Source organism: Esox lucius, chromosome 20 (assembly GCF_011004845.1).
Source record: "Esox lucius isolate fEsoLuc1 chromosome 20, fEsoLuc1.pri, whole genome shotgun sequence".
NCBI lineage: Eukaryota > Metazoa > Chordata > Actinopteri > Esociformes > Esocidae > Esox > Esox lucius.
In genome coordinates, this window is record NC_047588.1 from 18,074,046 (window position 1) to 18,204,608 (window position 130,563).

A 130,563-nucleotide genomic window follows, 5' to 3' on the forward strand; every position below is an offset into this window, starting at 1 on the left:
TTGTGACTGTGTCATATGGCAGAGTAAGGTAGAGTAATACGTTGAGCCAACATTAGTTTTCAGTAAGCATAACAGGCGGTAAAAGGGACGCCTGACGCTGCATACCCCACATACTGGTCTTGACGAGAAGAACATTATGAGAAGGATGTTTTCTTCTGCACTGTTTTATTCTCCAATCAATCTTGTGTGTGTGGAGGAGGATTTAGATGATGATGTGGTTACACATACACAAATGTCATAATGTGAATCAAATATTTAGCAAGATGCCAACATTTCAATCAGTGCTTGTCTTGGGCCGGAACTGTCTAGAACAATGTTCTGGTACTTCTAATTTTAGGCAAACAGTGTTCCGGTTCCTTTTTTAGGTATGCCTTATTAACACATACATTTTCATGCACATCATCTAATGTGGGATTTAGTTCACGCACCAAAGTGAACATGAAATAAATATTATCAGTAGTGGTGTTTTTTGCCAGGAATGGATTACTAACCATTGCTGATCTGAATGGCAACGATTAATATATCAAGAAATATAGACTAATCTCTTGTACTACAGTATAGTTCTATCATCTGACTGGCACTAATTTTCTCACGGCTCTCAACTTTTCTGAGGTTGCCCAAAAAAACTGACGAATGTCACTGTCTCCCTTCCTCTTGCTCATAATGACAATCACCGTGAATAAAAGCTGACTGTAATCAATCTGCTTGCACTTTCTGGCTTATACAGAGAACTATATTAGTCTGGTCTCTTTTAGCACAATCAGATAGCATGCAAGCAAACACACATGAAAAGGCCTGTTTGGGAGTGTGTCCATACAAGTAAAAATCTTTGTAATGATGACAAGTGAAAGGCTATGGAGATGTAGCAATATAAAAACATTTTAACCAGTCTTAAGATGTCAGCGCATGAAATGGAAACTCCTCGATCTTGGCACATGAAAATTAGCTCTTAACACTTGTCCTTTGTCCTCATGTTAATTATAACAGTAACACTCAGCAGGCAACCTAAAGTTGAAAAGCAGTATTCTTAAAGTGTATTATTTTGAGACCACTGTACCTTGGGTACAAAATACTATTCAAATAGTTCAGTGAGTGAAAATTGACCCAATTATTTCAAAATGTATAGGCTACTTGTATAATCTTTTTAAATACAATAATTGCGTACATTTTAATACACTGAAATATATTTAGTATATTACATGGTTCCAAAATAATATTTTTTATAGCGATTTTTTTAGGCACATTTTAAAGACCCTTTAAAAGATTTACGTTTAAACAGGAATTATAGATCATAAGGTTAAAATTTAATTAGACCGTGTCAGTTTGAATAGGGTGATTGTTTGTTGATTTATTAGGACATGAAATACAATTGTAATAAGCACTTTTAACTAAATATATGCCTTTTTGGATCAGTTACGCAGCCTATTTTTAATTAGATACGATTCACCTTTATTAGAAGTACAGTATAAGTACAGTACAACGAAATGCAGTTAGCATCTAACCAGAAGTGGAAATAGAAGAGGGCAGAAATAGTAATCGACTTACGACCTATGCGATTTACGCCCGCACGGATTTATCACCGTCCGCAACCAAAGTTAAAAAAAATGAATCTCGTATGCCAGCCAGCGCGGTACCGTGCGGGAGGCTGGGCGTACAATAGTTACTGCCGTGAGTGAGCGTAGTAAGAGAAAACGCAAACATGGCAACTTGAATATACTCGGTTTTTATTCCTCGACCGACTTATGACCAAATCAACTTCCGACCAGTAGGTCGTATCCCGGTCGTAAATCGACGACCACCTGTATTACAATCGAATGTACAGATGTGCAATGAAAGCAAATGCAGTTCAAATTGCATTAATAAATAGAAGAGGGAAGAAATGTATAAGTATTAAGTATATAACTGACTATAACATTATGACCACTGACATGTGAAGTTAATAACACTGATAATCTCTGATAATCTCTAACACTGATAATCTCATGGCACCTGTCATTGGGTGGGATATATTCCATCCTCCAAGTTGATGTTTTAGAAGCAGGAAAAATGGGTAAGCAAGGATCTGAGTGACTTGGACAAGGGCCAAATGGTGATGGCTAAATGACTGGGTCAGAGTATCTCCAAAACTACAGCCCTTGTGGGGTGTTCCCTGTCTGCAGTGGTCAGTACCTATCAAAAGAGGTCCAAGGAAGGAAAAGCGGTGAACCAGCGACAGGGTCATGGGCGGCCAAGGCTCATTGATGCATGTGGGGAGTGAAGGCTGGCCTGTGTGGTGCGATCCAACAGACGAGCTACTGTAGCTTAAATTTCTGAAAAAGTGAATGCTGGTACTGATAGAAAGGTGTCAGAACACAGTGCATCACAGTTTGTTGCGTATGGGGCTGAGTAGCCACAGACCAGGCAGGGTGCCCATGCAGACCCCTGTCCACTGCTGAAAACACCTACAATGGGCACGTGAGCATCAGAGCAATGGAAGAAGGTGGCCTGGTCTGATGGAAATCATAAAATAAATGACGTTTTCTTTTACATCACGTGGATAGTGGGGGGCGGGTGCATCACTGACCATTGTTGCAGACCTTTCATGGCAATGGTGTTCTCTGATGGCACTGGCATCTTTCAGCAGGTTATGTGCCCTGCCACAAAGCACAAATGGTTCAGGAATGGTTCGAGGAACACAATGAGTTAACCTCCTAATTCACCAGATCTCAGTCCAATCGAGCATCTGTGGGATGTGCTGGACAAACAAGTCCGACCCATGGAGGCCCCACCTCGCAACTTATAGGACTTACAGGGCAACCTGCTGCTAATGTCTAGGTGCCAGATACCACAGCACACCTTCAGAGGTCTAGTGGAGTCCATGACTCGACGGGTCAGGGCTGTTTTGGCGGCAAAAGGGGGACCTACACAATATTAGGCAGGTGGACATAATGTTATGGCTGATTGGTGTATACATTTTTGATTTACATCCACTTTTGGGAACATACCTGTCCTTATCTGACAACTTTGAACCAGTTCTCTCTCGTTCAGTAGCACAAATCAATCTACAGTACACAAGAACATCAAACAATCAGAGTGATTAGCTAAAATCATAAATAGCAACGAGGGAACAGTAGATTAACCCACAGTGGTGGTCAAATTTCACTAGGAACCAATCTGATCACAACGCACACATAATACTTGGATACAATAAGTTATTCTACTTTCTAGATAGCTAGTAACCAAATGGTACTTGCTTATCTAGATTTCCTGGAGATCCTTCAGAATAATAGGATCTACTGCATGTCTAGTTCCAGTGACCAGAAAATATGATTTTGCAGTCCATATTTGAATACCAAGCAATGATTTGATGAGTATTCAAGTATTTCTTGAACTGCATCAATCGATTCTGCCAAGTATGCCTTACCCTGACATGGTCAGTTTGGTCAATATAGGCATTTTTTTAAACTTCATATTAAGTTGTTAAATAAATATTGCCATTGATGTATTTTACATATATTATTATTGCCTTTAAAAGTGGTGTGACACTGTGATACACACCAAGTACAATATCATGAATGTCAGGGTCTAATGTAAAAAAATCTAACTGAATATATGCCTATATTATTTGCTAGTGGGGCACTCTCATAAGCCTAAATTATGCTGAAATGGTCACAATGACCTATTAGCAACTTTCTGAAACTTCTGGGTTTAAACTGTACTTGTCACAGTGTTCACTGCAATTGTGTGTTGAATGTTGTACAGAATTGTCACAAATTTATAGTAAAACATTTTACTGGGAACATCGTGGGTGAGCATTTTGTGCGGATACACCTGTATAGAAGTTAGGTTAATTTTAACAACTGAAGGACTCAGCCTGTTGGCCAGTCTCTCTTAAAATCTTCAGTTATGTGTTGAGGAGTAAAAACAATAATATGAACCAACCTCTTCTGGACCCCATCCCTTTTTATGAATAACTGGTAATACTGTGTCATCCAGTATAGGTGGCAATACCCCCTTGTAATGAGATCACGCAAACATTTATACAAGTAGAGCAAATGAAGATAATCTAGTTTAATTCACAGGGGAAACAATTTAGATTGGGGGTCTTGAAACTAATTTAGGTTTGGATTGTTTTTTGTAATTTGATATCTCAGCATTCATAAAAAAAATCTGAATTTTGTAGGTTCAGGGAAGGGAGATCACACTCCTCTAAAAGGTCCTGCATTTTTAAAGGACAAGGGTCTGCTTTAGACATCTAGAAGGATTGTTAAAACTGATGGAATCTCTTATTAATATCCTTGAACGATAAGAGTAGTTCCTCACTCAAAGATTTTACACTGTGGATCTCTTAATTCTTTGCAGCTGTATGGCCATTCGTTTGTATTGTAGTACTCATATAGTACTGCAACTCACTGCTGATATGGCTCTGTGTTTTTACCACCAAACATTTGCAGCGTATCCAGAGCGTTGGAGCCCATTGTGAATACTTTCCACACCCTGCTGCAATGCACGCTTACCATCAAGCTCTATGTTAAAACCCTACTTAAATCAGAAAGATGCAGCCCTCTCCCATTTTAGATCGGCCGTCACCCGGTTAATTTCAAACTGTCCACGAATCCAACATGGCTCAAACATCTGTGATATGTGATATCCTCAATAATTTATGTGGACCAAAATAACTTGAAATGTGTGTGTGTGTTTCTGTGTTAATGTAAATCCATTTCACATTGTTGGACAAGTAATTTAAACCACTTGGAGTTGTGTGTGTGTCTGTGTGTGCATTTGGGTCTGAGTGTGTGTTTTACAAAATCAGAGGCTGCATAGTGATTAGGAATCCCGGTGAGAAACCTTGACCTCCAGATGGAGGATTCAAGCAATTCTCCTTAACCCTCCTTCCTCTTTTCCTTCTATAAAGACCAGTGGGTGATTCACAGAAACCTGTCCTCCTACTAGTCCCCCCATCTGTTTCCACCCCTTCTCACTTGTCCCTTCTTGCTGTCCAAACCTCTTTCTCTGTCTCAATCCATCACTTTCTTTATTTCCTCTCTCTGTTTGTGTTATGATTTCTTTAGCCAGGTATTTTTGTGTGTGCAGTATCTACCGTAAACTGTTACATCTTTCTTCTTAAGTGCCGTTCCCTAGAAATCATAGTTGTCACTATGGCATCAGCTAATGGAGATCCAAATAAATGAACAATGAACAATATAACAATAAAGTGGTCCCTCTAATTCAGTAGAAAGATAAAAATCTGTTCTCAATAAGACATAGAGCACTGGAAAAAATTAAGAGACCACTCCTAATTTTTCTTAAATCAGCATCTCTACATGTATGGCAGCCATTCCATTCCAGTGTCTGTTAATTTCCAACACAGGCACACCTCATTTTACTTAATGAGGTATTGATTAGGTGATTACCTGAACCAAATCTAATTTAACGAGGAAAAGTATAAAAACCACTGCTGTGGTCATTACTATCCTCTTGCAATAGAACCAGCTGGATGTCAAAAACAGTGCAAGTAGTTCCTCAAAGGTAATTTTAATCAAAAAATACCTATTCAGCATGACAAAAGAGTTGAAAAGAAATGCTTTGAGTGAGGAAAAGAAGGGTTAAATTCTGGCTTTGGACCGTAGAGGAATGGAGTTAGGTCAACTTCTCCGACGAGTCAGATTTTCAGCTTTGCCCAACACCTGGTTGTCTAATGGTTAGGCAGAGAGCTGGAGAGGCCCACACAACCCACAGTATTACACACCCACTGTGAAATCTGGTGGAGGATCAGTGATGATCTGGGGATGCTTCAGCAAGGCTGGAATCGGGCAGCTTTGTCTTTGTGAAGGACACATGGATCAAGCCAAGCACAAGGTAATCCTGGAAGAACACCTGCTTTCTTCTGCTCTGACAATGTTTGCCAACTCTGAGAATTGGTTTTTCCAGCAGGACAATGCTCCATTCCACACAGCCAGGTCAATCAAGGTGTGGATGGAGGACAACCAGATCAAGACCCTGTCATGGCCAGCCCAATAGCCAGACCTGAACCCCATTGAAAACCTCTGGTATTTGATCAAGAGGAAGATGGATGGTCACAAGCCATCAAACAAAGCCACGCTACTTACATTTTTGTGCCAGGAGTGGCATAAAGTCATAAACAACAATGTGACAGACTGGTGGAGAGCATGCCAAGACGCATGAAGGCTGTGATTAAAAATCAGGGTTACTTTTCCTAAGTTAAAACATTAGTATTTTGAGGTTGAAAAATGTATATTAATTTGTTTTCTTTGCATTATTTGATGTCTGAAAAAAATGCATATTTTTTGGTTATTTTGACCAGTTGTGGTTTTCTACAAATAAATAATCTAGATAACAATATTTTGGAGTAATGTTGTCAGCAGTTTAAAGAACAAAACAAATGTTCATTTTACTCATTAAAACCTTGCAGTGGTCTCTTAATTTTTTACAGAGCTGTATGGTGCAATCACTAAAACCATATTAAATATATGTGTGAGTTCATTTTTGTCTATGTTGTTAAAAGATTTTAGTGCTATGCAAGTTTGTCAAAAAGCTTTGTCTCATAAAAATCTGAAAGCAACTTTGACAAACTTTCTGAGAGGCAGTTAAATAGAATTTAGGCTACACATAATTAGCAATTTTGATAGGTGGGCTATTTAGATACCATAATACATGTTTCTGCAAATCAATTAGCTAGTTAGATTAACATAATATAGCCTAATCATTATACCTAGCCTTGCGTCTTTAGTTCACATGCTTTACTTTTTAATAGCTTTCAGCTAGTTATATTCAGGGATCAGACATTTTCCATACCATACCATCTTCTTCCGCTTATCCGGGGCCGGGTCGCGGGGGCAGCAGTCTAAGCAGGGATGCCCAGACTTCCCTCTCCCCAGACACTTCCTCTAGCTCTTCCAGGGGGACACCGAGGCGTTCCCAGGCCAGCCGGGAGACATAGTCCCTCCAGCGTGTCCTAGGTCTTCCCCGGGGTCTCCTCCCGGTGGGACGGGACCGGAACACCTTCCCAGGAACACCTTCAGACATTTTCCAGATTCTTAATTTCTCTAAACTATAATCAATGGTATATTTCAAATTTCTCTAATCTATAATCAATGGTAAAACGCATGAAATAACCTTTATTTCTAAACCATAAAATTTCTCAATAATTTCAAGTTTGTAGTCGTAGCTGGACTGAACCTAATTTGTAAGGTAAACATCTGAAGAAATGTATCACTTCATAAGAGTAGATGGAAGTAGTGATGCCCAAACAAGGCTTCATTTGCATTATTTTAGCTGCAGGATATTATGCTGTCAGCATTCAGATTTTCTTTTTCAAAATATGAGCCATCATTGAAACTTACAAGGCAATATAGTTAACAATGTAGTCTGTAAAAATGAAAAAACAAGATCAACATTGGAACGAACATTAAACATAAAATGTATCAATTAGATTGTTAACTATATTGCCTTATATATTTCAATGATGGCTTTTATTTTGAAAAAGAAAATATGAATTAGAGCTGCTAGCATCATATCCTGCGGCTAGATCAAAGATCCCTTCCAATGTGTTTTCCAATGGCACTGAGCATTTTTCCTTTTGTGGATATACTGATTGTATAAGTTGTTAAACTGTTGTGAGCATTGAAGCAAAATATTACATGTCTGTAGCATATGCTGAAACTGAAGTTGCAAGCAGAAGAACAGGAAATCTTGTTGCTGGGGAGAGAGAGAGCAGATTTAGCTTGTGTATCTTAGACGAAAAGGAAACAGGAAACAGATTAATAACGCACACACATTCTGGACAGGGCTGAATTAAGAATAGACACAAGACAGAAACCACAAAAGGCAGGATGACGCTTGTGCTGCATTTACACATATAAGGAATAGAACATAAATTGGACCAATGGCCCACATGCTTGGCATATTCAAACCCCCCACTTTTAGGTGTGTTGGAAGTATAAATAATGCTGATGTGACTGTTGAATTTCAGACATTGTGCGGCGACACTTGTCTCCAAAAGCTTTTGTAATAAACGGAATATGCGGTATGGTAATTGACCTGACTCCTGACTCTCCTTTCCAACAAACCAACTCGGGGAAGTGTTAGACTTCAACACTTTTTATATGAAACATTTTCAGTGCCATTATCCTTGCAAGGAGAAGGTGCCAATAATTTCAACACCTTATTCTGGGGCAAATACATGTCATTATTTGAGATTTCTTTTTTGGGGTTGTTTTGTTGACATTATAATGTAGTACATTTATTATCTATGTTTTTGCAAGGGTGCTAATGATTTTGGAGATGACTGAATGTCCAACTACTGTAATGTAATGTTCAGCTCTGGTTTAGAGAAAAAGTATAATTCAGCATGGTGTTGGAATTTCGGTTACTTTCAAGTTTTGTCAATATTGGACAGATTTAGGATTAGGGCTAGGTTAAGTTCAGGCATAAAATTTAGGTTATTGATGTTATGAGTGTGGACTTTGTAATTCACCCAGCTTCTCATCCATATCTAGAGAAGACTTTTCCAACTATTACCATTTTTATTGTTCCAAACCTCCAAACCATTCACATCTAAATATCAGTTGATCAGAACAAAACCAACATTTGTTGATGTCTCAATGCCAAACAACAGGGCAAACTGTAGCTAGCCATCTTCTTGCAATGTTCTCTCAAACAATGTTAAGTCAATTGTCAGGACCTAAGTGCAGAAAATGTTGTGTGGCTGTGCTCCGGCTGCTGCTGTATGCAGCTCCTGCTCTCCCCTCTGTTTCCCACTCTCCACACACATGTAATAGTTGTTTCTCTCTGCCATCACAGGCCACCACTTAGTAGTGACAACAGCCTATCCCACTTTTATTCAGAAGTGAAATGCAGTGGCAGTTTAGAACTAGCCCAAAAAACAGAAAGCAAAAATGTTTGAAAATGTTTTCAAAGTAGCCCAATTAAGCAGAAAACCCACTGACATGGGGATCAAACAGTCGTTCTCAACTGATGTAGTTTAAGTGTTTAAGGGTTTTGTCAAAAACACGATTTCACCACATGGCCATAGTGCTTTCCTACAAAGCAGCAAGTGGAGATTCTAATCCTTACCTAGAGTCAATGCTCATACCCTACATCCCAACCTGGGCTGGGTATTCTGCCGCTGCTGGGCTTTTGGCCGTCCCATCCCTATGGGAAGGCAGCTCCTGATCTGCCCAGTCAAAACTCTTCTCTGTCCTTGCACCCCAACGGTGGAGTTTGAGGAACAAGATGAATGGTTCATGGTATTGAGCTGGCCTCCAAATTCTCCAGATCTCAATTCGATTGAGCTGGACCAACAAGTCCGATCCATGGTTCCTTCACCATGCAACTTACAGGACTTGAAGGATCTGCTGCATCTGTGGTATCCGGCACCAAATGTTTGGGGTCACTTAGAAATGTCCTTGTTTTCCATGACAACATACATGAAATTAGTTTGAATAGGAAATATAGCAAAAAAATATATATAGTCATTGACAAGGTTAAAAATTATGTTTTTTAAATGAAATAATCATGTCCTTCAAATGTTGCTTTTGTCAAAGAATCCTCCATTTCCATCAATTACAGCCTTGCAATCTACTTACCACTTTTTTGAGGTAATCTGAAGAGACTTCACCCCATGCTTCCAGAAGCATCTCCCTCAAGTTGGATTGGCTTGATTGGCACTTATATACCATATGGTCAAGTTGCTCCCACAGCAGCTCAATAGTGTTGAGATCCAATGACTGTGCTGGCCACTCCATTAAAGACAGAATACCAGCTGACTCCTTCTTCCCTAAATTGTTCTTGCATAGTTTGGAGCTGTGGTTTTGGTCATTGTCCTGTTGTGGGAGGAAATTGTCTTCAATCAAACGCAATCCACAGTGCATGGCATTGCAAAACAGAGTGATATCCTTCCTTCTTTAAGATCTCTTTTACCAGGTCCCTGACTATCACATTGCCTCCACCACTCTTAACAGATGGAACCAAGCACTCCTCCAGCATCTTTTCATTTGGTCTGTGTCTCACGAATGTTCTTCCTCAAATTTAGATTTGTCTGTACATAACACTTCTTTCTGATCTTCCTCTGTCCAGTGACTGTGTTCTTTGGCCCATCGTAATCTTTTGTTTTTATTGGCCAGACTGAGATATGTCTTTTTCTTTGCAACTCTGCCTAGAAGGCCAGCATCCAGTAGTCGCCTCTTCACTATTGACATTGAGACTGGTGTCTTGCGGGTACTATTTCATGAAGCTGCCATTTGAGGACCTGTGAGGCGTCTATTTCTCAAACTCGAACAGTAATGTATTTGTCCTCTTGGTCGGGGCCTATCACTATTCTTTCTATTCTGTTTTTAGAAAGCGTTGATTGAGATCTTTAGATTCTTGGCAATTATCTAAGCTTTAATTTCTCAGAACAAGGATAGACAAACAAGTTACAGAAGTTCTTTGTTTCTGACGATTTTGAGTCTGTAATCTAACCCAAAATTGCTGATGCTCCAGATACTCATCTAGTCTAAAGGACTGTTTTATTGTTTCTTTAATCAGCACAACAGTTTTCAGCTATGCTAAAGGGTTTTCTAATGATCAGTTAGCCTTTTAAAATAAAAAACAATGTGCCATTGGAACACCGGATTGATGGTTGTTGATAATGGGCTTCTGTAAGCCTATGTAAGCATATTTAGATATCTTAATCACATAATCACTTCAAATGCTCTGATGACTTTCTATATACACTCAGTGTACATCTGCATATTTTAATGTGCCATTCATAGGCTCTATTACATATATATTTATAATATTTAATATTTCCATGTACCCAATATGTGCATATAGCCCTTTCCTACACTCCTTGAAATTGCTGCCAGTTTACATTGTTATGTATATAATTGTTTCTATTTCTATATTTGACATATTGCTTAGATGTCGTGTGTCATGTCACAATAATTTCACTGTTCAGAACAACACTATGTTATTTTATACATTTGACAATAAAAAATGTAAGAAGACCTCTTATTCAGAGTATTATTATTGTAGAAGTGTCTTTGGCAGTGATTACAGATTTTTCTTCCTTGCATATCCTCTCAAACTGTCATATTAGATAGGGAGCGTCAGTGAACTGCAATCTTTAGGTCTACCTACAGATGTTCAATGGGATTCAAGTCTGCGCCACTAGTCGTGACCAGTCTTTCAATCCCTGATGCTGAGAATCATCCCCATAGCATAATGCTCCCACCACCATACTGCACTTCACCACAGGGATGGATTTAGCCAGGTGATGAGCAGTACATTATTTTCACCAGACATAGTGCTTGACATTCAGTCCTAATAGTTCAATGTTGGTCCAATCAGACTACAGAACATGTTTCCACATGCTGTCAGTCCTTTATGTCATATGCCTTTTACTCAGGAACAGCCCCGTCTAGGAACTCTACCATAGAGGTCAGATTGATGGAGCGCAGCAGAAATAGTTGTACTTCTAGCAGTATATCCCTGCAATAGCTGCAAAGAAAATCTGAAGCTATTAGAAAGGCCATTGTGTTCTTGATGAGTTCCCTGACCAAGGCTCTTCTCACCCGGCTGCTATTTGGCCAGCTCTATGAGTCTTGATGGTTCTAGTTTCATCAATCAATCAATCAATCAAATTTATTTATAAAGCCCTTTTGACAACAGCAGTTGTAACTAAGTTCTTTTACAGAGACACCCGGCCTTAAACCCCAAGGAGCAAACAACAGTAGTGTTGAATTTCAGTGGCTAGGAAAAATTCTCTAAGGAGGCCAAATTTTAGGAAAAAACCTAGAGAGGACCCAGCCTCAGAGGGGTGACCAGTCCTCTTCTGGCTGTGCCGAGTGAGATATTAAGAGTCCAATTGAAATAATTAATAAATGCATGTGGGCTAAATCCAGAGTCTATTTAAATTTAGACTAGGTCAGAAGTATGACCAGATAGACAAGGACAGGGAAAGCAACGGGTTGTAAGCTTCAACCCAACTATCTCTGAGTTCTATGGAAAGTCCCTTGGAAACAATTAATATACCTTATAGACACTGGTGTGCCTTTCCAAATCATATCCAATTAAATTAAATAAATTTCCAATCAAGTTGTAGACATCTTAAGGATGGTCAACAGACACAGAATGTATTGGAGTGCCACAGCAAAGTTTTGAATCCTTATGTACAGATGATATTTCAGTTATTCCTTTTCAATAAACTGGCACAAATTTAAAATAATTTAAATAATTTTTTTAATTGTGTGTAGATTGAATAACAAATTTAAAAGAAAATGCAGGGTTCTGAATGCCTTTCGAAGGCACTAAATACAGGTTGTTTTTGAGAGCATCAAATCCATAATGAATGATGGATAAATTATGACCAACTGAGTATTTATTAAAAAAAAATTGAAAGATTGCCGTGTGAGACAATGTCGCAAGCCGACTCGTAGATCATTCAGTTGGCAGTAGCCTTAAGTGCTGGTTGCAAGATTGAACAGACCACACAAAATAAGTGAAGAAAACTGTTTATTCATTTGGAATATGGTAATAAATACATTAGAACTGTCACTTTGTGTTTATGTGAAGATAGAAGTAACTTCACATGCAAAACCAGCTGAGGGTTCTACTTTCAGGTCAAACCACTAAATAGGAGAATTGACTCCATATCTCTGCGCGATTGGTCCCTTTAAGCTGTTAACACTGGTGTGTGTTACCTTTTACTGTAATCACCTGTGACAACAGTTGGCGGCAGTTTCCCAGCCAAAGATTTCGGCTGCTTCTGAACTTTTTTTAAAGGAGATAAAAAAGCAGTAAACCTAATCTGGGTCTGAGATACCCTCCCCCAACATTAAGAGGTCAAACTAACTCCCCTGCAGTTAGGCTATGAGTACATACATGTGTATTTCTGGGTATTGCGGAAGGCTTTGGTTGTTTCTTGAACAGTCAGACAGCTGGGTGTTGGAGCACAGATCCAGTTACTCAGGTATAGATCCAACAGGGTCAGCAGTCTCCTTTTTATGTACTTGTCATTAAGTGAACGAATCCCAGAGTATAAAACAAAAACGTAATTTATACTGACACAATAATCAGTCATTCAGCTTTTTACAACAAACCAAGAACATCCTGTGATTTAATTTAATCATGGCAAACAACAGCATGAACAGTAAACAAAGGTGTGTGTATGTGTGTCAGTATGTCTGTTTGTGGAGGGTGTGTGTGTGTGTATGAAAATGTCTGTTTGAGGGGGGTGTGTGTATAAATGTCTGTTTTGGGGGAGTCCGTAAGTTTATATGTGTGGTGAGTCTTTTACTTTGGGGGGGGGGGTTCTGTATGTCTGTTTGGGGCGGGGCAGTCAGTATGTCTGTTTTGCAGGGTGGGGGGTGTCAGTATGTCGGTTTGGGGGGTGGAGGGGGGTCACAGTATGTCTGTTTGAGAGGGGGGTGTAGGTATGTCTGTTTGGGGCGGGGCAGTCAGTATGTCTGTTTGGGGCGGGGCAGTCAGTATGTCTGTTTGAGGGGGGTGGTAGTCAGTATGTCTGTTTGGGGGGGGTGGTAGTCAGTATGTCTGTTTGAGGGGGGTGGTAGTCAGTATGTCTGTTTGAGGGGGGTGGTAGTCAGTATGTCTGTTTGGGGGGGTGGTAGTCAGTATGTCTGTTTGGGGGGGTGGTAGTCAGTATGTCTGTTTGGGGGGGGTGGGGGTGGTAGTCAGTATGTCTGTTTTGGGGGGGGGGGGGTTGGTAGTCAGTATGTCTGTTTGGGGGGGGGTGGTGGTAGTCAGTATGTCTGTTTGGGGGGGGGTGGTGGTAGTCAGTATGTCTGTTTGGGGGGGGTGGTGGTAGTCAGTATGTCTGTTGGGGGGGGGGGGGTGGTAGTCAGTATGTCTGTTTGGGGGGGGGTGGTAGTCAGTATGTCTGTTTGGGGGGGGTGGTGGTAGTCAGTATGTCTGTTTGGGGGGGGGGGGTGGTAGTCAGTATGTCTGTTTGGGGGGGGGGGTGGTAGTCAGTATGTCTGTTGGGGGGTCAGTATATTTGTTTGGGGTGTGTCAGTGGTTGGGGCCTCCGGGCCTGTACAGATCAGCACTGAGCTAGTTGAGTGAAGGAGAGCGGTCAGTGGTCCACAGCAGCTCTATGTAGGGCCACTTGGTCTGGAGGCATCGCTTCACTGGTGTGTCGTCTGTCCTCACCATTGGGTCCTCGAAGCCCAGGATCAGAGCTGTACCCTGCACATACTCCACCTGACACACACACACACACAGACAGACACACACACAGTGAGTGTTCATACATACAGGTGCTGGTCATATAATTAGAATATCATCAAAAAGTTGATTTATGTCAGTAATTCCATTCAAAAAGTGAAACTTGTATATTATATTCATTCATTACACGAAGACTGATATATTTCAAATGTTTATTTCTTTTAATTTTGATGATTATAACTGACAACTAATGAAAATCCCAAATTCAGTATCTCCGAAAATTTTAATATTACTTTAGACCAATACAAAAACATATTTTTTTATATTGAGCTCTGTGAACCGCCAGCCTCTTTAGCAATGACCTTTTGTGTCTTTCCCTCCTTGTGCAAGGTGTCAATGGTCGTCTTTTGGACAGCTATCAAGTCAGCAGTCTTCCCCATGATTATGTAGCCTACAGAACTAGACTGAGAGACCATTTAAAGGCCTTTGCGGGTGTTTTGAGTTAATAAGCTGATTAGAGTGTGGCACCAGGTGTCTTTAATATTGAACCTTTTCACAATATTCTAATTTTCTGAGATACTGAATTTGGGGTTTTCATTAGTTGTCAGTTATAATCATCACAATTAAAAGAAATAAACACTTGAAATATATCAGTCTGTGTGGAATGAATGTATACATTATACAAGTTTCACTATTTGAATGGATTTACTGAAATAAATCAACTTTTTGATGATATTCTAATTTTATGACCAGCACCCTGTACACCTTATGATTACACCCTTGGTGTAACTGTGTCAGAATGTTAAAGGTATGTCTTACTCTCTCATTGTGGTTGGACTGTTTCAGGCCATTATAGTGGTAGACAGGGAAAGAGTCTGGAATCCCAGTATCCTGAAATACACATAATAGGCCAGTTTAGACAGACTAGTTGTGGGTGTGTGTGTGTAGTATTACTGACTCTACTCTGGAAGATGTGTGTTTATCTGAAGCCACAATTGGACAAAAGAACATTCTCTAACCCGCAGATAATTCAGCATACTTTAGCATGAAACTCTAGCCATAACACTAACCCCAAAGAGCAGCCTGAATTGAAACCAGTCAATAATGACAGAGCCAAACACTTTGGTTAGATGATCCAGAAGGCTGATAGAATGTGTGTGTGTGTTTGTGAAACCATAACCCAAGTCTTTGTGTGTGCGTGTCCAGTTGGCTAGTGGCAGTATAATTTCTTTGTGGCCAAGGGCCATTTCTCTGGTGAGTCCCTGAAGCCCTGATCACTTTAACACACTTCCCGCTCCTCTTTCTCTCTGCCCCCCCGCCGCCTCTCTCCAGACCTCTCGCTCTTAAGAACTCTGCTTTTCTCCAGACTTCTTGCTTCAGAACTCTGCCTATCACCAGACCTCACGTTGCTTCAGAACTCTGCCTATCACCAGACCTCTCTTTGCTTCAGAACTCTGCCTATCACCAGACCTCTCTTTGCTTCAGAACTCTGCCTATCACCAGACCTCACGTTGCTTCAGAACTCTGCCTATCACCAGACCTCACGTTGCTTCAGAACTCTGCCTATCACCAGACCTCTCTTTGCTTCAGAACTCTGCCTATCACCAGACCTCTCTTTGCTTCAGAACTCTGCCTATCACCAGACCTCACGTTGCTTCAGAACTCTGCCTATCACCAGACCTCACGTTGCTTCAGAACTCTGCCTATCACCAGACCTCACGTTGCTTCAGAACTCTGCCTATCACCAGACCTCACGTTGCTTCAGAACTCTGCCTATCACCAGACCTCACGTTGCTTCAGAACTCTGCCTATCACCAGACCTCACGTTGCTTCAGAACTCTGCCTATCACCAGACCTCACGTTGCTTCAGAACTCTGCCTATCACCAGACCTCACGTTGCTTCAGAACTCTGCCTATCACCAGACCTCACGTTGCTTCAGAACTCTTCCTATCACCAGACCTCACGTTGCTTCAGAACTCTGCCTATCACCAGACCTCACGTTGCTTCAGAACTCTGCCTATCACCAGACCTCACGTTGCTTCAGAACTCTGCCCATCACCAGACCTCACTTCGCTTCAGAACTCTCTCTTTTCCCATCTTTCCAGATAGTTCTGCTTTGTATCTTAGCAGTATGTTTTAATGATGCTCCACTTCAGTTACCTGATCAGGAAAAAACTCCAAGAGGAAGGGAGCCAGCAGAACGATCCCCAAGCCCTCTGGATCCAACTTACTCTTCATCAGACTCACACTGGAGAGGGGAAGAGATTGAAAAAGGTGACCATTTCAACACAACCTTTTAAGCACAGCATTAAACAAGTTCTCCAATCGGTCAGAAAACCAAAGGGTAGTAATAAAGTGTTGGTTGTAAAACTAAGTGGGTTGTGATAATGGGTTGGCCAGAAGACTAAAAGGATAGTGATAAAAGATTGGTCAGAAAACTAAGGGCTTTCATTAAGATACATTTTTAGAGTATTATCGAAGAAGACTTGAGATGCTAGATTATTTTGTTGCGTAAACATGCATATATCGATAGCTCAAGAACCCACCTTCCCATTTTCTATCAAGCCCTCCCGTGTGGACACAACTGTGTCGGAAGTGTATCAAGTTTCAGGACAGAGTGCACGCATATCGCTCGATTTTCTGTCGACTGACGCCCACAATTCTGTCTCGAACATACCGGTGTAAATTAAAACGCTATGGAAATGACTATGCAAACTAAGATAAGTCTATCATCTTGTGGGGAAAACCGGTAAGGAGATGAGAGGAGTGGTGAGAAGGAGAGGAGTGGTGAGAAGGAGAGGAGTGGTGAGGGTTGTGAGGAGGAGGAGGGGGTTGTCAGTAAGGTATCAGGGTCTGACTAAACCCTGTTGTATGAACATTTACCTTGGAGTAATTTATGATTCACAATGTCTGATGAGGAATGTGTGTGTGTGTGTGTGTGTGTGTGTGTGTGTGTGTGTGCAGGAATCAATCTTTGATACTAAATATACCACTAGACATTCCTATGTGTGAGAGCTGTAATATTATTTTTATTCCAGTGATAAAGCAAATTTCCCTTTTAAGGCAGTGAGGCGAACAGTGAGTTATAGTCTGACAGGCTGATAACCTGCTACACTGAGCCAGTCTAACCCTCTATCACAGCTGCTGTCAACCTGCTACACTGAGCCAGTCGAACCCTCTATCACATCTGATAACTACATGTTCTCACTCCCCTGTCCACAAAATCACAGTAATAATAAACACTTTCATCCACTTAGTAACCGACACTTTAAGATGTTGCAGCATTAAACCTGGAGGAAGACACCATAGCTCTCAAATTCATTTCCTTTGTTAAATAATGATTGCATTGGAGTTCTAGAATGTGTAGCCTTTCTTTCTTGAGAAACACAGTTGTATTCAGTGAAGAGCTGACCTTTTTGCATTTGAAACCCTTCCCTTTTCCCAACACGCAGACACAGACACACACAGACCTGCCCAGGTTAGCGAGGACAGGTAAACCTATACGCGATCTAGGCTGTTGACCATAGGCAAGGTTCAACATTGTTTGAAGCAGCACTTTTGAAGCAGCACTTTTGAAGCAGCACTTTTTTTTTCTCTACTTTGGTCAATTTTTTGGATAGTATTTGAATGGCCCCTTCTCCGCCCTCTTTTTCAATCATTTGACATGTCTGTCTTGTACAGTCCAGCAGCAGTAAAATGTGAAATGGAATTATCGCTGGACAACAGCATGTACACGCACACACACTTACTATTGGGGTTCTGAGACGAGGTCAAGTGCCTTCATCACCTCCTCCAACAGAGAGTCTGGAATGAAGCCATTATCTAAAGACAGAGGGAGAGAGGACGTTAGTCAGATAAGTAGACCAAACCAGGTGACAGAACTCAGACTCTACAGCCACTGGGTGTCCATGTTTTCCTCAAGGCCCAAGTGGAGAGGGGAGACGGTGTCCCCTAATCATCAGGCCCAAGTGGAGAGGGGAGACGGTGTCCCCTAATCATCAGGCCCAAGTGGAGAGGGGAGACGGTGTCCCGTAATCATCAGGCCCAAGTGGAGAGGGGAGACGGTGTCCCCTAATCATCAGGCCCAAGTGGAGAGGGGAGACGGTGACTCCTAATCATCAGGCCCAAGTGGAGAGGGGAGACGGTGACTCCTAATCATCAGGCCCAAGTGGAGAGGTGAGACGGTGTCCCCTAATCATCAGGCCCAAGTGGAGAGGTGAGACGGTGTCCCCTAATCATCAGGCCCAAGTGGAGAGGTGAGACGGTGTCCCCTAATCATCAGGCCCAAGTGGAGAGGTGAGACGGTGTCCCCTAATCATCAGGCCCAAGTGGAGAGGTGAGACGGTGTCCCCTAATCATCAGGCCCAAGTGGGGAGGTGAGACGGTGTCCCGTAATCATCAGGCCCAAGTGGAGAGGGGAGACGGTGTCCCCTAATCATCAGGCCCAAGTGGAGAGGGGAGACGGTGTCCCCTAATCATCAGGCCCAAGTGGAGAGGTGAGACGGTGTCCCCTAATCATCAGGCCCAAGTGGAGAGGTGAGACGGTGTCCCCTAATCATCAGGCCCAAGTGGAGAGGTGAGACGGTGTCCCCTAATCATCAGGCCCAAGTGGAGAGGTGAGACGGTGTCCCCTAATCATCAGGCCCAAGTGGAGAGGTGAGACGGTGTCCCCTAATCATCAGGCCCAAGTGGGGAGGTGAGACGGTGTCCCGTAATCATCAGGCCCAAGTGGAGAGGGGAGACGGTGTCCCCTAATCATCAGGCCCAAGTGGAGAGGGGAGACGGTGACTCCTAATCATCAGGCCCAAGTGGAGCAGAAACAGGACAGGCCTTCACCTCCCCTCACACTGAACAAACAGTGTTTTTACATTAGCCAAGCTTTGAGGTAACTCATCACAGACACAACCACGAGCATCGGCCTTGTCCTCTCCTCTGTCTGACCTACATTCCTCAGGCATGACTGCTCTACCTGGGAGGACCAGCTTTAAACACTACCATGTGTGTGTAGGCATAAGTGGGTGTGTGCGCACTACATGCCTGGTTTAAACATAAGACTGTACAGTATGTGTCTCATGAACATGGGGAAGGCCTAAAGCTGAGATATTCATAGCTTAATCCCAAGTTTCAAATTATTGTTGTAAAACATTAGTTAAGCTGTGCAAGTGGGATGTTTTACTGTGTGGATGCTTGTGCGTTACTGTGTGGATGCGTGTGTTAGTGTGTGGATGCGTGTGTGTTAGTGTGTGGATGCGTGCACTCTGGCGCCAGTCTTCCATAACACAGAACTACGCTGACTCATGAAGTGACAATGGCAGATTTATAGGCCTTCAACTGCTCTCAATTCTGCTGGTTTTAGTGTATAAAGAACATCCATTTTATAGTAAAGAATGTCAAAAAACAGCAGAAATGGATCTCAGTGCAGTCAGACACAGCCATTTTTCCCTCTCTCCTTCCATCTCTGGACGGAACGGGTCAGTGTGTTTACATATCTAGTGTTGAGGCCACCAGAACAGACTTCTCTTAGCTGGCAAGGCACCCTGTCAGAACATCCAACTACACACACTTGGCTCTCCAAAGTATTCATCCCCTTGGACTTGAAATGTATTTAATAAGGAGTTTGTGCCACTGATCAACATAGACAATGCCCATTATGTGAAAGTGAGAAATGACATCTGAAAATTGTTCTGTAGTAACTACAAACATGAAACAGAAAATAATGAATTGTATAAGTATTCAACCCCTTTGCCATGACACAGATTAAATGAGCTGTGGAGCAACCAATTGTCTTTAAAAGACATGTAATTAGCTGAATGGATTCCACCTGTGTGTAATTAAAGTGTTTCTCTGTGAAGTCCCACAGTTAGTACAATTCCTAACAAAAACGATGTCATGGAGACAAAGGAGCATTCAAAGCAAATCTGGAATAAGGTTCTACAGAAGCACCGATAAGGGGTAGGATAAAGGAACATTTCCATGGGAGACATGTGCATACTAAAACAACCACCTGGGGGCTTCACAACACTGGCCTTCATGGGAAAGTGATAAAAAGAAAACTCAAATCAAATGTCGGCTAGAGTCTGCCAAGAGGCATTTGGGAGATTCTGAGACCAAGTGGAAGAAACTTATATGGTCTCCTGAGACAAAAGTATAGCTTTTAGGCCTCAACACTAATTGTTATGTTAGGTGCATGCCTAACACTGCACATTATCCTGAAAACACAATCCCTACAGTGAAGCATGTTGGTGGCAGCATCATGCAATGGGGATGCTTCTCTGCATCAACACCTGGAAATGTAAAAGGACGTTTTATTTTGAAATATCATAATCGAAGTCCCCAATCCTCTGAGTCAAAACTGGGTGGAAGCGCCCTTGGCAGTAATTACAGCTTTAAGTCTATTGGGCTTTAAGTCTTCACCAAGCTTGCTAAACTAGATTTGGTAGTATTTGACAATACATCTTTACAAACATTTCTCATACACTCTAAAATTCCTTGGGGAGCATAACGGACAGAAATCATGTTAGAAGATTGAGATCAGGGCACCCCTGTAGCTTCAGCATTGTGCTTTGGGTGGTTGTACTGCTAAAAGGTGAAATTTCCTCCTAGTTGCGTATGCAAGTGAAACTGTCGCACTGTAGAGCCATGTCTAGCATTTCACAAAACAGCTGACCTCCTGGGATTTTCATACACTATAGTCTCAGTTTTACGAAGACTGTTGAGAAGAAGGTGGTGGTGTAATGGTCAGGGGAATGTTTTGCTTTCATGCCCATAGTCTACCAACTAATTAAATGGATATTTTCTAGCAATACAATGTCACAAAGCACACTTCATCTCAAGATGGTTACACAAACATGACAGTGACTTTCATAATGACTTGCATTGTCCCCAGATCTCAATTCAGAACCTGTTGAATCCAAGCCGAAAAGAATAAGCTCTGTGCACAAGCGTATGGACGAAGTTCCGCTTTAGCCAGATGTCGGCAAATCATTTTCTGGTTTATTTAAGGCGATCACCTGCGTCGCCCAAAATTTAAGTAGTTTACTGTGGGGTGCCGGCCGGCTATCGGCTAAGCTAGTTAGCGACGTGTTCCTTTTTAGTGTAGTATTAGGCAGGACAATAGAACGCATAAACATTCACCCTAGCCTAAAAACGGCAAAAGAACACTGGCTGAGCTGGAACGCTAGCGCGTCCCCATAGCAAGTGAATTGAAACAAACCTTCGTTTAGCCTCTTCTAACCTGAATTCCATAGCCTCAAAAAAGTACCAAAACAGGTCTCCTCTTTTATTTTACTACTGTAACCTCATTTCACAATGAAACTGAAAAATAACAACTGGCATAGGAAGTAAACATCTGGTCCTATATGATATTAATGGCGCTTAAACCTGCGTTACGTGGAAGTATATAAAAAAAATAATTCTAGTCTAGCGTTTGAAGTCATTGAATGGCGCAAGCCATATTTTATTAAAAAGAGGACATTCTCATAATTAAAATGATGCCCCACTTGTACCTTGGAAATTAAATGAGTCACGTACATTACATTTCTTTTTTTTGTACAACAGCATCACTCATCTTGTTGTGAGTTTAGGTGTTTACTAATGCGGATAAGTATTAGTAAGTAAACCGGAAACTGCAATGCAGACTTCTAGACAAAAGCGGAAGTTCGTTACTACACTGGTGCACAGAGCCTATTAATGCCATTCTGAAGGCAATAGAGGGTCCTCATATTTTGCCCTTAAACATTCATTTTGTACTTGAACACAACACACTAACAATGTAGTTGGCCAACAGCCTGGTATTCAGGGCTCTTTTGTCCCTCTAATCACTCATATAAAAGCATTTAAAGCATTCATTAACACAGCATTACATGTATGAGCCCAGGGCCAGGAAAAAGGCAGCATGAAAATAATGACTGATATTATACTATAGCCTAGGCTAAAGCATATTAGGCATGCCAGAAAAGCATTTTAGAAAGCCCATGTAAGATGCATTTACTGCGAAATGAAACCAATGTTAGTAATTGGCTTTGAGTGTGGCAGTATTTGTATGCATACTGTATGGACTGGTTATTTGACACTAACTTTCAACCTTTTGGCTGGATAATAATGTAGACGTAAATTACTTTTGCTAGTTCATAGATTTTCTGTGCTCTTCGCAGAGTAATATGGCCTTTTTAGATTTAAATAATTAATATGCGGAAATTACCTAAAGCTACAGGATGTTTCAGCACTATGTGCTTCGATCTGCTCTCTCTTGCTATCATTCCTGGAGCATGCAGATAGGGTTCGAGTCATGTAAAATGTATTGTAAAACATATTTTTGATGTTCTCCTGAACAGATATAATTTGGATTTCAACGATGTGGCTACAGTCAGTTCCCAAAAGAAGTGCTGGGTTTCTGGATGGGCAGAGTTTTAATGTCCCCGGTCAAACAGCCACAGGAAACAGCTGGTTGATGCATTGTGCGAATGTAATAACATTTCTACAGGCAAGTATGCTGAGAACACATCATTATTTAAAGCAAGACATTGCAAGCAATTGGGGTTAACGGTCTTGCTCAGACAAAACGACAGGGTTGTTCACCTGTCACCCTGGGGATTACAACCAGCCACGTTTCCTGTCCCAACACTCTTGACCACTAGGCCAGTCATTTCCATATACAACCCCAAGTGAAAACAGGGCTGTATATTGCCACTGCTGTTTCAAGGCCACTATTGTCAAATGCTAACACAAGTGTATTATTATTTGTCAAATGCTAACACAAGTGTATTATTATTTGTCAAATGCTAACACAAGTGTATTATTATTTGTCAAATGCTGACACAAGTGTATTATTATAGCAAGAAATAGCAAGAAAGCGGAGTTTAAAAACAGAAAATGCAGCCTACATATTTGACATTTTACAACATTCTAAGGTTTATATGAAAAATTACATTTTCAAAAACTAATAGTCATGCCAACTGTTTTAAATGATCACTTAACTGCTTAAACAGCTCCATGCGCGCACACAATGTGATTGTTTTGGCATATGACACAGTATGCTTTTCCGTTTTATGTTTTTTTTTCAGACCGGCCTAAGCGGATTATGTGATGGCATCTACATTGATTTATTCCACGTTCATAAATATAGCTGTTAAATGGTATTGTGCGCATCGGGACGTGTATTGACATTCCAAGTGTGTTTCTATTAACAGTAAACCACAGTGAGAACAATGGCAATAAGCACGACAAAACGGAATGACCCCCACTCATTCTCCCCTTCCTCACTTCCACAACAGTTCCCTCCCCCACCCTCCACATCACCCTCCATTCCACCCAGCCAAGCCAAGAGCCAGAGGGAGAAGAGGATGGGAGCGGGTTGACTCAGCTGTGGGAGGAGCGGGACAGACCCTGGAGACCACAGGAAGAGATGTGTACCCTAACCCCCAAAACAACAAAAGCAGAGATGAGAGGAGAATGGGACCCCGCCGCTCAGAGGATAAAAGGTTACCCAGACAACCTGCTCAACCCGGAAAGATATTGGAGAAAAGATAACAGGACAAGGATATTAGTGTTTATGTGAAAGAAAGATACTAAATCAATGAAGAGCATTACCTTCAGGGTCGAAGCTTTGGAAGACTCTTCTGGCCTGTTCAGACGGAGACTCAGGGGCCACCAGACACATCTCCTAAAGATAGACATGTCATGTAAGCCAACATTATCTTCCTAAAGATAGACATGTCATGTAAGCCAACATTATCTTCAAGTCTTAAAAACACAGACATGAAACAGGTTTCCAATTCTTCAAAAAATCTCCAGAGAAAATGAGAGTGAATTAAAAGACTGGGGCATACAGAGATCAAGAAATAAGTCAGAGAGCTGAAAGATTAATCGAACACCCCCCTGGGAGACCCTGAAGTCAGATCATGTAACACACGCGCAGCACTCGACTACACACAGGAGACTTGTAACACAGGCCATGCCACTTGTGCCATCACCAGAAATGCCCAAATTGGAGAGAAAACAGATGGGCAAGACTAACCTACACTGGCGCTAACAGGAGTGTATGTTTCAGTGCTATGTGGACCATCATAATCATCAGGCTCTGTTGGGTTATTAGTCGATCTGCAGATAAAACTAGACGTTTTGTTTTCACTCAAAACACACAATCAGGCACTTGCATGCGTTTTTTGGCCAAGTGAGAGTGAGGAAGAGAGAGATTTCACAGCGAAAGGGGTGTTTGTGTGTGCATGACAGAGTTAAGATGAGTGGGCACCGATCACTGGATTCATTAAAGGTCCGCCAGGTAAAATGACAGTTTCAAAAGGCTGGGAATAAACTGTACTTAGGAGTAGAGGGTGTTTATAACAGTGATGTCTTATACAAACACCCGCTTGTCCCGAACACAAACACACTCAGTAAAGAGCAAATAAACAGAGTTCATCTCCCTTAGCCAGCATTTATTAAAAGAGCAGCTCACATGAGACTGTAAGTCAGGGTTTCATTGAGACATAGTACTGTCCTCAGGGCTGAGGGAGAAGACTCACAGCTGGTAGGGGGGACACACAAGCACAGAAACACACTGAGGCCTGTAAGACCAGCTGGAAAATACACAATGGTCCGATTTGTTAGTTTAAGAATGCCTATATATCAGCCAGGAGATTTTTCCCCGAGATAGAAAGAGATGTAGATAGACATATGTTAAGGGTTAATCAAGGGTCAGGGGGTTAACACCAGCAGAAGAGAAGGAAGACGCTCAAGGGAGCATGTGACATATTGTATAACACAGCTAAAGACATCATCCAGGATAGGGTTCACTGTCAAGTCTTCTCTGGTGGAGATACTGAATCGCTAGGTAAAAACACAACTGAACCATGTGGAAATCCACTGGATAACAGGCAGGTGGGCCAGTCAACCAGGAGGCTGTAACCAGGGACAACAGATCGCCAGGATGTCAATTACTGTAACCAGGGACAACAGATCGCCAGGACGTCAATTACTGTAACCAGGGACAACAGATCGCCAGGATGTCAATTACTGTAACCAGGGACAACAGATCGCCAGGATGTCAATTACTGTAACCAGGGACAACAGAACACCAGGATGTCTATTACTGTAACCAGGGACAACAGAACGCCAGGATGTCAATTACTGTAACCAGGGACAACAGATCGCCAGGATGTCAATTACTGTAACCAGGGACAACAGAACACCAGGATGTCAATTACTGTAACCAGGGACAACAGAACACCAGGATGTCTATTACTGTAACCAGGGACAACAGAACACCAGGATGTCTATTACTGTAACCAGGGAAAAGAGATCACCAGGATGTCTATTACAGTAATCAGGGAAAAGAGATCACCAGGATGTCTATTACTGTAACCAGGGCCAAGAGATCACCAGGATGTCAATTACTGCACCAGGGCCAAGAGATCACCAGGATGTCAATTACTGTAACCAGGGACAACAGATCACCAGGATGTCTATTACTGCACCAGGGACAACAGATCACCAGGATGTCTATTACTGTAACCAGGGACAACAGATCACCAGGATGTCTATTACTGTAACCAGGGACAACAGATCACCAGGATGTCTATTACTGTAACCAGGGACAACAGATCACCAGGATGTCTATTACTGCACCAGGGACAACAGATCACCAGGATGTCTATTACTGTAACCAGGGACAACAGATCACCACAATGTTTATTACTGTAAACAGGGACAACAGGAGAGTACCAAGACAGGCATTTTGACATTTGGAAGTTCCATATCATGATATTATCTTTGACAATATTGCTATAATATTATACTAATACTCTGTTTGGAGACCAAAAATATTTTTCATGAAATGTGTTAATCTTTTAAAAACAGAATTTACAGAATTTACATTGTTTTCTGAACTTTTACTTCCATAACATTAATATTTGCATGGCTCACTTGTCGGTCTACAACAAACATGTAGAGGGATAAAACAGCAACCTATAAACACAAAATGACAAAGCACAATACATCTGGTAACTAGAAAATGTTAGGCTTAGTGTGGTCCAGGTGTGTAAGCATCTACTTTCAGAACACATGAAGCAGGCGTTTTAATCTAACCTTCAGCTCTTTAAGCAAAAACTCTTGTCTTTCACCACTTTCCTGTCCAATGAAGCATACAACACCAGAAAAAAAATGAAAAAAACAGCTACAAATATTGTATTGGCACTTTATTATTGAGAATATAGTATTCTGAGGTTCCTGGCCATTCATAACCCTATGTCACTGTGTGACAAACCGTGGCTGTTTGACCATATCTCATTTTCAGGTGACTTCATGTCAACACTGTCTGTTCCACTAGGGGACATTTACCTTTTTATTCATGTCAACACAGTGTCTGTTCCACTAGGGGACATTTACCTTTTTATTCATGTCAACACGGTGTCTGTTCCACTAGGGGACATTGTCCTTTTTATTCATGTCAACACGGTGTCTGTTCCACTATGGGACATTTACCTTTTTATTCATGTCAACACGGTGTCTGTTCCACTATGGGACATTTACCTTTTTATTCATGTCAACACGGTGTCTGTTCCACTAGGGGACATTTACCTTTTTATTCATGTCAACACGGTGTCTGTTCCACTATGGGACATTTACCTTTTTATTCATGTCAACAGTGTCTGTTCCACTATGGGACATTTACCTTTTTATTCTTTAGTCACACCACTGTAGCTTTATCTGAGTTCTTCAGAATGTTGCTGAAAAGTGAACTTCCGTCCTACTATTTTTCCTTCTGCCCTTATCCCTGGAGATGAGAAATATCCCCCGAAAATTCTGTGCTGGATTTTCGCCAAACGTAATGCTTTGAATTTAGATCAAAAACCTACAGTTTTTTGGGTCATAATTCAAAACGGGATTCAAGATGGGTCTGCCACCCTAACACCCAAGCAGGTTTTTAAAGCACTTCAGATATTGTTGTCCCATGCACTTTCACTAGTCTAACAACCATGAAAACCTGTAGCTCTGTCAAAACTGCCATTAACCTTTTAGTAGCCTCTAAGATCAGTCCTGGAGGGATGGTCGTATCTACCTGGAGAGGTAATTAACTTGGTGTGTTGTTTTGAATGTGATTGGTCATACCTCAAATATTGTAGGATTACTTTTACATGAGGTGGCGACATGTCCTATTATGTAATTTCTTTTTTGGGACTATGGTGTAAAAATTACTTTAATTGTTTTTAAATACAATACAATCTTGAGGCACTGATTAAACACAATGTGAAAAAGTTACAAGGGGACATAGACATTTTAATGGCATACCAACCTAAATAGGCACCAGTTGACCCCAATACATTTAAAAACGATATACTTCTTTGGGCCAGCATTAACGATCTTTTGCCCCAACTTACACAGTGAGAAAAAACTAAAATGAACATTGACCGCTGCCATCTGGTTTTCTCTAACCCTAACCAGGCGGTCGGTCTCTAGCGAGACATACTGCAACCAGGCTGTCGGTTTCCAGCGAGACATACTGCAACCAGGCTGTCGGTTTCCAGCGAGACATACTGTAACCAGGCTGTCGGTTTCCAGCGAGACATACTGCAACCAGGCTGTCGGTTTCCAGCAAGACATACTGTAACCAGGCTGTCGGTTTCCAGCAAGACATACTGTAACCAGGCTGTCGGTTTCCAGCGAGACATAACCAGGCTGTCGGTTTCCAGCGAGACATACTGCAACCAGGCTCTCAGTTTCCAGCGAGACATACTGCAACCAGGCTGTCGGTTTCCAGCGAGACATACTGTAACCAGGCTGTCGGTTTCTAACGAGACATCCTGCAACCAGTCTGTTGGTATCCAGCGAGACATACTGTAACCATATTTCAACACCAATTCATTACCAACACCAAAGTCTGCACATAGACACACAAAGTACAAACACCATGAACGTAGTTGCAATGACTCAACACACACATGCCGTGTGTCTGCACGTATATGCTCATGTGTTTTATTTTCCAGGCCTACTAGCATGCCTTTGATGTGTGTTTTATTAGAGGCCTGGGGCAGATGCTGCAGAGTTTAGATTACATGTCAAGTCACACACTCAACAGGGACAGTGTGTGTGTGTGTGTGTGTGTGTGTGTTTATTAGCGTTCTCCTGATCCCGCCGCCAATATGCTCACAAAAACATGCACACACAAGCCTGGTGCCCAGACTTTGTGTGCGCCAGTATCCATGTGTATTATGAAAGTCAACAGGAATGCCTTCCCAACCAGCTCAGAACCTCAGCCTGTTCCACAAACACTCAATCCTGCATTGTTCTACTGGAGCGTTTCTTATGAATCAGACTCAGCGGCTGAACAGCACCAGAAAACCTCCTTAAATAGTAACTACCTCTGCATCTCCCCATCTCTCCCCTCTCCTCAACCCAATTCCTTCCTCCTGAGATCTAAGGCTGTAGCTGGGTGGAGCCTTAACCCTCTCTTTTCTATCCCTTCCCTCCTCTGACACATGCTTTCCTCTCTCCCCCCACCCACCCACACTGACCATTCTCCCTCTCTCTCTCTCTCTCTCTCCAACCACCCACCCCTCTCTCCCTGAATCCCTATTCTACAGAGTTGGTTTAAGGTTTCTCTTCGTTAGGCCTCTTAATGCAGAATAATCCATTAAGTTCAGATCCTTGTCCTGGCTAAGAGGGAGTGAGGCAGTACCACAGATGTGTGTGTGTTAGGTAAGGTGGAGCTGTGTGCCAGAGGACAGTGATTAATGATCTGTCAGGGACAACAAGGTGTAGGTCTAGTTGTGAACAACAGGGCATCAGTAGACACAGCCCAGCCTGAGACAAAAGGCCTTATCACACATCCTCTGTCCCTGCTACAGTAGAACAGGCCAGATGACAGACATTATTAATGACTGTTACTGGACACCCTTACTCCATACAGCAGTGTGGCGAGGCAAGTAAACCGCTCTTCTCTCTTCGAGACATTTGGAAAATGAGAGCTCTCTCTGTCACAGGAGATGTTTATGAACAAGTAACATATGTCTGTATTATACATCAGACACAGGGTCTTTTGGGACAGAGTGTTAGACAGAAGCCTGTCTCCGTAGGGACGCAGGGTCTTTTGGGACAGAGTGTTAGACAGAAGCCTGTCTCCGTAGGGACGCAGGGTCTTTTGGGACATGCGTTAGACAGAAGCCTGTCTCCGTAGGGACGCAGGGTCTTTTGGGACATGCGTTAGACAGAAGCCTGTCTCCGTAGGGACGCAGGGTCTTTTGGGACAGTGCGTTAGACAGAAGCCTGTCTCCGTAGGGACGCAGGGTCTTTTGGGACAGCGCGTTAGACAGAAGCCTGTCTCCGTAGGGACGCAGGGTCTTTTGGGACAGCGCGTTAGACAGAAGCCTGTCTCCGTAGGGACGCAGGGTCTTTTGGGACAGCGCGTTAGACAGAAGCCTGTCTCCGTAGGGACGCAGGGTCTTTTGGGACAGTGCGTTGGACAGAAGCCTGTCTCCGTAGGGAAGTAGGGTCTTTTGGCACATGCGTTAGACAGAAGCCTGTCTCCGTAGGGACGCAGGGTCTTTTGGGACAGTGCGTTGGACAGAAGCCTGTCTCCGTAGGGACGCAGGGTCTTTTGGAACATGCGTTAGACACAAGCCTGTCTCCGTAGGGACGCAGGGTCTTTTGGGACATGTGTTAGACAGAAGCCTGTCTCCGTAGGGACGCAGGGTCTTTTGGGACATGTGTTAGACAGAAGCCTGTCTCCGTAGGGACGCAGGGTCTTTTGGGACATCGCGTTGGACAGAAGCCTGTCTCCATAGGGACGCAGGGTCTTTTGGGACATGCGTTAGACAGAAGGAACTGGTCTCCCTCCCTTTAACTCACTGAACCAGAAACCTCTGTAGACACACACACTGTAGCATAGCGGACACAAACAAACAGCAGAGCCGGTTAAACCATCACAGCACGTATGCACTCACATTCCCCAGAGGAGACTAGGGAGGAGAAAACGGAGGCCTGTGAATGTCATCACGGCCAGAAAGAGGAAGACAGGGAGGAGGGGAAGAGACAACAGGGATGGAGAGAAAGAGGACATGGTCCCCTAGGACAGCCGGCAGCCTTGGTTAAGCACATCCTTCCTTCCTCTATCCTTCCAGGAACACCTGAGGGCATAATGACTGACTGGGACAGGACAGGGTTAGTGAGTAGGTTAACTGTACCCTCGAAGACGCCGACCTCATGTCTCAGATCAGTCATTACTTCAACGAAGAAAGAAGCGTCTTGATGCCGACTCAAAGTTTTGAAAAAGAACATTTCTCCTTCTCTCTCCTCCTCCCTGTATCGCCTCCACCCCGCCTCCCTGCGTGGTGACAGGAGGCCACAGATCCCATTACAGGCATTTATAAAGAGCTCTTAACAGAGATGAACAGAGGTGGATGGGGGTGAGATAGGTACCAAAAAAAATACAAACGGGGAAGCTTTTGTCCCGTTAGATCCGATAAAAACACTAATGCCATTAGGCAGTCACACACTAATGGTCTGAAAGCCACACTGTAACACTGACGGACTCACTTACACAGTTGGTTGAGACACTGGGGAATACTGGAACGGAAGGGCACGCACGCGCACACGCAGACACGCACACACGCACGCACGCAGACACGCACACACGCACGCACGCAGACACGCACACACGCACGCACGCAGACACGCACGCAGGATGATATTCATGCTTTGAAGTGGGCTCCAGATGTCAACATAAACACACTGAAAAACCCTGCGTTCGTTAGCACCCAACAACAACCACGGCAGACAGAACATGTACTCTCCTTACTGCAGCGCATGACTGTGTACATGTCTGACAGGGCAGAAGACGCCTCGCCCTAATCAGCACAGCGTCAGCTGCATCAGCTCAGTGTGGTACCCCATCACCAGCGGGACAAACGGATCCAGATGGGAACTCTGGGATCACATTCCCAACCGGAAACCATCCACCTGAGGGGACATAGGCATGCACGCGCACAGACGCGCACGCGCACAGACGCGCACAGACGCGCACAGACGCGCACGCGCACAGACGCGCACAGACGCGCACACGCGCACAGACGCGCACGCGCACAGACGCGCACAGACGCGCACACGCGCACAGACGCGCACACGCGCACAGACGCGCACACACGCGCACACGCGCACACACGCACACACGCACACGACACACCTCCTCATACGCCCATTAACGCAAATCAGGATCAGGTTCCCCGATCCCAGGAATGTGTGTGTACTCTGAGGCCAGTGGCTTGGTAGACGGGATGGTTATTGGTGGTCATCACAGTGAAATCCCAAAGGTCATGACCGTGACTCCAGGTCATCTTAGTTTGTGATCCCCAGCATGAAGACACTAGCCAGCATACAGTAACATCCTCTACACAAACGAGGACAGGGAAAGGGAACTCCGCTCAATCAAACAAAATACAAGTCAACTGTGTGACCAGTAGGTATCGATCTTCAGCAATTCCGGTCTACTTTTGTTCTTACAAATGTGTAAGCAAAAACAGACTGTTTAAAAAAATTATAATAATCTCAAACTAATGTAAACTGTTAGAGCCTGCACAATAATGTGATCTGTAACACATACAAAGTATTGGATTCATTACAAACACCAGACTGAGGCATTATGACATTCCACCAACGGTATTGGTTTTGTTTTTTTGTGGGCCTGGAAACAGCTCAGAAACCTTTGCTTTTGGAATAAACAATACTGTACTCATTGTATCTTTTGGGTGTGGTATTGTGTAGTAAATGCTAAGTGTGACATTTTGTTTCCTTCTGATGCTATATCCTCTACCAGGGATAATTGATGAGCTCCACCTTCCGCAGATGTGTGGCTTTGATATGCAAGTACAGTAGTATAGAGTTACACACACACTGACTGGCAAGTACAAAAATACCATCCACAGTCAACACAATCCAGCGCTTGCATATATACTGTAACAGGTAACACTTCAGTTGTGGGAAATTATTTTTGTATATGAACGGGTCTACATTTAGATTAAGGACACTCCAATTTAAAGAACTCTCTTGTAGCGGCTTCAAAAGTAACTACAATTCATATACGGCAAACTATTTTGAAAAAAGTATTTCGGTGCACCTAAAAGTCATGTTTTTTAAGCAATATAGGAGCAAAATAGATTTATACACAATTAGGGTTGTTCAAAATGTCCTAAAAGCTTTTTCATCAATATGATATTGATGACTAAATACATTTGTATTTATTTGTATATCTATGTCATCATTATTACCTTAAAATCTACTTTTACAAAAAAGCTTTTCTATGGCGTTATTATAGTTGTGAGTTTTTGTTCCTGACTAACAGAAGGGCTGGCGAGTTCAGCTGCACGCCGAGTCATGCCGTCAGTGTACTCAATGGGAGGAAAAGGTTTCAGATGAGAAAGAATGTTGGTGGTGTTGCCAGACATCATCTGTACTACTTTTCGGGGCATATCTTTCGGACAGATTTTTTCTGTGCTTCATCAGATTTAAAAAGGCAGAACCAGTTTCATATTACAGAAGTGGTAGGTCCCCTCTCTGCGACAATTTGCCTGTAGAACTTCGTCAATATCTGCCATGGCAGACTCCTTCACTAGTAGCCCTCGTGCTAACCATGTTACATAGCTATGTCAGAAATCCAGTAGGTGTATGTACTTGTGTTCCTCGAGCTGTCTGCTCTTGCTCTCTGCAAAAGCTTTTCGTATGAGATATGCACAAAGCAAAATAAGCAATATCAAAGATTATTTTCATTATTTAATCATTTTAAGCCCTACACAATCCTATTAAAACGTAATCCAAATCTCATCCCTTACCTTAACCATAATAAATATTCTCACTGACAAGGTTTACGATAATAGTGAGGACTTGAGGAATTCTGCTGCTCATTAGGAATAAAATACATGGAGCATCTGGCAAGGCAAGGACATTGGGAATTTAGGGTTGGGGAAAACATATAAATGTGTCTGATAATCATCTGTTGGTCGTCACAAGTATAGTAATACAAATGTTGGAGTTGGTGTTTGTTGCTCTGTGCTTCTTGGCCCGTTTGAGCAAGATTGCAAGGCTTCAAGAGCATGCCAAAAAACAGCAGCAACTAGCCATATAAGACCATACTGCTACTATTCACTCGTCCCTACTGCCCCTCTCTCTTACCCAATCTCTCTCCCAGACTCTCTTTCTGATGTGAACTGTGCAGTATTAAATCTGTTAAAGCACACATTCCTAGTCCTGCTTTTTCTAACCTGCCGCTGGAAGAAAGACTGGCTTATATTACTCACAGACACAGAGGGCCCAGGTTGAGTGTTTGAGTAACTCTTACCTTGGTGAAGAAGACAGAGAGATGAGTTTCACTGCCAAGGATCCATATAGGGAACTTTGGAGACTTCAGGAACGCTCCCACCTGAAAAGAATACACACACCACACACCAAATAAGAACACCTTTGCTCTAGTTTTGCTGTTTTAGTCCTATTCCAGAGTAACCAGGTTTGTTTTACAGACTCTAGGCTTTCTAATGTCAGTTGAACTAATGGAGAGACAGTAGGAATGGAAAAGAGGAATACAATCTGAGGCCGTAATAAAAAAAATTATAAGAGTGCACCATAGATATGGTTGCTAAAAACACAATGGTTGATCAACAATATGATACCAAGGTCTTAGCGCTGTACTGCAGTCACTGAACTACAGAGATTTTCTCCAGCTGTAAACAAATGTTCATATCGGCTGAGTTTTTGTTATACCAGCAATGGTTACTTTGTTAAACGGAGCTAAAACAATCTTTATTTTTAAAGATTTGTAATAATATTTAAACCTGAAGGACATAAAGTCTGGTAAGGTTAGTCTGACTTATTGCCTGGTCCTGTACATTCTGGTGTATTGCATTTCATACACCAATAAAAAGGGAAAAAAAGGTTTACTACAGCAAGATGTTGCAGCTACCAGAGGTTTCTGAGAGAACCCCGGTTCTAAGCTCATTTTCAAAGTGTCAGGGGGTCATGACCTCTAGATTGGAAAAATGTTACCCTGACCTCTAGATTGGAAAAATGCTACCTTAGGCAATATTGCACTAGTTTCTAAACGCTCAAAATTGTTGCACAAACATTGTCTCTCACCGTTCTGTCAAGTTTGTGTGTAGGATTAGTGCTTAAGGTGGTTTGGTTGGATGAAGCCGGAGAAATGTGCTGAAGACTAGAAGAGGAACATGCATTTTGCAGTTAAAGGCTGCTGTAAAAGAATATTGGTGCCTCAATACTGATTATGTCAACACATGTGCATCTCTCTAAGAGCGGGACTGTGCAGAATTTTGCAGGTACATTACTGGTCAAAAATGTGGGGTCACTTAGAAATTTCTATTTTTTGTCCACTGAAATTACATCAAACTGATCAGAAATAGTTTAGATATTAAGAGGCCCATTATCAGCAACCATCACTCCTGTGTTGCAATGGCATCTTGTGTTTGCTAATCAATTTCAAAGGCTATGTGATCATTAGAAAATTACGATGGCACAGATGAAAACTGTGCTTATTAAAGAAGCAATAAAACTGGCCTTCTTAAGGCTAGTTGAGTATCTGGAGCATCAGCAATTGTGGGTTCGATTACAGGCTCAAAATGGCCAGAAAGAAAAACTTCCTTCTGAAATGTCGGTTTACAACATTAACAATGTCTACACTGTATTTCTGATCAATTTAATGTCATTGTAATATGTACACAAAAAAAGGTGCTATGCTTTTGAAAACAAGGACATTTCTAAGTGACCCCAAACATTTGCACGGTAATGTACAGGATCACTCAAAGATCACTTGAAGATCAGTATGAGTCCTCCAAAGCACATCTTTGTTTTTACCACACTGCTCGCATGACCAGGAAGCTCTCGCCAGCACATGTGTATTATGTTCATGTTTTCATCCATGTTAGTGCGGATTCAGAATCGCCTTTACTAAAGCTGTAGTTTAGATGTGTTACTTTCCAATAAAGGGCTGTATTCTTACCTGCTTAATTGTACTGTGGTTAGGGTATAAATATTTGAGGTGGATGTTACGTAAAAATATCTGCCAGATGGCGGGACATTTAATAGTGGGAGCCAGACCAATTGTCGACTCCTATTACTGTGTTGATACAATCATGAATGTTCAAGTTTTACTGTCTTTTATTTCAACGTTTTGGCCAAGGCAAAGTGGTGCTAATTAGACACTATGGGGATCCTATGTGATTTCTTCTGTGGGTAGAATAAACAGCCAGGTTGACTTCAGTTCATAGAGACTTTGTTAACATAGTCTCCGGGCAGGCCACACCTGTGTACGGTATACTAGACATAGTTGTTGATTGCTGGTATGTACTATTTGATTCATTGTATCCATACTGATGTACTGTAATTAATATAATTATAGAGAAATTGCATTCTTTGCAAGATAAACTATTCCTTGGAAATAATTGTTTGTGGTGAAAAATGCTCACAAAGCATATGCTTCGGTATCAAACTGAATCCCTGATCACGTATTTCACTTTATTAATTGAACAATGTGTCAAACACTGCCAGTATTAGCATAATTCTAACCTATAGACAAACGCCTTTATATCTGGAATTGTATGTGGGCTTAGCTACCCCACAAGACCTTGATAAATATAGTCACACTGACATAATACTTTGATGATATGGAGTCAGACTTAACACCATACCATACTAATATATTCAGTACAGCTGTATTCTTACATGACAAATGTTATCATCAGCCAAGTTCAGTGGGACAGAACATGTCGTAGAGGACTATCACCTCCAAACACATCAGTTCACACAGGAGCTTGAATGTTTTTTGTCTGTGAAATGTTGTTAGTGTTTTTTCTCCCCACTGTCCAACTGCTCAGAGTTAAGTGCAAAATATTGAACTCAACAGGGTGTGTATGAAAGTGTTGTGGTGCCAATTCCATCACAGCATGTTTCTCTCACAACATCTCATTGCATTAACACAGGACCAGTGAACACAAACAGTCAGTTCATACCTTACAGTAGCGTAGTGACTCCATTAGAGTGAGGAAGCCCACTGATGCCTGGCTGTGGATGCCATGGAGCTCTGAGGGCAAGACATAGGTTAACAGACACACTAAATGTTTCTGCTTTGTGAGTGACAGAAAGCAGCAAAATATAGCAGGACTTGGAAAGTCTTTCAATCTTCTACAATGGCTGACCACTGCCATCTGGTGTTAAGCTCTGGAACAGCAGTCCCCAGGTGACAAGACACCATTCCTGCAGTCTAAACACCATAAATGCAGAGATTAGATGTGTGTTTACCTGCGTGTGGAGTACTTACTCATGCCGGAGCACTCCCTGTCCCCGTCCCAGACATTAGAGACGGCATGGCCCGTCACTAACAAGTTAACAAGACTCTGACTGAGGAGAAAGAACGACAGAGGCTTAATTGTTCTGGAACATGACTCAAGTTATTAGGGAAATGTAGCAAAGAGAGGAATTAAAGCGAGGGTTTAGGGGAGGTACCTGCCGTGGCCATAAACTGGATCTATAAGAGGCTCAGTGGTATCCTCAATTTCATTCCTGATGTTCTCTATCCCCTATGGAGACAGAAAGACAGAGCAAGATGTTACACGCACATCACCCACCCATAAGCAGAATTTACGGTCATGGGACATGGAATTAGCTTGTGACATGACTAACACATAAGGTGACACTCTTTAACTCCTCCACATTTATTTACTGGACATGAAGTGTAAAAGAAAATCTCCCCCTTTTGTACTAGTCAAGACTATTGTGTCCATTGCTACGTTTAGAGTGCAGAGTAATACCATAATAAGAGACTACCTTGGTCAAGATGACAGAGTAGAGGAAAAGCAAGACTCCACAGCGCCCTGTCCAGGTTTCATAAAGAGATACCACCTCCTCTCTTAGCTCTGATAATGACTTCACAATACGCTTCCTGTAAGGGTTGCAGAGGTTATAGAGGTCAAAGGCCAGGAGCTAGAGTTCAAAGAGAGCACCTTTAACTATTCACACTTCTTTAGGGGTCCATCAACTGCCTAACAAACATTACTGTGTAAAAGTCACAGGCCACCTGAAAAAATTAAAGTCAGTAATCTTTAAAAAAACTAAAACAAAAAAAAACACTAAAATTTTTCCAGGCTTTTCAGAGGATTTGCCATAACTCTTGACTTTGGCTGTCTTGTTATTTTCCCTGTCCAAGTGACCACACTCCGATTCAATGATGTTGATTTGAGGCTCTGTGGTGGTCAATCTAACAGGCCTTTCACCTACAGACTCCAGCTGCATCATTTGATCTCCATTTTAAAACTTTCGGTAATATAGATCGTACGGTGCCAAATGATCTCATACCACTGCAAGAAGAACAGTTTGGCTATAATTTATGCTGAAAGCTGTCAATTTATAGGTTGAAGATCAACACACCTGCAAAAATTACGGATGTGTCATATGTCAATAAAGACACGTGCAGCGCGTTTTCTTGTCAACGACTTTATCCGACTGATCAAACTGATCTGCAGTAATTTCGAAGAGGTGAGACAGTTTCGTGAATCACACTTGAAGATGATCGTATGTCTCTTCCCACATTTGAATCGAAGATATTTCCTGAGGTTTCATGAATGAGGGCCAATGTGTGCCCTGAGAAGATACTTTACCAATGAGGCAAAAACCTAGAAAAAAAATAATTAAAAAAACAGTAAACACCCAAAACTTTACATTAGTCAGTGGACCTCTCGGGGAAGAAACACTTCATTAGTTAACATTTTGCTACCTACACAGACGCGTGGCCTTCACGACAATCTAAGCATGTCATGCTCACATCCATCCACTGCATGCATGCATATGTCAGGAGGCAAACCATCTGTTAGTGACAATGAGGGAGCAAAAGATATTGAACGCACTTAACGGTAATTGGTCATTCAAAAAATAAACGTTTTTTAGTCAACTTTTACCATGTCAAAAAAATAAAATAAGTTTCATGGCATTGGTAAGTTCAGAATTCTGGTATTGTGACATCCACATGTACAGTAGGTGCTGATTGTCTTTGGTGATCATTTTGGGGTCCTTATTTTACTAAAATATAAAGTTTTTGCCAATCTGTCCAAGGTGGCTGTCTTATTCGATTTCTCATGGTAGATCTGTGCACTTTGCTGACAACTGACTGTTAGAAGCTACGCAAGCACTTCAGTGGGTTTTATCGAACCTCAAGGAAGTGACCTTTAAGTACTCTTCATCAAACACAGAGAGCCTTTTGGGTCTTTCACTGTGTTTTCTGTCATCTTGCCTGTTTCCATAACATACTTTATGTATACGTAATTATATTTTGAATTTCTGTTTATTTTATTCGAATGTAATATAGTGATTTTACAAGCAAACAAATTGATTGGTAAATCAGTTTTCAGGTGCTCTAAGACTTTTACACAGTACTGCACATATGTGCATGCAAGAAAATAGATCTACAAGCAGATGTACAGAAGAAAAAGATAAAAAGAAAACAAAGTTGATTGCATGGTGCAAGTATGCATTCATCCAATTAAAAGATGAAATGACAAAAATAAGAGTTGAAACATTTGTCTTTTGACAGAGCCAAAGTGCCCATCACTGCTGTGCAGCAGTTAACGCTGACAACGTGGTATGATGTCATCATGCAGTGTGCTGGATGGTCATCTGATGATCCTCTGGCAGAGAATCAAACAGTGTGTTTCATTAAGGAATCAGTGATTGTGCTGAGTCAGGAGTCGGTGCTGAGTCAGCAGGTTGTAAATCCTTATCAAGAAACCCCAGTCTCTCTCTCACACAGGCACGCACGCACGCACGCACGCGGTTTTCCTGCAATGCAGTGCCGCTTTCATCTCCATGCATTCCTGTCTGTCTGGTCAGGAATTCATGGTCAGGGAGATGAGTCAATGTCATTTGAGAGTTACTTACTGGAGGATGCTGTGAAACCGCTCAAAGCCAAGATCCGCAGCAGCCAAAGCAGCTACACACACAAAGAATATACACAGGGCTCCGAGTTAGTATTTTTTTTTAATTGGAGTCACTGGTGCCCCCAACTACAAAAAGCTCAGAGCATCAAACTAAATTTAGGAGCATACACCAGAATTGAGACGCAGCATTCTGCACTAATTTTCTGACCATGCGACTTTGGTCAATAAGAGTGAGAGGGAAATCACAAGACAAAATAAAGCAATCCTTAATAGGGAGGCAAGTCATGGGACAGCGGTCAGGAAACGCCTGCAGACGTTGGATCTAGATTCATTACAAAAAAGTAACATTGAAGCAAGCCTAAATACTAGCATCATTAAATAAACTAAAATCTTACCAAAACAAGTATCTAATGTCATTGCTTGTAAGATTGACATTCTGTAAAAAGAGTCAAATTTGTGATAACGACATACAATAGAGCTGTCATTTAGTCATTGCTATAACCAATGACGTCCTGAAGAAGCTGTTCCCATTCTGTTCATTCTGTATCCCCTGTTCAGCTATGAAGCACAAGATTGTTTACGGTTGAACTGGTAATATGGGTTAAGCTGTTTTCTCTGTAGTAACGGTGCATGCTAAAGAATCATGCTATTTTGGAAACAACAGTACAGCGAAGCCTTATTGTTCCAACTAAGATTATCTGGGAGATTATGTTATAGGCATTCAGGGATCGAAAAATACAACCCCAGGTCACCCAAGCGAAAATATTTAGGTTGGGATTTAGAACCCTACAGAAACAGCGTCACACACAAATCAGTTCAGTTAAACAACTCGGACACAGTTCCCCAACGTCATCAGCCAGTGATTAATACCATCTCAACACACCAATGCAGCAACGGATACGGGAAGGGAGCTAACAGTTGGATGTGCAGGGGACTCACTGGGTTGCTGGTCCGGTAGTGTCTGGCTGGACTCAGGCCCCCCTGGCAGGGACGTGTGAGTGTGTGTGGTGGCGGTGTGGGGGCTCTGCCCCTTAGCCCAGGTCACCAGGCAGTAGGAGGTAGTGGACGATGTAGAGGAAGCCTGTTCCAAGATCTCAGCCAGAGTGGAGCACAATGCCGCTTTCTGCTCGTCCTCTACAGGGTCAGAGACAAAAAACAAACATGCATGCATTCATTCATTGGTTCATTTGAGCGATGTGGGGTGGCACAGAATGGTAAAGAAATTCCACACGGTCACAATATTTCACCAAGACAAAATATTCCTCAGTCTAGTCTTTTTCAAATATGATTCTTCATGTATTCAGTGATAATATCAATGACATAATACCCCAAAAAGTAATACTTATACCACCTCGTGAATTATTATTCTAGTTTTTACAGGTTTCAGATTAGTCAGTTTGTTGTGTTTTCCTTCCAAATCAATATATAAAAAATCTCGTTATCTACCAGAAAATGGATGCCATAAGCAACTTTGCTAAAAGCTTAAACTGGTAGACAAATGCACACCCACACAGTTGTGTTCCTGCATTGTCTGTTCAGAAAGTTGAAGGAAAAAACTATTACTGATGCATGTTTTATGATACACTTTGGCAAATTAAATTGTAAAATGCATAAGACACCACTCAAAAAAATGAAGGGAACACTTAAATCACACATCGGGTCTCGATGAACAAAATATATTAAAAATGAAAATCTTCACTGTATTATGTAATCTTTACAAAATTACATAATCATCAGTGGAAACCAAAATCGTGCCTGTATGCACTCCTGACCACGTCTGGGCATGATCCTGATGGGATGGTGGGTGGTTTCCTGGGGGATCTCCTCCCAGACCTGGATCAGGGCATCAGTGAACTCCTGCGGCATTGGAAGCACCGATACATAACATCCCAGAGGTCCTCGATTGGATTCAGGTCTGGGGAACGTGAGCGCCAGTCAATGGCATCAATGTCTTCGTAGTCCAGGAACTGCCTACACACTCTGACCACATTAAACTGGGCATTGTCCTGCACCAGGAGGAACCCAGGGCCCACTGCACCAGCGTAAGATCTGACGATGAGTCTGAGGATTTCATCCCGGTACCTAACAGCAGTGAGGGTATCATTGGCTAGCACGTGGAGGGCTGTGCGACCCTCCAAGGATATGCCTCCCCACTCCATTAGTGACCCACCGCCAAACAGGTAATGCTGGATGATGCTGCAGGCAGCACAACAGAATAGCAACCCCTGTCAGTTTGGTCAGGAACATGCACACCAGTAGTCCGCTGGAGGTCATTCTGTAGTGCTCTGGCAGTGTTCCTACTGTCCTTCTATGGCCCTGGCCAGCTCTCTTCCTGTAACGGCCCATCTACTGGTATCCCCTCCATGCTCTTGAGACTGCAATGGGCGACACAGCAAACCTTCTTGTGATGGCACATATGGATATGCCATCCTGGAGGAGCTGGACTGCCTGTGCAACCTGAACGGGATGCAGGCACCGCCTCACACTACCAGCATTGATAAGGACACCAGCAAAACGCTAAACTACAGAAGAATCAGTCAGGAAGGATAAAGAGAGAGCATTTGTCTGTGGCCTCCACCGGCAAAACCATTCCCTTTTTGGGGTTCTCTTGCTGTTGCCTCTCAAGTGCACCTATTGTCACTTTCATTTGCACCTAGACTCCATTTTGCAGTCTAGATTCCATCATTCAGACTTGGTTCTAAGTGGCCCAGGGGGGTGAGGGGGGAGGGCACAGACACTCCCCCCAAAGGATTTCAAACCACGTTAATCTGATTACAGTGTGAACCCTCTTGGTTTAGGCATTAGAAGTCTAGGTTACCTGTGACATGTCCCCAGTCAGAACTCTCTCTGTTAAATAGGATGTTCTTCAGGAGGAAGGCCTGCAGGAAACACAGAATCACACCAGAAGGTAACACTTGGACAACCAAATCAACACCCACCATACACCTCACAAACTGCTATCCTCATCAGCTGTAACCACTTAGGGTTGGCGAAGGTCCAACTGTCAATGAACAGATCTTCACGAAGACACCCCCTTGACAGTATCATGGGGTACTCTAATAACCATCTTAATAAATAATATTAGTCATCTCAGCTGAGTGCTTGTCAAGTGACTACCAGAATGTGCTAAGGCATCTCTGCCAGGGCCTGGCTTGATTTCATTAACATACAGGCTGCTCATTGATGGGCCCTCGTTATGCTCTGTATTGTCTGGTCCATACCTGTACGGGAGCAATGACTGCACATGGTCCTCCTTCAAACTGCTCCAGTGCTGTGGGTTCTGTCTTACTGAAGACCAACCCTGAGACACAGAAATCCCTCAGTCTGAATCCCACAGTTATCTTAATCAACACTGGTATGTGTCTAGGATGTATTTACAGTACCCCCCCAGGAAATTTAGTTCCAGTTAAGTGTGGATATGAAGTGGGGGGGGGGGCGCTTACCTTGGGTCCATCTCCTGAACAGTGAAGCAGAAATACCGCTGCTGCCTGGTCTTCCCCAAACTAGATCCACAACCTCCTTATTCAACTCCGCCATGGCTCCGTGCACTGGTCCTACAGCCCAGACTAGCGACTTGCTGGCTACCCACCACACTCAAATAATGAGCTGTCACTTTTTGCACAGCCAGGGACCTGTCCGAGTGGAACCAGGCTAGCTATGTATGTTTTACACTTCGACCTTCCAGGAACTGGTGCTCCGCTTCCAAACGGGGCCGGTGGCATCGGCCACAACGGAGCTCTGTGACACAGCAGTCTCCCGGTTTGACGAGCGGACAGGTGGGAGAGGAAAGGAGCATCAACCTAAGTTAGCCTAGCGAGGTGGGCAAGTCTGACCAGCTAGAAACGTGGGCCCACTTCTCTGGGAAAGAAACAGTGTGTGTAAACTAGCTACCAAATTATTCAGCGGCCCCGAGAGCTTATAATAAATATACGGCGATATGTCAGCAAACCAGAATGTTAGCTAATATGCTAAATATTCCCTTGTTGGTCCTCGTCGTGGGTCCTTGTTAGCCTGCTAACGCTTCAACAGTTTACTAGCTAGCTAACATTAGCTTATCGCATCAAGGTTTAGCGTTCCACCGAGAGTGATGAGTCGAATTAAATTCAGGCCTGAATACCAGGAACGTGAACTTTCGCTCAGTACACTTGAACAGGGAATTAACTTATCCGAAGAAGCACACGACTAGTTTGTGAGGGGTTGCTACTCTGTACCGCACAACGAACTACCTGTCTGTCATAAGTCTATTTACAACAGCTGTTTTGGAAAGTGTGTATTAATGTGACGTAAACGCACGTAACTGTGGATTGGTCCAAATCCAGAATGTTCCTGACCATTCGTTGAACCAAGGAAGATCCTCCTCCAACACTTTCTTTTGACACAGACTAAGGTTACGCGTTTCCGATGAGAACGTATGCCTCCTTCAGGATATAGCTTGGTATTACAGATGTGTAATCTATTTCATCAGCGCTTTGAGTGGGCTAATGTATGAAGCCAAACGATGAGATGAACCCAACAGCTTTCGGAAGCTTTTCCCGAACCAGCTTTACAATCAAATGGCATTATTAATACCACTCAACCGACATACATGAATTTAGGCTACCATTTTAGTTGTATAATGATATAAAGATGAGCACAATACCGTTGCACACGTACAGAGTAGGCTATGTGTTTCACAACTTAGAACGCGAGCTCATTCTTGGCTCTGCCCACCTTTCGTAGGTTGTGCCCACTCGGACTCTCGATAGAAACGACAGTTCGTGGGCTATCTAGCTTAGTTATACAAAATCTTGGTCGAAAGTATCCAACTGCAGACGGAAGTACTAGACGAGTAAAATCGATGAGTACATTTGCACTGACGATATGTTCAGACATCTGTTTCTTGCAAAAAACGGAAGACACATGTTCAATGCGGTGGATTAGATCATTTAAGTGAATGCATATTCTATAAATGATTAGGCTATATACAAGCGTAAGCCGTATTAATATAATCGTTTTGTATTTTTGTGATATGTTTCTTTCCTAAATTCTAACTAGTGAGTGTATAAAATGAGAACATTGTTTTTGTAGCATATGAGATATGATGCGTAGTTTGCCATTAGCCTATTTCGTGCAGTTGTGAATCTACCTGTGAAGACACATGTCGGGCAGTCAAACAGTTACATGGCCACAACTTCACGTATCGTCAAAGGTATAACTTTAAACATTAGTTCCTACTATCAGAAGAGAACTTCGTGAGTGAAGAACAGATGTGCTAGGGACACTGGAATATTAAACACATGCACATGTCTACAATTTCGTGGTTGTTTATTGAGGGCCGTGGTTGCAAGTCTGATGTTCAAATCTGTAATTACATTTAGTAAGCTCGTACCTTTAGGAGCCTGTACTGCTGCACCGTTATCGGCCGCAGTGTTCATAAATTGACGGGGTATTTTGATCAAGGTAAGCATTCTTGCCATTCTTAAGGTTTTGAGTATTGGTTATATTTCAATCACGTACAGGTGGTAATTCAATCAATATGGCACAAGGGAGGGTGGTATATGGCCAATATTGCTAATATTGCTAAGTTCTATTATTAAGATGCAGTCATGAGTGCCAGCAAACAACACTTAGTAGTGGTATATTGGAATTATATCACAAACACCCAATGTGTCTTTTTGCTGTTTTAAACCTGAAATATATTTGTCATACCTGTGGAATGCAGTCTCATTCCACAGGTTTTTGGACAGTCAGGGTATGAATCAGCCGTTTTACAATTATGGATCAAAACTCCGGTCACATTCCTATTTTGCATAATTGTAGACATCTTCCTGGTCAGAGAACCAGTACCTACGGTATCATGGTAAACTGGGTGTGTTACACATACAGTAGATTTATTTGATATTAAATATTTTGTTTTTTGTTTTGTTGAGGGGTGGAAGTTGGGGCAGAGGTCCACACCTGCACATGCACTCCAACAGACTCACAAATGCATGATTTTAATATTTTTGGGCTACTAGTTATTTTATATACCCTTATATATGTTCTTATGGCTGTATAGTGTATTTGTAGTGTTTTCAGAAAATGCATGTTAATTGTAATGTTTAATTTGCCTGTAACTGGGTTAATTTGAGTTGAACATAGTTAACTTTATGTGGAGTTTGACAATGGAAATTGGAAGGGGAGCATCTGCAACAAGCACCATTACATCAAGTACAACTCTGTGAATGAACTACACTAATAAAGGACATTTCCCCACCAGGTCAACACAGCAGTATGGGTTACATGTATTACATGTATGTATAATGGTAGGCATGTTGTACAGGATGGTTAAAATGTATTTCTGCTGAGGGACAGTTACTGGCTGATTCCTCATAGCAAACAAACTACTCTTCTTCATTTGACTTAATTCCATGCATGCTTGGAATAAAAGGGTTCCAAAAGTGTTCTTTGTCTGTGGGAGAAGCTTGTTTATTTCCAGGGGGAAAAAGATTGACATTTTTAGGAGCTTCTGGGGAATAGGGTTCTACCTGGAACCAAAAGGCTTCTAGATTGAACCAAAACGGGTCTATTTGGGTCCTCAAATAGTTTATTATGCAAAGCTGTCATCAAGGCAAATAGTGGCTATTTTAAAGAATCTCCAAAAATAAATTTATTTTTGATCTGTTTAGCACTATATTATAAAATATTGCTATATTATTACTTATAGTTCCAATATAGTTTCAATGTCTTTACTAATGTGGAAAAGTGTGGAAAATAGTAAAACTAAAGAAATACCCTTGAATGAGTAGGTGTGTCCAAACGTTTAGTGCTGCTATATATACATTATATAATACAATATGTAGTGCTGGGTATATGGATATTGCCTTAATTAAAGGTGTTCTTAGGCACAACACATTACTCCATGGTTAACGTTTATAGACGTAGGTACGCAGGGTAGGGTCTTGTTTAGAAGCATTACATTTGACCATAAACCTCTGAGATGCCTTATTATTAGAAACGAGTTAACACAATCAGAACAGCAAACTGTATGTGAAGTCATACTGTTGTGTAGGTCATGTGGCACAGTTTTCAGCCAATTAGCGTTCAGGATTTGAACCATTTGGTTTATAATCGCAAGCACATCATAAAAAGTTAGCTAACCTCTCCGCACTATCGGCCATCCTCTATTAAGGTCGGTTTCTAGCGTTTGGAGAACTAAATCCTCTCAAGTTAAAAATGTAAATGCACTGGAAAACAAGGGTACATTTTGCTATTAAATATACCCTTTCAGCTAGCCCATCATGATTGTTTATAGAGATATATGGTTAAATACTTTTGTTTAGATTAAAAAAATGTAATGTATGGAAATTGTTGCAAAACGTGAATTTCGGCTTGCTCCACAAACCAGACTTCTTGTTCTATTTATGTGATCAGATGTAAAGTAACATTTTCTTCACCAGAAGGCATGAAAGATAGCTAAAACATTATTATTAAACTATTGAGAGAATAATGTGATCTGTCATTTGTAACACAAAAAGGAAATAAAACGTTATTGAACAAAATGATAATAATAGCCACGTCGCTAGCTGAAATTATTACAGAAATGCTAATTAATATGCTGTTTGTCACTAATAATCACTAAACATTGAGAACTTGATCAGTACTCTGTATAATAATATATCTTTCAAAACTGCTATTGGCTGTGTCGATAATAGGGGGTTCTTCGCAATTATAATTCTTCTGATTGTAATTTAAGACTATCTGGACCAATTACAATGTTGGTTGTAGGGTGATTGTGGACGGTGAAGAGATGTGGGATCGATCTACTTGAATTTCATAAAAAATTAAAATTAAAAAAAAAAGCTAGAAAAAAATGGATAATACATCTGGATTCCAGGTGTAATATATGAGATTTGTTTAAATAAATACATAATACAATTTTAAATTTTTTCATCATCTCACGTAATAAGAGTAAAATTACATTACAAACATTATAAACGTGTTTCTAATAAATCTCACATTAAAATGCGCGATATACGATTTAGATAATTTAACATTTTCAATAAGGAGCATTTTCTAACAGCATCTTACTGTCATTCATTGGACTGATGCTTTTTGTCCACTATCATACTCCGTAGCTGCAATCTGGATGGGTTAACGCTGGACACGCGTGTTCATACCCGTTCACTCCACAGGCGTGTAGTTTTTATCCACATAGTTTAAGTGGTTCTTGTTTTAATTATAAGTATTGATTACAAATCGTTCTTGTTGTAATGGGAGGTCAAGCCAAGGCCAAGAAGAAAAGCAAAGTTAAGAGGAAAGATCTGCGTTCCAATGGAGGTATGTGACGTTGCTAGCTGGAAAAAGTTGTTTTGTTTCTCCATGTGATAATAGCTAGCTAGCGCTACTGTTGACAAAATTGCGTGTGTTTGCGTTACAACAGCCTCTGGGCTGGCAGGTCTGTCACCTCAAGAAAGAATGAAGCTGAAGATGCAAGAGAAAGCGAAGAAGAAAACTGCTGAGAAATATACTGTAGAACAACTGCTGGAAAAGGTAACACACAACCAGACAGTCAATCTTTGTCCGGTTCCAGATGGAGTCAGCAGTTTATGGACAGTTTGGCTTTTGGCATACACTGGACTAACCTCTACCCTGATCCTGTTGTGTTTCAGACAGAGGAGTGTATGGACAGTCTGGAGTTTGAGATGGCAGGGAGGTTCTGTCAGCGAGCATTAGATGTGGAACCTGACAACCTCTTTACCCTGGATCTGCTAGGACACATCCACTCTGAGCGGGGAGACATAACTAAGGCCACGGAAATATCCTTCAGAGAGTGTTTGAGATCGTTGTTTAAATATTCCTGTGGGAACAAGAAGTCTCCAAAAAGATAATAAAATCTGACAATGTAGTCCTGCAAGGTTTTTAAGCTTTTCTGGAAAACAAAAGGTCTATTTCTTATAAATAAGACTTGTATTTTTTGGGAAAAAGTGCAATTGGGGTTTAGGGTAAATTGTTAGGAAAAGTTTAGACACAAAGGTTAGGCTTGAGTTAGGGACAGGGAAAATATGGAGTTGTTTTTCTGAGCCTCACAAGGATAAAAAAGTGGGTTTTGTGTGTTCCTTAACCCCTGCTCTTAAGTGTTTCTGCGTGCAGTAGCGTTAAGTCCTGATGAGGGTTATAGTAAATACATGTCTTTAGGGCAGATGAACACAGGCCGTGAGGCTATACAGTACTACACCAAAGGAATTCAGATACTGCTGCGTACGTTGGAGAAAAACCCATCAACCACAGTGAGTAGTAGACAATAGTAGTTATGCTTTTGCTTAGTTACGTTTGTAAATGGACCTGCTTTGACACAGATCCACAGCAGACATACCTGCATCTAGGCAAATACACATACAGTTTTGTTTTGGGGAGTAACAATTGGATTTACATATATTTTTTTATTTCTTCCCTTAATTAACTCTCAAAACTCAATCCCTAAATCTAAAGTTAAACCAACTTGTGGGAATGCCTGAGGATTTCTTGCCCTCACTAATTATTGAGTACAAGAACAACACACACTTTGTACATCAGGGCTGGTTCATGGAGATTTACTGTCCTGTAAAGATTCTCTCCAACACTTTACATTGCCTTGCAAAATTGTTCAGACTTCTGACCAATTCTGTCATATTACTGATAATGGTACATTGACATTTTTTTTTCTGTTTGATGTTTTAATTTAAAACACTGAAACTCAACAACAATTGTTGTAAGGTGTAGGAGTATTCAACCTCCATAAATTCATATTGGTTACAGAGATTGTTTATTTTTTTTCTTGTCATGTTTTCTCCAGGTTAGTCAGACATCATTTGGGAACTGCAATTTTAGTGCCACAGATTTTCGTTCTTTAGCCAGGAAGCATGAGAATGACATCTACAATGTGGGGAAAAGCTATGGTCAGATGAGGCCAAGACAGTGATTTTTGGATTTTACATTTTCCATAAGGAGCATTTTCTAACAGCATCTTACTGTTTCATTGGACTGATGCTTTTTGTCCACTATCATACTCCGTAGCTGCAACCTGGATGGGTTAACGCTGAACACGCATGATGCTGTCATCACAATACTTGACAATAAGGATGGTTTGACTTGAGGCATGGGCAGTGTTTTGTTTGTGCCACGCATAAAGCTTGGAGATTTTTCCAAAAATCACTGTCTTGGCCTCATCTGACCATAGCTTTTCCCCACATTGTAGATGTCATTCTCATGCTTTCTGGCACTCCTGAGATACATTCAGGTGGTTCTTTTTGAGTGATGGCTTCTTTCTTGCCTTCCTCCCACACAGGCCATTGTTGTGCAGCACTTCTTTGTCCAGCAAATCTGACAGCATATTTAGTGTTTCGCAGGTGGAGGTAATTGTGTCTCTGTTAGGGCAATTTGTTTCATATATGTAAACCGGTAGCGTCCACGGAATATTGGTTGAATACTTATGCAAGATGTGTGTGTGTTTAAAATTACCAAGAAATGTCAATGTAGAGTATGCACCATTTGTTATTCTGTAATATGGATGAACCGATCAGATAGTTTTGCAATGCACTGTAAGTAACTGCCACCCCAGATTCTACCAATTAGCTGGATGAAAAGCTCAGATCAGGTTAGTTAAAACTGGGTTTGGAGAGAAATTCTATAGAATGCTAGCTCTGCAGGAAGCGAGTTGGGCAGTGTTGCTGTGTATCATGGATCTTGCTGAATGCATGTTCAACACAACACTAGGGGAAGCTGTTGCTTGAGTCTAAACACGTGCTTACAGTAATTTTCACAAACATACTGAGATGACTGCCAGAGATATTGAATATTACCCTACCGTCGCCCCCTAGGTAGAAGCCGGGGCAGCACACCCCTCACTCCAGGACACACGTTCAGAGAACCCCACAGCGACAGATGTTTGTGTGGCATACTGCTCTGTGGCAGAAATCTACTTCACTGACCTCTGGTAGTATGAAATAAATGTTTTTCCAGTTCTCAGTTCAGTTTAATATACTTTTAGTTACCTGAAAGGCTGTGTGTCTGTCTGTCTGTCTGTGTGTGTGTGTATATAGTATGGAGGACGGGGCTGGGGACCAGTGTCGCGAGGCCATAGAGAAGGCACTGTCCTATCACCCGGACAACCCAGAGGCTCTGCAGCTGATGGCCAGCTACCTGTTCAGTACAGAGAAGAACCAGGTGAGGACACGTATGCATCGCTTCAGAAAAAGATGTGCAGGAAACCCAAGCCAACTGGAAAAATAAATCTGTGTAGTTTAAATACTCCAACCCTACTGGAGAGCTACTGTCCTGGTTGATTTCAGCAAGTCTAATTTAGCACGCCTGATTCTAATAATTAGAAAGTTTATAACTGAATGGGGCTGCATATACAGTGGATATAAAGTCTACACACCCAATTGAAGTTTTTCAATTGAAAAACAAACTGAAATCTTCAAGTGGGAAAAACCTGGTTGCATAAATGTGCTCAACCTTAAACTAAGAACATTAGAACATGCTCATAATTTGACGTTAAGGTTTTCTGTCTGAATTAGGGCTGGGTATCACCACAGATTTCCCGATTCATTAAGAATTGACCCCAAAAAAATTACATTAGAGTACTTTTTACTTAACATGAATAACACTACAGTCATTGACAAATTCGTCAACACAATATAGTGCAACTGTAGACTACAGCCAGTGAGTAGAGTTACAAGAATATCATTGTTTTACCATGTTTAAGAACAGTCTTGTAAACAAATTTATAATGGTAAACAATGAAAAAAGCCCTCTCTCTGAGAAAATGACAGTACTTCTGGGGATCAAAGCGTATATGCATGAGGACCTCAAAAATGCTTAACTGATAAATGTGAGCTAATTTTGTTTTGTGAACAAACGAGGGGATCAATACTTATTTAGAGGCCTATGATTTGGTCCCTGGTCATTTTTCTCACCATGCGTCACCGCTTATAAAGGCTGATTATTTGGCTAGATGGAAACCTGAGTAACTATAGCTATGTTCCTTGCAAAACAAAAATTAAGTCATACAACAGTAGTATTTATGCACTATAACACCAGCCATGGATGGTTACAGGATACTGTAGCATACAGGATAAGGGCACCAAATAAGACCAACTACCATATATCAAAGTAAACCAACAATGAAATTGAAATAGGCTCGGAAATGCCTTTGAAAATAGAGCAATACATCTTTTCTATTTGCTTTACATGAAAACTTATGGACATTTTAAACTAAAGCCCCTTCATGACGACTTTCTCACTTGGAGATCGTAAGATTTTTCTGCAAGAAAAGAAGGTGATCTATGGTGTAGTAACAATATCACCAGCAGTTGAGAAAGCTCTCTCTGAGGCGGCCCTGGTTCTGGGGATACAAAGCAACCGCTTGGCTTGCTGAGCCAAACGGGGTTACTCCCTTGCATGCACCCTCCACCAGTTCAGTGGATCTTCAGAGAGTGGAAGAGGTTTTACTTCCCTGTATCGGTTCGTGTCTTCCTGTACTTCGTCAGCTGGGGTGTTCTGTGACACTGTCCCAAGGAGAGCCATCAGTGCAGAAGATTGCTTTGACCTCTTTGGTTTTGGAGCATCATCCACTTCAACAGGACCAAGGGAGTTGTCTTCTGGCTGTACAGGCACAGTTTTCTCAGCTCCATCCCCATCAGATTTTTGCAGTTGAAAGATTAAAATATTTAAAAAATTACATTAATTGAAAATTCTATTTTTTATATTGCTAACACAAAGGAGAAAATATCAACAATTTTAATTCAAATGCTATAGTGTATGGCTGAGTTATTTCTTTACTTCTATAACTTAAATTAGAAGCCTCCACTTGATTCAGACCAGCAACTGCAGTCAGCAGTCTAGAGAATGTGTTGTCACGGGCCTCATCAGACAAGAAAGGCAGGGCTTTGAAGCGAGGATCTAATGCTGAGGCTACATACGGCTTGTCCTTCAGGGCTGCATACATTAAAGAAATATCATATATTTTAATCACTTTTAAATCATTACATTGGTTATACACATGCAAAAACAATTCAACACATAATCCTGTACATGCACAGACAGACACACACATGCATCCAGTAAGTAAGCATACCTTGAATTCAGGTTGTTGTATACAGCAGTCTTGAGGTCCTTAATCACAGTGGAGTTGTGGGGGACACTGCTCATCTCTTCCAGCAGCTGTGCGTGCAAAGGCGCAAAGACAGATAGAGTTGGGGACTCCTCTTCAGACATTACCAGTGTGGCTGCCTTTATTGGCTCGAGCTTTCAACACATCTTCGGCAACTGTTATGTCAACCTGCAGAGATCGCTTTTGTTCCTGCACACTTCAGGTGACAGCAGAGCTCCCAATATCGCTGGTTGCTGCTCCAGCATGCTGTTCCACCAGGTCACCTCATCAATTAGCAGTTTATGTGCAGGAATCTCCAATAACCTTTGCATCTTTTTGAACTTGTGGTGTACTGTAGTGATTCAATTAAAAAATTACGCGATGCGCCTCACTTGGCCAAGCAAGCGCGCAACAGCTGGAATATTAAGCGCTGCTTGGGAAGCTACATTTATTGTGTGCGCGTAACAGCGTTATGCAACAGTTCCATCAATTCTACTGCACGGACTACATTCGCTGCATTGTCCATTACGATGGCTGGGTCTTTGTAAGCTCCCACTCTTGTATCACCTCGGACAACAATTCTGCTAGATTCCTAGCAGTGTGACTGGTTTCAATTGCCCTGGTCTGTAAAACAGGAGACATGAGTCTACAGTTGTCGTTGATATAGTGACAAGTAATTGTCAGGTGCGAATCCGTTGATCTGGATGTCCAGCTGTCACAAGTTAGGGCGACACTCTGCGCACTTGAGTGAAGTTGCTGCGCTATTTTTCACTTCTGCATACAGGTTTGGCATCACCATTTCACTCAGATGCTTGAGTGTCGTAAAATGTATCGTGGTTCTATTGTATCAGTGAGGCTTCGGAAGCCATCATTTTCTACAACCCTGTATGGGCGTACATCTTTGCATATAAACGTTGTGAGAGCCTGAGTAACTTTGTGGGCACGCAGTGAATTAGATGGCCACTTCCTATCAAACGCATTCACCAGTAGAATTTGTTTCTGATCAGACATTTTTAGAGATTGGTTTGCCGTATCTGGGTGATGTCTCGTTAAATGGTTTCAGAGATTTGTGGTATTTCCACTGTATTTCAGCCCAATTTTGCATATCTTAAGCTTTGCTTTTGTCCAGTTCTTCTGTCTTCATGTCTTTTTAAATCCAAAGTGAATCAAGACATCTGCTTTTAGGCCTGGCGGTGCCTTCAGTGGTGCAGCTTCTGCCATGTTGACTATTCTTCTCAGCCTAGCACTTTCAACCAGATCTTGTTAATGTGGTAAAAGCTTCACACATCCATGTGCAAAGGCATACAGTATATTAAAAGAGTCCCATTCATTTGGGGCAGTTCACGATCCACACAGTCAAAACTCTTCTCTGTCTTAGCACCTCAATGTTGGAATCAGATGGAGGCTAGGATAGCAGTCTCTATATCTTCAAAAAAAAATAACCCCCCAAAACTCACTTTTTCAGAGAGAACCTGAAATAGTTCCACTGCTTCTGCCTCTTTTTATTGTTTTCTGTTAACGTTTTGTTTTATCTTCTTTTGTCTAGGCGTCTTTCCAGCACTGACCTTTGCCGATAACTAATTAATTGAGTAGAATGGACTTGCTACTTTGTGATTGTTTTTTAAAATGTATGCACCCACTGTAAGTCTCATTTGATGAGAGCATCTGCTAAATGACTAAAATGTAAAATGATGGGCTGTTAAGTTCTTTTTACTGGCTAAGTTTTAGAATTATATTTTCAAAATCAGAGTTAGTTACCATGACAACCACAGTCTTAGAGTTGAGTTGTTATTGACATCATTATGGGTTTTGTCAGTCACAATGCTGGCTGTCTTTTTCTGTGTTTGTCAGTTGTATGTGAATGTGTTTTACTGAAAGCTGTCCAACCCCATTCATTGATAAATCACTAGTACACCCCTTAACTTTACCATCATGTACAATATCAAAAATTAGGATTTGGGAGGATTCTGCTATAAAGATAAGAAATTTGGTCTGGTTTGATCTTAACCATATGGGTGTAGATCCCAAGACCTATCTGAGGCCCCTGGAAAAGAGGCCCCTTAGTCTGGAAAAGGTTACTGTGGAAAAATCCACTTTTGAGGAAAAACAAATAGGAAAAAAGATAGCAGCTGATTATTTCGATTTATTTATCAAACCGGAACAAGTCAAAAGCAAAGTACCATGCATTGTTCCTACTCATAGTTGCTGTTTTACCTTATGTGCCGCGTTGGTCAGTTCCCAAAATAGTAGGCCATGTGTTCTGCTCAAGATACATAGAAGGAAAACAAGTCCTCACACAAACATGAAAATTGTAAAGAATGCTATGCTGTCATGGCAACCTTAGTCCTGGATCAGAGTTATCAGACCTCTTGCGCTAATACGCGTTTCTGTTTGTCTCCAAATAGAAAGACCAGAAGAGACACAAGCAGGCTTGGAATTTCGTCATTTTAGGGGCAAGACCATTTGGCCTTCGGTTTCACAGAATCTTTTGTGGCACAAAGGCCATTGAGTGAAATAAGAGGGTTTGGAGCTTACTAATAAACAACTTGAATTGCTGATAAGAGAAAACCATGCTTGGCATAAAAACATACAATATTCACTTTTTTTTATATCATATTTAGAATAATAACTTAACTGATGTGCTTTTTCCACATAAAAAGTTAAATTGTCATGTTTTAATCCTTGAAATTACATCTACTCCTTTCTCAACATTTTATAGATTCTGGAATCTGTTTAATTTCAGAAGTTTTAGTTGGGAGAGTTCACATGTTGACACCAAACAGGCAACAGTAATTGACAGTTAAGTAATGTTAAGGCGAGCTAGCCAGAGGAATAACATTACCTCAGTTACCCAAAAGTTAACCGCGAAGTATCCTTTAACATCACAATCACCTGCGCTAATGAGTTTGACCTAAATACACTTTCTTTTGTGCGCGGAGCAATTCATTCTTGTTTTCTAATCTTTCACCCCAAACGCTGCCATGTCGAGTGATGTCAAACCTAAATTTACTTCTCTGAGTTTTCAAAAAGCGTTCAGGTGTATTGTCGGAATCTTCCCACCTCTCAGTTGCTCCAAAACCGAGGTTTGATTCAGGTAATCACGACATAAGTCAGCTATTTATCGATAACTAGCTAGCTTGCCTACCTGCATGTTGTCCATTCTTGTGGTTGTTCTCAATTGCGAACTACAAACAAACTTTGGAACAAACTGCTAACCGATTTTTCACAGTGGCAGGGGCACAAAGGCTATGGTACCCGTAGGGCATACCATGATTTTTGGGGCATCACGGCCAGAGGGAAGGCCGTGGCCGTAGTGAAATTCCTACGCTGGACACAATCAACTTCACCTTGGAGCTGTCTGTAGCTGTGCCCATAAATAAGAGTCTGAGGCCTAGTGCCTTGTGTTGCGGCCACAATCATGTCCAGGAACGTGGCCTGCTGACCAAGGTCCTCTGCGCCTTCTGGCATCAGTATACATTCGATTTCACATTCTAAAACTATTATGGCCCAGTCTAACACAGTAAATGTGACAGTTGAAGCAATACTGTAAAGAAAGGCGGGCAAACATTCCTCCCTGTTGATGGAAGATAATCTTTGAGTGTCATGTTAAATTGGGTTACCTACATCTGTCAATTGTTGAAGTGAAGATTGTACATCTGTATGTAAAAATATAAATAAAATCAAACATACCTGGGGGTGTACTATTCACAAGGCCATAATAATATCTCTCAGCCTGTGATCAGCATTGCAATTAATTAACATGCACACACTGATTGTATCTGTCTTTGTAAGGCTCACTCTAAGATATCACTTTAACTCTGATCCCTGTTTTAATAATGTGGGAAAATGTAATCATCTGCCATTAATCTACTGTGCTAGACACATACATATGTTAATCAGTTTGTGGCAGATATTTATGCAGAATTATGTATGGAGCAAATCAATTTGTGCACATGGATCACAATGGACAAAGAGTGAGAAGATGGGGAGGACATAAAACCATCTCAAACTGACATTTCTAAGAATATTTCATTGCCATATCATTTAACAATAATCTGCTAGTCCAAGCACTGCAACGAGACATGCTTTCACTTCAGAAAGGTTTTAGTGACAGACAGCAGATAGCAGTCAACTACATGTAGACGTTACATTGGGGATGAGTTTCATAATACTCCAGCTTGATTTAAGGTCCATTTAAATCCCTCCTCCAGCCGCCAGATGGCACTGCGGCTTTAACAAGATGGGGTTGACATTTCAGAGGTTGCACATAACACAGTTTAGCAGATCTTGTTGCTGGGGTAGCTAAATGCCTGTTTCTGAGACCCTGAATGGTGCATTTGGAAGATAAAGTAATTATAGTAGAAGTGATTTAAATGTACATTCAAATATTTTAGAATATTGTGACCTTCGTGTGTGTGTGTGTGTGTGTGTGTGTGTGTGTGTGTGTGTGTGTGTGTGTGTGTGTGTGTGTGTGTGTGTGTGTGTGTGTGTGTGTGTGTGTGTGTGTGTGTGTGTGTGTGTGTGTGTGTGTGTGTGTGTGTGTGTGTGTGTGTGTGTGTGTGTGTGTGTGTGTGTGTGTGTGTGTGTGTGTGTGTGTGTGTGTGTGTGTGTGTGTGTGTGTGTGTGTGTGTGTGTGTGTGTGTGTGTGTGTGTGTGTGTGTGTGTAGGAGGGGAGGGAGTACCTGATGAGAAGTGTGTCAGCCTGGCTACCTGCCCTGAGTGATGCTCCACCTAGTAAACAGGACATGGAGGACCAACAGACAGAGGTGACTCACACAGGGATGGCCTGTCCTCAAACACCACAGAACAGGGTCACAGGACAGTGTCACAAACACCACAAGCTCACAGCAGCGGGTCACAGGACATGGCCACAAACACCACAGGACAGGGTCACAGGACAGGGTCATAGGCACATAGCAGCGGGTCTCAGGACAGGGCCACAAACACCACAGGACAGGGTCACAGGACAGGGTCATAGGCACATAGCAGCGGGTCTCAGGACAGGGCCACAAACACCACAGGACAGGGTCACAGGACAGGGTCATAGGTACATAGCAGCGGGTCACAGGACAGGGTCACAGGACAGGGTCATAGGTACATAGCAGCGGGTCACAGGACAGGGCCACAAACACCACAGGACAGGGTCACAGGACAGGGTCACAGGACAGGGTCACAGGACAGGGTCATAGGTACATAGCAGCGGGTCACAGGACAGGGTCACAGGACAGGGTCATAGGTACATAGCAGCGGGTCACAGGACAGGGTCACAAACACCACAGGCTCAAATCAGCGGGTTGCAGGACAGGGTCACAAACACAAGGCCCTTTGTTTGTGACCCTATGGTGTGTGTGTGTGTGTCTAACTGGTTTTCTTTTCTTTCCAGAATGACATCCCACCATATGAATCACGCATTACCACAGCCAAACTGCTTATAGAGGCAGAAGAGTACGAGGTAGGTGTACGAGGATCAGTCCACTGTGAAAAATACTTCTTTGTTTCACTTCCCTGCCAGAGACCAGTTTGAATAATACAGGACTAGTATTTACCCAGAGAGAGAGAGAGAAGAAGGGATCGACAGAGCCAGGAGACCATAGACATGGCCAGATAGATGTTTGGAGTAGTAGGTCATCTCAGGTGTCAAGGTGCTTGTGTGGACCATACATCTTTGTATGGATGGTAAAAATAGTAAAGAGGAAAATTCAACACAACATGTAATGGTCCTATTAGGAAAATGCTATTAGGGGTTAGGTTTAGACTGTAGACTCTTTAAAAAGATATGATTTTATGTTTTTGTAAAATTGTCAGGGACACCACTATCCTAGATTCAAAGGAACGCTGAGGTGCCAAGACAGAAGTGCTTTGACTGGATTTAGCTGCCCCACTATATGGGTAGAACAGCCAGGAGTCCAGAGGTGGCAGAACCAATGGCTTGGAGGGGGTGAGGGTTTAAGCATTGCCTGAAGGCAGGGAGAGACGCTCCCCTTGCTGGTCGTTATGCACACGCCATTGTCTTAATGGTTTAGGGTTTACAAAAATGTGTCCAGGGTTAGGGATTTTGAAAGAGAATACGGTACAGTAAAACAAGTCTGCATTAGAATGAGAACAAGTTGATTTTTAAAAAATCCAGATGTATTAGTAGACTTATGGTTTGGGGTTAAATTTAGGCATCAGCATTGGGTTATTGAGGTTTGGTCTAGGGTTAGAGGTTTGAAAAATAGGTTTTTGAATGAGGATGATAAAATCTTTGTTTTGAAACGTCATGACAACCTTTTTGTGTTTTGTGTTTTTTGTGTAAATGGGACTGGTTGTCAGGTGTCAGTAGCTCTCTGTGTTTGGGTGCAATAATTCAACACAGCTGATATCCAGCATGTGTCAGTAAGTTGGATACAAGTGCATAGTTGAACACACACACTTTGGAAATACTGGTGGAGACAGAAAAAAGTCAGTTTGATCCCCTCCCTGTATCTAAACACACGCACGCACGCACACACACACACACAGTTCTGGTGAATATAGTGAGGAAGCAGACTACAGAAGAGGAGATTGTTGTCGATTAGCTGAGAGCCATGAAACATTCACCACAGATAAAAACACGATGGATGCAGCCGATAACGGGATGCAGGACAAGAATACTCTAAACTGTGACTATTTTAGATCTTTCTTTGTTTATTTATTTTAGTCTGTCTGTCGTTTCCACACTGCTGTGGTTAACCCACAGGCTAGTCATTATCACATTATTCAACTCTGAACAACAACACCAGACTCATAAATAACACAGTTGTTCAACTGAAAAGGACAAAATGCAGGGGAGGGAGGGAGGGAGGGAGGGGGGTTGCTGCCAGGGTCAGAATATAATGCACCTGGAGAGAGGGAGTCATGTAAGAAGTAAACAGAAAATATGAAAATACTCTGGAAAACACTGAACTATGTCCTAAATCAGAGACAGTGCCAGGACAACCAAAGTGTTCAAGTTCACTTGTTATTGACTGTCTCTGATTTAGGACATATTCCTTTGTTTTACAGAGTATTTTCATATTGTCGTCTGTCGGTTTCTGTCTGTCTTTGTGTACTCCTTGAAGATCTAAAACACCTACTTGGGTGTTTAACCACATGAGCTAAAGTGTTTATTGATTAACCTCATCTTGCATGAAAAACATCTACTCGGTTGAGATCATCAGGAATGAGATGTTGATTTTCTACCGATTGAAAATGTTTTAATTAATAGTTTAGCTGAAGGAGTTTTGGAAAGTACTGATATTGACTGACTACTGATAGTAATCATGAGATTGGCGTTGTTGTTTATTGATGACTTAGTAATCTGTCTTGCTGCTATTGACGACTATGTCTACAGGACAACTGGGCTCTGACACGCTAATCAGACTGAATGATCACAGCCATTGATTTAGGGGGAAGAAATAGTAGGATACACAACTTGTTCTTTCCTCCTCTACACACACCAACACTCATTAAACAGACTGTGTTTGTGGGATTTCTGTCTCCCTCACACTCTCTCCCTCTGTCTCTCTCTCAGACAGCCGTAGATGTGTTGGAGGGCCTATTAGAAGAAGATGACGAGGTGGTGCAGGTGAGTCATGAAGACGTTGGTGCCATTTCAGGACTCCAGACGAACAGTTTCCCCTGGTGGTACTGGATCTTTCTGTTGGTGGCACTGGCGTGTCTTAAGCATATGTTGGATCAAGGTTTTTATTTTTATTTTATTTTGTAGAATAATTTCCGATTCTCTGATTTGAACTTTGTAAATGGCATATTGCAGGCGCATTAAATTTCGCCACAGGGTCCTCGCTCATTCACTTGGTATGTGGTGTTGTTCTGCCTCTTTTCCACTTCATTTGGAAAATTGTCTCTACATGGGGCAGTAGCTGCCTACCTGTTTCACACAGCAACAGGAGCTGGTTGTCACAGTTATAGCTTTCATAAGATGAAATACCATTAATTTAATTTCATCTGTGGCCCTGGCCCGAAGTACTGTAGTACTGGAATGACCTAATCTTTATTCCTAGCAATTGGGTGTTACTGTCAAAAATGAATACCATAGATATAAAGGATTTCTATTTTAAGATCTAAGATCTGAGTCTCTTAAAAGAGTCGAACTTCCCAACACTAGACCTTTTGTCTGGTCTGCTTTCAAATCGTATCTCCAACCATGTACTGTGTGTGTAATCTAAGTTCCTCATGGTTTCTTCTTAAGCAGATTCTAAACCGGAGTTCCTCATGGTTTGCTTCTTAAGCAGATTCTAAACCGGAGTTCCTCATGGTTTGCTTCTTAAGCAGATTCTAAACCGGAGTTCCTCATGGTTTGCTTCTTAAGCAGATTCTAAACCGGAGTTCCTCATGGTTTGCTTCTTATGCTGATTCTCTGTGTGTATTAATAATGTTGCTATTGCTTTTGGTAACTACGATGCTTTAATTACTTCCAACATGCTTTCTTTGACCTTATTTCTCAATGCCACAGTAATTAATGCCACCTGCACCTTTAATGCCTCCTCAACCTGCCTGCCCTCTAAATGTCCTTGCCCTCTAAACCGTCAAACCCAGGACTATGGAGATTTGCTTTAGAATATAATCACAAAAATGTTCAATTGTTGTAAATTGCCACACTGCCATATGCTTTGTCATGAATGTCCCCTTCAGCAATCATGGTGACCTTTACACGCTGGTCAACTGGCTGCATACAAAATTCCTGACATCTGCTTTTTCAATAGTAACCAGCACTCTATGGTAGGAATCTCAATCTGGTCTCTCCAAACCCCACTCCATAGCTAATGTGAGGAGAGGTGAGTTGAATCACGGGACCATGGCTTGGCTGGGCCCACTGATCATAATAATGACAATATCCTCTAGAAGTGAGGGGGCCTAGGCAAGTAAGCATATCTCGTTTTTAGGAGGGCCAGGATTTCTGGCCCCTCTGGTATCACTAGAAAATATACAACGCTGTTTCCAATTTCAAACAAAAACTTTGCTAAACAATACGTAATGTACCACACTGTCCAGAGATCCCCAAATAAGAAAACCGAATGTGCAGTTTTTTCATTTGTCATCTATGGTATAACAGAACAATGGTGGAGGATGAGTTATAAATGTAACAAACAGTATTTCTGTTGCATCGCGGCTATTAATGGTTTCCTGTTCCACACATTGTTGTAAACTGAGTGCAGGTCAGGTGACTATAATAGTTACACTACCCCAAATCAGAGATGTTACGCAAGTCCTTCTGTCGGTGTCCCCTGCGGTCTGTGTCCCCTGCGGTCTGTGTCCCCTGCGGTCTGTGTCCCCTGCGGTCTGTGTCCCCTGCGGTCTGTGTCCCCTGCGGTCTGTGTCCCCTGCGGTCTGTGTCCCCTGCGGTCTGTGTCCCCTGCGGTCTGGATAGTTGTTTTCACCTTAACAAACAAAATCCTTAAAATTAAACTATTTTGAGTTACTGATTGTACGTTGTTAGCAATGCATTCCTGCGATTGGGAGGTGTGCGCTTTGTCTGTTGTCAAATCAAGCATATTTTTTTTACTATGCTATTACAAGGTAAATGGATATCAGATTTTCGAAGGTTTCTACTCACAAGTACATACAAACAAACTTCAGACTTTCGATTCTTCTGGAGACTTGATACCTGACCTTGATCGCAACCTTACCCTTAACCTCAAAAACCTAATCTTTATTCCTAAACTTAACAAAGTCCTAACAGTCCTATCTCCACACCTATTGAATGGACATCTCTTCATTGTCATTCTCTTAATATAAAGTAAGTCATTCTATACTGGTTAGAGAAACTTGCCCAGTAGTCAGGTTTTCCCTCCATGTGCATTTAAAATAAAGACAATTAGATCTCTGATATCCTCAGTGTACAACTCTCTAAAATAAATAATAAAAAGCAGCAAAACATTTGTGTCCACTTTAAATTTTTTAAGAGGACCTTTTCTCTTCATTGAAATCTTTGCCACATTAGCGTAGCTGGCTAAGAAGAGCGAATGTCACTGACCGACCCACCCACCATTGTTAAATAGCGTAGTGGTTAGAGAAGCAGACTTGTGAACTATAGGTCCAGAGTTCGCATCTCCTCTCAGGCAAAGCGAAGTACGCATTGTGAATTATTCCGTATTGACGATAACTTCGCTGGCTGAAACTGTATACAGTTATATCGCGACGGTCTCTGGCATGGAAAAGTTAATCTTCAGTCCCACTAGCAATTGCTCTGTTCTTATGACTATTCCAGTAAGTTAGTAGATACCGGTAAAGTCTATTACTGGCTAATACACTGTTAAAACAGCCAGTGGCAAACGCAATACATAGATTTGTGGTGGAGGTAAACTTAGTAAGAAGAAACTTAATAAGTCAGTTTAATTGTATCAATGTTATTCACAAATGGCCAATTAACTATTAAACCGTCCAGGGGCAAAAGAGGATTTGTTCATGATAGCAACAAGAGGCTATACTGACACCCAGCAAATGTACAGCTCCATTGTGTAGTGGTTAACGACCCAGCCTTCCACGGGAGAGACCTGGGTTTGAATCTGGCAATATTTTCTATTGCGGGCAGGCTGAACTAGGCTTGCCTGGTTTCTGGTTTATACTCGACAAATGCTCTGGACTATTATAATGAATTAAATTGGCTATAGAATTATATTAATTTACTTTTAATAATGTGAAGTGTCAAAAGTAAATGGTAGTGAATTGTTGGTCATTTACTTCAATGGTAGCTCAAAAACAACAGAATTTAAAAAAATCCTACAATCGCCATTGTTCCTTTGGCCAACATTTATTTCAGTTCTCTGACACCAATGACTGGATCAAATTGCAAAATGTTTTACATTTTCATCACACCGAACTCCTTAAAAGGGTAATATATAAACTGTGTAATGGTCTTGGGCCATCTGAGAACTTGCTTCGGGTTTCCATGTCTTCATGTTTCTTTTACTTTTCTGCTTAAGTATAAGTTCTAGGATTCCCTTAGTTTCTCAGGCACGTCTGTAGCACCGGGCACCTCTGTAACTCAGTTGTTTAATGGTCCCAAACATCCACCTGTAGACAAGGTATAGCAGACCTGTCTGTTCGGTGAGTTCAGTCATCTGTCCCCACATTTTCACATGGTGTGGGGGAACCTATGACCGAGTATTATTGCAACACTTCCTGTCTAAATCTAAGACTTTATATGGGCCCTATTAGACTAACCAGATGATATCCATGCTGGATGTGATTGACACCTACTGTTGAAGGATTATAAAGGAAGGGAAGGGTGTGTGGGTGTATGTGGTTTCTAGTGTGGATTCTCTCTTCTTAATCAGTGAGTATGTGTGCTTGTAATGTGTATATGCTTAATGTAGTAAATCTGTGAAAAAAAAGAAAAAAAGAGAGAAGAACCGGATATATTTAAACACTTTAAATATATATTGTAATTCTGGTGCTTTGTGGTGGCCTAGGATAGTCCAGTGCTCTAGGCTGCTGCCATGTACTACTGCATGTTTGATTTGAATCTGTCCCACTACTGTTTCAGCCAAAACTCTTTCCAACAAGTTGGTGTGTGTGTTGAAAAGTTCTGAAATGGCTGTCCTTATTAAAACATTTTAGATTAGGTCTTGATATTGATGATTTTAATAATTGTGTAATCATTCAAAATGCAGTGATGTGCCAGCCTGTGCATGCTGTATAATGGGCCATCTGATGGATGGATGTTGCTGTTGTTTCTGCTGTTAAATTAATACTTAATGAACTAGATGCAAATGCCCTGCTTCTGTAAGGAGTGTTGGTCGCCGGTTCTTGTTCTCAAAGAACAGACTAAAGGATAACAGTTAAAGGATGGAGTTGCACTGTGTATGGTGTATTTAATGTGGGTGGAGGTAAACTGTGTATGGTATATTTAATGCGAGTGGAGGGAAACTTTGTATGGTTTATTTAATGCGGGTGGGGGGTAACTTTGTAGGGTTTATTTAATGCGGGTGGAGGTAAACGGTGTATGGTTTATATAATGCGGGTGGAGGTAAATGGTGTATGGTGTATTTAATGCGGGTGGAGGTAAATGGTGTATGGTGTATTTAATGCGGGTGGAGGTAAATTATGTATGGTTAATTTAATGCGGGTGGAGGTAAGCTGTGTATGGTTAATTTAATGCGGGTGGAGGTAAGCTGTGTATGGTGTATTTAATGCAGGTGGAGGTTAATTGTGTAAGGTTTATTTAATCCGGGTGGAGCTAAACTGTGTATGATTTATGGTGTAGACCATTAGTCTTGGTATTTGTGTGAAACCGATAGCTGAGAAGAGAGATTAAATAAATGTGTTCAGCTGTGTTTCGTGTGTGTTTTAAGCCTGTTTGTCACAGCAACCAATGCAGATTTCACACTAACAACATTTCAGTTATAAATGTTTCTCTTGTTAGGGTTGAGCTCCCTCAATAAAACAAAACTGTATGTCCTCTCTCTGTCTCCTTCCTTTTCCATCACCCTCTCAGGTCTGGTATCTGTCAGGCTGGGTCTGTTACCTACAGATGGAGAGAGCTAAGGAGGAGAGCGCAAAGGAGGAGCAAGAAGAAACGTTTGAAGGGCAGCAGGAGGAGAATGAAGCACTGAAGGAGGCAGCCAGATCATACTTGACCAGAGCTAAAAAGGTATAGACAAACCGATACAAATAGACGAATGATGCTGTGTATTGACGTCAAACCTCTGGCTGGTGTTCCACTCTCTGCAGTACATTCAGCTCTGGAAAAAATTAAGAGACCACTGCACCTTTGTCTTTCCTTTCCGAAAAAGTCGAAAAGGAAGGTTTTGAGTGAGGAACAGAAGGGTTAAAATTAAGAGACCATTGCAAATTGAACACTTCTGTTCCTGACTCAAAACTTTCCTATTCAACTATTTTGCAATGGAAAGAAAAAACATTCTCCAGAACTGTATGTCTGACACAGAGCTTCACTGCAGGTGGTGGTTTGGACATTTTGTCCCATCTTAACTGTTTTCTAACCTGGAGAGCTTGTGTCAGTCTTAGAATGTTAATACAAGCTGTGTAGAGAGCGCTTTGAAGTAAGTTGTCTGTGTGCACAAATCCTCCCTACTTAGTGTTAATTATTAAAGATTGTTCGGTCGAAAGTCAGCCAGCATCACAGAACATGAGACCTTCAACCAACTGGTTTGTTTAGATGCAAGTCCACTTCTAGCATGACAAATATTGCAATTACGGTTTTGACTCTCAATTTTCAAACATGGGTGTAAAGAGCATAGATAATCTCACTTATAAAAAGAGATCATAGCCTACATAATAAACTGAATAAAAATTAAGTTCAGTGTACACTTTACCAATTTGAAGGTGCAGCCTGTGTCAAAACCATTGAACCATTCGTTTAACTACTCATTTAATTCAAGGGCGTTTGCTATGTTTGTGCTGTTGCCATAGCTAGTAAGGAAAAATGTCTCAACCTTGAGGTATATTAACTCTTTCTGTTTGTAGGCATAGATATTGAGGCCAAAACTTAATAGTCATGCTGTTGTGTATGTGAGACAATATATTGGTGCCATTTGATAGCTTGAAGAGTCTTAGCTAGCAGTTGCGGTGTTGGCTCAAACAAACATTTAAAATCCATCAAGAATTTAAACAAAATTAGTCCAGGAATTAAAGTAATATACAAAAAATCTACAGAACCTGCAAGAAAAACTAATTTTGGATGTAAGATGTGTGCCTGACCGTTGCCTCATGTGAAGCGCATCTCTTTCACCTTTTTTGGGGGGAGCTGAAAATCACAATTTAGATATTGCACATGTCAATACAGCAATTTTGATTATAATTCTATTCATTGTGCAGCCCTACTACAGTGCTGTTACCACTAATGTGTATGCATTTTTACAACACTTGAATGTCTTAGTGGAATTTATACATTTGTGTATGTTAATAATAATTTAAGACAGCTTGATTAGATGATTTTGTAATTCAATACATTTTAGGGACACCATTGGCAGCGATTACGTACAGTGGATATAAAGTCTACACACCACTGTTAAAATGCCAGGTTTTTGTGATAAATCATGTCAGAACATGTTCCACTTTGAATGTGACCTTTAATGTGAACAATTCTATTGAAAAACAAACTGGAATCTTCGAGGGGGAAAAATGAAAAAGAAAACCTTACAATAACCTGGTTGCATAAGTGTGCACACCCTCTTATATGTGGCTGTGTTTACAATTAACCAATCACATTCAAACTCATGTTAAATAGAAGTCATTACACACCTACCATCATTTAAAGTGACTGATTAATCACAAATAAGCTGTTCTAATAGGATTTTCCTGACATTTTCTTAGTTGCATCTTAGAGCAAAAGCCATGGTCCACAGAGAGCTTCCAAAGCATCAGAGGGATCTCGTTGAAAGATATCAGTCAGGAATTTCCAAAGCATTAGATATACCATGGAACACAGTGAAGACAGTCATCATCAAGTGGAGAAAATATGGCACAACAGAGACATTGCCAAGAACTGGACATCCCTCCAAAATTGATGAAAACTGGTCAGGGAGGCTTCCAAGAGGCCTACACCAACATTAAAGAAACTGCAGGAATTTCTAGCAAGTACTGGCTGTGTGCGCTACACGTGACAACAATCTCCCGTATTCTTCATATGAATGGGCTATGGGGTAGCATGTCAAGATGGAAGCCTTTTCGTCCAAAGAAAAACATCCAAGCCTGGCTGAAGTTTGCAAAAACAAACATCAAGTCCCCGAAAAGCACGTGGGAAAATGTGTTATGGTCTGATGAAACCAAGGTTGAACTTTTTGGCCATAATTCCAAAAGGTATGTTTGGTGCAAAAACAACACTGCACATCACCCAAAAGAACACCATACAAAACCTTCAGGCGTCTGTTAGAAAGCTGAAGAGGAAGTTCACCTTTCGGCACCACAACGACCCAAAGCACACATCCAAATCCACAAAAGCATGGCTTCACCAGAATAAGATTAACGTTTTGGAATGCCCCAGCTGGAGCCCAGACCTGAATCCAATTGAACATCTGTGGGGTGATCTGAAGAAGGTTGTGCACAGGAGATGTCCTCGCAATCTAACAGATTTGGAGCGCTTTTGCAAAGAAGAGTGGGCAAATATTGTCACGTCAATTTGTGCCATGCTAATAGACTCCTACCCAAAAAGACTGAGTGATGTAATAAAATCAAAACGTACTTCAACAAAGTATTTGTTTAAGGGTGTGCACACTTATGCAACCAGATTATTGTGAGTTTTAAAATGTGTATTTTTCCCCCTCAAAGATATCAGTTTGTTTTTCAATTGAATTGTATACGTTATAGGTCACATTAAAGGTGGAAAAAGTTCTGACTTGATTTATATTTGTCTCATTCTTTTACATCACAAGAACCTGGCATTTTAACAGGGGTGTATATACTTTTTATATCCACTGTATGTGAGTATTGTAACTCTAAAAGCTTTGCACACCAATATTATTGCCAATACATTTCAAAATGATTCCAGCTCTGTCTGTGTTGGGGACCTTGGCTATTTAGCAATTATCAAGTCTGGCCACTCGGAAACATTCACTGTGGTATTGGTAAGCAACCACAGTGTAGATTTGGCCTTGTGTCGTGGACTATTGTGAAGCTGAAAGGAGCATGCTTAGTACTCACCAATAAAGTCAAACAAACAAGCTCACACACACCTACCCATCCCCAGAGGGACTTGCAGCCTGGCACATTAAATAGCAAAGCCCTTGACCTCCCCTTGCTCCTTCCCAGACACTTACATAATGCTTCTAAACTGAAATTCCATTTCACATCCTATTTACCATTGATTTCCCCTCCTGTACTGTTAACACATCCTCCTTGCACCTCTCCTTTCACGTCCTCCTCCACTCCTCCTCTTAGGAAGTGGTGTTGTGCACGCGTGTGAGTGTTCTGGGGTTGGACTTTTAGTGGTGATCTGTCACTGACAGGAAGGTCACTTTGGGAGTAGACAGAGGGGGATGGGTGAGAAAGATGGACAAGTTGAAGAATGAGGGGATAAAGAAAGTAGCTAGCCTAGGTCAGTGAGACAGAGATGGGGTGAAGGATATAGGGCATGTGGAGACAGCGGGAGAGATTCAGGGAATGTTTGAGAGGAGAAATGTGATTTAGAAGGAGAAGAAAGTCCTTGATAACTATCTCTATTAGATCCACCCACAGAAAGGAAGACTATTATTCATATTGCCTCAAGGGCACATTGAATCTTTCTCAATTTCTGCTGCTTTCCAACAAGGAGTTGCCTTTTAAGATGCATGACGTGCTGTGTATTGTATGGACAAACACATTTAATCTTTCTGAACCTCACCAAGAAAAGAGTTATGTTGGGGATCGTGCGGAGTTGGGGGATGTGAGAGAGGAGGAGGTGAGAGAAAGAGGGGGAGTTGAAAGACAGAAGGAGAGGGCTACTATTTGTAACTATTACAAGTAGTTAACCTCCTCTTGCTACGAAAGGTCAGTACCCTCACCACTGTCACAATGGATTAGGACACCTGCTGGGACTGTGTGTGTGGCAATGGTCAGGTGTGCCTCAGGGACTACAGGCATTCAGGGAAAGATTCTTGGATTAGGCCAGAAAACCTGCCCACCCATGAAACACACACACACACACACACCCACCCGAACAGATGACCCGTGAAAGACACACACCCACCCACCCACCCCTCCACAAAGCAGCCAAACCATGAAAGATGGGAAGAAAACTCTTGGCGCTCTAAATGAGAAATGTGTTCCATTGATTGTGTGGCTTTGCTGAGCTCAGCACTTGTCCGTATAATGTATAACACTGTTTATTTAGCTAACGGCATTGGCAGTGAAAAATTCTACTCTACTGGCAAAAGCTTTTATTTTTCTAACTGAGCCTCCCATAAATGTCACAACTTCTGTTGAAAGTGTACATTTTATAGATATGCCTGGTACTCAAATGATCAGTAAACAATTTTACATAAACTATCAACAATAAGCTTCTCATGGGCCAAGCTTCCTTAGTCCTACTGTCACTTGGTAACTGTTCCTGGGGTAACACAGACTTGTCCTGGTCACAATGTCAGTCTGGAGGTGATCTGTTTCTGCTGCTGTTCATTCCTTAGTGTGTGTATCTCAGTGAGTTTGAATTAGGGTTGCACGATATTGGAAATAACTGACATTGGGATATTTTGTTTTTCTGCTTTATGTATTGCGATATGAAAAAACAGAGGATGTCTTCGGAAAGAGCTTTGGTTATCAACCTGACAGTCTGTATCCTTCATTCTTCCCCAGCTCCATCCTCTACGATTAAAATGTATGAAACTTATGGACATTTTTATATTTCAGAACAGGTTGCTAGGTAATAATATGTAACAGTAATAGTATAGCAATAGCAACAGTAGTAATATAGAATGCGCAATTGGGCATAACTTACCAACTGCAAGATGCAGTCTGTAGCCAAAGCACTGTAATCTGGTCCACTTGTTCGGGGCGGCAGCCTTCACCATGTTTGCGGCATTATCTGTTGTAATGCAGACTAGACGACTCTCATCTAGGCCCCAATCAGCTAAAGCTTCTCTCATCCCTGTTACAATGTTCTCACTTGTATGATCCTCTGGGGGAAAATGCAGTTTGCAAACAGCGACTTTTCAGGTGGAAGTCCTCATTAATAAAGTGTACGGTCAGACTTATGTAGGGCTCCGTTGTCCGGCAGTACCACAAGTCTGTTGTTGCTGTATTTCCCTATAATTGACGATGCATTTCCATTTGCAATCAAATTCTCCATTTCTGCCTTTTTTGCCTGTTCCATCATTTCGTCACGCGCAAGCAGAGCCTGCATGTCAACCGCGTGCAGCAACGATCTCCGTGTTTAAAATAATAATTATAATTAACTTTGTATCCAATAACCCATAAATCGTTGTAAATTGTTATATCAGACAGATATAATGCTAGTTTTCCATTTGAAAAAAAGATATATTGTAGACTGATATATGTTTACCTTACTAAATCGCACGTTCTGCCATGTGACTATTGCGGATGCCTACAAACGATATATTGTGCAGCCCTAGTTTGAGTGTGTGTGTGTGTGTGTGTGTGTGTGTCTAAGTTTGTGTTTGGTTGGATGATGCAGAATAATGCAGTTCAGGCCAGATTCCTAGACCTACTTCAATTTTTCACTGCGGCATAGAGAAGTTTCCTTTGGATCAAGAGTAATGAAGTACTTTCTCTTTGTGTATGATGGTATTGTGTTATTGCAGCTTGTCTTTGTGTTGCGATTGCTGTGTTTGCGTTGCGATTGCTGTTTGTGTGTATTTTTATGTTTGTTTGTGAGATAGTGGGTTCTGTTGTGTCATCAGTCCAGTGGTTCCACATAGGGGTGGGTATTAGCAAGTGCCTTACTATAAGATATACATGATACACGTTACGATTCAGTACATCACGATATCACAACTGAATCACCATACTTACAGAAGTGCTAAAGAAAACCAAGTTATATTAGGCTATATACTTGAATGGACAATCTTTAGCTAATCTCCATGGGCAACCCCTAATAAAAAAAGAACCACTCAATTTGAAATGACTTAGAACTTCTAAATGTAATCCTTTGGACCCAAATCGAATTCTAGAATGCTGCTGTTGATTACTGTAAATTCTCAAAATAAATATTTTTAACAAACAGACGTAGCACCAAAACCAAATTACAAGTTGACTTTGTTTTAAAGAGCATGTGCACTTCTTTAATTTGACAACACATTCGAATAATATATTTTTTCTCCCATTAACAATCATAGAAAGAACCAACGTCTATATATTGCGACAAGATTGAGCCAGCAATCAAATTAGGTCCGTACAACTATTGTGATCATAATAAAGTAAGCATAAGTCAAATCTCAAGACATACAAGTTTTTTTTAAATGATATGGGGAAGTATGTGGCGTACATCTATTGGCAAATGCAGGACATCCTCGCTATCAAGTGACAACGTCGTCAGCGAAGCACAATCACATTACTGCTTCTTGGCTAGCTATTGATAGTAAGAGCTTGTTGCTGCACAAGTGAAACATTTGCGGGTAGATAACTTAATTTTAGTGTGTCAGACGAAAAAACCGGACAAGTATTTGTCTAGTTAGCAATGGCATTTCCCATATTTGAATGAAATTGGAAGAAATGTGGGAAAACAACCAACTAGTCCGCCAGCTACACAGCTACTGCAACGCTTTCCATTACAAGACTGAGCAAGCAACCATTTGAGCACCACAGCTGATGTGCTGGTCTATCAAGTTATCACAACAGGGTTGCTGTTGTCATCTAATAGATATTGCCAACATTTCACAGCGTAACGTATGGACAACCCCAAACTTATAGGCACAGCATTTTTCTTGCTCACCTCCACATCATTATCGCTTTCAAGGACGTTTCTAACCTCGTATCACCAAACAACACAAATCTCTTCTAACGTAAAAAGTTGTGCCCACTTTGGTGCTAGCATTTTGAGTAAGGAAATTAATAAAACAAAAAAGGTAAAATTACAGCATACCCTTTTCTGGTTTCTTATTAATGACGACATCCATGGGAATACAGTAACATGCTTTTATTTGGTAGATTTTGGGTTATATAGACACAGCTATTATTGTTAAAGAAACACGCCTGTTCAGCGATCGCTACATAAACAACATAAATATATAAATAAACAGAGATGAGAATATCGGTACAATATTGTGAAAAAAATATTTAACATTAAATCGTTGTATTGACACAGCGCTAGTTCCACACAGCAGCATTACAGTTTATTTCCTAAAGCTGTAGGCCTCATCAACATGCCCCTGGAACCAAGTTGACCATAGCCCGCTCTCTATGTACACACCCTACCCTCAGCGGTCAAGTCTACGTAAACAACCCTCAACTGGCAACATCTTGTACCTTATATTTACTTTATTTCTTGTAATTTATTAAGGTGCAGTGTACTATTTATATGCTCAGTCCACTGTTCTTATTTTTTCTTTTGTATTAATTGTTACCGATGGCCGGAACATATTCCTTGTTTGTTGTGAAACTTACTTGGCAATAAAACCCTTTCTGATTGGTGTTGGTAGTGTAAGCCACGAAAGACCTCAGAATTGCCTATGTACAATACTGTCAAATACAGGACATAATTGCCATCCATAGTAGTGACCACGACTGGTAACCAAATAAATCATGTGAACACTGGCAATGCCTTCAGAACTACAAACTGAACTGCTGTGAACCATCACACTGCTGTGAACCAACCATCACAAGTACATATTTGTTGATAAATCGGGCTTCTACCAGGCCATATCGTGACAGTGTCGGCTCATTGGCTAATGCTCATTGGCCAATGAGCAACTGTCCAAGTGCCTGGACAACGTGAGGGAAACATTCATGTCTGTAGCCGTATCTGAAGACGGGGTGGTAGGCCATAAGCCCCATATTGGGTGTTACAACGCTGGGGCTTCACACATCATTGAGTTCCTCATTGAAAATGTGTGGGTTAATGTTAGGTTCTACCACTCTGAGGTGATTCAGGAATGGTTTTGGGCCAATCCCTGATTCCTGACACTAAACCTGTCCACATAATGTCCTTTTCATTATGGAGGTGGAAGGTTTATGACCGCTTCACCATTAGGATGTCACCCTCCTTCAGCCCATGAGTAAGCCATGCCATGTCATGACATCATTGGTGACCAATGTCAGGTTTAGATTTACCATGTCATAATAATTTTCCCATAGTGCATTAAAAAAAGGAGATATTCATTGTGATGTGGACAAGATATTATGGCCAAATGCCGAAGACAGAACTGACCAATTAAACCCAAATTAAGCTAGGTGTCACAACCCAGAGTTTTGTATGAGTACACTGGATATCATTTTATATTGTAACTTTAATTGTTTTCACTGATCTGTCCCCTCTGTTTCCATTGGTCTTAGAACACACACAATATGATTATTTGATAAGGGTTTATTATACCAATCTGGAGTATGATATTGGACAATGCTGAGCAACAGATGCCGATCAACAGATGTTGATCAACAGATCGGGTGGAAGAAATGTTTTGGGATGGACTGAGAGGGCAGACCGGATCAATGGCCCTATTATCAGATTCTGATAGGAATAGCAGAGGTTTGATTGTCACATTGATAACCTACTACCAGTAACATATCTGACCTTTTATCTGTGCCTTTATTAACCGTCTTATTTTCTAAGTGACTATAAACACACATTGCTGGTCTCATGGAGAAGGAGGAAATTATCAGTCAACCGTCTGCTTGACTACAGCGTCCTTGCGGGAGGTGTTTTGAGTTCCTGGCGGGGTGCATGCTGTCGTAGCAGTGATTCAGAATGTCCGGGAATGGAGCTGTGCTGTCTGGCTAATGAGCGTCTGTGTCCTTGGATACAGTTTGATTGGTGGTGGTGCTGCCTTTTGAGTTGATCAAAAGTACAGAGGTGGTGCTAATTCCTTAGTAATCTCACAAACCATTAGACTTTCAAAGACCTTAGCAAGAAAGGGGGTGGAACTGGTCTTGGTGGAGTCTCCCCAGTAACAAGGCAGTAACCAATCTCATACAGTATAATAGAAAAATAGTTCCCTTATTTTTGTTATTCTTGAAAGGAAGGTTGTTCAGAGTAGTAAAAATAAGGGTGCCAATCATTTTTGGGTTCATTGTGTCATTTTGGAGTCCCTTGATTCATTAATGAGGTCAAATGTATTCTGTGTTGGAAAATTACAGCACAGCTCATTAGTCAGGTTCTTTATTAATGGTCTTTTTGCTTTGGTGTCAATTCTTTTCAGGTGATCATAACATAAAGTGTATTTGTCTCTCCAGCTATATGGGAAGTTGTGCTGTGATGATGGCCCTATGCTGGAGCACGTAGAACAGCTCCTTGGGGACCTTGGAGGGGAGACCGAGGTGGAGGAAGGGGAAGCAGACCCAGCTGTGGACGAAGACTTTGTGCCCAGCAGTGACGAGGAAGAGGATGCCATGGAACACTGACCACACCCGTCCCACTCTGCTAGAGATCTAGGGATTAAACAGTTGGTGGGTAAATGCTGATCGTTTGTCAGGAATAAAGAAAGTCTCCCTATTTTTCAGTGAATCTCTTCTGCAACTGGTGGGAAACCGTGTTTGCCAGAGTGCGTAGAGTGTTAACATGGGTTACTGTCCTCTACACTGCTTTTTACCCCTACATCCCACAATTGAACCCATAACACTCTACTTTTAGTGTGCAGCCATTGTCTCTACTACCTGGGACATTGGATACGGCTGACTGTTTTTAAAAGACTGGTTATACGGCTGACTGGTTTTAAAATACTGGTTAACTAGCGTCGTACACCACAGATCAGCGACAGAGATGAAGATAAAACTGTAATGCAAACTTTTCAAAACAGTCACTGCTACCAGTCACCTTAACCAGCTGACAAGTCAGACCTCTCTGATCTTGGCCACACGAACAGAGTTCTCCTGGTGAATGGCTTTGTAATCCTCCAAGATCTTTTCCAGGTTGCTTGCAGTCTTCTTACCATTTTCGGTTTCAATCTGTTCCTCCAGGTCTCTGATCTCTCTCATGATTGTGCCGGTATCCTCATTACAGTTTTATCTTCATCTCTGTCGCTAGATTCTGTCTGTGTCAAATTCTTAGATGTGCCTTTCTGCTTTCCTGAGTTTCTCCAAGTCATATGACCTCTCTATGTTCATATTAGTGCTTCAATGTTTCTGTATGTATTAAAAATGAGTCATTAACAATATATCATCTTGTTGATTTCCATTGTCCTGGAATGAATCTGATTAAAATATAAACTCAACAACAGGGCTGTCCTTGGTCTTATTCTCCTCAACTGCCTAACATTTTAGTTTTTGTGACCCAGACTGACATTAGAAAGAGATTCCAATCTGAAGGAGGGATAGGGGAGCCGCGTCTTGTAGAGTACCCATACACAGATGGTGCTCACTAACGTTCAAACAACGTTTTTCCATCATGGACTCTATTGAAGCATAGTGTAGGAAGAGATGGTTAACAGAGGTGAGTGACTTAGCATAGACATAGTTGCACACACACAAACACACACGTTTCTGAACAATTTAAGATGAAAATTGTCCTTTTTTATTGTAGATGCTCCATGTCTATCTAGCTTTCATTTAAGGGATTATTAGACAAGTTCAAGAAACTGTATATAGTAGTTCCATTACACACAGTTTCAAAATATTTTAACAGTACCTGCCAAAAGTACCCAAACAAACAGCATGCTGCGCACATGAACCTAATTTGGACTGTGAACTCGCCACTCATGTCCTATTTAATATGGCCACCACTCATTGTATATCATTATATGTACACTACCATTCTAAAGTTTGTGGTCACTTTTCCATGAAAACACATGAAATGAGTTTGAATAGTAAATATAGCAAAATGAATAAGAAATATAGTCTTTGACAAGGTTAGAAATTAGGGATGTCACGATACCAGAAATTTAGTAGTTAATACCAATACCAACGAAATTCCATGATTCTTGATACCCAATTCAATACCACGGTAAAAAACGAAAACAAAACAATGAATCCCATCTACTTAAGATAACAGCAGAGGATACACACACTAACCCCTCTGCTCAGAGTGCAAGAAATAGTTTAAATTTACTGAGATGGTGACACCCAATTAGTCTGGAAATATGAATTTAAAACAATAAGGTGGAGTGAATAACACTGATCTCATTAACATGGTACCTGTCAGTGGGTGGGATATAGTAGGCAGCAAGTCAACAGTCTGTCCTCAGAGTTGTTTGAAGCAGGAAAAATGGGCAAGCGTAAGGATATGAGCGAATTTGACAAGGGCCAAATGGAGATGGCTAGATGAATGGGTCAGAGCATCTCCAAAACTGTAGACCTTGTGGGGTGTTCCCGGTCTGCAGTGGTCAGTACCTATCAAAAGAGGTCCAAGGAAGGAAAAGTGGTGAACCGGTGACAGGGTCATGGGCATCCAAGGCTCATTGATGCTCGTGGAGATCGAAGGCTGGCCCATGTGGTCAAATCCAACAGACGAGATACTGTAGCTCAAATTGCTGAAAAAGTTAGTGCTGGTACTGATAGAAAGGTTTCAGAACACACAGAGCATCGCAGTTTGTTGTTGTGTAACCACAGACCAGTCAGGGTGCCCATGCCTGACCCCTGTCCATTGCTGAAAGCACCTACAATGGGCACGTGAGCATTAGAACTGGACCACGGAGCAATGGAAGAAGGTGACCTGGTCTGATGAATCACTTTTCCTTTTACATCACATGGATGGCCAGATGTGTGTGCGTCGCTTACCAGGAGAACACATGACACCAGGATGCACTATGTGATGAAGGCAAGATGGCGGAGGCAGTGTGATGCTTTGGGCAATGTTCTGCTGGGAAACCTTGGGTCCTGCCATTCATGTGGATGTTACTTTGACACGTACCACCTACCTGAGCACTTTTGCAGACAATGTGCCCCCTTTCATGGCAACAGTATTCCCTGATGGCATTAGCCTCTTTCAGCAGGATAATGCGCCCTGCCTCAAAGCAAAGATGGTTGAGGAATGGTTTGAGGAACACAACAACGAGTTCAAGGTCTTGACATGGCCTCCAAATTCCCCAGATCTCTATCCAATCAAGCATATGTGGTAAGTGCTAGATAAACAGGTCTAATCCATGGAGGCCCCACCTCGCAACTTACAGGGCTTAAAAGGATCCGCTGCTAACGTCTTGGTGCCAGATACCACAGCACACCTTCAGAGGTCTAGTGGAGTTCATGCCTCTACAAAAGAGGGACCTACACAATATTAGGCAGGTGCCGTGTATTTCAGGATAAGGATAATACTTTGGATACGTAAGTGTAACATTAATTGAAACTCACTCACCTTGAATTATTTAAATAAATCTGCATATCTGTCTTTGAGGTGCTTCGCCAAGTTGGAGGTGATTCCTCCTTTAGTCTCGACAGTTTGAAGGCACCATTTGCATAGTCGTTTTTTTGTGAATTTATTATATTGTGAACTTTACCTTAATCTGCCATTAACGTAAAGTTCACGTCTCTTTCTATTTTTCTTTTCGACATGTCGAGGCGGAGCTGCTGCTGCACTCGCTGCCATCTTTCATGTTTTGGATCCCCAGTTCCTACGGTACTGTACAAAAATGAGTACCGTAATGTTTTCAGAATTTTGGTACCGAAATATTGGTTCAAGTGACATCCCTATAAGAAATAATGATTGTGTTCTCAAACTTTGCTTTCATCAAAGAATCTTCTATTTGCAGCACTTACAGCCTTGCAGACCTTTGGCATTCTAGCTGTCAATTTGTTGAGGTAATCTGAAGAGATTCCACATCATGCTTCCTATAGCACCTCCCACAAGTTGGACTGGCTTGATGGCCACGTCTTATGGCCAAGTGTTCAATTTGCAGTGGTCTCTTAATTTTAACCTGTCTGTTCCTCACTTAAAATCTTCCTTTTCGACTTTTTTGGAAAGGAAAGAAAAATTTGCTGTGGTCTAAATATTTTCCGGAGCTGTAGTTCTTGCATAGTTTGGAGCTGTGCTTTGGGTCATTGTCCTGTTGTAGGAGGAAATTGGCTCCAGTCAAGTGTCATTCACAGGGTATGGCATGGTGTTGCAAAATGGAGTGATGGCCTTCCTTCTTCAAGATCCCTTTTACCCTGTACAAATCTCCCACTTTTCCACCACCAAAGCACCCCAAGATCATCACATTGCCTCCAACATGCTTGACATATGGTGTCAACTACTCCTCCAGCATCTGTTCATTTGGTCTGCATCTTATGAATGTTCTTTGTGATCCGAACACCTCAGTCTTGGATTTGTCTGTCCATAACATTTTTCCAATCTTCCTCTGTCCAGTGCCTGTGTTCTTTTGCCCATCTTAATCTTTTCCTTTTTTTGGCCAGTCTGAGGTTTTTCTTTGCAACTCTGCCTAGAAGGCCAGCATCCCAAAGTCACCTCTTCACTGTTGATGTTGAGACTGGTGTTTTGTGGGTACTATTTAATGAAGCTGACATTTGAGGGCCTGTGACTGGTATCTTTTTCTCAAACTACACACTCTAATGTATTTGTCCTCTTGCTCAGTTATACACCGGGGCCTCCCAATACTCTTTCTATTCTAATTAGAGCCAGTTTGCTCTGTTCTGTGACTAGTACGCAGCTTTGTACGAGATCTTTGTCAATTTCTCACATGGAATGGCTGTACTTTCTCAGAACAAAAATAGACTGGCGAGTTTCAGAAGAAAGCTTTTTGTTTCTGGACATTTTTAGATGGTAATTGAACCCAAAAGTGCTGATACTTGTCTAAAGAAGGCATTTATTTTCAGCTGTGCTGATATTTCTGAGTTTTATAATGTTCAATAAGCCTTTGAAAAACTTGGATTAACAAACACAATCTGCCAAAAATCTGCCATTTCCAGCTACAATAGTCATTTCCAACATTAACAGTGTCTACAATGTATTTTCGATCAATTTGATGTTATTTTCTTTAAAAAAACAAGGACATTTCTAAGTGACCCCAAACTTTTGAACAGTAGTGTACATTGTGTGTATATCATGTATACTGGCTCGTATGTTGTCTACTGTTAGCAGCTGCATCACACCAAATATAATTCTGAGTAAGTGTATATTTACTTAGAGATTGAAGGTGAACCTTATTGTGATATGTCTAAGACAAAGTGTGGTCACATATAGTCATGGTGATATACCTTTTATATACCTTTTAAGAACTGTATTTCTGAAGGAGGTTGACATGTAATGCCAAGTATTGAACAGTAACAGTAACAGTAACCATTAAGCAATGTTAAAACAATATCAATAAAACTAAGGTCAAGGTTGTTGAATCATCTACTTTTTGTTGATAACTAGATTCGGCTGTAGATGATTTGTTCCAAAACTGGTGGTCGGGAGGCTGGAACCTAATACAAATTATTGTAAGCAATAATTAGTAAACTGAATTTACCACAAAAAAACAACAAAAGATAGATGTATTCAAAATTACCATGTCATACACTTGACTGTGTATTGAATAAAGTCTCTTTTTTGATTCATGGCGAATTTGGAAAAAATATTACAAAAACTAAACATATTTTGCTGAATTGTTAATAATTTTAGTATACTGTATTTGGATACTTTTGCCAACCCCTGTTCTAGTCCATTGACACCACTCTACCCTACTTTACTCTTTACACACTGTTAAACACTTCTGAGATCTGAGACAGAGATAAACAAACCATGGTAAAACACACACAGCTAGGTACCTCTTCACGCCTGTTAACTAACACAACACAGCACCTCGTCTCTTTGAAGAATTCCCACAGGGCTAAGATAGGATGTTATCTGAGATCCCGAGACTGATTATTATCCAGCCTGTGGGAGAGAGCTGTGGTTTAGATGATGACTGCTGATTACAGTGTGTTTTGCTTGGGGATACGTGTGTGTGTGTGAGAATGCATGGGTGTGTGCAGTGCAGACTGCAGATGTCATTGTGTAGGTGTGTTTCTTATTAATCAGAACATTAGGCCTGTGGGACAGGGCATAACCCTGGATTAACAGATTAGAATACTTCTGTTGTTTTCATAACAAATTGAATTGAACTGAACATTGTGTTAGTTTGTATCATATGTTTTTTTTAGTGTGTGTGCGCGCGTTTTTTGTCCAGGCCTGCTGTCCTTGGGGTGGGGGTAGTCAAACAGGAATTTCGGGCTAGACACTAATAGTTCCCCAAAATTGTCTGTGGTAAATTTTCCTGTTTTTTCATTCTTGATGATGGCATGCCTGTTTGTAGGTGGTTAATAACTGAGTTAATTATGCTGTCACTGATGGGATGATGAGGACACAATGAAAATCTAAAAATGAATACAAAATGTCTATAACCTTCTGGCTGTCTCCCTGTGTTTGTCTATATGAGAGGGAGAAAAATGGTGTATCAAAGCCAATATCCTTTCAGATGAATATGACACGCACTGTCCCCAAAGTAGTACCGCTGATTGCTGTATTCATGAAAGGCTCAGAAGCCTCCCATCTGTCTGTCAAAGCATCAGTGAAAATACTTTGGTAATTTTAGAAAGTTTCCTCCCTCTATTCTCAACAGTCAGTGGAAAGGAGGCAACCTCGGTCTCTAAGCAGAAACTCATTAACTCTCACAATGAACTCTCACAAAATGGATTGCCATTCATTATTGATCTCACAATTCTGTCAATACCTCTGTCTAATGGCGCCTGCTCTCTGTTTCTCATGGAAGGGGGGGGGGGGGTGATTGGGAGGGTGGTGTGACTGCATTGTCATCATTGCGTGTGTATGTGTACGTGAGCTCAGTAATATTCAGCGGAAACCGCTGTGTTTTAAAGATAACATAACTAGCCAATTAGCCATGGTGTCTTAGAGTTACACCTCCCGTCTGACTGCTACACACTGTAGTCACAGACAGTGGAATGTAAGTCACCTCTGTTTTTACACATCATTAAGCCACGGAAGTCATTCCCTTTGGAAACAGCCTGTTCCCGATAGTAAATCACCAGCAACACACACACATATTCCAAGGATTTGATATAAGTAATAAAGATTGAAGCAGTCACGGATATAAAGCAGGCAGTTCTGTGACATCATGATTCCTAGCGGGCCTCATCCCAGGGTGTATAGGTGTGTTCTTGTTGATATAGGCTGTTCACGTCCATTTTCCCCAGTGCTTCCCTGCGTCACATGCTGTCTCACCATTAGAGAGTCCAACTCAAAGTTAAGCTTTGGATTCAGCATCACTAGCCGCTTCCCTTGAATAATAATGATTGTGTGTGTGTGTGTGTGTGTGTGTGACAGATGATAGGGGAGGATTGAGGGCAGACTGAAGCAACATCATTTTGAAACATCCACATGATCAGTGCTCTAAATGTGAGTGTGTTTGTGTTTAAGATGAGAGGTTTGATCCTGTACTAGCTGTTAATTATTGCTGCTCTGGATTTCACTGAGTCTGTTTGATCTGCTGTCCTGTGGAGATGGATCGAGAGTACACACACACACACACACACACACACGGGGTCATAAAGAGGAGATGCTGGAGCTCATTACTGAGACCCTGCGGTGACGATTGGGCAGTATCCAGATGTTGTCATTACGTTGATCCTGCTCCCATCACAGAGAAAAGACTAATGGGTTCCATTACCAGAATGCTAACAATATTAGTACAACGCCATTAATTTAAAAACAAATCGTGAAGATGGGCAATACAGGTCATAAAGTTGTGCACCTAACGAAAGCAGAGAGGTGAAATTGACATGCACAGGACAGAAAATGTATGCAAGGCTGTTCTTTGACTAGTCAAGGTAGACATAAAGCTAACGCTACGATGGCCCGTCTCCATTCAGCCACTTGGCTAATGACCAAGTTAAACCACAACTCACCACCAGCGCAGTGAAATAAGACGTAAAGTTCCTAAAGTTTTGCAAGCATAATGGGATTAAAGATATAGAAAACCATGCTATTTCCATAAAACATTGCTGCGTTTTCACAGGTCGCCCAATTACATTTTCTGCCATCCCCCGTTTTTCACCAATCACACATCTTGCTGAAGTATTCGGGAAACGAGGCCTAGTCTGCTTGGTTCCCCATTCATTCACAGAGCAGTAAAGTGTGACAGTGTACTGCCCCAAGGAGTCTCCTAACGCTCCCACAGAGGTCAGATCAATCAATTATCTCGAAGCAGTGGGTAGTCTACTGAGACCTCATGCATGTCTGCGCATGTGTGCACGTTTGTGTTCATCTGTGCCTGCATGTGTGTGTCTGGAGCGGACACTGTGCTATGCACACAGGGCATTACAGTGTAAGGCAGACAGAGGGCTGTTTCTTTCACAGTCTTTTATTGTCCCATTGCCATATATTACAGGCAGTCTCAGTCGGTCCATCCCTCAGTGGGAAGAGCACATATACAGTATTTACATAACATTGTACATCAAATATATGGGAAGATGTTATTGCATTTTACAGTATTCCCTGTTAAAGTTATGGATGGATATGATGCTTTTAATGTGATTGATGCCTTTTGTACAAATGCTCCACTAACCTATATAAAATATAAATATTTTTTTAGATTTCACCGTTCTCAGAAATCATTTGTTTTCAAAAGTCCCTCTCCCCTTTTCTCTGTCACCTTCCTCTCCCTCTCTCTTTTTCATACACACAGCTGCTGCTCAGCTTATTCTTTACCCTGATGCCTAACCACCTTTCCCCTATGGCCAGTATACATTCCTACATGAAACTAGATTATACCACCACCCTATGACTTGTACTATCGACTGGCCATTCCTGTATATAACCTAACTATAGAATTGACTCTGTATTTATTTCTCTTATTAATCATACTTTTTAACCCTGCATTGTTGGCAAATTGCCAGTAAGCAAATGTCTACACCTGTTGTATTTGGCGCATATGACCAATATGATTTGGTCGACGTGATCAAAAGTGTTACGGTACTTCAAAAGAGAGCCGGTCTGTCTACCGTTCAGAGAGAAACAGAGAGATGAGAGGAAGCCAGCTAGTCTGAATAACAGGTGCATCGTTTCCCTTGATTCAGACTTGAATGGGGAGAGGGGGAAACGAGAAAGATGAAACAGGTCTTCTCTCTCTGTGTACAGACGCACACATGCACCCGCACAGCATGCACTCATACAAACACAAGCAGACACATATTCGGAAAATATTGTGGCATATTATAGTGTAGGGGGTCATTACGGTCCAGGAGTCATTAACATGGCATGTTGTTAATTACTGTTTGATATTATCACAAGGCTTTTTGTTGAAAGTGTAACGGCCAAAGACTCTGTGGGTACGGGGGTGTCAGGGGGCACAGGGTGACGGGGGAGGGATGGAAGGCAACTGGGGGAGGGAGGACATGAAGAAGTGGATGAGAGAGTTGGATGGCGGGGAAGATGGTGGGAACAGATAACGGAGGGTGGGGGAGAGGGGGATGTAGGAGAGACAGGTGATGAGGGAGGGGAGTGTCGCCAGGGAGACCGGAGGAGGATGCTGACGAGAGTGCTATGGTGAAGTCGCTGTGTAGAATGAAATGTTGAAGGGTGGGTGGAGGCTGGGGGGAGGGGACGGGGGCACGAGGAGGAGGGGGGAGGATCGGGTGTGTGGGTGTGAGGTGTGTTTGGAAGGGGTGCGTGTCTAGCTCCAGGGAATTCTGCAGGAACTGAGAGTGCGCGCCCTGCTCTTGGGTGTTTGTCATGTTTGTGTGCGTGTAAAGGTGTCTGGATACAGGGTGTGTGTTTGACTCTGTGGAGGAGGTTGCGTGTCTGTGTGCGGTGTGCGTGTAAGACTCTGAAGTGGTCAGGTGTCTGTGTGTCTCCGTCTCCTGTAGCAGCCTCTGCATATGCTCTCGGGCCTGCTCCTGCAGACAGCGATACTTGTCCATATCCTCAGCGCTAAAGCTGATTGGCTGTTGAGCCTCTGGAGGGGAGGGGCTTTGTGACCCATGACCCCTGTGAGTTAAAGCTTGGACAGGATATGAGGTCACAGCAGCATGTGATTTCAGGGCAGTCGGGGGCGCGTCTCCCTGCTGCAGTGAGGCAGGGCTCTGAGATGATAGGGGTCGAGGGGAGGGTTGACCTTTAGGAACGGCTTCCTTCTCCCTGGTCTCCTTCCCTTGGTTGTGGTCCTGATTGTCTGTTTGTTCAGGGCCCTCCCTCTTTCTCTCTGCCCCTCGTCTCTTAGCTCCTTTCCTGATGCCTGGTAGTTTTCCAATCAGTGGCAGTAGAAGATTTCTCCTGGGGTTCCCCTCTCTGGGCTGGGGGGGGGGTTTGGCCTCCTTGTCTGGGAGCTGTGTGGGCTGTGTGGTGGGGCTGGGGCTCTTGGCCTGTGAACAGCTGGTATCTGTGCTGGGCGAGGGTCTGTGAGGCGTTGGTGCGAAGCTGGGGGCTTTGCGTTTCTCTTTGATGGGTGAAGGAGACGGTGCTGGCCCGGGCAACCCAGACAGAATAAGCCCCGAGCAAGAGCTGACGTTACTCCACCCCCCACTTAACTCCGACACGCTGGTGCTGCTGCTACAGGAGCCAGGGCTGGGCCAGCGGGGCAGCCAGGCAGGGATGGAGTCAGGCCAGGGGCTGTTTCTGAGGTCAGGGCGTCTGGAAACCCGTTCCAAACGAAAACACTCTGTGCTGAGTCTATGTCTCTGCTCCCATCTACCCCAGCTCTCTCTACCTTCAGAGGACCTCTGGTCCTCCCAGCTGTCCTCCCAACTCTCTGTGCTGCTCCAGGTGTGTCTGTCTGGGCTACAGTCCTCTGGTCCCCTGTCCCAGATCTGTCCCTCTCCCTCCCCAGGACTAGACCTCCATCCCCTGTCCCAGATCTGTCCTTCTCCCTCCCCAGGACTAGACCTCCATCCCCTGTCCCAGATCTGTCCCTCTCCCTCCCCAGGACTAGACCTCCATCCCCTGTCCCAGATCTGTCCCTCTCCCTCCCCAGGACTAGACCTCCATCCCCTGTCCCAGATCTGTCCCTCTCCCTCCCCAGGACTAGACCTCCATCCCCTGTCCCAGATCTGTCCCTCTCCCTCCCCAGGACTAGACCTCCATCCCCTGTCCCAGATCTGTCCCTCTCCCTCCCCATGACTGGGTGTCCAGGGATACCTCCACCAGGCCCCTCCACTGACTTCTCCAGGGCCTGATTTCATTGATACCCAACACTGCCTCCTACTGGTCACCCTGCACCTCCTTTTTCTACTGGCCGTGTCCCTGCATCTCCTCTTTTTACTGCCCCTTTCCCTGCACCTCCTCTTTCTACTGGCTATCTCCCTGCATCTCCTCTTTCTACTGCCCCTCTCTCTGCACCTCCTCTTTCTACTGCCCCTCTCCCCGCTCCCCCTTTTTTTACTCCCTTCGTCCCAACTCTCCCTCATCCCCCTTTGTGCCTTGTTCCACTCTTTATTCTCCCTCTCCAAACACTTCTTCCTATTCACATATGTCCTGTGGGTGTCTAAGCTCCTCCTCACTGGGCTGCAGGTAATGTTGCCAGGCATGTCATCATGGTAACCACAGCCATAACCATCGGGACCTCCCACTGCCTCTAGGTCCTGACCCCTTTCCCACTGAAATCCAGAAGTAGAACACAGAGAGGATTCTGACTTCCAGCAGAATGGCCGCCCCTCCTGTCCTGCCCTGTCTGCCTCTCCATACCGCAGAGCCCCTGTGCTGTGGTGCTCTGTCCTCTCCGTGGCTCTCTGCGCCGTGCTGTACAGGGAGGCGGAGTCAAAATGATGTCGGTCTCTGCTGTGACTCCTCAGAGGCCTGTGACTGTGAAAGCAGGGTACAGCCTCGGAGTCACGCTTCCCCGCCAGGTGTGTAGTCTCAGCCCGCCTCCTCCTTACCCTCTTTCTGTGGGTCTTTTTACCCCGTTTGGTTCCCCCGTCTCCGTATCCCCCTCCGTCCCTGTCCTGTCTCCTATTTCCGTCACACTGAGAGGAAACTGAGGTTATGACGCTTCTAAGACGCTGCTTCTTACCTTGGCACTCGTTTGTTGTCCCATCATCTCTCACTTCCCTCCGCCTCCTCTTTGTGCCGTCATTTCCTTTTCGTGACATGTTTGTCTGGGTTCTTACCAAACCGCCCACGCAGTGTGTGCAGGAGTTGGCAGCGTGAGTGCACACACACCTCACCTCACTTGCGCGCACACACGCCGCGGTACTGGGCCGGATGACAGCCTCAGATTTGGTCCTGGAGGTTCTGATGGCTTGTTCTCCTCCCTGTCCCACACGTCTCCGTAATCTGCCAACTTTGGGATTGTGGGGGATTGCGTGAGCGTTGTCACCGTGAACACGTTCGTCGCTTTCAAAGAGGGGGCGGTTCATTGCCTCTCCTACAGGCGTTGTGAACCCAGATTCACCTCTAATCTCTTGGTTTGTTGCTTCTTCCTGGGAGGCTGCTGTCACTCCAAGTGCCTTTGTCTTCTGTAGAACATAACAGGATGAAGAGTGTGTGACTCCTTCATCTTTCTCTCCGGTTTCCGTATAAAGGTCTTTTATGGATGCTACCTTTTCAGTGCCTTCCAGAAGAGGCTGGGATCTAGACACCCTGAATGCTTTTGACTCCTCTGCACCTCTCTGCGGCATCCTTATTGATTGGTGGGCTTGACAGCGAGTGTTGCTTGAATCACAGAGTGACTTGGTTTGACAGCAGTTGGGATCGTTGTTTTTAGGAACGGTCAGACAGCGGTTGGGGAGGTTGTGTTTAGTGTCTGTCAGACAACAGTTGGGAATGTTTTGTTTGGGGTTGGTGTGACCGAGGTGGGTTTCAGGCCCTCTCTCTAGTGGGTTGGTGTGGGTTTCAGGCCCTCTCTGCAGTGGGATGGTGTGGGTTTCAGGCCCTCTCTGCAGTGGGTTGGTGTGGGTTTCAGGCCCTCTCTGCAGTGGGTTGGTGTGGGTTTCAGGCCCTCTCTGTAGTGGGTTGGTGTGGGTTTCAGGCCCTCTCTGTAGTGGGTTGGTGTGGGTTTCAGGCCCTCTCTGCAGTGGGTTGGTGTGGGTTTCAGGCCCTCTCTGTAGTGGGTTGGTGTGGGTTTCAGGCCCTCTCTGCAGTGGGTTGGTGTGGGTTTCAGGCCCTCTCTGCAGTGGGTTGGTATGGGTTTCAGGCCCTCTCTGCAGTGGGTTGGTGTGGGTTTCAGGCCCTCTCTGTAGTGGGTTGGTGTGGGTTTCAGGCCCTCTCTGTAGTGGGTTGGTGTGGGTTTCAGGCCCTCTCTGCAGTGGGTTGGTGTGGGTTTCAGGCCCTCTCTGCAGTGGGTTGGTGTGGGTTTCAGGCCCTCTCTGTTGTGGGTTGGTGTGGGTTTCAGGCCCTCTCTGCAATGGGTTGGTGTGGGTTTCAGGCCCTCTCTGTAGTGAGTTGGTGTGGGTTTCAGGCCCTCTCTGCAGTGGGTTGGTGTGGGTTCTCCAGTGTGTGGACTTGCAACTGTAGGAGAGCTGGGGTTTAACTGTGGTAAAATGCACCACTCCTAAAGGCCATCTAAGATGTGTGAATCCATCTCTGGCAACCACGTGGATGTAAGAAGACATGGGATTCCTCTTATGTTCTCTGTGTTCTTCACCCCTGTTGCCCTCCTCCCTCTCCTCTCTCTTCCCTGCTGTCCTGTCTCCGGGGTTCTGGGCTGTTTTTCTCAGTCGGGCCATTTGGGAAGAACAACCTGGGAGCTGATTAGCAGAAGACCCCTCTGTCTCCTCCCCTCCCCTCTCTTCTCGTCTGTCCTCCCCCGCTCTCCTGCCTGAAGGTTCTGTCTTGTTTCCGGGGTGAAGGCCGTTGGCTGGTTGCCCTGGCAACGCGTTGTCTGGGTGACACGGATGCAGCTCCTTGTTCTTCTCCTTCATTTGTCCTCCTCTCCCCTCATCCTCCTCCTGGTCTGAGAAGACGGAGGCACACGGCTCTAGCTTTTGGCCTCTCTTGGAAAAACAGAAGGAGACCCCAACCCTGCCTTTGTCTCGACCCCATGGAGAGGCAGTGTCCTGGGGGGAACAATGCAGGAAAGGCTGGGGACTCTCCCAACAGGGCTCACATCTACAGTCGGAGGGCCCTCCAAGGTGGATAGCTGTTTGATTAGAATCCTTTTGGTGGGAAAGGTGGGCTTGACATGGGGAGACTGGCTTAGGTTGGAGTCGGGGATACTTGTTCTCTCTCCGGGAGCTGATAGGGTTAATCTGGGACTGGGTAACGGGTAGGGTCACAGGAAGGCCTCGTTGTCTATAGTCTCTCTCTCTCCATGGTGTCTCTGGATGCCGGATCTCAGCTCTCACTGTGCCTTTGAACCTAACAACCTGGCCTGGTACCCTGCATGGGAGAGGAGAGCAGAGGAGAGTAGGAGACAAGATACGACAGGCAGAGTCGGGGAGAGGGTTGAAGAGGACAGCAGAGCAGAGAACAGCAAAGAACAGAACAAACAGGAAAAAAAGTGAAAATGTCAGGCATTTTTATGTGCATATTACCGAGTGTTGATGTTATATTAACTCAGCCTATGCCACAGTATCTAGGCCAGCGCGTCTTCCATCCATCATGCTGAGGACCATCATGTGTACACTGTGTTTGTCAAAAACATTCCCTTAGCAGCTTGTCTTAGAAACATCTACCTACCGGTGTTCCGTCTTACCTGTGTGTCTGTTGTCGTATCAGTGCTAGTTTGTGAAGGCGTCTCAGAGCTCTCTCCTGCTTGCGTTTGTCTTTCCAAGTCTTAGACGCCACGTTGCGAGCAAACTCCCTCTGCTTCAACTCCTTTAGCCTCTACAGGGAGGTGAGGAGAGGGTCAGTGTGTGTGTGTCTGCGTGCATGCGTGTGTGTGTGTGTGTGTGTCTGCTTTGTGTGGAAACTATTTAAGTCCTCTCTGTGGGATAAAGCAGACACACGGAGGGTGAGAAGAACTGGGAGATCAGTTGGTTGCTGCACATCTCTGAGTGTGCAGTGTGTATCAATCAGAAGTGTGTTTTCACAGACTAATGCAGCTCTGCTGGAGAGAAAAATGCGGTTTCTAAATCATCTGCCACAGAAATGGAATGACAGGGAGAATGGTGGTGATTGAGTAGTAAGAGTGTCATGAGCCTAATGATGATTAGTGTTTCTGTCTGTCTAAATCCTAGTCAGATTACAGGATCTGAGCAGGCTGCCATGTATCAAGGCTTCAATCATCACTTGAGATGTCAGCGACCATCTGTCACATTAAAGAAGAATAACGTCAGCATTTTCAAAATATGTCTAGGTTTATAAATCCCTCTAAGTCATTATTGGACTGTCTGTCAAACTGTGAAGCTCTCTCACTTAGGGAGAGCGAGGTACAACTATTGCAGGGCTTACATGACAAGGCCATATAGATCCCAACTCACTGAACCACTAGATAGAACGTTGTGGATAAATGACAGCCAGCTAAAAAATAGTCATGTTTTGTCACAGCAAAAAAGAAAATTGAAGTCCAATTGATTCTGATATACAGCACATTATTTCTCTTTGTGGCTCTATACTCTGAGTTTGGTTTGGAAATGGAACGGATTCTCAGCTTTTATAAGAGGTTGTTTGTTTCACCATTTGTAAATTACTACACTTTTTCTATTTATTGCTCCTACTGGGTACAGGGTACCAAAAGTACTGGGACAATAGTCTGAGCAGTTGTTTCTGGTTACTGAGGTGTGTTTCGTCACATAATTTGTTCAGACATACTACATGAGGGCTGGCAGTGTCTAGTCTTGATTTTAGGCTTTGAGATTGCCTTCTAGCCTTCGACTGGTGTCTGTAAACATGAGGATCAAAGAGGTGTCAGTGAAAGTCATGTAAGCCATGTTGAAGCTGAACAATCTGAAAAATAGATCAGAAACAGGCAATGTCTCCCAACATACTGCCATGGTGACTAAGGGCCAAAAAGTCGAACATTCCTGACTGTTGAACATAAATCTTCAGATTTAATCCCAATTTTACATGCCTTTCATGCAGTGAAGTGGCGACTTAAGCAAAAATACCTCAGACAGCGACAAACAGAAACTGCAGATGGCTGCAGTACAAGTCTTCTGCCTCTGCTGAGATCTAGGCAGTAATTGCATGAAAAGGATATGTCACTAAAAGAAAAAACATAGTAAGTATTTAACATATGATATTAATCTCTGCCAATACTTATGGTTCACAGGAACATTCCAAAAAAGATGGCGTTATCATTTCCAAATAGTGAAACCAGTATGTACATAAATACAATTAAATAAAAGCTGAGAATCTATATTTTAACCTTGTGATAATTGTTTGATTCAAATCAACATTTGGAATACTGAGCCAAAAATAGGAAACATAAAAAAAAATCAAAATCTACAGAGGGACCTGGCATATACATACGGGTTCACAATCTTACCTTTTCTGTGATCTCTGCCGAGACATGAGGAAATAGCTGCCCTGTGGACACTGTGTATTCGTGCAGTGTACTGTCCATGTACAGAGCTACGAACGTGGGAACTCCTCATTCTTCATTCAAAACACAGATGTGGTACTTTTCCACAGACTGGAGCCAGAGATGATAACACACTATCACTGTTAGAGATTGCAAGCATATAGTTTTACCGCTAAGAAGAGTGTCATGTTGTGATTATGCCAATGAGGAGCACAGAACGCATTAGAAAATACTGTGCAAAAATCGTAGGCACCTGAAAGTCAAAGTAATTTATATGGATAGTAAGTAAAAAAAAATATATATATATATAACAATAATGTATTTATATGTATTTACAAAAAATAAGAAAACACTACCCAGATAAATGGCCTTAGTTTGACATTCGGGTGCCTAAAAGACTATTGCACAGTGCTGTATTTCCTCATTTCTTCGGCAGAGATGTCTGATATGGTAAGATTGTGAACCCGAGACTCAAACACATCACATTTAATGTACTGTATAAGCCCAATATCTCAATTGATTGGGCTTCAACTATGTTTTATTGTTGCTATGACTGAACTATGTTTTATTGTTGCTATGACTGAACTATGTTTTATTGTTGCTATGACTGAACGTTTAGGTACTTCACCCAGATGTGCTTCATTTAGGGGGAAGCTGAAGTGAGCCTCACTGGAGCACAGAGAATGACTGAGAGTGATGAGCCCTTTGACAGGTACAACGACTTCGTTTTAGACACATTTTTGACCTTTGCCGTTATTTCCTTTAATCTGGACTTGATCAACAGAAGATTATTAGGGAAAGCAATCCCTATAATAATACTATTTATTGAAATGCTCCATTAAATTCACTAGTGAGACACGGAAGAGATTATCCGATTACTGAAGAAGACACATTAACGGCACTAATCGAGAACTCAAACATGCCTACAACTCATTAAAATGGAACTGTCTTGGAATGTTTCTGATTTGTCTTTATCCAAATGTTCCATTAGATGGGCAGGATGCTTTATACCCTAAATAGTGCTTCTAATTACCACCTTGTAAAAAGACTGAAAAGTGTCTCAGACAGCTCTGACACTCAGAAGGCTCCTGGTTTTTATGTTCTGCGCATGTTCTTTATAAGACGACCCTAGAACTCACCTCTAACTCCGTAGAAACCTCTAGAACTGCCACGGAAGCACAGCAAGCAGGATCCCTGTATCATGAGCATCAACAGACAGACACGCTGCCCTGTTTGTGTGTCTCCTCCCCATCTGTCTGATTCCTCAGGTGTGCCAGCTCTTTCAGGGAAACAGTGATTCATGTTTCGCTCTCTCTTATTACACTTTCCTTTTTCAATACTTTTTCATCCTGCCTTTATCTGCAACTTGGCAGGTAGAGGTGTGTGTGTGTGTGTGTGTGTGTGTGTGTGTGTATGTATCTGTGTGTTTCTGTCTTCAGGCTGCAGAAGGATGGAAGGTGTCTGACAATGGTTCCTTCGCTCCTCTGTATTCAATCAACCTCTCACTCTTTCCTGCCCCTCTGTTCTCTCTCTCCTGCACTCTCTCCATTTCTCTCTCTTTCTCTCACTAGTTGGTGATGATTAGATATACCTCCCAGTATACATTCAGTCTAACAACACATCCATGAGTTAATTAAGAAACACAACTTACAGTAAATTCTAATAGCTGGTTATTTCCTGCATCCCTGTCTGACAGGTTGTTCAGTCACCCCCTCCCTCCGCCTCCTTCTCCAGCTATATCATCTCTATTTCCTCTGGAACAGCATCACATAAACCCAAAAGGCACGGCTTGACACTCAAATGAGCACTCATGTATTCATGCACGCTCTCAACTTCAGCCCTCCCACAGCTTCTAATAAATGTCAGATAAACTCAAACTGTTAATCCAAGAACCCGCGCACAGACACACACGTTCACGTTTCTCAGGTTAATCTGTGGTGATTTGAACACAAACGAATGTCTCTGTGTGTTATCACTCACTACTTAACATCCTACTGCCAGCTCACTGGAGAAAGCTTTGATGTACTCCACTGCTGTGTTTGTGTGTGTGTGTGTGTGAGAGAGAAGGTATACATGTGTGCATGTCTACACTGGTGGTTGTGGGTGTGGAGGTGTGTGTGCTCATAGGTGTGTGTGTGTGGAGGTGTGTGTGCTCATAGGTGTGTGTGTGTGGAGGTGTGTGTGCTCATAGGTGTGTGTGCTCATAGGTGTGTGTGTGTGGAGGTGTGTGTGCTCATAGGTGTGTGTGTGTGGAGGTATGTGTGCTCATAGGTGTGTGTGTGTGGAGGTGTGTGTGCTCATAGGTGTGTGTGTGTGGAGGTATGTGTGCTCATAGGTGTGTGTGTGTGTGGAGTTGTGTGTGCTCATAGGTGTGTGTGCTCATAGGTGTGTGTGCTCATAGGTGTGTGTGCTCATAGGTGTGTGTGTGGAGGTGTGTGTGCTCATAGGTAGGTGTGTGGAGGTGTGTGTGCTCATAGGTAGGTGTGTGGAGGTGTGTGTGCTCATAGGTGTGGGTGTGTGTGGAGGTGTGTGTGCTCATAGGTGTGGGTGTGTGTAGGCAGCATGCAGTAAGGAGCTTTGAGTCTTTGATGCCAAACGCTGGTCTCTTATTAATCATATTCCTACTGAAATTCATACTGAATAAACAATTAACTCAATCTAGCTGTGTGTGTGTGTGTGTGTGTGTGTGTGTGTGTGTCAGCACATGTGCCAATCATAGAAAGTGGGGATCAGTCAGTGACTGTAGGACAAAGAATAGAATTGCCTGTGTGAAGAATGAATCAGTGTGTAGTCATAACCTAATCAGTGTGCAGTCAGTATTTAACAGTGTGTAGTCAGTATGTAATCAGTGTGTAGTCAGTATGTAATCAGTGTGTAGTCAGTATGTATTCAGAGTGTAGTCAGTATGTAATCAGCGTGTAGTCAGTATGTAATCAGCATGTGGTGAGTATGTAATCAGTGTGCAGTCTATATGTAATCAGTGTGTAGTCAGTGTGTAATCTGCGTGTAGTGAATATGTATTCAGCGTGTAGTCAGTATGTAATCAGTGTGTAGGCAGTATGTAATCAGCATGTGGTTAGTTTGTAATTAGTGTGCAGTCAGTATGTAATCAGTGTGTAGTCAGTGTGTAATCAGCGTGTAGTGAATATGTAATCAGCGTGTAGTCAGTATGTAATCAGCGTGTAGGCAGTATGTAATCAGCATGTGGTTAGTTTGTAATTAGTGTGCAGTCAGTATGTAATCAGTGTGTAGTCAGTGTGTAATCAGCGTGTAGTGAATATGTAATCAGCGTGTAGTCAGTATGTAATCAGCGTGTAGTGAGTATGTAATCAGTGTGTAGTTAATAAGTAATCAGTGTTTAGTCAGTATGTAATCTGTGTTTAGTCAGTATGTAATCTGTGTTTAGTCAGTATGTAATCAGCATGTGGTGAGTATGTAATCAGTGTGTAGTCAGTATGTAATCAGTGTGTAGTCAGTATGTAATCAGTGTGTAGTCAGCATGTGGTCAGTATGTAATCAGTGTGTAGTCAGTATGTAATCAGTGTGTAGTCAGTAAGTAATCAGTGTGTAGTCAGTATGTAATCAGTGTGTAGTGAATATGTAATCAGTGTGTAGTCAGTATGTAATCAACGTGTAGTCAGTATGTTATCAGCTTGTAGTGAGTATGTAATCAGTGTGTAGTCAGTATGTAATCAGTGTGTAGTCATTATGTAATCAGCGTGTAGTGAGTATGTAATCAGTGTGTAGTTAATATGTAATCAGTGTTTAGTCAGTATGTTATCAGCTTGTAGTGAGTATGTAATCAGTGTGTAGTCAGTATGTAATCAGTGTGTAGTCATTATGTAATCAGCATGTAGTCAGTATGTAATCAGTGTGTAGTCATTATGTAATCAGCATGTAGTCAGTATGTATCAGTGTGTAGTCATTATGTAATCAGCATGTAGTCAGTATGTATCAGTGTGTAGTCAGTATATATTCGTGTGTAGTCAGTATGTATCAGTTTGCAGTCAGTATGTAATCAGTGTGTAGTCAGTATGTAATCAAGATGTAGGCATTTCAAAATTAGGGATTAGTCAGCACGTAATAAATGTGAAATCAGTTTGTAATCAGTGTGTAATCGGAATGTAGTGAATATGTGAACTATATCATTTTTGTGTAGTCAGTATGTTATCAGTCTGTTATAAGTAAGCATGTTGCTGTGGTAACCCATTCTTTAACTCAGTATTATATGTTTTAAAGTAAAAAAAAATAAAAAAAAAAAAAATAAAAACTCTACATTTTATTTTTCAAATGTTCATTCATAAAAGGAAGAAAACCATTGTATATTACAACATACAACTGCACTTAATTTTCAATATATATATTTTTGCATACCACTAAATTACCCTTGCAATCGACATTCACTGGCACTATTCTGAGGTTTTATAAAATAACAACATGTTTATTTCACACAGGATAAAAGTAGAAGAAACGCACACCTTAGTTGACGAGGTGCTGGCTAAAAGGTACGGAATGGAAACAAAATGAATGAAAAAGCTGCACACACTAAACTCAAATGCATATCATTTTTTTAATAAGACCAACGTTTCGACAGACACACTGTCTTCATCAGGGTACAATGAAATCTAACATGAACCTTCTGTGTGTTTATATCTATATGCAGCCTCTGAATCACATACAACAAAAGAGCCGGGCACAAATGGTTTAAAAAAAAATATATATATATATATTCATACAATACAGCTCGCCCTCTCTCTTCTAAAAGTTCATCTTGTGTGGTGTGTGTGGGTACACATGTACATATGTACTGTATGTATGTGTGTGGTGTGTGTGGTGTGTGTGGGTACACATGCATGTATGTATGTGTGTGGTGTGTGTGGGTACACATGTACGTATGTATGTGTGTGGTGTGTGTGGGTACACATGTACATATGTACTGTATGTATGTGTGTGGTGTGTGTGGGTACACATGCATGTATGTATGTGTGTGGTGTGTGTGGGTACACATGTACGTATGTATGTGTGTGGTGTGTGTGGTGTGTGTGGATACACATGCATGTATGTATGTGTGTGGTGTGTGTGGGTACACATGTACGTATGTACTGTGGGTATGTGTGTGGTGTGTGTGGTGTGTGTGGGTACACATGCATGTATGTATGTGTGTGGTGTGTGTGGGAACACATGTACGTATGTACTGTGGGTATGTGTGTGGTGTGTGTGGTGTGTGTGGGTACACATGCACGTATGTACTGTGTGTATGTGTGTGGTGTGTGTGGGAACACATGTACGTATGTACTGTATGTATGTGCGTGGTGTGTGTGGGTACACATGTACGTATGTACTGTGGGTATGTGTGTGGTGTGTGTGGGTACACATGCACGTATGTACTGTATGTATGTGCGTGGTGTGTGTGGGTACACATGTATGTATGTACTGTGTGTATGTGCGTGGTGTGTGTGGGTACACATGTACGTATGTACTGTATGTATGTGCGTGGTGTGTGTGGGTACACATGTACGTATGTACTGTATGTATGTGCGTGGTGTGTGTGGTGTGTGTGGGTACACATGTACGTATGTACTGTATGTATGTGCGTGGTGTGTGTGGGTACACATGTACGTATGTACTGTATGTATGTGCGTGGTGTACACATGTACGTATGTACTGTATGTATGTGCGTGGTGTGTGTGGGTACACATGTACGTATGTACTGTATGTATGTGCGTGGTGTGTGTGGGTACACATGTATGTATGTATTGTGTGTATGTGCGTGGTGTGTGTGGTGTGTGTGGGAACACATGTATGTATGTATGTGCGTGTGTGTGGTATGTGTGGGTACACATGCATGTATGTATGTGCGTGGTGTGCGTGTGTGGTGTGTGTGGGTACACATGTACATATGTACTGTATGTATGTGCGTGGTGTGTGTGGTTACACATGCATGTATGTATGTGCGTGGTGTGTGATGTGTGTGGGTACACATGCACGTATGTGTGTGCGTGTGTGGTGTGTGGTGTGTGTATGGGTACAATGCCAATGGCTATAATAGTCTCTGTACTGCTCCTATCCTGTATTTTGTTTCATGTCTTTGCTGCTGGCTACAACAAAGCTTTTTAACTCCGGGCAGCTGTAATTCGTGTTCAGAACAATGAAAAGTAAGTAAAAGCTTTCATTTTCTGTTTCTCAGTGTGGGATGAGACTGGAAGACAAGATACGTGTGAGTGTGTAGGAGGCTGGGGATCCTGCACGTTTGTCTGTCTGTGTGTGTGTGTTACCTGTTTGTGTGCATGGTCGTAGGAGTTTATGTGGTTGTCATACTCCTGGTGTCTCAGATACTGTTTCTCACACAGCTGACAGAAGAAACTTGACTTCCCATCATCCTCCACTGCACCTGCTGCCCTCTCGCCATGGTCCTGGAGAGACAGAGAGAGAGCGAGGGAGAAAATAACGGGAGATGAGGAGAGGCATTCATGCAGAGAAAATGTTTGTGGAAAAAGGAATGTAAAAAGGAAGATGTAATTGTGCTGGGTGATTTAGCTTTTTATCCAGGATGAGTTATCACTGAAACCAGCTATCCTGTACCCTACCCCTAGTTATAATGTACTACAGGTTATATGACCAGATCGGTGAAAAAAGCTGTTCTGGATGCAAAACACCTACTATATAGGTAGATGTACCTAATACATTTACCACTGAGTCTAAATAGCCCTACACTGCAAAAAATATCTGCCTTATCAAGTACATTTAACTTGTTTTCAGGTTATAAAATCTAACCATCCTTAAAATAAGGTACATTTTTCTTAACAAGCTAGAATATCGTGTAATTTGTCTTGTTCCATTGGCAGATTATTTAACTTATTTCAATCAAATATCTCCTCAAAAATTGTGAAATAGTCTTGTTCCATTGGCAATTTTTTTGCCGTGTCATCCAAATGTTCTGTATTATAGTGATGGCAGTTCTGGATAACATAAGAATTTTAAACATTTCTTCAGTTTGTGCCAGGGTGACAGTGATTTTGGAGGGAAGTGCCTCTATTGGAGTGAGGTCATTCAGTTCCACTATTAAAATATGTTTTGGTCGACATATGTGAATGTTGCATTGGTTCCTACGAAACACATTCTGCTAAGCCGTTCTGTATCTTACCACACTGCTTCATCAACCAGGAAATGACGCTAGTGAAACAACTGTGACATTCAGAGGCCCTATTAAATAATTCTCACCAAACCACAGACATCACTAATGTTAGTTTAATGCAAAATTAGACATTCCTACAGGACATCAGAAATGGCCTTCAAACCCAGCCACTAAACAAAGAGGTCTGGCTCAGTGGGGCTCATGTTCAAGCCTAGCATTCTGAAAGGATGCCTAAACTTAACCATCACATTTCTATTTCAACCCTATCCTAAAGTTGGACCCCACCACTCAGAGGTTATTGTCTAAATGTGTTACAAATCTATCTTTACATTCACTTCATACATAAATGTCAATCCCCCTCAAAAGACATCAGATTATGGAGTAAAAGTAAATATCTGAGTCTCAAGTGACAGACATATACATTTTGCTATCCTTGAGGAAACCTCAAACATTATTCACATTTAAAATCATTTTTTAATATCACCCTCAACCTAACTCTACCATTAACCCTAAGTCCAACCCGTAACTCTAATTATAATCCCAAACCCCAACTTTTACCATAACCCTAACCCCTAAGGTCCACACCAGGATAGTAATACCTGTATACACACAGACAACTTCACATGACTGGGATTCCTTAGCAGCCCCCCCTTAGGATACAAACAAATGTGTGTGTGTGTGTGTGTGTTCGGTGTTCATGCTCTGCAGGAGAATGTAATTTCCCTCAGACTGGGAGCTGCCAATAAAAACTATTGAATCCTGCTGTAGCCTGACATGATGGGAATTTAATTTGAGTCTCTCTCCCTCTTGCTTTTCTTCTTTCTGTGCCCCTTTCTCTATTCCTGCCCATTCCGTTCTGTGGTTTCCTACACCTCTTATTTCTTCACTTCCCATTCCCTCCGCTTCTTTCTCTGCTCTTCCACCCCTGCCCATCTCCCTCCCTCTTATTTTCTCTCTCGCCCTGTTCAGTAAGCTCTGGGTCATCCAGTGACAGACTCTACTGGCCCCAATTTCCTTACTAATACGCTTGAGCCATGAGGGGGACAAGAGGGGATTCTACTGTTCAAGTGTTATTAGAGCCCTGAATATGTCACAGTGACAGTTTGCTGTGGATGCTGGAAGATGATGCTGTGTATGCATAGACTTCATGTACATGTGCTTGTGTGTATGTGTAAAAGCCCACAGAGGAGAGAAATTGCACTATTTTTATGAGTCTGGGTTTTGGAAGGTAATCACTTAGCATATGGCCACGCTCGGTAAAGTCCAATCACCTCTTTCATGGCTGTTTTGACATTTCACTCTTCTTTTGAGCTTGGCATCTTTCCCAAGTGGAACGTCAGCAGAAATTGGTCCGTTGAATTGAGCAAATCTGGCCACACCGTAATATCCTGAACTTGGACTAAAATAACTGCAAGGGGATTTCTTAGGGCATTAGCATCTGGTCTACAGCTTTTTCTTGACACTGAAGTTCAACAGCTCACTAAGATAATGCAGGGCTGCTGAAAATATCAGTTGCTCAGGTACATGGTAAATGGAAATTGTTTGAGAAGTAAATTATCCTTTAACTAATAAGTAAAATGATCAGTCACTGACAAGGACACATTTCCCACTGCCAACTTTAAAAACAGTGATTGTGTTTGTTTGTATCTGTATATTGAGTATCTTCTCGGCTGTCTGACCTGCTACGCTGAAACAGGGAGGTGTCTGTGTGTGTGTGTCTGTGTGTGTGTGTCTGTGTGTGTGTGTCTGCGTGTGTGTGTGTCTGTGTGTGTGTGTGCGCGCGTGTGCCATTTGTTTGTGTCAGAACACTGCTGACAGCTCCTGCATATGAATCACATTTTCCCTGCTAAACACTTAATCAAACATTTCATTTTGCATTTCACGCACACACACACACACACACACACACACACACACACCTTATATGCACACCTTAGACGAATAACAAGTTCTGCCTCTTTCCAACTGAAACAATTTACACTTTGTATACTATATTTCATTAAACCCACATAGAAAGCAACTCTCCTCTTCTTATGTCTCCAATTAAACAGACTATATTCGCTGCTGTGTATTTACATGATGACTGTCTCTAAAAAGCTCCCATAGAGAACATGCCTGAAAAGATCCCACTTAGCCCAATAACACATGGGGACGGAAGACTGATAGACAGTGGTCTGGAGTGCCTCACAAGGAAGGGTCATACTGTATATTTAGACACTTTTAATTGGATCTGTGTGACCTTGAACTGGCTTACTGTATCTGCATCAGACTATTTTAAAGCACCGTGTGACTGTCTGCTTCACAAGGACTTAACAGGACCAAGTCCCTGGGCTCTTAACACTGTTGGACAGAATTCTGACTAACTCATACACTGGGATATTCTGCAGTTATGGCACAAACGTGATCACCCTGCAATTGCTTTTGTAAGTAATACAAAACTGCCCCAAAATAAACTGCTATACTGATCTATTCCATAATTCTGACAGAGAAAGTCTGATTCCCTATGTTGACTAACTGAGTTGTTTTTCAGATAGCTTGAATTCATTAGGCAGATAAATGTTTTTGGGCTCAAGTTACCTGCTGCAGGGCACTACTTCAGACTGATAGGAATGGTACTGGAACGATCTGCAGAGCACAACATTTCTTACTAGGTTGACCAGGACGTATTTGGCGTTCCTGACCACAGTGATGGATTAAAGGTTCTCTTCTGGTTTTGTTTTAGTGTTTAATACACTGTGCACAATACAGTAATGTCAACTTTTGTATGCTAGAGCAGATTGTTGTAATTATCTTTTTTTTTTACCAGTAAAAGGACTTGGGAAGTCACATGACACACCTGGCTGTGGACTATAAATTATCTTTTGACAATATGGAAGACTCTGCTTTCTTCCCTCATCCCCAGAATCTACAAAAGTAAATGATGGCACAACAGGGGTAAAAGCTGTGGTCTACTGGCTCTAAGACGGCACTTAAGAAACTATATACAGTACGGCTGTCTCCAACTACGATTCCTTTTGACTGAGATTCAAATTCTCTTGACTAATCAACATTTTAATATATCATTTCCATAGATACACCATGTGTTTCAGTAACAGTAAGTTGTTTGAAGCTTTAAGACACTTTTGGATCAAGAGGAGCATTGACAAGATAACCTGCCCCAAAAATAATCAGTTCCCGAGCTGATTCACATTGGCTGTTGTCTTCCCAGGTTCAGCTGCCGTAACATTACAACCTACGTTTCTCCTGATATTGTCGAATGCCCATAGGCTGTGTGAAGTGTCTTAGGGGAAATCCAAGTACAAATCCAAAATCCACTAGTATGGAATGGTCTTTGAGTCTCAAAACGAACGTGTTAAATAAGCTTATTGACCAATCAGAACTTAAATATTGAATAATTATTTACATGCTATTACATTTTTCTTTCAAAAACCCTTCCATTTCTAAGTGACCCCAAACTTTTGAACGTATGTACATTTTTTGGAAATACTCTAAAGAAATCACTGCACCACCTGAGGAGTCTAAAAACCACCCCTCTATACTTCTATGACAGGCATCAGAATAATCAGGCATCAGACAGTTCTGGTACAGCACATTTTCTTGTCATCTGATAAAAAAGCCTATATATTTTATTCTATTTACTTAAAGACATCAGTTAACCATAACAGTTTGAAAGCAATTGGTTGTGATCACATGTATATTATGTGACCCCATTACCTGGTGGCAGGTCTGCCTTGGTGGTCAGCGTTTGTGTTATTTCCCATTATTGTCACTTATAGGTCAGCCCTCTCTGTCAAAGTTCAAACAGATAATCTTGTGGTGAATCTTAAACTGCAATGTGATTTTTATTTTCACAACCAGGCTTGCTACCCCCTCAAAGCAAAAAATAAACTTATTCAAGCAACCTTTGGCTTGATATTTGATTATGGTAATATGTTGTAGATCAGTGTTTCTCAAACTTTTTACACTGCGTACCACCTCAGAAAATATTTCACTGAATATATATCCACTGAAGTAGGCACTTCGTACCACCAGTGGTACAAGTACCATAGTTTTTGGACCAGTGTTGTAGACCATGCATCTTCTGTGAAACTGTACTCTACCCATCTTGTACCCTACACATTGGTACAAATGCTAAGTCCCTCACCTGCCTCTGAACCAAATGGTGGGTTGGACCTCACTTTATAATAAATTTTACCAAAAATGTTTTATGTTGAATGATGCTTCCCTTATGAACTTCCCTTATTTCATTATCTACTTTTCTTACACAGCTAATTTATCTAATGTCACTGTCACCTTATTTAACCAAAGTCAGGGATAATTTAAGGACTTATTTCAAGATATTTCCCAATATATTCTATTAAGATATACTTAAAAAAAACTATAAACCCATTATATTTCACATGTATGGTATAGGTATCATGTTTCATGAGCTGAAATTGGTGAAAAAATGATTGGATCATGAAGCATTTCTAGGTGGAATGTAAAGACTATGTTGCTCTGATGTGCTAGGTCCAATATTTTTGAGTGTGACCACACACCTTACCAACCTGGCCAGATGTGTTAGAGGTAAGATGACCATAACCCTCACCAACATGGCCAGATGTGTTAGTGGTAAGATGACCATACCCCTCACCAACATGGCCAGATGTGTTAGTGGTAAAATGACCAAACCCCTCACTGACATGGCCAAATGTGTCAGTGGTAGAATGACCACACCCCGAATCAAATTGGCCAGATAATTCAGAGCAAAGGTAAGATGACCACACCCCCCAACCTGGCCAGATATCAGATTAGAGTCAGACAGTATAAAGTTGCTGTGGGCAACTAATATTGTGAGAGTCACAGTATGTGTCAAAGAATGAAGTCTACTTGGCTCCGTAAGTTACCTGCTGTGTCAATACTGATGGTTTTGGATAGGTGAGAGAGAACACAAGATGCATTAGATGCAGTATGACCTACAGTATCTCATGCCTACTTTGTGAGAATGGAAACCAGAAACCACATGAACGTACATGGAAAAATATACATGAATACAAACACACACACACACACACACACACACACACACACACACACACAGAAACACACACAGACAAGCCTGGGAGTCATAGGTCAATGATCAGTCCAATCAAATAATCAATGAACAATCCCTTTATACCCCAGAGTCAATCAAAAGATTCCTCGCTGCAACTCATTCTCTCTCTTTGTCTTATATATTTCTTTCTCTCACTCCATCTGCCTCTGTGCCATTCTTCTGTATTTCCTCTACCTCCATCTACAGTATATCATTCTGAACTAAGACCTCCATGAGGACTTTCTAGTTGAACAGTAGCCGTTACACACAAAGGACATTACGGGCAGTCCCAGAAGGACTAGGAACATATTGCTTTAGTCAGACCCAAAAAAGACACGGAGCGATGAGGGGAGGAACAGAAGAATAAACAAGTTCCTATTCCAGGCACTTTCTACAAATGCATGATCATGCTCATGAATACCTGAATACAGCTGTTTCCCCCTATCTCTTTCTCTCTGAAGCTGCACACAGCAAGTCCATGTGACATGACATCTCTTTTGTTGTATGTTTCATCATACCCCTCTTTCTCCTCCTTTTGAGAATGGCTACTTTTTGTCTCAACAACGCCACACATAGAGCAGACCAGGAGAGTTCTTGGAGACAAGCACACAGGAGAGAGGACACAGCACACACATACACGCACACTTGCATGCACACACACCCACACACACACACACACATACAAAACGCTCACAATCAACTAAACAGCTGTGTCTTCTCTCCTGTGTCTCATAATGTCTTTTTTTGTTCCAGCTGCTCATTCAGTTGTCTAATTCAGTGCTCTTTGGGGCTTTGCGTGGTGTGTGTGTGTGTTGAGGCAAGGGTACTTGTACAGCTGTAACTAATGTTCTGAATTTAGAGGTTTTTCTCTATGCTTTTGGAAAACATCACAAACCAATTAAAGAGAGACAGAAAGAGTGTGAGAGGGAGATGCAGTGAATCCCCTTCTTTAAACTCCTACACAGCCTGTGTCCCTCAAGGCTAGTCACAGCCACTCTCCCTGTTCCTCCCCCTGCTTCCAATCTCACCCCTTCCCTTCCATTTCACTCTTTCAGCTCATCCCTCTGTACAACAACACACTGTAACTCTGTTCTTCTGGAACTGAATGGCCTCCTTTGCTTCTATCTCTCAACTCATCCCTTATATCGCTTCATCCCTCTAACTCTCTTTACTCATCCCTTCACTGCACTGTATCAATCTAATTCTCTTAAATCCTCCCCCTCCAGATACTTTATCCCTCTAACTCTCTTAACTCATCCCCTCAAGACACTTTATCCCTCTAACTCTCTTTACTCATCCCCTCAAGACACTTTATCCCTCTAACTCTCTTAACTCATCCCCTCAAGACACTTTATCCCTCTAACTCTCATAACTCATCCCCTCAAGACACTATATACCTCTAACTCTCTTAACTCATCCCCTCAAGACACTATATTCCTCTAATTCTCTATCCTCATCCCCTCAGAGACTATATCCTTAACCCTGTCTCTACTAATTGTCAGGTGGCTGGTGACCTAGGAGTTAGAGGATCTTATCATTTTTATCATTTACCAAAATACATTTTTATTTCTGTCCTTGAGCAAAGCTGTTAAAGGGCCTGTGAACTTGAAATAATGTTCTACCTCCACGGACACTTCAGACAATGCAGCGAGCTTGCACTTGATCCTCATCAATATGAGAAACACTTAGATGTCAAACAAACAATTGCACGTGGCAACTGTCCTAAAGAGCAACAGCAGTGAATCCACATTCAGTACAAAATGTGGCACAATGTTAAGTAGCCTTTTCCCAGATCAGAGTTGTACTGCACAACACTGCAGATTACCAGTCAGCTATGCAAAAAGACAAAGATATTTTTAAGATTAGCACAAACTACATTCACGTACAAGCCAAAGTAGTTAGAAAGCGACAGCTCAAATTAAATTTGAAAAGCTGCTGGGAAAGAATTGGCCGCAGGACACCTTATTCGTCACTGTAACATGTTTTGCATGCTTGACATGGCTCTCTACCAATGTAATCTGTTTCTTCCTGACTCCTTTTTTGGGGGGAAACTGAATAAAGACACATTGCTATAGGCTCTGTGACAGACGGGACAACGTGTCAGTAAAATAGATGTCAAGTGAATTTCCAGCATGATGCATGAGAACATTTACATTGGGAGAGGAATTCAAGCAGAATGAGCAAAAGGTTTTAATTGGTGAGCAAAACTGTTAAACTTATTCTGGCGCATTTTTCAATCCCACCTATAAAAATTGAGTCTCTACATCCTCAAAATTGAGTCTCTACACTGGTTTGAGTAGAAAGTTTACAGGGCTTTTAAGTAGAAGTATCCCCCAGGCCTCGTCCCCAGGCCTCGTCCCCAGGCCACGTCCCCAAGCCTCGTCCCCCAGGCCTCGTCCCCCAGGCCTCGTCCCCCAGGCCTCGTCCCCAAGCCTCGTCCCCAGGCCTCGTCCCGGCATTTGGAGGGATTGGGATAATATCGATGCCAAGTCTTGGTTAGACCCCCTCCCCAGACACTGTACCCCTCTTGCCCTGTCTCTCTACCCCCTCCCCGGACACTGTACCCCTCTTGCCCTGTCTCTCTACCCCCTCCCCAGACACTGTACCCCTCTTGCCCTGTCTCTCTACTCATCTCCCCAGACACTGTACCCCTCTTACCCTGTCTCTCTACCCCCTCCCCAGACACTGTACCCCTTTTACCCTGTCTCTCTACCCCCTCCCCAGACACTGTACCCCTCTTGCCCTGTCTCTCTACTCATCTCCCCAGACACTGTACCCCTCTTGCCCTGTCTCTCTACTCATCTCCCCAGACACTGTACCCCTCTTGCCCTGTCTCTCTACTCATCTCCCCAGACACTGTACCCCTCTTGCCCTGTCTCTCTACCCCCTCCCCAGACACTGTACCCCTCTTACCCTGTTTTTATACCCATCCACTCAGACACTATATCCTCCTATCTTTCTCGACTTATCCCTTCTGACAAAAAATCCTTCTAACACTGTCTCTCATGCTCACACACGAAATCCTGCACACTCTCTTCGTACTTGTACAATATTCTTGTAACCCTCTACTCATCCCCTCAGACACTATATCCTTCTAACCATCTTTCTTACTTACTGTATCTCTTCAGACATTAAATATTCACAGCTTTATGTCTCTCTCTTCTCTCTTAAATTCTTTCTCTCATCGTGTCTAAATGTCATTTCCTACATCAAACATACACATGTACATAAATACATACAAACATATTCTCCAGGTCCCTCTTTCTCAGTCTCTGTAGTTGTCCTAATAGGCCCAGATTTGTTCTGGCACATCAACACCTACTTACAGCTTAGAGAGAGGGTTAGAGATAGACGGACGGGAGGGAGGAAAAGGGATATCTGAGTGTGTTCAGGAGGGATGGGTCCAGTGCTTTACAGTCAAACATGGTCATGAAGCTCTACAGTCAAACATGGTCATGAAGCTCCACAGTCAAACATGGTCATGAAGCTTTACAGTCAAACATGGTCATTAAGCTCTACAGTCAAACATGGTCATGAAGCTTTACAGTCAAACATGGTCATGAAGCTTTACAGTCAAAAATGGTCATGAAGCTCTACAGTCAAACATGGTCATGATGCTGTACAGTCAAACATGGTCATGAAGCTCTACAGTCAAACATGGTCATAAAGCTCTACAGTCAAACATAGTCATGAAGCTCTACAGTCAAACATAGTCATGAAGCTCTACAGTCAAACATGGTCATGATGCTCTACAGTCAAACATGGTCATGAAGCTTTACAGTCAAACATGGTCATGAAGCTCTAGAGTCAAACATGGTCATGAAGCTCTACAGTCAAACATGGTCATGAAGCTTTACAGTCAAACATGGTCATTAAGCTCTACAGTCAAACATGGTCATGGTGCTCTACAGTCAAACATGGTCATGAAGCTTTACAGTCAAACATGGTCATGAAGCTCTACAGTCAAACATGGTCATGAAGCTCTACAGTCAAACATGGTCATAATGCTCTACAGTCAAACATGGTCATGAAGCTCTACAGTCAAACATGGTCATGAAGCTTTACTGTCAAACATGGTCATGAAGCTCTACAGTCAAACATGGTCATGAAGCTTTACAATCAAACATGGTCATGAAGCTCTACAGACAATCATAGTCATGAAGCTCTACAGTCAAACATGGCCATGATGCTCTACAGTCAAACATGGTCGTGAAGCTCTACAGTCAAACATGGTCATGAAGCTCTACAGACAAACATGGTCATGAAGCTCTACAGTCAAACATGGTCATGAAGCTCCACAGTCAAACATGGTCATGAAGCTTTACAGTCAAACATGGTCATTAAGCTCTACAGTCAAACATGGTCATGAAGCTTTACAGTCAAACATGGTCATGAAGCTTTACAGTCAAAAATGGTCATGAAGCTCTACAGTCAAACATGGTCATGATGCTGTACAGTCAAACATGGTCATGAAGCTCTACAGTCAAACATGGTCATAAAGCTCTACAGTCAAACATAGTCATGAAGCTCTACAGTCAAACATAGTCATGAAGCTCTACAGTCAAACATGGTCATGATGCTCTACAGTCAAACATGGTCATGAAGCTTTACAGTCAAACATGGTCATGAAGCTCTAGAGTCAAACATGGTCATGAAGCTCTACAGTCAAACATGGTCATGAAGCTTTACAGTCAAACATGGTCATTAAGCTCTACAGTCAAACATGGTCATGGTGCTCTACAGTCAAACATGGTCATGAAGCTTTACAGTCAAACATGGTCATGAAGCTCTACAGTCAAACATGGTCATGAAGCTCTACAGTCAAACATGGTCATGATGCTCTACAGTCAAACATGGTCATGAAGCTCTACAGTCAAACATGGTCATGAAGCTTTACTGTCAAACATGGTCATGAAGCTCTACAGTCAAACATGGTCATGAAGCTTTACAATCAAACATGGTCATGAAGCTCTACAGACAATCATAGTCATGAAGCTCTACAGTCAAACATGGCCATGATGCTCTACAGTCAAACATGGTCGTGAAGCTCTACAGTCAAACATGGTCATGAAGCTCTACAGACAAACATGGTCATGAAGCTCTACAGTCAAACATGGTCATGAAGCTCTACAGTCAAACATGGTCATGAAGCTTTACTGTCAAACATGGTCATGAAGCTTTACAGTCAAACATAGTCATGAAGCTCTACAGACAATCATAGTCATGAAGCTCTACAGTCAAACATGGTCATGAAGCTCTACAGTCAAACATGGTCATGAAGCTCTACAGTCAAACATGGTCATGAAACTGTACAGTGAAGCAGTCACAAAAATCTGCAAACATAGTCAAGTATTCAGTTTTGTTTGTCTTTCACCAATATCTTCTGCTTTTTCTTCTCCTGCTTGACCTCCCTTTACCCTTCTCCCTCCCACTACCCGTAGACTCCCCCTTCTCCCACCCACTACCCATAGACTCCCACTGCTCCCTCCCACTCCCCATAGACTCCCCCTTCTCCAACCCTCTCCCCATAGACTCCCACTTCTCCAACCCTCTCCCCATAGACTCCCCCTTCTCCCACCCATTACCCATAGATTCCCACTTCTGCCACCCATTACCCATAGACTCCCACTTCTCCCTCCCACTCCCCATAGACTCCCCCTTCTCCAACCCTCTCCCCATAGACTCTCACTTCTCCAACCCTCTCCCCATAGACTCCCCCTTCTCCAAGTCCTTCTTTTTTACTGTAATGACTTTAAAGTAAAAAGCATATTTCAAAGTAAAGACATGAGTGTAAGAATAGAAAGGTATAGATGATCCAACAGTAAGCTTGTGTGTGTATCTAAGGTGCGATGACATTAAGCTGTAAAGAGTTCAGATGGATGAGCTGAGAAGTTAAGCGGTGTGTGTGCATGTGTCTATGTGTATGGAGGTGTGTTTAGCGCTGCAGGAAGAGAAGAGAGGAAGTGAGGCGTTTAGCTTCGAAGTGGGGCACTTTTAATCACAGGGTGCGGATTCCTGCATGACCTGTTCTGCCATCCATTATTAATGCCTGCCGCATCCAGACTGATGAATCATTCAGCCACTCGTCAGGCCTGGGAATTCTCCTCCTCTATGGATGATGACACTCATCTACATAAATCACACGCTCCTGTTTCACACACATTAACACACACACATACATTCTCCATTACCTGAAGAATACATTGACTTGAGCTGCTTTCCTGAAGTGAAATATGCCTACTATGTGTTTTGGTTTATCAGAAGTTCAGACCAGTAAAATGAGAAACTCTTCCCTTGTTGGGATCTTTTGCCGTTCCCCACAAGACCAAAGTCCCTTTCTGGCTAACGGTTTATGTAACAGTTTTGGTTACTTTAAGGTTTAGGCATTAAGGGTTAGGTTTAGGGTTAGGGTTGGCATTTGGGCTAGGGTTAAGTTTAGGCATAAATGTTAGGTAAGGTTAGGGAACATGGAGTTTTCTTTAGTTTTTTGGTCCACACAATAATTGAATTACAAAACCGTGTGTGTGTGTTTGTGTGTGTGTGGGTCCACGCGCATGTAAAAGAGATCACAATGCAGACAGACACTTAATCCTGAAAAAGCATTAAGCCATATTGATTTCCTATTGCACATCGGACCTCCAAACCTTGCATAATCTCAACACACACAAACAGATACATAAACACACACACACCCCCCTCAGAAGTTGTGAACGCCTATTATAAGGATCCTAATCACTAACGGATAGTGATAAAGGGATAGTGATAAAGGGATAGTGATAAACGGATAGTGATAAAGGGATAGTGATAAAGGGATGGTGATAAAGGGATAGTGATAAAGGGATAGTGATAAACGGATAGTGATAAAGGGATAGTGATAAAGGGATGGTGATAAAGGGATAGTGATAAAGGGATAGTGATAAACGGATAGTGATAAAGGGATAGTGATAAAGGGATGGTGATAAAGGGATAGTGATAAAGGGATAGTGAAAAACGGATAGTGATAAAGGGATAGTGATAAAGGGATGGTGATAAAGGGATAGTGATAAAGGGATAGTGATAAAGGGATGGTGATAAAGGGATAGTGATAAAGGGATAGTGATAAACGTATAGTGATAAAGGGATAGTGATAAAGGGATGGTGATTAAGGGATAGTGATAAAGGGATAGTGATAAACGGATAGTGATAACGATTGTATAATATATTTCTGTGTCTACTTTATGCATCTGGAACCTGTTGTTTGGAAATGTGTTGACAATATTTTCTTGGCACCACTATTCCATTAACTAACTGTAATCCGTGTTTTAAAAAGATTGAGGGAGAGCGAGTCAGAGACAAATAGGGGAAAACAGGGTGGATTGGGCTTTTTTTAATACTTTGCATGATTGTGAGAAATTCCAGATCTGTATATGATAACAGAGACAGGTCAGGCGTTGAGGCAATGGAATACAAAAATAGAAGTGTCCTTTTGTGAAGTTGATGACCGCTCAGCACACACTCAGCACACACTCAGCACACACTCAGCACACACTCAGCACCTAAACACTCTTCAAAGGGCTTCCCTTTCTTTTCCTCTCATCCTGCTTTTATTCTTGTTTTTATCCCCTTCTGTTTGTCATTATTTAAAGGGGCACTGTGTAGAATCCTGTCTCCAACATTCAAAAGACTGAATTTAAACAATAACATGACTTTTGTCCTCCTCTTCTTCCCTTACACGACGTGACTGGAATACTGTTAGCTAGTCCGGGGCAGTCTAGGGATAACACTGGGAGCGTGTAAAATGAGTATGACAACAAGAAAATGCGAACTGATAGACGGACCAGTGAGAAGGTTTAAATGGGGAATATCTGAGACGCAGAACAATTTTGTCAGAATAGAATACTTGAAACATTAACTTAAAACAATAACTACAGATGTCTACAGGTAATTTTTGCTTATATTTATTTCAGAAGTGCATTTGTCCCCTTTACGGTCTTACAGTTTTTATCAATCACTTTGCCACATTTTTTAAAATTATTTTAAACATTCTCTAAACTGTATGCACAATGTAGTAATTCACCCTAAATATTTAATTCCTGTTTCAAAACCTAGTTATTGTGTCAGTAAATTGGCCAGTGCCACCAAAATGAAAAGTTTTTTTGCAATCGTGTGGGCCGTACTGGTGAAAATGTTTAGAGGTTTTTTCACCACTGCAGTCACCCCATGGTGAAATGTTGGAAATGTTTGTTATATATAAATGTCAGTTCTGTTCTACTTTTTTGTTGACACAGACTTCTTACTGTACTACACAATAATGTCTAGCTGAATGCTAGTGTATATCACACAAAGCTATTTAGAAACCAGTTTAAACATTAGTTAAAGTTTACTGGGAAAAGTAAAAACTGTACAATACAGTAGTACATGAAAAAGGATATGCACATTTGTATGTAGACAGTCAATTTTGTCAATGCGTTACATTTGCATGTCCATTTATACATATTTCTTACATATAAAGTCATAGTGAACTGAAAATTCACCACAAAATGACACCAATGAAAAAAATGTGATGCAACAACAATGAAAAAACCTGCGGTAGTTCTTTAAAAAACAATGAATTGCACCTCCTCACGCTAAATAAAACTACAAGTACCCATCTTCTTGGTGGATATCCTGAAACTCATCTTGTTCCGGCAAGAGATTTTCATCAACATCACATGGGAAAAATCTCCTGGCGATTCCTATTTCATTACTAGGTCACCTGGCAGGTAGTTTGTCAATTTAGCAGATGTCACAAACATTCCATGTCACAGATATTTATGGAATATACATGTATGTCTGACAGATTTTGATAACTGAATGGATAATTATGCATGTGATGGCTCACACGACGAAAGAATGTTTAGAAGTTGTGAAGAGTATGACAATCTCACTGAGAATCAACTCATCAGTTTTGATCAGGAAGCCATGTTCATGTAGGTATTGTGCAAATTGTCAGTCTTTGTTTAATCAAATGCACCGAATAACGCAGCGTCATTCTGAACAATGATATTCTTGTGACATGGCACATGACATCTACGCAGTTAGAATTAAGAAATAAATAAAGCAAAAATATACATAACAATGTAAACTAGCAGCAGTTAATATGAGTGCAGAATGGGGTATATGAACTGTAGACAGTTACTCTTTTGCACACATGTGCCAAAACGTGCAATTTGCTTAAATGAATAAGAAATTCTCCACTGGTCTGAGCAAGAAACTAATTGTTCAGATATTTGAACAGAAAAATTATTGTCATTCGAGAATTGAGCCAAAGTGTTTGAGAAAAACAATAATGTCCCCTACATCATGTCTATCTTCACAGTCTCTCTCTCTACAGTATTTCTCGAATGTCTCAACTCTCTACTTTCTATCTCTTCTGTATCTCAGCTTTCTTCTTTTTACAGCAAAACTTGTGTTCCTTTCATTATAATCAATGTTAAAGACATTAACAGTAAAGAGTCAATAAATATTATGTTTTTGACAATACATTGCAATCAATGACAAAAAAGACAATTTAACAGATTACTTTCTCAGTACTTAATAATAATATTCAGATAGACAAACAGAAACAGACAAGCGGAAAGGCAGTTTGGCAGACAGACAGACACAGATAAGAAGTACGGACAGAGAAACAGATCAATTTACCCTATTCAAAAGTAAAATTGGTGTAAGACAGGCCAACACACAGTTAGAAAGACAGACAGACTGGCAGGTAGGCCGACACACAGTTAGACAGACAGACAGACTGGCAGGCAGTAGGCCAACACACAGTTAGACAGACAGACAGACTGGCAGGTAGGCCGACACACAGTTAAGCAGACAGACGGACAGACAGACCGGCAGGTAGGCCGACACACAGTTAGACAGACAGACAGACTGGCAGGTAGGCCGACACACAGTTAGACAGACAGACAGACTGGCAGGTAGGCCGACACACAGTTAGTCAGACAGACAGACTGGCAGGTAGGCCGACACACAGTTAGTCAGACAGAAAGACTGGCAGGTAGGCCGACACACAGTTAGTCAGACAGACAGACTGGCAGGTAGGCCGACACACAGTTAGACAGATAGACAGACTAGCAGGTAGGCCGACACATACCTACTATTTGTACTAAACTGAATGCAGGTAAAACTAAACTTAATGCAGCTCATCTACTATTTCTTGTTCCATTTTAAGATTTGAAATTACAAAAATTATCTGTGCATTTGGGTAACGTTAGACAGGCAAGTAGGAAGAGCTTAAAAAGCAACATCTATAGTAGTTATTAGTGACTGATGAAAATAAACCATTAGTGCCATCATTATAATGATTCCTGTTTAAAGTAAAATGGTCTGCTAATTCTAGTTCCAGCTTACTGTGTGAATATGCTTGCTGAGCCAGATGATGTGTAAAATGCATGACCGGGAACAGCAGTGTCAACAGTGCCTGGCAGATTGTCCAGTGACCATAACAACTTGAATTAATGCTGTACAACTGCTTCAGTAACTAACAGAGTAATAACTGCAGTAACGATATAGTAGTTAAACAGGTACTACTATGTAACTAAGTTTGGGAGTCACACATTTCTAAGTAACCCCAAACCTTTGAATGGTAGTGTATATACATTCTTTGAATTGTATGTAATATATTGACAAGCTTCTATTTAAAAGTGTGTCTCTACACTCTAATATTCATAAATACTGTGTATAGTGAACACAAGACATGCAAAAATGCTTTAATGCCTACACATAGGGCTACATAGGGCAGACAAGCTCAGGATCACACAGCCACATACAATACACACCCCCCTGAAGCACAGAGGATCACACAACCACTGATCAGTTGACCTGCTAAAAAATGAATGGTGCTGAGAGATGAGAGGAGAAAAGCAATATGGTGAGAGATAAGAGGAATTGGACAGAGAAAGAAAGACAAATGTTGGGAAGAGAAAAAGGGGTGACATGAGAGGTTATAGGAGAGAGAGGTTCCCTTATGATGGCAAATGGAAAGTATGAAGTAAACAGAGGTCAAAGCAGAAAGAGGAATATGGTTTGTGAAGCTAAAAAGTATTACAATTTCCAGTTTTCTAACGTGGACCAGGGAGTTGCTCCCATGCGAGAGATCATCCAATAACGTTCTAACTTCAATCTATATGCCAGTGCTATTCTATCCATGATGATTTGTGGTTGTGAATATGTTTCCTTAAAGGTGAAAGACAAAGGTTTTACATTTTCTTTTTATACCTTTCTTTATACGAAGCTTAAAATCATATTGATCTGTATTAATATTTAAATTGGAATAGATTTTGTATTCCTAACATACGACTAAAAGAGGTTTGACCAGTTGTCCACATGCTTCTTTCGAAGGCTTACAAACCAGGGCGTAGGAGCCGGGGGGGGGGGGGGGGGGGGGGGGGGGGGGGGGGGGGGGGGGTGGGGGTACGGAGAGAGATTTCCTCTTTTGACAAAACAAAAGCAGATTCCTAGGGATGTGTGACATGAATGCTAAAGTAGATTTGTCATGAAAAAATTGTTTGCATGATATTACAAGCCACATTAGTTCTGGTGTCTTGGACAAAACCTTGAATTTGCATCTTTCCTCTAGTGTCTATTAAACCATTTACCTTGGCCCACATACATTTTATTCTGAAAAGTGAAAGCATACTAGTGAGGGTTTTTACCCTGTTAATAGTAGTTGTAGCTTTGCATATAGTACGCAAAGCCAGTCTGAGTTACTTTGACCCCTGGAAAAAGAGCTATGTTAATACTGAAACATAGTTTTGACTGAATTCAGTCCTTAGGTCAAGGGTGTTCAACTTTTACCTTACAGGGACGACATGCTGTGGCAGGACCTGAAGTGGGCAGTCCACGCCAGAAACCCCTAAACCTCACTCAATTATCTGAGTCCCGTAAGGAGAGACGTGACAAAATCCCTAAAAGAAAGATGACAGAAACCTTTTTTTGTCCTTTATTTGGATTGCCTTTATTGGACTTTATGATTATACAAAGAGAATGACCATTGCTTTAGGGTTCACATCCTTCAAGGAGTTGTTGAAGGTGTTTGTAACCATGCTAAGTCAACTGTATTATGACTAGCTACTTAACCAAACACTGTAACAATGTATTTGAGAGGGAACACATGATCATTCTGTAAATGTCTTTATTTTTCAATAAACATTTGGAGACTAAATGTAGTTTACATGTTGTCAACTATCTAAGCTAACCCTAACTGATTTACTCTACATAGCTTCTCTGTCTATAAAATGTACACAAGCACAGTAACATTAAAATAATTGTATGCTATGGTTTTTACCAAATTAATAATAGGCCTGCATGACATAGGCCTTTGTTTGAACTGATAACTGAAATGATAGCACAAACTAATGACTCTTAATAGGTGCCAAACATGTAGGACTACTGCTCCAATCACAACATATTTGTTTAACATGGACAATATACAGTATCTCACAAAAGTGAGTACACACCTCACATTTTTGCAAATATTGGATTATATCTTTTCATGTTACAACACTGAAGAAATTACACTTTGCTACAATGGAAAGTAGTGAGTGTACAGCTTGTATAACAATGTAAAAATAACTCAACACGCAGCCATTACTGTCTAAACCGCTGGCAAGTGACTATGCCCCTAAGTGAAATTGTCCAAATTGGACCAAATTAGCCATTTTTCCTCCCCGGTGTCATGTGACTTGTTAGAGTTACAAAGTCTCAGGTGTGAATGGGGAGCAGGTGTGTCACTGGAAGTTCAACATGGCACCTCATGGCAAAGAACTCTCTGAGAATTGTTGCTCTACATAAAGATGGCCTAGGCTATAAGAAGTTTGCCAAGACCCTGAAACTGAGCTGCAGGCCGGTGGCCAGACCATACAGCGGTTTAACAGGACAGGTTCCACTCAGAACAGGCCTCGCCATGGTCGACCAAAGAGGTTGAGTGCACATGCTCAGCGTCATATCCAGAGGTTGTCTTTGGGACGTTTGAGTGCTGCCAGCATTGCTGCAGAGGTTGATGGGGTCAGCCTGTCAGCACTGACAGGCAGAAGTCAGCCTGTCAGTGCTCAGACCATACGCCGCACACTGCATCAAATTGGTCTGCATGGCTGTCGTCCCAGAAGGAAGCCTCTTCTAAAGATGATGCACAAGAAAGCCCACAAACAGTTTGCTGCAGACAAGCAGACCAAGGACCTGGATTACTGGGACCATGTCCTGTGGTCTGATGAGACCAAGATAAACGTATTAGGTGTGTGTGGCGGCAACCAGGTGAGGAGTACAAAGTGTGTCTTGCCTACAGTCAAGCATGGTGGTGGGAGTGTCATGGTCTGGGGCTGCATGAGTGCTGCCGGCACTGGGGAGCTACAGTTCATTGAGAGAACCATGAATGCCAACATGTACTGTGACATACTGAAGCAGAGCATGATCCCCTCCCTTCGGAGACTGGGCCTCAGGGCAGTATTCCAACATGATAACGACCCCAAACACACCTCCAAGACGACCACTGCCTTGCTAAAGAAGCTGAGGGGTAAAGGTGATGGACTGGGCAAGTATGTCTCCAGACATAAACCCTATTGAGCATCTGTGGGGCATCCTCAAACGGAAGGTGGAGGAGCGCAAGGACTCTAACATCCACCATCTCTGTGATGTCATCATGGAGGAGTGGAAGAGGACACCAGTGGCAACCTGTGAAGCTCTGGTGAACTCCATGCCCAAGAGGGTTAAGGCAGTCCTGGAAAATGATGGTGGCCACACAAAAAATTGACACTGAGCCCAATTTGAAAACTTTCACTTAGGGGTGTAATCACTTTTATTGCTAACTGTTTAGACATTAATGGCTGCGTGTTGAGTTATTTTGAGGGGACAGCAAATGTACATTGTTATACAAGCTGTACACTCACTACTTTCCATTGTAGCAAAGTGTCATTTCTTCAGTGTTGTCACATGAAAAGATATAATCAAATATTGGCAAAAATTTGAGTGTGCTCACTTTTGTGAGATAATGTATATATTGATCGGTTTTAAGAGCAGTGTTTTTTCTGAAACAAAACAATAATTTTTCTATACAAAGATTCAGTATGTCAAATCAAATCAGCTTGACTAGTGATACATTTCAGAATGTTCTGATCCTGCTTGTGGATTAGTCCAAACGCCTCCCAGGGGGCCATGTAATGGGCCAGGACTGTCAGGGTTAGGGGGTTACTAATAAAATGTGGTTGCCCTGCCCCATTGCTCTCTAGCAATTCCTTGTGGCGACTTGGACAGCCTGGAGCTCAATTGAGGTTAAAGACTGAAGTTTGTTTATTCCGGTCTGTATTTTGTAGTTGAGCGAGCAGCATCATAAGGACAAGAATGGCATCAGATTTTCTTCAGATGAAACGTCTCAACGTGGACTGCTGCATATTGAACATGTGTAGTTTCCAGTTCCCTTTCTTTCACCCTGTGTGGGCGTGCCCGTGTTGCCCTGTTGAAAGGCGCAATGTTACCTCACTTGTTTTAATTAACAATAGGAAATGATATATCAACTACTGTATAACTAAATTGAACGCCAAATCGCCCCAGGGATGGGACAAAGAACTCTCTACAGTGGTGTGATTGACAGCAGAAGAAGTGTTTTGTTTTTCTGTAAAATCCCTTCAGAGTGCGCTGCTTATTTCCCAGACTCAGATCGCAGTGGTGCATACTGGGGTGGATGTGTGCATTTGTGAGGCACAGTTATCTATTCTGCTAGTCGGCTTTTGATATTGGCTATCCTTTCCTGCTACTGTAGACATCAGATGAAACAGCAGTCATGATATACTGTGGAACACAAGCATTCACCCCACTTGAACTGTCACATTTAGCTGTGACAAAGACAGATCGAAATTGATTTACTTACATTTGTTTTTGTCAGCAATCTGACTTTCTTTTCTTTTTCTTATTTAAATAAAAACAACAGCGCATGAACGATGAAGAAAATATGCAGCCGAAAAGCTGCCACATTAAGTCCTTCCACCAGACAGACAAGTCCTATAAATGAAACATAAAACACTAATATACTTTGATTAGATAAGGATTCACCCATATATCCCTAACCCTAAGGCAAGGAGGGGGTGTGGTATTATAAGCCAGTAACCACCGCAATTAGAACTGTAAAAAGTGCTAATGATATCATACCTGTCGTTTATAGTCACATATACCATGGCTTTCAGGCAATCAGCATTCAGGACTTTAATCACCCGGTTTATATAGCACTATATAACACACCATCACACACAGTTTGGTTTCACCTGTGCGTCAAAGTATTCCCAATGATTACCCCTATCCAGAATACTGAAGCCTAAACCCCTAAGCCAAAAATAGACTTTTTCCTTCTGAGGGAGGGCAAAATGTCCTTTTGGAATCTTGGTCCTGACAAGCAAAGAAAAACAAAGACACACAGACACACCCTTTCTGCACACCAGCAATAGGCTAAGCAGCAGAACTGTTGTGGTTTACAGTCAGTGGTAGTTCTAAATTCATTTCACACATCCTGAAAGATCAGTCTAAAATGCTTCCTGGGTTTAATGATGAGTGTGTGTGACCCTGTTCTACCACAGGTTTAATGGTGTGTCTGTGTGTGACCCTGTTCTACCACAGGTTTAATGGTGTGTCTGTGTGTGACCCTGTTCTACCACAGGTTTAATGGTGTGTCTGTGTGTGTGTGACCATGTTCTACCACAGGTTTGATGGTGTGTCTGTGTGTGACCATGTTCTACCACAGGTTTAATGGTGTGTCTGTGTGTGACCCTGTTCTACCACAGGTTTAATGGTGTGTCTGTGGGTGTGTATGACTCTGCTGCACCACATGTTTGATGGTGTGTCTGTGTGTGACCCTGTTCTACCAAAGGTTTAATGGTGTGTTTGTGACCCTGCTCCACCACATGTTTGATGGTGTGTGTGTGTGTGTGTGTGACCCTGCTCCACCACATGTTTGATGGTGTGTGTGTGTGTGTGTGTGACCCTGCTCCACCACATGTTTGATGGTGTGTCTGTGTGTGACCCTGCTCCACCACATGTTTGATGGTGTGTGTCTGTGTGTGTGTGACCCTGTTCTACCACAGGTTTGATGGTGTGTCTATGTGTGTGTGACCCTGTTCTACCACAGGTTTGATGGTGTGTGTGTGTGTGTGTGTGACCCTGTTCTACCACAGGTTTAATGGTGTGTGTCTGTGTGTGTGTGTGACCCTTCTCCACCACATGTTTGATGGTGTGTGTGTGTGTGTGTGTGTGAGACCCTGCTCCACCACATGTTTGATGGTGTGTGTGTGACCCTGCTCCACCACATGTTTGATGGTGTGTGTGTGACCCTGCTCCACCACATGTTTGATGGTGTGTGTGTGACCCTGCTCCACCACATGTTTGATGGTGTGTGTGTGTGTGTGTGACCCTGCTCCACCCCAGGTTTAATGGTGTGTCTGTGTGTGACCATGTTCTACCACAGGTTTAATGGTGTGTCTGTGTGTGACCCTGTTCTACCACAGGTTTAATGGTGTGTCTGTGGGTGTGTATGACTCTGCTGCACCACATGTTTGATGGTGTGTCTGTGTGTGACCCTGTTCTACCAAAGGTTTAATGGTGTGTTTGTGACCCTGCTCCACCACATGTTTGATGATGTGTGTGTGTGTGTGTGTGTTTGTGACCCTGCTCCACCACATGTTTGATGATGTGTGTGTGTGTGTGTGTGTGTGTGTGTGTGTGTGACCCTGCTCCACCACATGTTTGATGATGTGTGTGTGTGTGTGTGTGTGTGTGACCCTGCTCCACCACATGTTTGATGGTGTGTGTCTGTGTGTGTGTGACCCTGTTCTACCACAGGTTTGATGGTGTGTCTATGTGTGTGTGACCCTGTTCTACCACAGGTTTGATGGTGTGTCTATGTGTGTGTGACCCTGTTCTACCACAGGTTTGATGGTGTGTGTGTGTGTGTGTGTGACCCTGTTCTACCACAGGTTTAATGGTGTGTGTCTGTGTGTGTGTGTGACCCTTCTCCACCACATGTTTGATGGTGTGTGTGTGTGTGTGTGTGTGAGACCCTGCTCCACCACATGTTTGATGGTGTGTGTGTGACCCTGCTCCACCACATGTTTGATGGTGTGTGTGTGTGTGTGTGACCCTGCTCCACCCCAGGTTTAATGGTGTGTGTGTGTGTGTGTGACCCTGTTCTACCACATGTTTGATGGTGTGTGTCTGTGTGTGTGTGACCCTGTTCTACCACAGGTTTGATGGTGTGTCTATGTGTGTGTGACCCTGTTCTACCACAGGTTTGATGGTGTGTGTGTGTGTGTGTGTGACCCTGTTCTACCACAGGTTTAATGGTGTGTGTCTGTGTGTGTGTGTGACCCTTCTCCACCACATGTTTGATGGTGTGTGTGTGTGTGTGTGTGAGACCCTGCTCCACCACATGTTTGATGGTGTGTGTGTGACCCTGCTCCACCACATGTTTGATGGTGTGTGTGTGTGTGTGTGACCCTGCTCCACCCCAGGTTTAATGGTGTGTGTGTGTGTGACCCTGCTCCAACCCAGGTTTGATGGTGTGTGTGTGTGTATGACTCTGCTGCACCACATGTTTGATGGTGTGTGTGTGTGTGTGACCCTGTTCTACCACAGGTTTGATGGTGTGTATGTGTGTGTGTGACCCTGTTCTACCCCAGGTTTGATGGTGTGTGTGTGTGTGTGACCCTCCACCCTCTAGCATGTCACTTTTAGACTGGAGTGCTGATCACTGCACTAAATGAATGAATTCTGAAATGCAAATGAAATAACCCTATCCAGCCACTTTGATGACAGTGAAGGAAATGGGTGCAGGTCGTGCTGAAATACCACTTGAAAGCACCTTCTATATAGATGTTTGACAAATGAAGAATTGTTTACTATTTGGCATTTTCAGGACAAACAATAATAATAATAAGCCTAATTATGTTGATGCATATACAGTGGGGAGAACAAGTATTTAATACACTGCCGATTTTGCAGGTTTTCCCACTTATAAAGCATGTAGAGGTCTGTAATTTTTATCATAGGTACACTTCAAATGTGAGTGACAGAATCTAAAACAATAATCCAGAAAATCACACTGTATGATTTTTAAGTAATTAATTAGAATTTTATTGCATGACATAAGAATTTGAAACCTCAGAAAAGCAGAACTTAATATTTGGTACAGAAACCTTTGTTTGCAATTAGAGATCATATGTTTCCTGTAGTTCTTGACCAGGTTTGCACACACTGCAGCAGGGATTTTGGACCACTCCTCCATACAGACCTTTTCCAGATCCTTCAGGTTTCGGGGCTGTCGCTGGGCAATACGGACTTTCAACTCCCTCCAAAGATTTTCTATCGGTTTCAGGTCTGGAGACCACTCCAGGACCTTGAGATGCTTCTTACGGAGCCACTCCTTAGTTGCCCTGGCTGTGTGTTTCGGGTCGTTGTCATGCTGGAAGACCCAGCCACGACCCATCTTCAATGCTCTTACTGAGGGAAGGAGGTTGTTGGCCAAGATCTCGCAATACACGGCCCCATCCATCCTCCCCTCAATACGGTGCAGTCGTCCTGTCCCCTTTGCAGAAAAGCATCCCCAAAGAATGATGTTTCCACCTCCATGCTTCACGGTTGGGATGGTGTTCTTGGGGTTGTACTCATCCTTCTTCTTCCTCCAAACACAGTGAGTGGAGTTTAGGCCAAAAAGCTCTAATATTGTCTCATCAGACCACATGACCTTCTCCCAGTCCTCCTCTGGATCATCCAGATGGTCATTGGCAAACTTCAGATGGGTTTGGACATGCGCTGGCTTTAGCAGGGGGAACATGCGTGCGCTGTAGGATTTTAATCCATGACGGCGTAGTGTGTTACTAATGGTTTTATTTTAGACTGTGGTCCCAGCTCTCTTCAGGTCATTGACCAGGTCCTGCTGTGTAGATCCCTCACCTTCCTCATTATCATTGATGCCCCACAAGGTGAGATCTTGTATGGAGCCCCAGACCGAGGGAGATTGACTGTCATCTTGAACTTTTTCCATTTTCTAATAATTGCGCCAACAGTTGTTGCCTTCTCACCAAGCTGCTTGCCTATTGTCCTGTAAACCATCCCAGCCTTGTGCAGGTCTCCAATTTTAAGCCTGATGTCCTTATACAGCTCTATGGTCTTGGACATTGTGGAGAGGTTGGAGTCTGTTTGATTGAGTGTGTGGACAGGTGTCTTTTATACAGGTAACGAGTTCAAACAGGTGCAGTTAAAACAGGTAATGAGTGCAGAACAGGAGGGCGTCTTAAAGAAAAACAGGTCTGTGAGAGCCGGAATTCTTACTGGTTGGTAGGTGATCAAATACTTATGTCATGCAATAAAATGCAAATTAATTATTTAAAAATCATACAATGTGATTTTCTGGATTTTTGTTTTAGATTCCGTCTCTCACAGTTGAAGTGTACCTATGATAAAAATGACAGACCTCTACATGCTTTGTAAGTAGAAAAACATGCAAAATCGGCAGGGTATCAAATACTTGTTCTCCCTACTGTATTTGTGCAATCCCACACTTGTACAAGGTATTGTATACATTTTACTAATTTTCTATATACTATCCAGAGTGACTTACAGTGAATGCATTAATCTCAAACTCTCTGACAATGTATGCATGCCAAAAACAATGGAATACACATTTCTTTAAAATAACAATTACAAATTGAAAGGGATTTACGTAGGTGAGTCTGATCACACAAGATTCCCACCAGCACCACAGAGCCCCACTATTCTGTCACTGAAATGAGGAACGCTCATACAGCTGTGGAGCAGGAATGGATGGCTACAGCATTCCGGAAGCTCCTACTTGGGTACGGCCAATCCTCTGGCCTGCCAGGTGGTGACTGGGAGCTGGATGTCCAAACTGAGCAATTGGGGAAGGCCCTTGGTCAGGAATGTGTTGAGATGGGAGAATCTTCCAGAAGGACAACCATCTCTGTAGCACTCCCTCTATTAGGCTTTGAAGGTAGAATGGATGCGACTCCTTAGTAAAGGGAACATCACTGCCCACTTAGAAGACCTAAAAGACACTCAGATCATGTGATACAATATTCTCTGGTTTGACTAAACCAGGGTCACCTGGGGGGCCTATGGGACATAGGTTTAAAGCAGTTATCCCCAATATATGTGTGTGCCATAAAAAGGAACATCATACTCCACATCAGGATCTGGGAAAACAGTCCAAAGAATCCTTTGTGCACTATGGTTGTGAGGCTTGGGGTTCACTCACCAACCAATGAAGAATGTGACAAATAATTAGGACTACTGATGATCCACATACACTAAAGAGCAGTTACATTTTACAACCACCTACAGAAAAGTGATTCTTAAAGCTTCCATAACAGTCCACACCTACAGAGAGTGCCTTCAGCCAGCAGGTTTTAAAACTCTGCTCACAAAGACAAACAGACACCACAGAACAATAACACAATTAAACCAATTCATATCATTAGAAACCAAAAATAACTACTGTACTTTCAACACTGGAAAAAAATCTAATGAAAAAATTTAAATTGCAATGCTTACTCTCTGTGAGGGGGAAGCAGAGCTGCACTTTTTAACCTTCCAAATGAATGACAAAACTTTTCAGACACATTATTGTCTAATTTGAATCACAGACCAACAAATTATTAAAAAGAAATTCAGATGCTGATAAACTATATCTCAAAGACAAAACATCCGTTTATGTTCTTTATTTGATATTCTCACTTTTAAACAAACACTTCCAACGCCAATAATGCATTTCTGAATTGAATTTAGCGTTAAGCCTGATTTATACTTCTGCGTGTCTGCATTTTTAATGTCATGTGTGTCAGTACGCAGACGTGTTCAGCATTTATAGTTGGGCGGCCTTGTTACGTCTGGCCCTTGAATGTTGATATTTGTAGATCCTCTTGCTTTTGTTCCGATTTGCACCTGGTAAAGCAGAATACACACTGAAATTTAAAATATCAAAAACCCCACTGACTAAATGCATTTTGTTGTATGTACTTGTACATACATTCAACATACATGAAGTTGAATCTATTGTCAGTGAACAAATACAGTACAAAGAAATGCAGTTTGCATCTAATCAGAAGTGCAAATAGAGGACAAACTATTTACAGGTATTAAGTATATGTATGTAGAAGTAGTATGTATGGATGTGCAATGAATGCAAATGCACTACATATGGCAATTCTAAATGTGCAATTGAAGCAGATAGAAGGCAGAACATTTACGAGTATTAAGTGTATATAACCCTAACCCTATTATTAATCTAATATCTGCTTATGATTTAACCCTCCAGAATATCAATTAACAATTGCTTACTTTGAAAGGGCTTCATCAGATTTACATGCAGTGGAAAAGCAGCATCTCCAACGATGACATGGGGATGGTGACTCCTATCCCAGGAAGGTTTGCAGGTGGAGGGATGGGAACTGTCCCCTGAAGCAGGATTGTGTGAAGTGGGTGGCTTGATGTGTAATAGAGGGTATCAAGCGATGCAGAAGATTGTTGGAACGATTAGCTGACAAGCTAAAATATTTTAAACACGCTCTTCGTCTATATTACGCATCTGCTGATATGCACAAGGCCGCACAACTATAAATGCTGAGCATGTCTGCGTACTGACACACATGACATTAACAACGCGGACACGCAGAAGCATAAATCAGGCTTGAGAAAGAGCAAGTGCGAGAAAGAGAGAATAGGATGTTTAAAAAACCCTTTAACACTTCAGTTAACACCAAACATACTAAATGTGACAAATCTGGTCCCCGACCAGAGGGGCACAACAACGCCTGATTGCCCAATGACTAAGGCCTCCAGTTTGTAGTAGGCATACCACCACATCCACAGACCCTCGTCTTCCATTAAGCTAGATGAGGCGAGGCTGCCACAACCTTTGGATAAGAAAACCTCCCCCATAAGAGAGAACCAGCTGGTTAACACACAAAATGCCCAAGCTATTTTGGAAATAGTTGAGGTAGCAATTTGAACAAAGAAAGACCCTTTCCCAACACTAGGACCAGATGCCTGAAAGTGGCTATTGCCCTTTATATTATACTCCGTTGGAGATCAGCAAGTCTGTTTGTTGACTGGCAGCTTGTAAAGAGACCGCCAGCAGCCTTTTGGAAGTTGCCTAGCTCAGACAACTCTGTTCCCTAGTTGATTCCAATCCCATTCAGGGAGGACGCGCAGGACACTTTCACACATATCGTCTACATTGTCTTGTTTTCCACTGCCTTGATTGAAAGCTGAAGCAGTGACATTCAGTGCAGGGACGACGTAATGTTGAGCATCTTTCCACTGGCACGAACAGAGGGACAGAGAGAGAGAGAGAGAGTTGTGCGGGTAAAGCAAAAGAGGAGAAGCCAAGGAATAGTCTCTTGCCTTTAGGGGCATATGGAGGATTCCTCTCCTTTTTCCAACACTTTACTTCCTGTCTCCCGCCCTCCCCTCTTCCCATTGAGGTAATAAAGGTTGTTACTTAACACTCTAGTTATGATGCAACATGAGAGGTGTACTAATGATGATGACAATATACCAAAAAAACGTAGATACAGCATGGCCTTAGGACTGCCCAGGAAGTTGGTTAAATGGTTAAAGACTTTGTTAAGGACTTCTTCACTCTCACACTCTGCATAATTAACCTCAACTCACACAAACACACACACAAATTCACACGCTTGCAGATGTGCACACGCATACACACACACACACACACACAGACTCTCACACATATACACACACGCACGCCCGTATGTAAGCACGCACGCACGCACAAACTAATTTCCCGGTGGTAGTGCAGTGTGTCATGTTTGCGTTAGAGTAAATCTCCATGGCAAGCACAGAACTCCATATTGCATTTGGATAGAAAGTCAATTATACATTTAATTTCATATTTCATACCTCAACTCACATCGGCGAATATATGTGACTGTGTCAGGGTACATGGGCGTACACGAGTCTGTGAGAGTGTCTCCGCTCTCCTCTTCTCTACCTCTCCGACGGCATCTTGTAGAAGACTGTTCTGTTCTCTCATCACACCAGTCTAATCGGACCAAACATGACAGCCTGGTAATGGGCACAGTAAACACACACTGCAGCTGCTCCTCTCCTCATGTCTTCTCTGCCAGTGTGTCTCATCTCATATTAAGAGCTCATAAATAATGGGTAAATTACTGGAGACACTGGGAGCATGAATATGAACATACTGTTAATGCAAGGCATGTTGATCAGTATGCATTTTTTTTTTTGTACGACATTACTGTTAGCGCCTATTTTGGAGTGCCACACGCAACAACCGGTATTGTTTTTTTTTTTTGCGGAAAGTTAAGTTAATAACCAGTTCATGTCAGGTAATAACCAGTTCATCACAATCATCTACAATAAATACCCACAAGACTATACGTAACAACACCACTACTGAACAGTATTGCATGTCAGAAATATCAGCTGCATGAAAATAAGCAGACTGACTGAAAAATTGGAAAAAACTGAAGACTGTTGACCAATTCAGGCTGCATGTGTAGTGGTGATGAAATGTCAGCACACTCCGAGTTTTTATTGGAACACATGTCTCTTTCCATTCATCTAATCGTGGGTGAACGGTGCACAGTTTAATGTAGGAATTATTCTGACAGTCGACTAAATTTTCATTGGTAGCCAACAGGTTGAGTTGATGGTAGATTAGGGGAGGGTAGTGGTAGGTCAGGTTAGTGGTAGGTTAGGTTAGTGTAGTGGTAGGTTAGGTTATGGTAGTGGTAACTTAAGGTAGCGGACAGGTTAGTGTAGTGGTAGGTTATGGTAGTGGTAGGTTAAGGTAGCCAACAGGTTAGTGTCGTGGTAGGTTAGAGAAGTGATAGGTTAGGGTAGTGGTAGGTTAGGTTAGGGTAGTGGTAACTTAAAGTAGCGGACAGGTTAGTGTAGTGGTAGGTTAGAGTAGTGGAAGGTTAAGGTAGCCGACAGGTTAGGGTAGTGGTAGGTTTGGAAAGTGGTAGGTTAGAGAAGTGATAAGTTAGGGTAGTGGTAGGTTAGGGTAGTGTTAGGTTAAGGTAGTGATAGATTAGAGTAGTGGTAGGTTAGAGTAGTGGTAGAATAAGGTAGTGGTAGGTTAAGGTAGTGGTAGGATAGAATAGTGGTAGGTTAGAGTAGTGGTAGGATACAGTAGTGGTAGTATAAAGTAGTGATAGGTTAGAGTAGTGGTAGGTTAGGGTATTGGTAGGTTAGAGTAGTGGTAGGTTGGGGTAGTGGTAGGATAGGGTAGTGGTAGGTTAGAGTAGTGGTAGGTTAGAGTAGTGGTAGGTTGGGGTAGTGGTAGGGTAGGGTAGTGGTAGGATAGGGTAGTGGTAGGTTAGAGTAGTGGTAGGATACAGTAGTGGTAGTATAAAGTAGTGATAGGTTAGAGTAGTGATAGGTTAGGGTAGTGGTAGGTTAGAGTGGTGGTAGGATAGGATAGGGTAGTGGGGTGTATCAGAAAACCACTGAGTATCTGGGGTGGCAAATGACGGTTTCTGACAGTGTGTGCAGAAATTCTTCAGTCGTGAAAACCCACAGTTTCATCAGTTCTACGGATGGCTGATTTCAGACAATCCCTCAGGTGACGAAGCTGGACGTTCAGGTCCTGGGCTGGTATGGTTACATGAGGCCTGCGGTTTTGAGGCTGGTTAGAAGTACTTCCAAATTCTCTAAAACAACACTGAGCAGTGGAGTGCTTATAGCAGAGAAATTAAAACAGAATTATCTGGCAACAGTTTTAGTAGAAATTCTTGCTGTCAGCTTGCCAATTGCATGCTATCCCCAAAACATGAGACATCTGTGGCATTGTATTGTGTCAGAGTGACCCTTTAATGTTCCTAGAAGAAGGGGCACCTGATCATGTTGTTTAATCAGCCTTTTATATGGCTCTCCCAGTGGATTATCTTGGCAACAGAAACAGTGTGCTCAGTCTGTTCCAGAGACCTAGGGTACATTGGCAATAAGGAAAGTTTAGGAGAATTCTATTCCAACACAATCACAGAGACGTTTCCACCTGAGCATCAGTGTCTTCTAACAAGCAGGCAGTTGTGATATGTTTAGACAAACCCATACAAACATGCATCACACACACAAACACACACGTTGGCCTGCACATGCACACAGAGACACCCATAATCCCCCCCCCCCATACACACACACACACACACACACACACATAAATACACACAGGTACTAACTGGTGATTGGCTGGAGGCTGTTGGACAGAGGGGTCCTCGGAATACTCCCTTGACACGTCGGACATGGCCTTTGCTCAGGTGTGTGGAGCTGATGACCAGGTAGTAACAAGTACTGCACGCCATCCAGCCTTTTGGGTCCACTCTCCCATGCGCAGGCTCTTGCGCATATATGGGAGTCTGTCCGTCCAGTTTCAGACTCTTCACTAAGTCAAGTGTGCCTCTTCTCAATCCGAAAGAATGCAGAGCGGAGGAAATGTAGGATACTAATACATTCAGCAACTCATCCAGGAAAAAATAACTTAAATAAATACTTTTTTATTTATTTTTACATTAAAAACTAATTCGTATTAGCATTACTAAAGCCTGCAGGCTGTTTACATAAAAAGCATGCGTGACGCACTGAGGTCACTACACTTGCATACGAAGACGCGACAGTAAACCCGTCAAACATTCGGGGCAGTAGGCTCTCTATTCATACACGTTCAGAAATATTATTTATTGTAGAATATTTTATATATTTCCTTCTATCCTAAGAGAGGCGAAGACTTTCACTCTTTACTTAATCTATTTCCGATCACTCAAAATCCTTCACTCCGTCCTCCTCCTTCCAGTCCTAGAGGGTATTTAGTGTAGCAATAGAGAATGTCTCCAGCAGATTTACCGGGAAAAGTGAGATGCAGTTGACAGGTGCCTCGCGCCCCAGGAGTCTCTCTGGGGAAAACAACATTATTTTCCTGATTGATTGACAGATTCCTGATAGTTTGGTTCGTGGATCTGTAACTGTTAATCCATCCACCGATGTGATAGTTCTTTAGAGTGTACGGAGACACAGACCGAGCGGCAAAAGCGTAGTCCGTTCTCGTGTTTGTAGTGCTCAACAGCGAGACTCCGTTCTCCCTATGATCTGGCTCGTGTCTGTCGTTGGTATAGCTGTCGTTGTGATACGCGCGTTCTAGTCAACCCGGTTTCTGCGCGAGAAAGAGGGAGGAGGGGATATCGCTGGTGCCTCGGTTCAGAGTGATTGGAGATTATGCGGCGCCCTTTTCACTTTCTCTTTTTGTTCCGCACACCGGAGTGGACCCAATGAAAGGGGATGGAGATGGGGTTGAAGGGAAGAGTGCTTGTCTTAATCAGAGCGGAGGTGTAGCTCTGTGTGAGTGTCAATGTGAGACAGCGAGTGTGTTTTTGTGTGACTAATCTCTGTTGTTTTCTAGGTATTTTGCACTCTGCCCTCACTCTTTTCTGCCCCCCTCTTTCTCTTTCACCTTCTTCAGTTAAAAGTAAACTAAATTAAAACCCGCGCCAAGTCAATGTAAACTCCAGTGTCTCTATAAGGAGCTAATTGGCTATAGTCAAACATTTGACAACTCATGTTAGTTTTAGGATCTGTGATGTCCATGATACTAACTCGAGGCGTTTGTCAAATTACATGGCAGTCGCAGGGGTGGGTAGTAACGCGTTACAAGTAACGCAAATGATTAAAAGAGTACCGTTTCAGAGGAACGAGGACTTTTCCTAGTTACCTTCTGCGGGCTGTACTCTTTACTCTTACTCAAATATTTTTTTTATAAATCGTACTCTTTACTCCGTTACATTTCATCTACTCTTTCGTAACAATTTTGTCTTCAGTCGTTTGTCAAAAAATATTGAGTTTTTTCGTTTCGAGTTTGGGTGTTCCCTCTCGCTGCTTTACATTTGCATCGGAGTGAGAGCACGGACGTAGCTAATTAAATGACAGACACCGACATGGAAAATTGTCAATTGGAGGACGTTGACGAGGGAAATTCCAATCCCTGGCAACAGTTGCACATGTTTCGATTTAAATTTAAAATAGGCAACACAGTCATCATGAAATGTTGTCTTTTTATTCTCAAAGATGCAACCATCTATGCTTTCAAAAACTCATCATCGCTTCTCCGCAAGCACATAGAGGTAAGGTTAGAGAACCGGTTCGCGCTACTTCGACAGCTAAATCCTGTTATTATAGCTATCTCTTTTTTTATTATCTTTTTTGTCATTGAACAAGTTCAAGTACAGTATAACGACATGTAATATATCCCAATGATAATGTAATGTTCTAGCTAACCTACAATATATAATAACGCTACAACTTAGTGTATTTGTATTAGTGGTTCATTGGGCTTGACTTTAATTGTATAATTAATGCACTTTAGTTTGCAGCAACATACCCATGTCTAGCTAGCTAGATTTTAGTTGAAAGCAATTTCTGCTAACCAGGTGGTTTAGTTGCAATGCAGTCAGTAATTTCTCCCAAGACCTGACTTACTAATTACAAACAGATTTATTAACTTTTGCAATTTCTTTTGTTTTTCTAATCCGCATTGCTATGGGCTCTGGAAAACAAATGCCTATTCAAATGCAGTTTGCTTTTGTACTTTCTTAAATCGTTTTTCCTTGTTGTTACTACGGAGTTATAATGTCTTGAACAAAATATGTAACTAGTACTCAAGTACTCTTTTACTCTTACTTGAGTATTTTTTTCAGGTGGTACTTCAACTTTTACTTGAGTACAGGTTTTCAGGACTCTATCTACCCCTAGTCCAAAATTATTTGGACAGTGACAAGTTTTGTCGTTTTGAATCTGTATTCCAGCACTGTAGCAGACCTGTCCTTCAGCATTCTTCAGTTCTGTTTTTTTGGGGGGCCATTTTTTCTCTTTGGTCTTCTGTAAGTGAAACACATCCTCAATTTGATTCAGGTCAGGTGACTGACTTGGAGTCAAAAACATTCCTCTATTTGGCCCCGAAAATCTTTGCTTTAGCTGTATGGGGTCATTCTCCAGCCAGGTGAAGTGCCATCCCGTGAGGTTTGAGGCACTTGGCTGTATCTGACCAGACGATATGTTTCGGTACCCTTTCATCCTACTGCTGCTGTCAGCAGTTACATCATTAATGAAGACAAGTGAGACGTTCCAGGGGCAGCAATACATGCCCAAAACATAACACACCCTATACCTTTTCACAGATAGGTTGGTATACCAGTTCCTTTTTTCTCTCCACACTTTCCTTTTGCCATCACTCTGGTCCATGGTAAAATTTGTCTCATCAGTCCAC

The 130,563-nt window shown here is 42.2% G+C and overlaps 3 protein-coding genes across 7 annotated transcripts; 1 reads left to right on the plus strand and 2 right to left on the minus strand.

The window, feature by feature from the left end:
- Positions 1-13,931: 13,931 nt before the first annotated feature.
- On the minus strand, positions 13,932-43,352 carry mindy3 (MINDY lysine 48 deubiquitinase 3). Its single transcript, XM_013139284.4, has 15 exons — positions 42,525-43,352; positions 42,303-42,382; positions 41,900-41,960; positions 40,021-40,215; positions 39,083-39,134; positions 36,980-37,094; positions 36,659-36,732; positions 36,474-36,553; positions 36,166-36,236; positions 33,489-33,569; positions 23,756-23,828; positions 17,917-17,989; positions 16,328-16,415; positions 14,986-15,057; positions 13,932-14,202 (listed from the first exon to the last, which is right to left on the minus strand). The coding sequence occupies exons 1-15, from the start codon at positions 42,616-42,618 to the stop codon at positions 14,053-14,055; spliced, it is 1,359 nt and encodes a 452-aa protein (XP_012994738.2). The 5' UTR covers positions 42,619-43,352; the 3' UTR covers positions 13,932-14,052.
- Positions 43,353-47,166: 3,814 nt separating this feature from the next.
- On the plus strand, positions 47,167-74,949 carry si:dkey-12j5.1 (probable assembly chaperone of rpl4). The gene is made up of 11 exons (XM_029115832.2): positions 47,167-47,379; positions 47,483-47,592; positions 47,712-47,858; positions 48,177-48,329; positions 49,899-50,014; positions 50,121-50,244; positions 56,839-56,937; positions 57,555-57,623; positions 59,703-59,756; positions 64,629-64,784; positions 73,973-74,949. The coding sequence occupies exons 1-11, from the start codon at positions 47,313-47,315 to the stop codon at positions 74,138-74,140; spliced, it is 1,263 nt and encodes a 420-aa protein (XP_028971665.2). The 5' UTR covers positions 47,167-47,312; the 3' UTR covers positions 74,141-74,949.
- A 7,040-nt stretch (positions 74,950-81,989) lies between these two features.
- On the minus strand, positions 81,990-128,588 carry LOC106024817. Of its 5 annotated transcripts, none has more exons than XM_013139287.4 (4): positions 127,490-128,588; positions 96,315-96,452; positions 88,270-88,400; positions 81,990-87,953 (listed from the first exon to the last, which is right to left on the minus strand). In XM_013139287.4, the coding sequence occupies exons 1-4, from the start codon at positions 127,610-127,612 to the stop codon at positions 82,928-82,930; spliced, it is 5,418 nt and encodes a 1,805-aa protein (XP_012994741.3). In that variant the 5' UTR covers positions 127,613-128,588; the 3' UTR covers positions 81,990-82,927. The 5 variants fall into 5 exon arrangements, with proteins under 5 accessions (XP_012994741.3, XP_034145004.1, XP_012994742.3 ...); XM_034289113.1 differs by lacking the exon at positions 127,490-128,588 and adding an exon at positions 125,194-125,560; XM_013139288.4 differs by lacking the exon at positions 127,490-128,588 and adding an exon at positions 91,179-91,233 and having other exon boundaries at positions 96,315-96,431.
- Positions 128,589-130,563: the final 1,975 nt, after the last annotated feature.

Coding starts and splice junctions, on each gene's coding strand:
- mindy3 (XM_013139284.4), bottom strand. CDS start 42,618: ATGGCGGAGTTGAATAAGGAGGTTGTGGATCTAGTTTGGGGAAGACCA. Junction 40,216..41,899: donor TGACTGGGGACATGTCACAG/GTAACCTAGACT, acceptor CTGACCCTGTAG/AGGACGAGCAGAAAGCGGCA. Junction 39,135..40,020: donor ACTACCGGACCAGCAACCCA/GTGAGTCCCCTG, acceptor TTGTGTGTGTAG/CTGCTTTGGCTGCTGCGGAT.
- LOC106024817 (XM_013139287.4), bottom strand. CDS start 127,612: ATGGCGTGCAGTACTTGTTACTACCTGGTCATCAGCTCCACACACCTG. Junction 96,453..127,489: donor CAGCCTCCAGCCAATCACCA/GTTAGTACCTGT, acceptor CTGTCTCTCCAG/GACCATGGCGAGAGGGCAGC. Junction 87,954..88,269: donor ATACGACAACAGACACACAG/GTAAGACGGAAC, acceptor TCTCCCATGCAG/GGTACCAGGCCAGGTTGTTA.
- si:dkey-12j5.1 (XM_029115832.2), top strand. CDS start 47,313: ATGGGAGGTCAAGCCAAGGCCAAGAAGAAAAGCAAAGTTAAGAGGAAA. Junction 48,330..49,898: donor AGAAAAACCCATCAACCACA/GTGAGTAGTAGA, acceptor GTCGCCCCCTAG/GTAGAAGCCGGGGCAGCACA. Junction 50,245..56,838: donor TCAGTACAGAGAAGAACCAG/GTGAGGACACGT, acceptor GTGTGTGTGTAG/GAGGGGAGGGAGTACCTGAT.